The 128027-nt window shown below is 40.4% G+C and overlaps 8 protein-coding genes across 10 annotated transcripts; 7 read left to right on the forward strand and 1 right to left on the reverse strand.

The window, feature by feature from the left end:
- Positions 1-2379: 2379 nt before the first annotated feature.
- On the forward strand, positions 2380-10336 carry si:rp71-17i16.4 (troponin C, skeletal muscle). The gene is made up of 6 exons (XM_040013774.1): positions 2380-2514; positions 4687-4741; positions 4937-5080; positions 5309-5423; positions 5949-6085; positions 9883-10336. Exons 1-6 carry the CDS (start codon positions 2512-2514, stop codon positions 9912-9914), a joined length of 486 nt encoding a protein of 161 aa, XP_039869708.1. The 5' UTR covers positions 2380-2511; the 3' UTR covers positions 9915-10336.
- Positions 10337-11707: 1371 nt separating this feature from the next.
- On the forward strand, positions 11708-14892 carry tnnc2 (troponin C type 2 (fast)). The gene is made up of 6 exons (XM_040013775.1): positions 11708-11839; positions 12696-12747; positions 13197-13340; positions 13620-13734; positions 13878-14014; positions 14393-14892. The coding sequence occupies exons 1-6, from the start codon at positions 11837-11839 to the stop codon at positions 14422-14424; spliced, it is 483 nt and encodes a 160-aa protein (XP_039869709.1). The 5' UTR covers positions 11708-11836; the 3' UTR covers positions 14425-14892.
- Positions 14893-15823: 931 nt separating this feature from the next.
- On the reverse strand, positions 15824-16562 carry taf13 (TATA-box binding protein associated factor 13). The gene is made up of 2 exons (XM_040013776.1): positions 16498-16562; positions 15824-16419 (listed from the first exon to the last, which is right to left on the reverse strand). Exon 2 carries the CDS (start codon positions 16414-16416, stop codon positions 16042-16044), a length of 375 nt encoding a protein of 124 aa, XP_039869710.1. The 5' UTR covers positions 16417-16419; positions 16498-16562; the 3' UTR covers positions 15824-16041.
- Positions 16563-17717: 1155 nt separating this feature from the next.
- Positions 17718-28447, forward strand: slc35c2 (solute carrier family 35 member C2). The gene is made up of 9 exons (XM_040013773.1): positions 17718-17859; positions 18051-18201; positions 18779-18842; positions 18959-19031; positions 19664-19832; positions 20365-20448; positions 25627-25802; positions 26316-26445; positions 26814-28447. Exons 1-9 carry the CDS (start codon positions 17749-17751, stop codon positions 26951-26953), a joined length of 1098 nt encoding a protein of 365 aa, XP_039869707.1. The 5' UTR covers positions 17718-17748; the 3' UTR covers positions 26954-28447.
- A 113-nt stretch (positions 28448-28560) lies between these two features.
- LOC120722685 (collagen alpha-1(XX) chain) lies at positions 28561-66252 on the forward strand. Of its 3 annotated transcripts, none has more exons than XM_040013770.1 (42): positions 28561-29142; positions 33681-33789; positions 35320-35424; positions 37437-37580; positions 42176-42355; positions 43629-43814; positions 44241-44408; positions 47036-47155; positions 47229-47393; positions 47559-47717; positions 47830-48002; positions 48948-49077; positions 49637-49782; positions 50060-50189; positions 50436-50575; positions 51222-51348; positions 51906-52042; positions 52137-52269; positions 52984-53129; positions 53275-53404; positions 53811-53927; positions 54619-54765; positions 54895-54951; positions 55828-55866; positions 55973-56111; positions 56379-56521; positions 57758-57867; positions 58121-58279; positions 58412-58489; positions 58661-58747; positions 58830-58883; positions 59535-59630; positions 60133-60186; positions 60274-60327; positions 60412-60465; positions 61653-61724; positions 61807-61842; positions 61994-62060; positions 62182-62370; positions 62468-62545; positions 63724-63885; positions 64407-66252. In XM_040013770.1, the coding sequence occupies exons 1-42, from the start codon at positions 29083-29085 to the stop codon at positions 64430-64432; spliced, it is 4806 nt and encodes a 1601-aa protein (XP_039869704.1). In that variant the 5' UTR covers positions 28561-29082; the 3' UTR covers positions 64433-66252. The 3 variants fall into 3 exon arrangements, with proteins under 3 accessions (XP_039869704.1, XP_039869703.1, XP_039869705.1); XM_040013769.1 differs by having other exon boundaries at positions 28562-29142; positions 64404-66252; XM_040013771.1 differs by lacking the exons at positions 28561-29142; positions 33681-33789; positions 35320-35424 and having other exon boundaries at positions 42181-42355; positions 64404-66252.
- A 4366-nt stretch (positions 66253-70618) lies between these two features.
- Positions 70619-78333, forward strand: dpm1 (dolichyl-phosphate mannosyltransferase subunit 1, catalytic). The gene is made up of 9 exons (XM_040013822.1): positions 70619-70796; positions 71009-71108; positions 71297-71330; positions 71418-71494; positions 73727-73752; positions 74818-74913; positions 75031-75099; positions 75249-75363; positions 77617-78333. The coding sequence occupies exons 1-9, from the start codon at positions 70666-70668 to the stop codon at positions 77719-77721; spliced, it is 753 nt and encodes a 250-aa protein (XP_039869756.1). The 5' UTR covers positions 70619-70665; the 3' UTR covers positions 77722-78333.
- Positions 78334-80034: 1701 nt separating this feature from the next.
- adnpb (activity-dependent neuroprotector homeobox b) lies at positions 80035-89310 on the forward strand. Its single transcript, XM_040013821.1, has 4 exons — positions 80035-80585; positions 83695-83811; positions 85062-85154; positions 85332-89310. Exons 2-4 carry the CDS (start codon positions 83704-83706, stop codon positions 88302-88304), a joined length of 3174 nt encoding a protein of 1057 aa, XP_039869755.1. The 5' UTR covers positions 80035-80585; positions 83695-83703; the 3' UTR covers positions 88305-89310.
- An 11904-nt stretch (positions 89311-101214) lies between these two features.
- On the forward strand, positions 101215-125543 carry pard6b (par-6 partitioning defective 6 homolog beta (C. elegans)). The gene is made up of 3 exons (XM_040013834.1): positions 101215-101603; positions 102889-103111; positions 124227-125543. Exons 1-3 carry the CDS (start codon positions 101541-101543, stop codon positions 125144-125146), a joined length of 1206 nt encoding a protein of 401 aa, XP_039869768.1. The 5' UTR covers positions 101215-101540; the 3' UTR covers positions 125147-125543.
- The last annotated feature ends 2484 nt before the right edge of the window (positions 125544-128027 follow it).

Genomic DNA, 128027 nt, shown 5'->3' on the forward strand with positions numbered 1-128027 from the left:
TGGAACTCCATGGAAGATCTTGCCTCACAGAGTTAGGATGATTAGGGGAAATGTGATAGATTAGCTCAAAAGTATACTGCAGAAGCTTGTTTATGATCTGAAGACAGTACGAACCACAGTCACCAAAAACGCCATTTGTAACACACTATGCTGTAATGGACTGAAATCTTGCAGCATCTGTTCAAGAAAGCAAAGCTAGAGGCCCGTTTGAAGTTTCCCATTGAATATCTAAAGGATTCAGAGCAAGCTGGGAGAAAGTGCTGTGGTCAAATTAAACCAAAACTGAGCTCTTTGGAATCCACTTCAGTCCACTGAGGAGTCCTGAAAGTGACCCAAAGAACACCGTCCCCAGAGTCAAGCACAGAGGTGGAAACATGCTTTGGGGCTGTTTGGCACAGGATGGCTTTGACCACATTGAGGCAGACAAAATACTGCAGAGGCAACAAATGAGTGGCTAAAGAAGAAACACAGAGTTATTGAGTGGCCGAGCTAGTCTCCAGAGGTAATCCTGTGAATAGAGCTGAAACTTCAAGTTACCAAGTAGCAGCCAAGAAACCAAAAGGTGAGTTTAGAGAGTTTCTGTAAAAACAGAGTGAGTCATAAACCCTCCTGAGATGTGTGCAGACCTAGTGACCAAGTACAAGAAACATCTGACAGCTGTTCTTGCCAACAAGACATTCTCCACTCATACTAAAATACAGGGTGGGCCATTTATATGGATACACCGTAATAACATGGGAATGGTTGGTGATATTAAAATCCTGTTTGTGGCACATTAGTATATGTGAGGGGGCAAACTCCTCAAGATGGGTGGTGACCATGGTGGCCATTTAGAAGTCGGCCATCTTGGATACAACTTTAGTTTTTTCAATAGGAAGAGGGCCATGTGACACATCAAACTTATTGGTAATGTCACAAGAAAAACAATGGTGTGCTTGGTTTCAATGTAACTTTATTCTTTCATGAGTTATTTACAAGTTTCTAACCACTTATAAAATGTGTTCAATGTGCTGCCCATTGTGTTGGATTGTCAATGCAACCCTCTTCCCCCACTCTTCACACACTGATAGCAACACCACAGGAGAAACGTCAGCACAGGCATCCAGTATCCGTAGTTTCAGGTGCTGCACATCTCATATCTTCACACCATAGACAATTGCCTTCAGATGACCCCAAAGATAAAAGTCTAAGGGGGTCAGATCGGGCAACACAATGGGCAGCACATTTAACACATTTTATAAGTGGTCAGAAACTTGTAAATAACTCATGAAAGAATAAAGTTATGTTGAAACCAAGCACACCATTGTTTTTCTTGTGACATTACCAATAAGTTTGATGTGTCACATGGCCCTCTTCCTATTGAAAAAACAAAAGTTGTATCCAAGATGGCCGACTTCTAAATGGCCACCATGGTCACCACCCATCTTGAGGAGTTTGCCCCCTCACATATACTAATGTGCCACAAACAGGACTTTAATATCACCAACCATTCCCATATTATCATGGTGTATCCATATAAATGGCCCACCCTGTACTTATTTCATTCAGTGACAAGCAAATCAATTTATGACTTATGTCAACGCTTCAGTGTGTTTTTTTTGGCAGATATTCTGCCTCTCAACTACCATAAATACTTGAAACTATTCATTTCTTACAAGCGAGCAAACTTAAAAGAATTGTTTCCTTCACTGTGTGTAGATGTACTGTCAACTAGCCTCTGTTGCTAATTTATGGTTATTAGTGTCAGTGGGATTCTGAATGAGTTTCTGTGGAAATTTCACTTTGACCTTGGCTCGATCAAGCCTTTTACTGACATGGTAATTAGAGGTTTGCTTTTCTGTTGAGGTAATGAGAAACCACTAGCTAAAATGGTTAAGACGGGGAACAGTTGTGTGAGGTGACAGGTCTTTCTGCACAGCTCTTATGTTTCAGATGTCATAGGTGCAAGGGCAAGTCAGCAGCCCTGAGGACAGGGAGGAGGGCAGATAGATGGGTTAACGGACACTGCGGAAGGGGCAGAGAATCTATGCATGCAGGGAGGTGTTAATCCGTGAGTGCATGTATGTGTGTGTGATGTGCGCGAGCGTGCACGCGCTCTGGTCCATGTGAAATCAAGTGTCGTTCTGCACTGAGATGCCCAGTTGATCCTCTGCCAAAATAACCTTCAGCTGCCTGATGCCTGCACAGTGTTTTCTTTTTTTTCAATAAATGTCAGTGAGCTTGTCTGTTATCTAAATATGGGGGATTGGACACTGTGCCACACAAGGGGATGTCCATCAGGAGATTGTAAGGGCGCACAAACTAAAACCAAATTTGATTGGCCGGCTCTTGTCCGAGGAGGGGGTCTCTGGCCCAATCCTGATCATTTTTAGTAAAATGTTGGTGGGATGAGAGGGTACTTATGGAGTAGGGTAAAGTCACAGAGTTACCTGAACTGCATAGAAAGGAGACCTTCTTTCCCAGCTGTCTGTTGTTTGTACTGGTGTGTGTTGTTCACCACAGCCCGCCACCATGGTAAGAAACCAAAAACGGAGGAGGGGGTAAAGGACGAGAAGGAGGATTTAGGTTTATGATGCATCCTGAGGATTTGATTTGGTTTTCAAGGGATGAGAAGAAAAGGCAGATGACGCAGGATGGAGATAAATACCTGAAGCAAACTGGCTGTGCTCATCCAGCAAGTCCTCATCCGCATCATAACTGGATTTTATAAATCATCCTGGAATTCCTTAACTATTTGGAAATGTCATGCGGGGCACACACCTGATAGACAACACACACACAAATCTAGTTTGTCTGACTAGTAACCTGTTGCTGTGAACTGCTGTAACTCCTCGTTGCTGTTTGCTTACAGGCTCACACTGCTTTTGTGTTCCATCACTTTGTAACTAAACCCGCTACGATTGATATTTAGTTTGGAGGGAGTGGTACTAAAGATAGATGTACACAGCTGAGTAAAGTGAGAAGACAAGCTGCCTTTTCTTAGTGTCCTAATTTAGGAAATTCACCTTGAGAAAATCCCTGTCAAATCCTCTCCCAAGTCTCACCTTAAAAATAGCTTTAAAGGAAAGGGGGTGGGTTTCCTTCCATATGTCGCAACATTATCAACATTTTGTCAAGGAAAACAGGAAAAATGAGTTTTATTTTTATTTTCTTATCTTTGCTATGCTAAGCTCTACAAGATTCTGTTTACTAAACTGCTTGGGATCACAATTATGTTAAAATATTAATTGAAATCTAAAAAAATCCACATTTACAAAACTTTAAAAAAGCCAAATCTGTCTCAAATTATTCCTCTTAGAAATGCTGTATAATCCACACCAGTGTTATGATCTCTTTAGAGTAAAATTCTGAATACAAATTGAGAAATTTAAAGGTGGATGGTTTAACAAAGTCTGAGTGTGCATAAAAACTAAACTATTTTCTTCCTCTTGGGAAATGTTGGTCAGATGCTTTTAAATTTGTTCAGCTTTGTTTTTATTCACTGTTTTGTTTCCACTTGGCATTTGGTTAGTTTTGATGATAGCTTGGTTCATGATTTTAAAATACATCCATTCACAGTATTAACACTGTAGAATAGTTAGACTGTAGTGAGCATCACTGTGAGCTATAACTGTCTTGTTTTCACACGTCACATGGATTTGAAAGATGTTAAAATGTTTTTTTGCCCAACAAATGTGCAAATAAACAAGCAAACAACAAAAAAGAAAAAATGAAAAAAAAATTATTAATTGGAAAGGAGACGATAATGGTAGTGCAGTGGTAAGACCAGAATTATTCAGTTGCCCACATATCTCCTAAAACAGCAGGCAACAGCTTGTTGTGTTTATAAATGCCTACAATCATTGCCCGTCGCTAACTGATGCCTAAAGTTTTCAATTTTAACTTTGCATATAGCTAGGAAGTCATTTTTCTTGCTTTTAATAAGCCATTTGCAGTTACAACTACTGACTGCCCCGAAAACTGAAAAAAAGTTATTAATCTGCTCTGTGAATGCAGTTGAAGGCCAATTATCCAATTACCGCAAATTGTACTCCAGCTACGTAATTGTTTAACTATATGCAGTTCTCTTTGATTTCCCAACTCTGGACATCATTCTGCTCTTTATTTTGTTATTATGTATTACTAAATGCCATTGAATTTCTTGGAAGGACTGATTTCCATTCATTTCAATGAGCAGCGCGATGAGCAGAGATACAGTCTAACTGTGATTCAGTGTTCAGTCAAATAAAAATGAAAACTTAAAGTAGCAAAATGCTTAAAGACCAAAACTTGATGATGCCTTTAAAAGTCATCATACAGCTCTAGTCTTATGTTCTAAATAATATTTCAGAACATTAATCTATAGAGCATGAACTGTAGCAAATGACATGGGAGAAAGGGGGAGGGTTAAATACACTTCAGAAGGGAGAAGTAGTTTATTTCTTAAGAAACCTTTTGTGATGCTAATGTGTTGGTCCTAGACATGTGAACAAAAGAGAACACTATATAGCTTTTCACCACTGTGATGTTATTACAGGACATAATGGCTGTCTCCCACTGTGACAAGTGAAGGGAAAAAGCTCATTTATCCCCTTCCCAATAGCCACTCCTTACAGCTTGTTCTAGTTATGATCTGATATCACTTGTAGCATCCACTTGCCTGACTACAGATGCATTTCCACCTTTTTTTCTTTTTTCTTTTTAAAGCCCACTGATGCCCAAAGTGACGCCCGGTCCTTCCTGACTGAGGAGATGATTGCAGGTCTGTATTTTTTTTTCTACATGAAGAAATGAGTGATAACCTTAAGTTGAGTTCCAGCAGTGATTTTCAAGTAGACTTTTTACAGTCTGTATTGTGGATGAAAATTAATGGGAAATTAATGATTTCAGCTTTGCTTAGGCAGTAAAGCAACCAAAAAAAAAAGCCTAAATTTGAACTTTTCCTTCTCTAACCCAGAGTTCAAGGCCGCCTTCGACATGTTTGACACAGATGGAGGCGGTGACATCAGCACCAAAGAGTTGGGCACTGTAATGAGGATGTTGGGCCAGAACCCATCAAGGGAGGAGCTGGATGCCATCATAGAGGAGGTCGATGAGGATGGTGAGATCATGGTTGGATGAAAATGTCTAAAAGTCTATGTCCAGCTGTTGTCACGAGATTCCTTGTGATGAGTGAACTGAGCATTATGTGCATCCCTTCATCAAAAATTTAAGACCAGTTGGTGAACTGGAGATAATCACTTGATAAGTAAACAAGACATTTCAAACTGATTCCTACCCGGTAAATGTAAAACAGTAATCTTCCCATATTCATCTTTTCTGTCTTCAGGCAGCGGTACCATCGACTTCGAGGAGTTCTTGGTCATGATGGTCCAACAGTTAAAGGAGGACCAGGCAGGAAAGAGCGAAGAAGAGCTTTCAGAATGCTTCCGTATTTTTGACAAGTACGACACTAAACGTCATCACAAAACTTAATACAGTTAATAAAGTTTTCAAACATTTATGTGAAAAGCAATTTAGAATTGATAAAATAACTACTGTGTCAAATAACTAGAGAGACAGATGAGAATTATGAGCACCTGTTGCTCACTTTTGTGTTCAAAGATTTAGTCTTTCTCATGGGATTTGTATCAACTTACACATCTTTATATTTGAAAATAACAAGTTATTGCAGTAATGAAATACCTTATGTCATACTTTAGATCTCAGAGCCTTTAATGTTGTGACTGACTATTGTCCCATAGCCTGTTTACCTGACTTTTTAGCCCTTAAACAACATTTACATTAAAATAAAAACTCAAAAGTATTGTCAGACGTAAAAAAGCTCAAAGACATAATTGTTTGAACACAGATACAAGAATAAGAGAAAAGGACAGACTTCAGCTTTTGCGTCGATGTAAATTGGCAGGAAGAAAGGAGATTGAGTTTGAACTTGATATAAATATATATATATACTTTTAAATCTACAGGAATGGAGATGGTTTTGTTGATCGTGAGGAATTTGGGGAAATTCTTCATATGACTGGAGAACCAGTGACAGAGGAAGATATCGATGAGATGTTTGGGGAATCTGACACAAACAAAGATGGAAAGATTGATTTTGATGGTAAGATTAAGCCTCTATTTACAGGTACAGTCAGTCAGTATTACAGTTATATAAAAGAAAAAAGAATATTGTTCTCATAAAAATACATTGATTAATGTGTAATTATATTTTCCAACAAACTGATCTCATAAAAGAGTTTATTCGCTAAGAGTCCGAGTCCAACAATGTTAGATCCACTTCAAACAAAGTTTGACTAACGCCAACTAACAGCATCAAAAACAGCAGCGCAGCAACAGTTCAGGATATCGCCAACAAAAGTGAGCCAGGACAAAAGTGAGCTTCACTGACTCCCCGACTTGTATCAGACTCCCGTCAGATCAAATAGATGTGGACACATTTTGGCAGCTGAGGTAAACAGCAGGCTGATAGACTACTCACACTACAAATAACGGCAGCCAGAGTTGTTTGTCCTACAGTGGATACTGTAACTGAGTCAGTTGACTGCAATCTGCAATCTACTGACATCCAGTGGTGAGATTTTACACACTGTACCATTAAAGCGAGATATCACTGCTATTTACTATGCTGCATGCTTCCTATTGTTTGTTATAATAACACATAAGGAGGAAAAACAAACCAGGCTTCCTTAACAATATTTTCATTGGTTTAATTATGACAACAGCAGTGTCAGCTGTAGACTGAATGTTACTTTCTGGGATGGACTCTCAGGTTTAAAGCATGCATTTGCGCTGTTTAATGGAGAAGCCCAGTACACCTACCAAACCTGGTGTTTAACAGGAAACTGGAAACAATTTGCTTAAGAGATAAACAAAAACATTAATAAAATCAGGCAAATGTGGCAACCTGACAGCAATGCCAGGAAGGACAAAAAATAGACTGGAAAATGAGTCTCTGTATAACATAAAACTGTAAATCATTACATTTTGGTGTTGCTATGGAAAAAACAAACTAAGCTAAGGAACCAGTAGGCAGATTTTGAAAACTCTGATTTTTGTAAAATCATAGACTGTATATAGAATAGAATAGAATAGAATAGAATTCAACTTTATTGTCATTGCACATGCACAGGTACAGGGCAACGAAATGCAGTTTGCATCCATCCAGAAGTGCTTTAGTGATATAGATATATTACAATATATATTAGCAATAATATAGATATGTGAGTATATTACAGAAATGGGTCTATTATGGTATGTTATAATGTACACGGTATGAAGTATGTTGTGAATATTCTATAACTATAAGTATGTACAGGCTGTACATGACGTCACCATGATGATGTCACCAAATGCTTGTAGACCAAGGTTGGATCTCTGGGTACCATCATTGTAGTTTTTGTGGGGTTACCATGTTCACAACAAAGAGCAACACTGGCATTGCATTTATTAACTGAACATGTGCAATACACAGGCACTGAAACCTGCTGATTATTGTAACAACGTAACAAAATAATAGAATACTAATACTAATACACAGCCTCATACCTCACACCAGGACATTTAATTGTCAGGTAATTTGACTAAAAAGGCTCTAAAAGACACTAACACTTTTTTTTTATTAGTTTTTTCTGTTTTCACAAATAGTACATAATTACATAACATAATAAAGTGTACAATTCAGAACCAAAAATAAATAAATAAAACAAACAAACAAAAACAAATAAACAAAACAAAAACAAACAGACTGATAACTAAGCACAAAACACCAGCTCAGTTCCATCTAAAAAATAATAAATAAAGAGAGGATACAATACAGTACAATACCTGTGGTCCCAGTATTACGTTGCAGTTTGAACACTCAAGAGAATCCTTGTAACATAATATTAGAAACATCAGGTTCCACATAGTTCAAGTATGGTTCCCACACCTTAAAGAATTGATCTGTTTTTGAGTGCAGTACACATGTAAGATATTCCAGTTGCACTAGATCCAACACTACTCTTTGCCAACCTTTAATAGTTGGTACTTTTTCATAAATCCACTGGAGTAGTATATTCTTCCGTGCCGCATAGGTGAGAACACAGTACAATCTCCTATTATTCTTGGATATTAAGCGCCGGCTGGGGAGGCCCAGTATGAGAGACAGAGGGTCCATCTCCAATTCACAACCAAAAATCTTCTCCATTTCAGATAACACATTGACACTAACACTTTTAATAAAGCATGAGGACGTGTTCGGCACCTAGACTCAACGAGGGTGAGGGTGACACAGCTATCACTGTGTCAGCACTGCCATCAAAACAGCTATGCCTCTGAGTTCAAGCCTTAACAAAACCACTAAGTTTTAGCTAAGTTCATCACCCACACAGTAGTCATGAACAAGGGCTTGCAACCTCTACAATCAAAATTGCTTAGAAAACAAAAAAAAATCTAAATCTGCACCAGTCTGCATTAAATTATGATTGCTGTTTGGCAATTTAACGGCATTTCCTTGTGCGTTTTTAATAATGCTGTCTTTTTAAAAAAAATATAAGAAGAAGAAATGTATTTATTTCAATTTGGGAGATTTTTTTTGTTACAGCAATTGATACAATTATAACAATAACAACAAGAAGAATTTAATATGCAATACATTTATAAATATAAAATAATACATTATCTGGGAGACGGCCTTCTTATATCTGTGATGCAGACCTGAATCAGGTTAGCAAGTCAGAGAAGGTGCTCTGCTAGCTGTCCAATAACTGGTGCAGAGGGTGGACCTCATGATGGATGACAATTTGCTCCGTGATCTCTCCACCACAGCTTCAAATGTGTCCAGCTTGCAGCAAATGTTATCATGTTTATTATTAATATTGTTAAGAATATTAAAAATATGAATGAACCAGTTTCAGTTGTAATTCTGGCTCAATTGCAGTTTGACATGAAGCACACGAGTAAACCAGCAGCACTGGAGGTGGAGCAAAAAAAAAAATGTACATATTGTTACATTTAGATTTAGATCTATAACTGAGGGGGTCTCAAGACATGCTTGTTATGTGTATACATCCATGCTAACCATGGCTAGTTAATAAAATAAGATGATAAACCAACAGAATCAGAATACTTCATTAATCCCAGAGGAAATGATGTAATGTAACAGGTGACAGATGAAGGCTACGACGCACATGTTAATGAATAAAATATGAAACTTTTTCTTAATTCAGTGTATTAGCTACATGCTTATATGATATATATATATATATATATATATATATATATATATATAAATAAATGAAATTGCATAGATAAATTAGCATACCTAGCATAGAAACATGTCTTGGATAGTAATCGGGGGTCAGAGTGCAGGGTCAACCAAACATTTAAAATTCTAATTCATTCTTGTCTTATACCTTGCTGTGTCGTCAAAATCCTTATTTGTATCGTTTTTATTTTAAACATTTCGTACACAATATATATTTTAAATATTGGGGTGGCTGTAGCTCAGGAGGTAGACCATCTACTAATCAGAAGATTGGTGGTTTGATCCCTGGCTGCTCCAGTCTGCATGCCAAATGCCCTTGGACAAGATACTAACCCCAGCTTGCTCTCCAACACATCTATTAGAGTGAGAATGTGTGTGAACGTTAGGTAGAACATACATAAGCATAGAAAGAAATGTTCTTATACAAATGGGTGAATGAGGCATGCTGTATGTTCTGTAAAGGGCTTTGAGTGCTCTCAGAGAGTAGAAAAGCACCTTATAAGGATCAGTCCATTTACGTATGGATAGGGTTTCTAGCTCCCCAGACAATAAATATAAAAATCTCATTTCTCATGTAAAGGCTTTATCTACACTGTGTGGTGGGTTTGACAGGCAGGCCGATTGACTCATTTGGCCTCTGATTCTGTCTCTAGAATTTCTGAAGATGATGGAGAACGTCCAGTAAAGACACCAGCTCTACATTCCTTGGTGATCCATCCTCAGCGAGAAACTGAAGCACGTGTGTGATGGAAATCTGCTCAGAGCAAGCTCTAAATTCTAGGAGCCCGTCCACAAATATGTATAGGATAACTTTCTGAGATTTCAAAATGGATTCAAGACAAACACTGCAACCCACCACGTTTTCCCTTCTCACATGAAACCTGGGAACTTGTTGAGGATGTCTATAAATATCCATCCAAACCTTTTAAGACGAAGGCTCTCTTCCCCGGGTGCCTCCTTATGCCCACTACCCAGCTGTCCCCTTTGGCAGCTGCTGTTGCTCCAGAAATGCTACACCGCCACGCTGGCCCCGCCCTCCACTATCGCACATCGCATATCTTCTCAACCCTAATCTTTACTTTCTAAATAAACCAACTTCTTCTCCCACTTTTTGGTCATCCTTGTAAATAATTCTGCTGTGCATGTCCAACATGTTTTATATTGTTAGATTTTTGTCTCTTGTGGCCTTTCTGGGACTTTCACATTACCTTTATCTGAATGGCCACATGATTCTCAGACACGTGAACCTAGTTAGAGAGATCATTCAGATGACACACCATGCACTCTATAGCCACTCTACAGATTTGACTAAATCTTACTTCTCCAGTCCCAGATTCAAACTAGCCCCCATGCAAACTATAGTTGTATAGATGGTAACTAATATGCTCCTTGTCTTTTTAAACAAAAAAGAAGTCTCATATTTGACAAAATATCTGTTTCAAATAAACCTCTTCCGATTTAGTCTTCTCCTAAGCATGTAGCCTGTTCATGAAGTAGTCTTCCAGCACAGAAGTCAATAACCCTCAGATTATAGCCCCAAGCATGAGATGCAAACCCAAGAATCAAAGGCTTGAGCTGGACATTCACAGAGCGGATGAGTTAAATCTCCCCTTGCAACGTGCAGCTCTCCCTCTGGAGTATATAGTCTGCAAGCCCCCACCACCACCACCTCTCAAAAGCACCTCCCACCTCCTTCTCTTCAGGTCTGCTCCTCTTCTCAGTATCCTGTCCTCCCTTCTGGTCTCTTACCTTGGGTCCCTCCCTTGGGAACTGCACACCATATAAGGAGCAGCTGGTTGTGTTTAATAAGTTAAGTAGCAGCAGGGTCTGAAATCTGCCGGCTATTCAGGGCACCTCTAAGGAGAGGTTAGAGGTCTGGTCTCACAGCATTTTCCTCTTGGTTTAGAGTTTCCCATCCAGATTGAATCTCCATCACCACAAAACCCAAAGCTTACTCACTAATCTTTGGCTCCCCCTTGTTGTTTTCTGTTTTGTATTTACAAGGTGAAATAGAAATCAACAGTACACTGACATGCATGCACTGATGTGAGCCAGATTTGTGTTTGTATTTTATTATTTCGAAGGGAGGGTGGGCCTCTTGTTTTAGGATCTCACTACTGAGAGTTGCAACGGGGCCTTTTCTAAGAAGTATGGTGCTTTTTGATTTATTTTATAGAAAAATTCTGTATTTTCAGTTTTCTTTCTCTCTGGTTTTCCAGAGTGAATTCTTTTAAAGTAAGCTAGGTTCCTTCTCATATCCAACATCTGAGGACAATCTCAGTGTGACGCTTTCATGCATTTCCCCCACAAACTTTGAAAATGTATCCTTTACTTCTTTAGCATACTTAAAACCACAACTTCAATAAAGTGGAGCGTTCACCTCGAAAGTGTGATTGGCTTGCCCTGGCCCCAGAACCCTAAAAGTTCAGGATACTAAATCTGGAGGCCTGTGAGAGGCAGGGGGCGGGACCTCCTTGTCCCGTTTAAAGTGTCTCTGAACCATCACTTGATGTCTAGTCTCTCTGTTGGGGTGCACACGGATTGACCACTCCTTTGGGCTTTTCTTTTATCCTTGGATATTTGGGGGGGAAAAGCTAATCCACAAACATGGTAAGACCAATCAGTTGTGCAAATGACCAGTTCAGCTATCGGCTGATTTCATTAGAGAGTGAGCAATAAAGGAATAAAGGCATGTGAATGTGTAAAAATCATTAGCTGAGTTTCTGAGAAGCATATTTCTTTCTGTTGGTGTTGTCCAGATATGTATATGTTGCTTTCCCCTAAAATAGTTGTTTTTTCTTTTTAGTAATTCAGAATTTTTTTCCACGTAGTTTTTTTTTGTTCTCTGCTGGTTTTGAGTTAAATTGATATGAAATATGCTCAAACTCATATTTTAGCCAGTTATCTGTTGTAAATAGACTACTTTTAATCCTTGTGGGAAGTTAACACTGGGTGTTGATGGGCAGGATGGGTGTCAGCTGGGAAGGTGCTGATTCTGCTTAGGCAACAAATTCCTCGGGATTGGATGTCTGCAGGCCTTATACAGCGATGCTAATGTGTTGAGCCTGAAATAGCCGGACTAATTTTCATCAAGCTCAAGAATCCTTTCGAGATGCACCCATGTTATAGTGTGACTTGTGATAGCATGTTTCAGTATCATTATTACAACCATTAATCACTCTGTAAATATTACAGTCACAAGTTTAAAATATCAAACCTGAATCTCTGAACTGTTTCATCTCCACTGTGCGTAAAAATACTTTTACGCACAGTGGAGATGATCCGTGTAGTTTAGGGGTGGGGGGTGGGGGGGAGGTAGGTTGTTTAAAACAAATAGAAAATATGATAAAGAATTATTTTGCCACCGTGCTTGGCTAAGACAAGCAAGTTTAACTGGAACAATCAACTAAGCCTAAATGAAACATGTAATGAGTGAAGTGATGCACTGGACCCTGCTTTCTTCCAGACTGACGCGCAACAAGAGGCCCGCTCCTACCTGAGCGAGGACATGTTGGCTGGTGAGTACAGTACTAGTTGCTTAGCCTAAATAACGCCATTACAGTAAGCTATGAAATGAAACACGCGTGATACATGTTTTGAATTATACCACCCTTAAATGCAATCACACAATAAGCCAATCAGTTCTACTTCAGATCTTTTTTTTTTCTACCAGCAAGAGCTCGTACAGCCTAAAGAGAATGCAGATCCACGGCGTGAAGCCAGATGAAGCAAACTGGTATGAAAGAAAAACCAAGAATAGCACAATGAGAATTATTCACAAAGAAGCGGACCTCGCAGTTTTTCAGTCGATAAAAGCAAACTGGGGTGCTATTTTAAAGGATAATGGTGTCCTATCGCAACGATTAATGCTCGGTGAAAAAGAACAATAAAGCAGAAAAGTACCAAACTGAGAAATGAGACCAGCTTGGAACAAACACACGCCTTCATTCAATTCTCGTTTCTCCAGAGTTCAAGGCCGCCTTTGACTTGTTCGACACCGATGGTGGCGGTGATATCAGCACCAAGGAGTTGGGTACCGTGATGAGGATGCTGGGCCAGAACCCGACAAGAGAGGAGCTGGATGAGATCATCGAGGAGGTCGATGAGGACGGTGAGAAACGGGAAATGTAGTTTATGCCTGATGGCGACACAACAGAACAGCTGTGTGCCTTAAGTGTTTTTACACACAGGGACACTTTATGGTAATTCAGTAATTAGAGGTGGTGGTACTTCTAAACACCCCGTCAACATGACATTTTTACTGCACTAACAAATTCTGGGTTGTTCCATTGAACTCCCGGTGTTTCCATGCGTAAAACGGTCAACAAAGTTATCACGACAATGGGTTGATCTGATGCGTATCAATCACGTGGTTCCACTAAACCCTCAGGTAGCGGCACCATCGACTTCGAGGAGTTCTTGGTCATGATGGTGAGACTGATGAAGGAGGACCAGGCCGGAAAGAGCGAGGAAGAGTTGGCAGACTGCTTCCGTGTGTTTGACAAGTAAGCTCGCGCTCACACTGTTTACACTAATCGTTTGTGTGTGCGCGCGCGCGCGCGTGTTTTGTTTTGGGGTGTTTTTGTTGCTACATCACCTTTACTCGATCTTTACATTCACGCACATTTTGTTGTTGTCGTGTGCGCAGGAACGGCGACGGTTACATCGACAGAGAAGAGTTCGCCCTTATCATCCGCAGCACCGGCGAGGCCATCTCAGAGGAGGAGATCGATGAGCTGCTGAAGGAAGGAGACAAGAACAGCGACGGCATGCTGGACTTTGACGGTATGTGTCAAATGAAAATGATGAAGCTGTCAGCTTACTTATTATTGAACCTTGAGGAGTCTCTATGAAGGAGGTAGAGAGTGCATGAGGGGGGGAAATCCTGTTTATTAAGAGGCTGCAGCTTTGCTAGAGTACCAATAAGCTGTATCAGTCTTGTTCTATGGCATATCAGGTTTTACAGTCAGACTTTAGGGACCATATTGTTGCCTGCTAGGCTGTGTTGTACAGTTCCTACACTCCTGTCATCATCTTAAAATCAAATTACACCCCGGCTTCCTGCTTGAGCTGAACTACTACCTGTTCCTTTACAGTTTATTCAAGTAAATAAAGAAATGGATGTAAAATGTAATGCTGTCCAATTTCTCTTTTCTTTATCAGAATTCCTCAAGATGATGGAGAATGTGCAGTAGAACAAGAAAGACTCATGGACATTCCTCCACCCTTCTGTGAACCCCCATTCTGACCCACTCCCTCCTTCTCCCTCTTGTCCACCTGGTTCACTGCCTTTCTTCTCCATCCTTATAGAAGTCCTCAACAGACAGCTAGAGCACCCAGTGGGGGGTCGCTGGCTGGGCAACATCTTTTCCCTGGCTCGCTTGTAAATGCAGACATCCCCTAGATGCCATGCTGACACCCAGCCCTGTAACAGGACAGCAAGGCTGCAACAGGGTTTTTTTTTCACTGCACACAGCTTTTGCAGTATGCATGGCATGTCGTGTCATCAGTGACCCCCTCCCCTTCTCTGCTGGTAAAGCTCTGATCTAGATGTATTCTAGATAGACGGGCAGCTTGTTACCTGCTGCTTAGACCAATTAATTCAACCACTTCACTGTACAAAGAAGTAATTTGCTTGAAATAAATGAACTAACACATGCTCACTTGTAGTTGGTCTGTCATATTTATGGTCTGTGTAATAATTTTGTTTTGAGGAATATTAATAAAATCTGTTTCTTTTCCTCTTTTTGTCCGTTTTGTTCCAACCACAGCCAGTTTTGCTTTTAAAATAACCAAAAGCCTCGACTGAGGTCAGAATGATTTGGACATTACGGACAGTCGGAAAACCTCAGTTCATCACGCATGTGGGCACAGATGAGGTCGGCATCATGTCTAGTATTCCTGGCTGTGCTGATAAAGTTTAATTGCGGGTTGCAAACTGTCTGCTTTGACAAATATTTATGACACTTTTCTATAAAAAAAAATCTGGAACACTCCTATTTTTGAATACCAGCAACTTGCTCCTGAAAACTTGGGACTGGAACAAGTTTCCCTCTGTGTTTGGGAGATGATGATACCAGCTGGTGTAGTTTCCATCCATCTTCATCCGCTTTATCAGAGGCCGGGTCGCAGGGGCAGCAGCCTAAGTGTAGTTTTACAAGGCAAATTGGCTTCTTTTTTTGGGTTTGTTTTTCACTCGTGCTTGACATAGGATTTCAGCTGCTCAGCAGTTTGTGGCTTAATTTACTGTATTGTGTTTTTTGTTTCATTACCACAGCGTGTCCAGAAGGGGGACATGAAGAGCAACCCTTCTCGTGTAATGTCATTTACACAACCTGAATCTATCTAAAGCCTTTTCTTTAGATACTTCACATACATTTGAGGATTCAATCTGTGGGTTTAAGTTACATACTTATTTTTTCTTTACTTATTCAAAATAAAATCATGCTTAAATTCTTGTGCAGATCCACTCTTCACGTATCAGATTGGTAACACAGCACAATGCTGTGCTTTAAAACAAAGTGTTATGTTTTCTAGTTCTGGTGCTTAAAAAAAAAAAAAAAAGTTGTTTGTGCACAAGAGATGAGGACCTGGTCATTTTAAAACTATTGGCAAGTTGCTTTATTTTACATAACCAAAAAGTCTGAAATCAAGCATATACACTGAAATTCGTTGTTATTGTTATACTGTCTATAAACACACACATGACGCAAACATGCAGTCTGAAGACTGAATGAACTCACGAGCAAACGAACAGTAAATTAAAAGAAACAAAGGTCATGGGAGGAATAACAACCAGTCCCGTTGTGAGTTTAAGAGCCATAATTTGCTTCATCAAAAGCTTTCCGAGCTCTCTTCAGCTCCTCGTTCATGGTCAGCAGATCTTTGACTCTAGCAAACTTCCTGGGATCTTTGCGAATGAGGAAAACTATGTCCTCCACCTGGACGCGACCCTGGCGCCCGATAGACATGGCCTTGTGGGTCATTTCCGTGATAAACTCGATCACCAGATCCTCCAGAATATCCACAGACTCCGTGTAAGGGTTCTGGTCATCTCCAAATCCGTACATCATGCACCGGAGCTCCTTGGAGAAGAGTCTCTTTCTCTTGCCGTAGCCGACATCCACCCCGCCGGAGCCGTCCTCCAACTCTTCGTCGAAGCCTGGCTCGTCCTCCTCCTCCGCCATTTGCTGAAAAACACCCGCAAGCGTTATTCAAACCTCAATATTAGCTGCTCATTGTTAAATACGCGTTAGCATTAACCTTACCTTGTGCTTGTTCACGACTGTCTCACAACAACAGCTTGTTACGTGCGCCGACTTCCGCTTTTGTTTCTTTGACTGAGGAAGTGGTGGTTTGGAGAGGAAACAGACAGGGCTAGAAATCACAGATACTCCCCCTTGTGGCCATCTCTCGCCAGTGTTTAAATTTACTCGTGTTATTCGTCAGTATAGCCAATACAGCTGACGGTGAGTTTCCTTTAAAGCACGATCTGTTTGATTGCATCGGAAGCCCAAACTTAATTTCATATCGCCGGGTGTATGCGGGAATCACCGACACGTAGCTTGCTTAGAATGTAAAAAGCTATATTCACGTGTGTTTAAGCTAAGCCAATTTCATTTGGTATTATTTTAGCTAAACCTTAGACCTAGACAAACTATGCACAATGGGCGATGGCAAGTTGGTGGTGTGAGTGGAAACAGGAGCATTGTTCAAGTGGCTGATCGAAGAACAACACCTCACAGCATTCGTGGAAAGAAATGGATCTCGGTGCTTGAACAGAGGGCTCAGATTCTAAGTAAACACTGAGAGCCTGCCCGCGGGGGCTCAGCACGTGCTCATTGCCGTGAGTAAGTGACACGTCCCCGTGGATCTTGCTGTGGACTCCTGCCCTGCCAAGTGATGTTCAAAGCTTATCTCAGTCAACCGGATTGAGTATTATAGCTAATTACTGGCCTGATAATGTTAACAAGTCAATATAGATGCTAAATGACAGGCTAATGTTAGCTAATGAACTATAAGGCAAGTTAACGAAGAAGCCAGTTTGACCTATAAAACGTAGCAGCTATCCAGTGAGCCTTCCTCTCTCAGTCACTGTTGGAGCACTGTTGCTGGTGAGTTCGTCTGCTGGGGCTGTCTGATGTTCCTGTTGGTTAACGGACAGTTTTAAAGATTAGCATAACATTGTTACCAGCTGCTTATCCGCTAGCACAACCAGTTAAGAGAATGCTAGTAGCTGATAACATTTAATTTGAGCTAAAATGAATGTTGCCGTTATGCTAACATTGTATCAAATAGGTTTCGCTTAAATTCTGTCTGAGCGCCTGTTCCACTAACTAGCATTAATATGCACAAACGCAGCCCTGCTCTTACCTTGCTTTTCTTCTCTGCGGTGTTTCTGCTCCTTTTCTGCTGTAAAAAGGTCTGGTATGGCTGTTCGGGGAGGATGTGGGTTCAGGTCGGAGATGGCCCCTCTGCAGTAGCTGTGTGTTGTGGACAGCTGGTCCTGGCAATCCCGTATGGCGTGCCCAGTCCAGTTCCTGTGCAGGGGGCTGCGCACTGTTGGATTAGTTCTTCTCTACTATGTCTTCTCTATAGGCATCACATTCTATAACAAATGGCTAATGAAGGTGAGTAAAGAAGCTCATACAGCCTTGTCAGTTTCCTATAACATGCTTGGTTGTATTAAAGGTAATTAATGAAAATGAGCAACTGAGGACGCTCTGCTTTGCTTGTCTGGGGATCTCCTGGATCCCGAGAAAGAGACTTACACTGACTAGTCCATCCTAGATGACCCCAACTGTTTCTCTCCCTTTCTTAGGGCTTCCACTACCCCCTCTTCATGACTTTAGTTCACCTCACCATCATCTTCTGTCTGTCAGCTCTGACACGACAGGCTGTGCAGTGGTGGACAGGGAAACCTCGCGTTACTCTGAGGTGGAAAGAGTACCTCAGAAAAGTAGCACCCACGGGTGAGTTTTATCTTGAGTCTGGAGACTGGTGATTTAGACGGGGGACAGTCGCCTCTTATCGGGTTCACCGATTGACTAAGCTCTGTGGAATGCTTCGTCTAAAGTCCACGTGGAGAGAATAAATACGACAACCCCGACGAGAATGATGAAGATATCTAAAAGCAAGTGCATTAAATGAACCATTCCAAACCAGTTTTGCCTCGTTTAAACTAAAATTCTGCACAAACTTAAGTTGTAATAAGATTAGTTTAAAAGAGTCAGAAGGAAAAAGTGAATCAAAGACCTAAGAGAAGCAAAAATCCAGAGAAATTAAATCAAAAGTAATTAATATTTTGTTCTGTTTTACTGTATACACTAAAACGACATCAAGGTGATTTTAATATGTGAATAAAGGGCAGTGGGATTGATTATATACATACATACATGTTGTTGTTGTTGTTGTTTTTTTAGTGAGCATTTGTGCTCTAAATGCGTTTAGTCACTCTAAATGAACTGAAACGAGTGGTTTTAACTGTGTTTAAGTTTTAAAATGAACCTGTCATCCTGTACTCCTAAGTTCTGTCCTTCTTACCTGCAGCCATCGCAACAGCGCTGGATATTGGACTTTCCAATTGGAGCTTCCTCTTCATCACCATTAGCCTGTAAGTTTGTGTTTTGGACGTTTTTATTAGAAGTTCATATGTGTCAGTATTTTATCTTAACCAGTCATTGTATTGTTCTTTACATATTCTACGACTTTTATTTTGTGTCATTAAAGGTATACCATGACCAAGTCCTCAGCAGTGCTTTTTATCCTGTTTTTCTCTCTGGTCTTTAAACTGGAGGAGCCGGTGAGTGTACCGATCACATGACACTGACAGCAGTGCTAACAGTGCAGTTTTGTCTTCACTTTAATGTCACCCAGACACAACTGGAGAATTAAGCATGCTTCTTATACAGGCAAAATGATGCAAGAGGCAATTCTTTTAGTCTGTTTTCCTCGATTGTGGCGCAATGCACAAAGCAGACATCCAGCAACGTTCACAAAGTGCACTGTGGCTGTAGCAGAACATAAGAACTTTCTAATCTGAAAAAAAGTCCTGCACCTGCACAAATTTATAACCGGTTCGGTTATAAATTTGCCAATTTTTCTTAATGGTGTCATAGCTTAAAGATTTAATTCTGTCCACCTTTAGCACCAAATCACAACAGTCAGTCGCAGCGCTTTGAGGCGTTTGAGCTCTCACTGTGGTATTGTATCACTTCCTGTTACAGAGCACAGTGGTGTTTTTGTGCAGCTTGATGGGGGTTTCATCACATGAGCAGTAATGAGCAATCATTACCTCTCGTCTACTCTCTCCTCTAGCTTGTGCTTTGTTCTGTTCTTCTTTTACCTGTCATCCTCTACTTTCTTCTTCTGTTTCCTGTGCAATTTTAACTTGAAACTGCTGCGTGTCGTTGTCTTTTCTCCCTTTTAATCCAGAACCCGTTTCTGATCCTGGTGGTCCTGTTGATCTCCTGCGGTCTCTTTATGTTTACCTTTGAGTCGACCCAGTTTAATCTGGAAGGCTTTATTCTGGTGCTCCTAGCATCCTTCATAGGGGGGATTCGATGGACCCTTACTCAGGTCCTCACGCAGAAAGCAGAGCTGGGTAAGTGTTCAGCCACTGTGGAGTGACAGCTTCCAAAGAGGTTAAAAAGCCTATAACCTGGATCTACACCAATGAATTTTGGGCTGTGGCTTTCATCAGATATACAGTAAAACATGATACACACGCCATTTCAAAGAGGATTGGTGTGAAATACAAAAAAAAGAAAAAAAGAAAACAACTATCATAGAGACCTAAAATATCTTGTTATGTGGTTTCAACCTAGCTGTTGTCCTTGAATGGTCTACAACAAGTTAACAAGATCCACCAGTGATGACTCTAATGCAGGTTTTGACACAACATTAACAGCAGGTGAAGTGGGGTTGTTGCTTCCCACTGTCTTTCCTCTGAGTTTATACAGCAACATCTATCCATAAGTATTTACAAAGTAAACACATTGAAGCCCAACAGCAGTAACTTTAACTATATGCCAGGCTTGTAAAGCACTGATTTAAAACTCTGCTATGATTTGAGGTTTCCCAGCTGGGACACAGTTCCCTGCATTTTTCATCTTTTTCATGTCGCACTGTTTTAGGCCTTCAAAACCCAATAGATGCCATGTACCACCTCCAACCTCTCATGTTCCTTGGGCTCTTTCCTCTCTTCCTGTTTAATGAAGGTGAGTATAGACATAAGTTCATTGTCTTTCATGTTTTGTCGCTGCATTAAATTAAGCTCTGTAGCCCCTAATTTTTTTTTTTAAACTTTTTATTTTGTACTTTTTCCAAATTTATAGTACATGCAAACAAAAATATGAAAAAAGAAACAAACTAAAAGGAATAAAGGACACCTAATCTGTGGAAGAGGGGAAAAAAAAACAAAAAAAACAAGGAAGAGAGGTCCCTGCCTTATGGGGCTGAGTGAGTCTTATAGGCTATCCATTTTGTCCACTGTTTTCGGTGTTTGTCAGATTTCAGTCTCAAGGTGTAGGTCATTTTCTCCATTATATATATATGTCCTCGATTACATCAGTCCATTCTTCCTATTTTAAAGGGTCACTTTTCAGCCAGTTTTTTGTTATTACCTTTTTGCTTGACGACAACAACATAATTTTAAACAAGTAATGGTCCTCCTTACACGCCTTACACGGCACGTCATACCCCAGCACTTTCTTCATTGTTACTGCAATGCTTTCCCAATAAGGTTTGATATTTTTACACTTCCAAAACACATGAGAATGATTGGCGTCCCAGTCTCCACATAATCTCCAGCATCGTTGGGGTGTTTTCAGCTGCTTGCTTTTGATATAAGGAGTAATAAAGAACCTAATCACATTTTTCCAGCCATATTCTCACCATCGTCTAGAGCTGGTGGAATTATGCTGTGTGAGACATACGGATCGCCAGTCATCCTCTGACAACTCAAGATGTAATTCAGATTCCTACTTTTGTTTGATATATATAATGTTTCATTCCTATTCAAATTTTGCAGATCATTATATAAAATATTATATAATATATTTCGATAAAATTCTTGGAGGATTTTTATATGCACCTGTTATTATTTCTATTATATGGCTTCTTTCTCTCAAGAGCTTCTTCCTAATTTGTAAAAATGTCTTAATTGAAAATACCTAAATAAATCTGATTTATCCAGTCCAAACTGTCTCTGTAGATTCTCAAAGGATTTTAATGTTTTCCCGTCTATTAATGTGCACATTGCTGTAATTCCTTTATTGACCCATCTTAAAAATGTACTATCCCATTGTCCACTTGGGAATTTTCGAGAATATGCAGGCCAAATCAGCAATTTACAGTCTTCTATAATTCTATATTTCTTCACTATAATCCACCAGAGTTTAATAGTGAATTCAGTAATGAGATTTGTGTTCGAAGACTGGATAGTGTCTCCTCCCAATCTTGCTTGTGGATGACATGATGAGAAATAATTTATCTCCATATGCTTCCATTTTGAGGTGTAATCCGGTGAACACCAGTAAACAATTTTCCTTGAAATTCGGGAGGGCAAGTCCTCCTTTTTCTTTTCTTAATTGGAGTATTTTAAATCTTATTCTTGGCTTTGTCCCTTTCCAAATAAATCTACTAACTAATTTATCCCATCTACCAAATTGTGCATCAGGTATATGGACTGGCAATGAAGTGAATAGATACAGTAGTTGAGGAAGCTCATTCATTTTTATTACCTCTATTCTTGAGCTAAGGTCCATGACAAGTGGAGCCCATTTAATCAAATCTTTTTGGATTGTATTACTAATCTTTACATAATTTGCCTCGTATAGTGTACTTATTTCGCTAGTTAGATAGACACCTAAATATTTGATCTTATTTGAGTCCCATTTTAATTTATGTTCGTTTTGAATTGAATCTTTGGGGAAATAATTCAGACAAAGTACTTGAGTCTTTACCAGTGTCCGGCAGCCTCGCCTCTGTCAGTGCGCCCCAGGGCAGCTGTGGCTACAATGTAGCTTGCTATCGCCTGTGTGTGTGTGTGTGTGTTAGTGTGTGAATGGGTGAATGACTGAATGTAGTGTAAAGCGCTTTGGGGTCCTTAATGACTAGAAAAGCGCTAAACAAATGCAGGCCATTTACCATTTACAATATTTAGTTTATACCCTGAATCTTTGCCAAAATATTTTAATGCTTTAATCAATCGAGGAAAGGTCGTGTCAGGATCCTGTAGGTATATAATTATATCATCAGCAAAGAGACCTATTCATTGTTCAATTTTAGAAACTAAAACCCCTTTTTAAGTCTGCACTTTGCCGTATATACTGAGCCTGTCAGGGACCAAGCAGTAAAGCATAAAGGACACAGGTGGTTTTAATTCAAAAAAGGGGTTTTATTGACCCAAAAATATGAAAATATATTTAACAAAGCCAAAACTTAAACAGGCAGACCGATAAAAGAGGTCAACTCAATAGACTAAACTCAAGATAATAATTACCAAAACCTCAAACAAACGTATGATAAACTGACCTGCTGAAATGACACACAGGGGAACTTAAATACTCGTTTTGCTAAACCAAATGACACACACGGGGAAAACAAAATGGCTGCCATATAAGCAACTAATACAAAACAATTAAACAAACATGAAACACCCCCCAGGCAATCAAGCATGTGGTGCAATCCAATTAGGCTGTCAGTGGTAATTCAGGTCTCCCAGCCCTTTGTCACACCTTTTGCCAGACAGGAGGAGAAGCCAACCCCCAGGTAACTCAAACAAAGAAAGATGTATTAATATAACATAAAACAGAACTTTGACCTTGCAAGGTTAATATGTGTGCACGCCATATAAACATTGGAAGGTGTGATGGAAAAATACATACATTTAATAAAGAAACAATATTGAACAATAAGTAGAATATTTTAAAGTAGCGACTGTAAATTAAACTAAGGTGAATCAACTAGTGGTGAGGTGTGGAGCTTACCATGTGTGGCATGCCATCACAGAGCCAAAGGCTCAATATACAGAGCAAAATGGGCTGGATTCAGCAACCCTGCCTGGTTCCTCTGAAGAGCTCAAAACTGTCTGTCAGGTCCCCTCTAGCCAATGGCCTGTGGTACAAGGATTGTATACACTCGATGAAGATACTGTTAAAGCCCATTCTTTTCAAAACGGCAAAAAGAAATATCCAAGAGACTCTATCAAAGGCCTTTTCAGCATCTAAGCTCACTAAGGCTGTTGGGATTTTCTCTTTATTAACTTCGTTAATTATATGCAAAGTGCGTTGTATATTATCTAGTGTCTGTCGCTCCTTGATCCTGTCTGGTCTTCATCCACCAGATCTGGGAGAAACGGCTCTAAGCGTCTTGTGATTATGGATGTAAATAATTTATAATCCACATTTAAGATAGAGATTGGGTGATAAGAGTCACAGTTTTCCTTGTTTTTACCTTCTTTTGGTAAGACTGATATAATGGCCTCTTTCCAAGAGGGTGGAATTTTAGCGTGTTTTAATGTCCAGTTAAAAGAATCTGTCAAAATAGGAGCCAAGTCCTCTTTAAAAGTCTTATACCACTCATTGGGATACCCATCACTCCCTGGACTTTTATTAGATTTCAATCTCCTTATTGCCTTATCCAGTTCTTCCTTAGTGATTGGTTTAGTTAAAAATTCATTTTGAGTTGTCCCAATAGAAGGAAGGTCTAACTGAGCTAAGTACTCTTCAATTTCTTGTCCGTTTTTCTGGTCGGGTTGATTATACAATGTTTTATAGTATTTTTGAAAGGCATTTTTTTTTTTCTATCTGTGTTGGTTCATATAGTAGTTCCTTGGTGTTTGGATCTCTAATCTTATTAACTGCATTACTTATTTGTATTGATTTTAACCGTTTAGCCAGTATTTTGGTTGCTTTGGAACCAGACTCATAAAATGTTTGTTTTGTGAATCTCAGTTTCTTTTCTATTTCCTCCATAGACAGATCGCTTAGTTGTTTTCTTACATCTTTAATGCTTTCAGCCAAGTCGGCACTCAAATCTGTGTGCTGTGTTTTTTTGTTTTTTTTCTAAATCCCTTAATCGTTGTTCTAATTTGAATTGTGTGAGCTTTTGTAGCCCCTAATTATGGCATTTCAAGTCTTTTGAAAACCTTTACAGACCCCACTGTGCAGCGTGATGGTCATAAGAAACTGATTATGTGTCAACACGGTGCCTATTCTGACACCCACACCTCATTTACATGTAAATAGGCAATAGCTCACATGTGTAATAGATTAGCAGTAGTTTCTCAGGGGTTCAGCTCAGCTGCAGAAAGTGGAGGATTATCAAAGCCCTGTAGCAGGTGCTTGATTAATGGGCACCCACAGTGTTTCTTTTCTCTCTACTACTGGACTCTGTGGCAGGCCCAAGAACCAAAGTGTGAAAAGTTGTGAAATTTAGAACACAGCCCCGATTGGTTTCAGCACAATACAACGGCCAGTGTGTTGAAATTGCAAATATGCTCTAGCACCCTACGAGCTCTTCTCATTTCTCTGCTTTGGGCTCCCTTGTAACGTCTCTCCTCTGTACTCCCACCTGTACATCAGTTGCAGTGCAGAGTCTTGAAGTCCGTCTCAATTCCTAAAACGTATGACATAATAAACAAAGGCAGAGATCCATGCGTCACATTGTGCCACACTGTGAATGTAATTAAAAGCAAAAAACTGGTCCAGTAATGCAGCCACAGTTCTTTTCACCGACACTGCTTTAAAGGCTGCAAGAATCTCGCATTTTGTTAAACTCCTGTTGCCTCGTCTTCTCTCTCCTCGCGGTTCATCCTGGCCTGGCAGATCAGAGATGACATGGGAGTGAGACGATGGGGCACAGGAACAAGAACAAACAAGTGTGTGGGACAAGTATGCATTTGTGGACGTTGGAGTGGAAGGGGATTGTTTGAGGTGTGGTCCAGCTGCCTTCACTTCAGATAAATGATATCCCAAATTCTTTATAATTTATGAAATGGAATTTATGAGAAGTGGTCTCACTGTTCTTAAGGGCAGCCTTACTGAGGGGACTCACATGAGCACATCAGTCCAGATGTAGCTCAGTGACAGAGGGCCTCTGCTTTTGTGCCACAGTCAAGCACGTAACATTGCACACCAGAGCTGTAATCTACAAATAAAACACTGCTGATTCAAGCAGAAGTGGCAGTGTGGTTCACCACACGCCTCTCATTAGAAGAACAAAAAGGAACTCCTTTATAAAATCTCTACAAGATATTGGACTTTCAAAAGACATGAGTGGGCAAGCCCTATAAGCAGTCCGTGGAAAACTATTGTAACTGCGTAATTGCCGATCTACCTGGAGTGCTGCCACTCCTAAAAAATCTGTCCTGATTCTTTCCTCTGTGCCTGCAGGGCTGAGCCTCAGCACCTCAGAGAAGTTATTCCGGGTGACGGAGCTCTCGCCTCTCCTGTATTCCCTCTTCACATTAAGCATTGGCGGCTTGCTGGCCTTTGGTTTGGGCTTCTCTGAGTTCCTGCTGGTCTCCCGAACCTCCAGCCTCACCTTATCCATATCAGGGATCTTTAAGGTAATTACTTACTTTCTGTGTTGTCAACATCTTTTTTTTTCACCTCCAGCTGGTGGATGGCTGCCACTAGAAGTGCCTTGAGGTGACTGCTGTTGTGAATTGGTGCTATATCAATAGAATTGAATTAGATTGGTGAAGCCAAAGAAAATCTGTCCGCAATACCAGAGCCATAGCTGAGTTTAATATGGGAGGTTGCGGTTCTTTTGGTGCTTACTCTGAGCTACTAAAGCAGTTATGTGTAATCTTTGTGGATGTTCTGACAGATCAGAGGGTTCACTAGGGCTTTGGATGTAAGCATATAACATCTTTATTATGAAAATCAGCTTTATTGACTAAGTATGTCTACACATACATTGTTTTGTTTTTTTGCTCTCAGTGTACTTACTTGTAAATATGTTCTAAAAATGTTATGTAATAAATAAGGGATTGTTACTGTGTTACATGTGGACTTGGGTTTTTTCAGAGCTGTCTAATGAAGTCTTCTCTGTTGTTCCTTGTGTTGATTTCCTGCAGGAAGTATGCACTCTGCTTTTAGCCGCTTTTCTGATGGGAGACAAAATGAGTATGCTCAACTGGCTGGGATTCGCTGTGTGTCTGTGTGGTATTTCATTACACGTGGGACTCAAGACATATTATTCTAAAAGTAAGTTTTATTTATGTTTTCACAATATTTACTGCTCTACATCCTAAAAACATGAAAATACTCAAAGCATTTTTTTAATGGCATATAATATATTTTTATTTTCTACACAAAAACCATTGGTAAGCTCCCTTTTAGTAAAATCCAGGAATTTTGAATATGTCAATTTTTTTTGTTTTAAGTTACGTTTGAGAATGTGCCCTTATTCACCGAACAGTCTGTTCTCCGATTTCTAGTTTACATATCACATTTTCTACATGTAATGTCACAGTTTTCTTCAGAATCTTTAAAAAGGAAAGAAAGGAAAGGAGGAAGGAGACTTTGCAGGGTGGTGACCATGCTGATGGTGTAAATTTTCTATCTTCCATCAGATAAGGGTCCTTCTTTAAGGCAGCTCAAGAGTAAGAGCCCAGAACTTGAGCTGCCGTTACTGCAGCGAAATGGGGATGAAAGTAAGGACTCGGCTACTGATGAATGTGATGATGAAGAAGAAGAGATCACTCTACACTGACAGGACTTGGACACAGTCTCCATGCTGCACATTCCTTCCCTACTCTTTTGTTAGATGGTTTGAACAGTGATGTCAGAGAAGTGTTTCCAGGTGTGGGACTCTTGTTTTTTTTTTGTTTTGTTTTTTTTGTCTGTCCCCACCACGAGTCACAGTCTGGCTCAGGGCCTCCTTATGGACTCTATATTTACATAGTACTTTAAACGTGGCACAGCTGATAACATTTTACCTTCAAAATGTAGCAGATGCATGCATGCATTAACAAAGAATATGTGGAGAGCAAAGGAGTAAACTCCAGCTTTAACAGGATACTTTGGCACCTCGACTCTGGTGGATCAGTTCTCTGTCAGCTCTGCAGTATTAACATATCGTTTCATATATTTGACAAATTATTATGAATAACTTATTTCATGGACAAATGCTGACGAGGCAGAGTGCAAACTTTAATATAAGTTATTGATGGTAAAAATGGATTACTGCGCTTCCTTTGATTCCTATTTCTTTGGTTGGCTTTGTAATTAGATTTAGATAATATAATAGATGACAGATGGATCATGAAAGACTGCAGGGCTTGGGATTTTTTCCCCCAATCCCAAACTCAGAGATAATCAGATTCATTTTGCATTGACTGAATCAGCTGTTTAATGGATGACGGCCTCTGTATGTCAGAAATTTCAATAATCATAAAGTACTAAACATTACAAAGACACAAGTCAGCTTTTACAGAGCTCAGATTGATGTCAGGACTTTTGCCTAAAATTCTAACTTTGCTAATGGAGTTAAAATATTCATTGATTGCATATTTTAATTTGTAGAGTTGAAGAGTGTTTATTGAATTGGACAATAATTGTCTACAGCCTTTTTGAGTCATAATTTGAGATGTCATGAATAGTGAAACTGATCTTTAATGTGCCTTATAAGCAGATGGAAGGAACAATTTTAATAACTGATGATGACTTTGTTAGAGTTTAAAGCCATTTCTAAATGTTTATTGTTTTTTTTGTCATGATTTTCTTTAATTGCAGTGTTGTTTGAGTGTTATTTCAGAAAATAAACTAAAAATTTGTTTTCGTTACTTTTGATATTCCAGAGGTTTCTGTTAACGATCATGGAGATGTTTGCTCATCCCAGATTTACGCTGTTGTAGGATTAATCCAAACCAGAGGCATAAAGGCGTGCTGTGTGTGGTCACAGAAAAACTGAGTCATTCATTAGATGATGTGACCTGTGCACCACCTTAATCTCAACTTCATGGAGCCCGACCCCAGACTATGCAAGGTTACAGAGGCGAGACATTGAAATACCCTAAATCCAAGGAGATGGGACAAAATTAGTGAATTGGTGCTATTTCAGAGGCAGTTAGTGCACAATCACAAACTCTATGTCAGTACTTACTATGGACCTAATTGTACACTCACAAGTTACGAGTCCATGCTCATTGCAGTGCATCTGAATCTACACTTCACTGGTTCTGGAGTGTTGGTCGAATCTAAAAGTTAAAAAAAACACTGAAATCTAATATTTTTTCCTCTGTACTGCAAGTGTGTGTGTGTGTGTGTGTGTGTGTGTGTGTGTGTGTGTGTGTGTGTGTGTGTGTGTGTGTGTGTGTGTGTGTGTGTGTGTGTGTGTGTGTGTGTGTTGATCTAAATTGTGTCCGTTGCACTGCGCTGTACTGAAACGACACAAGTAAACTCTTTGACTTCCAACCTGGGAGCTGGATACCGGACTAGACTCAAGAATAAAGTCGTGTTCCAACACATCTGTTGGAAATTATTAATGCACTAATTATTCATGCACTAAGGGATGGGGATATAAGAGTGTACTCGCCGTTGATTAAGCGCACTGTGTGTTTAACTTTGCAATATGGCAGTCACAGTAGAGCACATGGTATTATATAGCAGAACTGTATGCGGCTCAAGCGGGGTAATATTTCACTGTACGTTACATAGGATAGCTCAAACGTATGGTTGTAGAAGTGTCTCCCACTGTGTGGAGGATTTTATAGCATTCTTCTGAGTGTCACGCCCATGCCGGAGCAGCAGGAGGGCCTTGCTTCTCAGATTTCACCCTGAAACGTTCAGATACGACCTGTTGAGAGGAAGCAGGCTTCAGAGTGGAGCAGAAACCTGCGCATGTTGACATCCCGCCTCTGGAATGCAGTGCGGAATAAACTGGACTCACCGAACCGCCAGGTAAGAGCTCATCTGGCCGCTCTGAGAGCGACCGTGTTAGAAAACGGCCAAGTGCGTTTGTGACGGTGTTCTTTTTATTCATTCCGAGGTGTTAGATAAATGACCTACTGTAGCCTGTACCTACGATGCAGTGCATTGTTTCAAGCTGCTGTGGGGAAAAAACAAACACCTGGACCTGCGAGACACCTACCACACAAAAAGCAAACTTGTGCTACTTTTGTGGTGCTTGACACCAGTTAACGTGTTGCACTGTGCGAGTTATGTGTACTTTAAAAACAAGTATCGGTATTTAATTATCAGTCATTTAAACATGAAATACACCTTTATTTTAGATATATCTACGCAGTTATTGGCGTGCTATATTGCGTCAAAACAGCTTCCTCCAGCAGCTAATTTCTTAACAACTTTAAAGAGTTCACTTATTTAACATTTTTGTAAAACGTGTGTACATTAAAATAGTTATCAGTATTTAATTCGATGTAAGTTAAATATATATTAAGCGTTTATTTTAATTATATTCAACAAGCTACAGTTTTATATCCGGTGGTTATTAGCGTGTTCTACTAAGTGCGTCAAAAGCATGTTTCATCATTTAAATTGCTGACTTGTTGTTTCCAGGTGTATTTACCTCATAGCTCTTACCAGCTGTCTTAAAACCTTCTACCTAAGGTGAACCATGACACTGAAATTTGATATCCAGGGTCAAGTGTTGCCACCTGGGTACCTAACAGTTAGCCGGAGTTCAAGCTATTTCGTGATGGTGTCATTTTTTCCTGGTGAGGTCACTCCAAGGGCAATAAAGGCATCCAGAAATGAGTGACTGTATACCCTGTATAAATCCAGTCTTTTAGATTGGATATTTCATTTTATGTCTTTAACACCAGTGCAATGATTTCTTGTCTTATTATTAAGTAAAAATAATTTGTAGAATAAGCCTGTGGCTTTGGATTCATTCAAGAAAAATGAGTTCAAAGCAAAACTAAAGGACTTCCACAGGAACTGCATAACATTACTACTCCTTTGCTCTCTGTCTGACAGGCACATCAATAAGTGCACAATGTGCCACTCAAGCACTGACTTTGCAACATTCAGGCAAGCAGGCACATGTGAAACATGAGAAAACTATACAAAAAACCCCCAATGTAGTTCCATCACATACTTCACACAATGACATCGGATAGGCATGTTGGAAATGTCTTTTAACCCTCATCGTACTGTCAGGGGCCCGTGCAGACCCCAGAGGTAAATTTTTTTTGTCATATATCAAATGTATTTTCTTTCTTTGTCAGTCAATTAGTTCTTAGTAAAGTGGCATGGACATAGTCATGCCACACATTAAAAGCAGAGCTCATACCGCTGCATGACAATCCCCAGTCTGAGTGGCAACTAAATTAACTTTAGTTATCTCTAGTCATTTCTGCTTCCTGCACAATCATAGTAATTTGGTTCTTTGCACCGCCTGCAGAAAGTCAGGCCGAGCAGACAGGACTGCCCTTTATCACTGATTCATTGCATAATATTTATGCACAGATTTTCTAGGCACAGCCAAGGTAAGGGGGGCGTGGAGGGTTCAGTGGTCTCAGGATATCATCTCGGTTTTCTACGGCTTGGTGCACTTCTACTGGTACACTGGTCTTTATAGTTCAATCTACGTCCCAACCATCACCTGTGGTTGTGAGCTCTGGATAGTGACGGAAAAATGAAATAAAAGCAGAAATGGGTTCCCTCTGAATCATGTCTAGGCTCTCCCTCAGAGGCAGGATGGGAGCTGAGTCATTAGGGAAGCACTTAGAGTGCAGCCGCCATGCCTCCACATCCAAAGAAGGCCGTTGACTTGAGTTCAGGGATCCTCACCACCTCGGACTTTTCTAGAAGGCAGACCCAGGACATGGTAGAGATTGTTTCTCTGGGTTGGCTGGTTGTGTGTTTATCTGAAGCCTGATTGGTTTCATCATATAAATACAACAGAAATAATGTTTATTTAAAATGATTGAAAACTAAGTGATTCCACACTCAAAAGATCATAAATAAGCTTTTAAGTAACATGAATTACATTTTGGATAAAAGATGCAAGTTGTTTTAAAGAAAAGTACAGATTCTTGTTTTATATAAAATATGCATATTCATTTTTAATTAATTTGAATTAATAATTCTTTTAGATGACAATAACTATATAACTAATCCATGCATGTTAAATATGTCGGTAGGATGAGGGTTAAACTCTCTTCTAATGGTTGCCTGTTGTGCTTGAGACAAGCAAGAAAGTTCAGGCAGGAATCCATTAAAATAAGTCTAAAATGCTAACAATGAGCGTTCAGCGCTGTGAAGAAGTATTTGCCACCAGCTTTCCATCCCATACATCAGATGTAAAACTAACATAACATTTCATAAAAGGTACATCACACCAGCAGTCAAACATGGTGGTGGTAGTTTGATGATCTGGGTTTTAAAGTATGAAAAATGCAACAACAACAAAAAGGAATCAGGGGGTGGGCAAATACTTTTTCACAGTACTGTATGTCAAATTATTGTTAATATAAATTATTACAGTGAAATCAGTATCTTTGGGTCTCTGTATGTGTGTTGATATTTCTCCATATCTCTACTTGTGTTTCCATGTCACACTTCACCAGTTAGCCGTGGATAAGCCGAGCTGGAAGGTCTGTGAACTCCAGCTGTGTTAACTGTGTCTTTGTTCAGCCTGTGTTTGTTGAACAGTGTTCTTATTCACAAAGAACAAATGACATTCCTTTCGTCCTTGTTTTCTAAAGATCATCTTCCTACAGTTTTACAGGGTTTTTCAAAATTACAAATTCTAGTAAGATTTTTGGGGAACAAAAAAAGCAGACGCTGAAATTTCTAAACTCTTTGCAGTTTGATCCTGAGCAATATTCTTAAAGCTTCCCTTTACATATAAAAAACTCCTTGAGAGGGCTTTTTAGAGCAAATCATGCATGTGACATGCTCCTGGTTGCCTAGCTGGTTGTAAATGTTCTCTCAGTTTTAGTTTAGTTGTTTTGTTTTCTGTTACCACCCCACCACATTTTTTAAATGTGCTGCTGAGACCAAATTGAAATGAGGACAGATTTCTTAAAAAATCAAAAAAACTGAAAAGTACCAATTTAACATTTTTAATCAAAACTAATTTGGCTATTTTTGATTAAAGGCTTTAAACTTTTTAAATTCTTCGTGATTTACATGGTGTCTGAACTTTTCTTTTTTTTATGGAAGTGGGATTTAAAAAAATGAGTTTGGTCTTTTAGCTTTGAGCAATAAATTATTGTTCTTAGAAGATTCCAAGACTCCAAATAATGTTCCTTCTTTGGAGTGTAAAAAACACAACATTTGATATATATAAAATAAGTTCAGTCCTGGGATCTAGAATTAGTTGAAGGTGTTTAATGGATGTTGTGTAAAGTGTTAATGGGTCTCAGACAGAAGCATGGTAGGTTTACGGCCTCTTCAAGGGCTGCACGTTTGTTAATATTATAGCCTGGTGTATCATTAGCTGTGTTGAGGTCTGTAATTGGACAAAATCAGGCACATCTGTAGTCTGAGTCAGACATAAAAATTTCCATGGGAAAACTACCTGTTTTTTAATAGCTTTTTTTCCCCATTATGTTGATATGAAAGGTATTCCAAAGTAGAAATATATATTTTAAATGAGCAATACAAATGTAGAATAAGATTTATGACTGGTTCATTTGTTTGATTTATAAATTCTAATCTGATCCACAAATCTTATATTGTGAAATAGAAAATTAAAAAACAAAAGCTGAAAAGCTGAAATAATTGAACTCAAAAACACACCATCATGAAAAATTCATTGTTTGTTTGCTTTTTTTACATGTTCAGAAGGTCGAGCAGGTCATCTAATAATCAGGAGTTTGGTGGTTTGGTCCCTGGCTGTTCCAGACTGCATACAGACTGTCCCTTGGGCAAGATACTGAACAAGCTGCTGTCTGATGTGTTTATCGGTGTATGAATGTGTGTGACTGTGGGAATGAAGGAAGTTGCATAAAGTGCTTTGAGTGCTCAAAGAGCATAGAAGAGCTCTATATAAGAACAGTCCATTTATCATAGATTATCTAGTGCTGTGTGAATTCCTCTTACCTGTTCTTAGCTGAAGCAGAAACTGTGTGTGGTCTTCTGCTGCTGTAGAACATCTGCTTCAAGGTTCGATATGTACATTTAGGGATGCTCTTCTGCATGCCCTGGTTGTAAAAATCGACTTTATGAGTTACTGTTGCCTTTTTTACCCAAAGAACTGCTGCTCACTGGTTATTTTCTCTTTTCAAACCATTCTCTGTAAACCCAACAACTGTGCCATGGTTAAAGTCACTTAAATCACCTTTCTTTATCATTCTGATGCCTGGTTTGCTGCCAGCTTATTGGGCAGGTTAGATATTTCCGTCAAAAGTCAGTCGAACATGTGTACCTAATGACGTGTGTGTTTGTGTGTGTTTGTGTGTGTGTATGTAAAAATAAGAGCATACATAAATGAAATAATACTGAAGCATTATTTTTTATATTTCTAGACTCCACTCATGTCTCCTCACCTCCTTGCTACATCATTGTCATCTTCCTGGCTAATGCCATTTTTCCTGCTCAGTGTCCTGCTGCTGTCTGCTGCTGTCCATGGCCAAGGTATACACATATATCTAATAATCATTTGACTCTTACCAAGCAAGCTAATAGTGAAGTCGCATTAATGTCTTGATGATCTGCTGTGTAGCTTTTGCACATAAATGTGTTGTACCCACAAACTTTGGCATAATGTATCTACTTTGTGTTCTGTAGCATTTACCCACATTTATACAAACAGTTATTCCGACGTTCTATGCATTTGATGTCAGTGCTTTTGAGGCTTTCTGTGTGTCCCTGTCATTGTGTATCCACACAGTGACAAGAAAAATCAGGTAGGCACGGATGGCAGAACCTTTTTTAATTGGTACTGTCAGCATACAAATTATCGGGTCAATGATTTTATTTGAATTCAAGCATCAAAACATATTTGCTATGAAGAGAATGATAGCGAGGTCTTTTTCTCTGGAAAAGCAGTCACTCCCAAAACCAAATGAACTGAACTAATGTAACCATATTAGTCATAATCATCCAAAGACTGTGTTTCTCTGTAGCACAGTTTTTATTATGCTGAATGTATGTATTTAGTTTGATAATGAACAACTCACCATGTCAAAATGAACATATAAGGACAAACCAATTACTTTGAGGTATTTTTGAGACTTTGCTAGTTTCCATATTTACTTCATCGTTACTTAATACTACATCCCATAAAAGAAACAATCTGCAAGTCTCAAGGAACTTATTATATTTTGAGTGTTGAACTGGAAATGGTGGGCAAATCCAGCTGTTCTTAGCCCACAAATCGTAGAGCACAATACAGATACTGTATTTGGCTGCATAACTGCCTGTCTGTCTGGAAAAGTTGTTGTTCTTAGTGGATCTGTTAGACCGTGACCCTGACAAGACAGGGTCACGGTCAGTCCCGTCAGTCCCTATGTGATTCCCTGCCAGACACACATGTAGATGAAGACCCCCCAGTGGCCTCTGGGCCCAGTACACAGTCGCAGACAGAGGCCTTTACATGGATGCTTGCTAGTCAGGAAAGGATCTGTTGAGTGCTGAGGGACATGTGTTCACACAAGTTATAAAGTTCTGTAATTCATGCTGTTCATGTCTTCTTTACTTCCGTTTTGCATCCCCTCCCCTCCTTCCCCATCTTCCTCTCCATCTATAACCCCACTGCGTAGTAAATACAAAACCCTGTCACAGTGTAACTTTGTGACGTTCCTCTGACACGACCTTTGAACCTGCAGTCTCCAACTGGCGTCCTGTTCCTGTTTCTATGCTAGATGGGAGGACAGGGCATGCTTTGATGGATGCATGATGGAAACATGAAAGACACTGCTTGTTGGGGAAAACTCTGCTGGAAATTATGTAGATGAAGTCAGAACAAGAGATGAATTTGATGTGTTGAGAAGGAAGTGAGAGAATGGGAAGAATGAAGAAAGTTTCACTGCTTGTGTCTTTGATCTTTGAAAAGTCTGCAAATGTCATGTCAACTTTTTCCCTTGACCCAAGTCTTTAACCAGAAAAATGCGCTAAACATTTTAAAGCCAGATATTTTTTATTCTTCTCTTTGTCTCTGTCAAGGTCGTCTTAAGCTGACGGTCCTGTCTGAAGACAGACTGCAGATGAAGTGGAAGGAGGCTGATGGGCCTGTTCAGGGTTACAAGGTCAGAGTGAGACCGATTTCAGGTGAGAGTTCTCCAGCTGTGAAGAAAGTCCTCTGACAGCAGAGTTAAGAGCTCCTCCAATTTGATATACCTACAAAGTCTATCTAAAAGCCTTGGAATGAAATTGAAAGTATGAATCAGGTCTTAGGCTGAAATCACATGTTGTCCTCAGAGTAGGAAAAATAAGAAAAACGACAACCTTGGTAGCGTTCACAGGTGGTACCCACTGGTCATCAAGGTTTGGGAGGATTAAGAATATCACTTGATAGGATTTTCTAAAAGAAGAGAACAAACACCAAAATAGCATTTTTAAGACCAATACCAATATTTGGTGATTTAACAATATATTATGAGAATTTTTTTTTTCATCCACACAAAGCGTAAACAGATTTCCCTAACTCATGTAAGTACTCACTAAGATAACAGTACAGTTACAAATACGGTTCTTTTACTCTTACAACTCGTGGACTGTTCATTTACGTTTTGGTTGTGTGGGCAACGCGTGTTGCCAACAGGAAGTTGCAGAGTATCCTCTGGTAGACAAACGGTACAACATCAAAACTCGTACATGGCTGAATGGTGTTTCTTCTGTCCTTTCTTTGATTTTTATTTATCAGCCACTGTAAATGCTGATTCATCATATTGGCCGATATGTTGGTTGGGCTCTACGGTCAACGAACAGGCACTGCCACTTGATTGATTTAATAAGAGATTTGTCCTGTATTATTGTGCAGAGGTATTTTAGTATAATGATGCACATCTGGTGTGTGAAGTTTTTGCTTCTCTGATAAATGTTCCAACACCGTTTTGCACATCAAGTAAGGTTGTGTTTGGGAAGCAACAGGAACACACTCAATCCTGAAAATGCTATGTAACATTTTCCTATGGTTTCCAGCAGTACACTCGCTCCCAAGTGTCTCAAATGTATAATAATTATAAGTTTTTAATGACATAATAAACATCATGAAGTTTATTCATAAGCTTTTATTATACCACACATCCCGTCTAGTTTGAAACTGCTTAAAAATGGGTTGGTAAAGTATTCTTTTGCCATCCAGACTGCCAGCTCTCTTGCTTTGCAGGTCATAATTTGGATAAAAATACAGCCCATTCTCCTCCCCTCTATCTCCACATCTGTGATTTTTCCTAAGCATTGTTTTCTCTTTGTCGGCATTTTAGCTCCCATTCCACACAGCGCAGCTAAGTCTAGGCAGGTCTAAGTGAGAGACAGAGATGAACTTAAAAGAAGAAGTTAATGCAGCACTTTTGTAGTGTGTTTAAAGTTGTAGGATGCCAGTAAGAGAATGAAAAGGTGGTGCTGAAAGGATTAAAGAGGTAAGGCTGTCCAATTCTGGCAAAGTCATTACAAAGAAGTGCCCAGACGTTCAACAGGTATCTGGAATTTGAAGGATCAGATGAAAATGCACCGTAGAAAGTGTGTAAAAGTTATTTTTTAGATCAGATGAAGAAAAAGTAGGAACTGTTGGTTGTTCAAAAGACCCTTGTTAAGATTTAGTCCTGGTCTTTTTTGGTTTTTGTTCCAGAAAAATATGGCAGTGGTATGAAGTTTTGTTCACTGATTTATTGCTTACTTAATAACTTCAGCAATAAAAATATACTGCCTAGTTTTGCATGATCCAGTAAAATATATTATATAAAATATAATATAGAAGTAAAAATGTTGACCTCGTATGTCAGAATTATACATAAGAAGTCAAAGTTTTGACTTACGAAGGCAAACAAAGGAGTGATGTCAAAATTGCAGAGCTGGTAAGTTTTTGAGCTCACATGTTTCTAAAATTTTGTATGTGAACTTTCTAAGTTAATACATCACAATTTTAATTCATTAATGACTATTTATCTCCAGAAACATGCTTCACAAATAGTTGCCGTTTCTATTATGTTTCCTGTTGAATTCAAGCATAATTCAAGTTATGCAAACTCTGTCTTCAATGTCACACAGTGATGTGTTTTTATATAATTCGCTTTACATATATAGAAAGATTAGTCACCCCAAATGCTTCTTTTTTCCAGAGGTGCCACAGCCAGAGCTCATGTTGACTACCACCCGGGGCCGGGCAACAGTGGCAGGTCTGGACTCCAGTCAGGAATATTACCTCCAGGTCCTTGTGCTCAATGGGACGACAGAGAAACTTCTTGCAAAGAGACGATTCACAAGTAAGCAAGACAGCAGGGTTGATCGGAGAAATGGAGACAATTTAAAATCGTCTGTCTGTTGTGAGACTATATATTTAGTAAGTTTATATACTAGTTTTATATATAAACTAAGTTTCCTACTTACAGTGTAAGTAAAAAGCTTTTTGTATGTTGAGCAGAGATAGTAGTAGGAGATAATAAATATATTTGAGTTGTTGACAGTAATCAAGAGGTTCATGTAGATTGTAATGTTTAAATGAGTGACAACTGTCATCTTATATAATATTCTGAAGATCAATTTTTTTACACATGCAAGCCCATAACCTCACGCTCACAGTGGCTGAGTACTAATATTACCAGTTGGATTACGTGCTTGGATTGAGTGTTTCTCTAGGATTGTAAATCCGCCTTCTGACACAAACTTACTGGTAACGTTACAGTCGATGATGGCTTTCTGGGCCAGAGAGCCTCACACAGTCACCCACACTTCATGACTGTGTTTAAGCAGGAGCAGCTTGCAGGGAGGAGAGCAGATTTAATTTAATTTAATTCCTAATGACAGAAATAGCAGGATTCATTTTAATGAAGGGTCACTTGTGTTTGGAGGCTTAGACTCAGGCATTGTAGCCCGTTGGGTTGTTTTCCTCCCCAGTTTGTGAGTCCCTTTCACAGTCGACATATTGTAAAGTTGTAAATGATTCTCTCATGTTATTGTGTTATATTTTCATGTAGCCTCTGGCTGCTTGCAAAGGATGAAAGAAGTATTAGATTACTGTGTCGAGGTAAGCGTGTCCAGGCAGGCCAGAAAATGCCTCAACTTGGAAATTCGGAACGCCGGCTGCCATGTTGGAATGATGGCAGTCTGGGAATTCTTTCCTGATGTGTCTTCATCTTATTTTAACTCCCTCAGGGTCCCTTACTTATTTAATACTGTTACTGCGCCAAGGCAATTCTTACTTTTCATCCTCATTTGCAGCTCTTAATAACCCATTTTGTATTCACAATATAACATAGAAAACATAATAAATGTTTAACTGAGAATTTTTGTCCCTTAATTCCAGACAAAGATATGCTAAAAAGACTTTTGGAGATCTTACAGTTTTTTCTCCTTTTGTGTTTGCATATGAATTAAAGCAACTTTTAGCACAGTGAATAACCTGAGACACAAGTGACTACAGTGGGCTCATAAAGGTTCTTTGACCTTTAACCATGAGTCTAGTCTAGAGTAGTTTGAGTTGTAGTCACATGTGTAATCCATTGTACCACTAACTGCATGTGCTGCAAAATCCACACAAGATCTATTGGTGATTCCTGAATGGTGTGTGCTAAAGTTTACTCAACTTTCAAGGATGTGTTATTGACCAGTACTGTGTATGCTCTTCAGTGATAGACGTCATAAAGGTTAAGAACTGTGTCGGGGTGGTTACTCAAAAAACTTGTCTATTACACATTACTTGTTACTTTTCTTAAAAATAATGTAGTACCTTACTTGATTACTTGCCTGGAAAAAGTAATTTGTTCCACTACTTATTAATTAGTTTAAAAATCACCTAAAACACTGTTGCATAGTTACCATTAACAATAGAAACCTTAAAGTCCCAAACACCAACACAAATCCCTATCCTAATGAAGACACACATACAATCTGACTTTCATGTGTGAACACAAAGCTGACAGCACAAAACAAAGCTGAAAACCAGCTGACACTTCAAAGTGATTGTCATGGTGATTCTACTTTAGAAGCATGAACAGGCAGAAGTGCAGGCTGCAAGTTGACTGCTCATCAGTCTGTTGAAGTTCGGGGTCTGGCTGCTGGGCTGGGATCAGCATACACTAACCTTTATCTTCACTCTGGGTTCTTGGCTATCTTTGTGTTAGCATGTTTTCTGTGCAGATGCTGCCAAAAAGCTGATGTTGTGTTTGCAGCATGACGCGGTTGTTTCTGTCCTGGACGTTGTTACTGCTTTACTATCATGTTCCTCTGAATTTATGCAATAATATTCAAATTAATTTTCATATTGACAATAAAAACATGTAAACTCCTTTGTGACTTTGTGCTGGAAACTAATAGCAAATAATGAGATTGGGCATGTTTTGGCAAAGTGACTGTTGTTCTTTTAGAGATATTTGTAAAGGTTTTTAGAGCTAACTAGGAGTTCAACCTAGAATCTCCTCATCTGTAGTCAGGCACATTATCCAGTGCACTTCTAGGTCCATGCGTTATAAAAGCCACTTAAGATCTTTTGGGATTTTCTGATGTATGTCAAAATGTTATGACTAACACACTAGTTATGTTATTTGCACAAGGGTTGTTAGGGCCACCATGCCGAATACTAACATTTATATAATCATAGAAACTTGTTTTCCTCAGCAGGCTGTTGTTTTGATGTTTGAGCTTTAAATATTAAACTTGTCACATTATCTGTAAGACTATTGTGGATTTACTCTTTTTTTGTGTTCTTTTTGTGTTTTTTGTGTTCTGTGTACGTCAATTTTTAAAAGCTGTTTCTGCCAGTAGAAATATAACTGACCTTCATATAAACTGACAAATTAGTTCAATTGAATTTTATATATGTATATGTATATATATATATATATATATATATATATATATATATATATATATATATATATAAAATTCAAAAATATTCAAAAATATATATATATATATATATATATAAAATTCAATATATATATATATATATATATATATAAAATTCAAGCCTGGGAGCTTGAGGGTCCTGCGCAGTATCTTAGCTGTTCCCAGGACTGCGCTCTTCTGGACAGAGATCTCCGATGTTATTCCCGGGATCTGCTGGAGCCACTCGCCTAGCTTGGGAGTCACCGCACCTAGTGCTCCGATTACCACGGAGACCACCGTTACTTTCACCCTCCACATCCTCTCGAGCTCTTCTCTGAGCCCTTGGTATTTCTCCAGCTTCTCGTGTTCCTTCTTCCTGATATTGCTGTCATTCGGAACCGCTACATCGATCACTACGGCCGTCTTCTTCTGTTTGTCTACCACCACTATGTCCGGTTGGTTAGCCACCACCATTTTGTCCGTCTGTATCTGGAAGTCCCACAGGATCTTAGCTCGGTCATTCTCCACCACCCTTGGGGGCATCTCCCATTTTGACCTCGGGACTTCCAGGTTATACTCGGCACAGATGTTCCTGTACACTATGCCGGCCACTTGGTTGTGGCGTTCCATGTATGCCTTGCCTGCTAGCATCTTGCACCCTGCTGTTATGTGCTGGATTGTCTCTGGGGCATCTTTACACAGCCTGCACCTGGGGTATTGCCTGGTGTGATAGACCCCAGCCTCTATGGATCTTGTACTCAGAGCTTGTTCTTGTGCTGCCATGATTAGTGCCTCTGTGCTGTCTGTCAGTCCAGCTTTGTCCAGCCACTGGTAGGATTTCTGGATATCAGCCACCTCCTCTATCTGCCGGTGGTACATACCGTGCAGGGGCCTGTCCTTCCATGATGGTTCCTCGTCTCCCTCCTCTTTCTTGGGTTTCTGCTGCCTGAGGTATTCACTGAGCACTCGGTCAGTTGGGGCCATCTTCCCAATGTATTCTTGGATGTTCGTTGTCTCATCCTGGACTGTGGTGCTGACACTCACCAGTCCCCGGCCCCCTTCCTTCCGCTTAGCGTACAGCCTCAGGGTGCTGGACTTGGGGTGAAACCCTCCATGCATGGTAAGGAGCTTTCTTGTCTTTATGTCAGTGGCTTCTATCTCCTCCTTTGGCCAGCCTATTACCCCAGCAGGGTACCTGATCACGGGCAGGGCGTACGTGTTGATGGCCCGGATCTTGTTCTTACCATTCAGCTGACTCCTCAGGACTTGCCTGACCCTCTGCAGGTACTTGGTGGTTGCAGCTTTTCTAGCGGCCTCTTCATGGTTCCCATTCGCCTGCGGGATCCCCAGGTACTTGTAACTGTCCTCTATGTCTGCAATGTTGCCTTCTGGTAGTTCAATCCCCTCAGTTCTGACTACCTTCCCTCTCTTTGTTACCATCCGACTACACTTCTCCAGTCCGAACGACATTCCATATATATATATATATATATATATATATATATATATATATATATATATATATATATACTGTTTACAACTTGCATAGTTCCCATTTCTGTATAACTGTATATCTCAGATTTCTGTAAAGTTATTTATTTCATATTCTGTATAGTTTTTCATATTTATATCCTGTTCATAGCCTGTACATAGCTTGTACTCACTACAGCCTGTACATACTTATAGTTATAGAATATTCACAACATACTTCATACCGTGTACATTATAACATACCATAATAGACCCATTTCTGTAATATACTCACATATCTATATTATTGCTAATATATATTGTTAATATATCTATATCACTAAAGCACTTCTGGATGGATGCAAACTGCATTTCGTTGCCCTGTACCTGTGCATGTGCAATGACAATAAAGTTGAATTCTATTCTATTCTATTCTATTCTACATATATATATATATATATATATATATATATATATGTGTGTGTGTGTGTGTGTGTGTGTGTGTGTGTGTGTGTGTATGTATGTATGTGTGTATATACAGATGATCAACATTTCTCTCTTCTAGTGCAGACTCTGCGGGAGGAGGAGATGATCCGCAGTGGCACCAGAGAGCACAGGAAGAAGTTGTTGCCAGGTGGGTCAGGATCAGGAGAACTGGAAGATGCAACAGAGGCTCTGCTGGATGTACCAACAGTTCTGTATCCAGAACCTACGACCACCACTCCTGCCTCTGCCAGTACTACAGGTAGTTTATGGTGGTAGATAGCATTAAATATGAAAGAAAATATTATTGTTGACAATTTTAGACTCTCATGTTTTCCCTTGATGCTAACCTTTTAAGCAGCAACATATTATAAAATGGGTTGCTATGGTCACAAGGGATAGTAGTGACCACTATATCACAGCCACTAGTTTATTGAATATTGTGCTTGCTCCAGTGTAATCCTTTATTAGTTTCCTAAATAATGGTGTGTGAAGCAACTTAGGTTCCATGGATATTTATCTAGCTCTGTGCACCATGTACAGAGAGGGCGCCAACTATGAAAAGAGGCCCCTGCTCCAAAACTGACACCTTGAGCATTGACTGAGATTTGTAGCTTCCCATATGGACAACTCAAATGCCCTCTAGAAAAAGGTTTTACTGTCAAAAACTTTGAAAAAATCTCAAAAATCCCAAATAAATTCTAGCTTGTGCACTCAGTAATTAAAGTAATGAATTCATTCATTAGTTAATTCATTTAACTGATTAATTATTATTTTAGTAATTGAGGATGGGAAGAAAAATTAACCCCAAACTGACATTCATGCCCATGATGAGTGTATATAAGCTTGTGACCATAACTCTATATTAAAAAAATAGTGAGTCCTGTACGTTTTTTGGGGGGTTAAGGTGTTTTCTGACAGCTCTTAGTGACAAAGCCACACAAAACAAAAACATAGAGCACACAACATGTTCTTGCCACGATTGGTTAGTTTGAGACATGTTATTGTTCATCAGAATAACAGATCTCTGAATACTACGTGCTTTGCTGATGATATTAGTGTTTTGAGTAAAAGTTACCACAAAACAACACAAAGCAGAATAAGGACACAGCCAGTGGCGTGATCAGATAGGACACATACATTTTGTCTCTTTCATGGATAATGCTTACAAAGCTGACTTGAGCTAGCAACAAGCTCACATAATCTGAGCCATAGTCATACATGTTTTCTTTTGCACTACATTGGCTGCTGGCAACTATTCACTCCCACACAGTTTTATAAACAAGTCAAAATACTTACTGGGGAAAACTGGACTTTTTTCTGACTTTATCAAATGTTTATCATGAAATGAAAATGTTTATTTGTTAACAGCTAAAGAAGGTTTTCTCTCACTTTCCCTTTGATGCTTATGAGCTCAGACTAATCTAAAGTCATCAGATTTCTTGTCATGCACAGCCTCATCTGGTCCCCTAAACAATTTTGGCTTATCTTAATGTAACCCCACCCAAGTGGTTACTATTGCCTCTCTTCTCCAGAGCCTCCAGCTACAGATACCCCCTCTGAACTCCCAGATAAGACCCCTGAGAAAAGTGGCAAAGAGAAGAGGAAGAAGAAGAAAGAGCGGGATCGTTCCAAGATGGAGAACAAGGAGGAGCAGGGAACAACACAGGGTAAACCAGCTCAGGAGAAACCCCGAAAGAGCCCATTTCCCACCCAGCCAGGTACCGATAAACAGTGCCCTCCAGTGTTACATAAACCTGACAGAATCACCAATCACAATAGCAGTGATCACTCATTTTAAACTAAAGTAATGTCTGGCCTCCACCAGCTTCCTTCTCTTGTAACTTAACAGTAAGTGTTTGAAATGTGATGACAGTGTTTACAGGGGGGAGGGACAGCTAAAAGCGATAATGACAGACCATTCTGTTTGGCTACAGGGCATTTGTTTCGCCTCTCTCCTTTATAATCGAAGGAAAGAAACAGACGTTCACATGCATGAAAGCTCACTCCTGCATCTGTGCACCATGTCGACACATGTACACAATAGTTAGACGCCTTCACGTTAAAAACAGTTTTGGTGCCATCTGTTTCCTCATTTAAAGTACGTGTGTTCTTTACATCCTTTACTTCTTGTGTTATTTATTAAGGTATGTCTTCAAGGAAACCATTTGAATGTGCGAGCGATGCAGCTGCAGACATCGTGTTGTTGGTGGACGGCTCCTGGAGCATCGGACGCATTAACTTCAGACGTGTCCGAGACTTCTTGGAGGGCCTAGTGACACCTTTCCACATTGGACCGAATCACATTCAGATCGGTGAGAAACAGAGCGTGGAGAATGGTGGTGAAAACATTTCTCATCACTAACATTGTGAAAGTCATAGTAGATTTCAAATAGAAGTATTGCCACACTGTAGATGTCCTGACATCATCATTCACACTGTTGCAGGAGTATTGACATCACTCTGTTTCTCTTTTTGCTTTGCTCATTCCTTTTCTGGCCTTCTGGTTGTTATTGTAGGTTATTGTTATTGTTATACTCACAGATTTACTACTGTCACTATTGCTCACATATAATTTACTATTACATAATTTTATAATTCATGTTTATACTTTGTAAAAAATTATACACAGTCAAATGTAATCTATTGCAGTTAAGCGAGATAAAAATTGTAATCTGTTGTCATCAGCACACATAACATTTTATATAATTTATGATGTATTTTCCAGCCACTTTTGTTATTTGATTGGTTTTATTACTGATCCCTGATCCTGAACCTGTTCACAGTCTCAGGGCAACAAATACACACAAATGTTTGTATTCTTTAGCGTGGGCCTACAGCTTTCTCATTTAATCCAAAGCGCCTGTTTTCCTAAATGAATTAGATTTGGTACGTATACTTAACCAAACAGCTCGCAAAAGTTAACAAGTCAAAGAACGATTCATAGACTAGGTTCATAGTGTTTCCTTTAACATAGTTATTTTAAGCATATATTACAATGTGAGCCATGAATAATGAATAGCTGTTACAGTGACTGCTATTGAGCCATCATGCAACGTTTATTGCTGCACTGCGCAGTCTTTATTAAAGTTTTATAGTTATATGTTGAAATGTTACTGTAACCATCCAGGTATTGTTTACATTGTTTACAAATCAGCTATTAACCATTTTATAAAGGTTATTAGTCAGTATTTCATAGATTATTAATAGTAATAAACTATTAACTAACGGTGACTTGACTACGAATTAACTGTTTATTATTAATGTTCTATATAAAGTTTCCATCCTACATTTCTCAAAGTCCGTTTGCGATATTTTATATCTGACCGTCATGTGGGAAGAGCCTGACCAGGAGAACGGGGTTATATAATTTGCCCACATGGCAGCCAAGGCTCGCTGCTCCTCCCTGTTAGTGGTTAGTGTATGAGCTGCTATGTCTCATATTACTAGTTTATTTTCATCCTTTGTGAACATTTATGAATTCAATTTTTTGGTCCAGAAATCACCCAACTAATGTTACATGTGTTTATTTGTTTAGATAAAATAAGTTCTACCATGTTTCATACAAACGAAATATCCATCTTGTCATGCGCCGCGGCGCGCGTGCACAAAAGATCCAAACGCAGACTCAAGCGCTAGCAGAAAAGGACACTTTATTATAATAACAAAAGGCGACCCGGGAAAACCAAAGGAGCAAAACGAGGAACTAAAAAACCTGGGGAAACAATGATGCGAGGAAGCCGGAATCGGGACCGTGGGAGGCTGCAACAGAAAGGGGAGAAGATTACTAGGGAGCTGGGAAGCGGAGGAAACACATCAAAACTGAGTTAGACCAGTTGGCTTACGATTAGAGCGGGACCGTGGGAGCTGGGGAGGGAAGTCCGTGAGAGGGAAATCCGTAGAGGTAGTGGATGGGCCAGATGATGCACCGGGTGATCCAATTGAGCAGGAGGACAGGCAGGTGGCAGACGCTGAATGCCGGATCGAAACCTAGACACAAGTAGGCAGATTTAACGCAGCTCCAACAAGATATTAATGCAATGCTTTCGCGGGAGTCTAGTTACCACAGAGAGGTGATTAACGGACTGGCGTGGAGCATCCGTCAGCTCCTGGTTAAGTAGCTCTTCAGGTAATCACCCCGATGGAGAGCAGGTGTGCCGGTGATGGCCCAGCCTGGGGGTGTGGCTACCCGCGCATCACACATTCCACACACAGGACCACGGACCATGACACATCTATCCATTCATCTTCTTCTTCACCTGTTAATAAAGTCAAGGTCACAGATATAATACAGATACTTTGTTTTAGTCGTGTGAAGGGAACCTGCAAAGTAAGAATTCCATTGCTCTGCGTAACTATTTGTGTTTTGCGGTGTACATGACAATAAACATCTTGAATAAGTCCTGCTGTGATAGGGTGAGAGACTGGGGACACTGTGAACAGGCTGCTAGGCTATCACAGGGCTCAAACAGAGACAAGTCAAATCAATATTTGGCTTGTTCCCATTTGTGCATTAAGTTATTAAAATATCGACTTTTACTTACCATGCCAAGGTTTCATGTCATCATCCCCTGATGTGTGCAACACTTTATCATATTGTGCTGCCTTCATATAAGGTGCAACAACACTGTTTACACCCATTATTTCCATAAAAAATGCTGTAAAACCAGCATCATAAACAACCTTTTGTTGTTTATGAGGTGACAACAAAAGGTAAGGACAATTAACTCATTCACTGCCAGCCATTGGCAGTGAATGAGTTAAACCCATTGACTCATTCACTGCCATTGACGGCTATAGACGTCAATGGCAGTGAATGAGTTAAAGCACAGACATATTGAAATGGATCACTCAGAGAAGAACTTGACGGTCTTTTTGATTCTGTCTGTTATGAACTAACATAGATGATAAAATCATGTATAATTTAGAATCTTTGTTTTAGGACTGACACAGTACAGTGGAGACCCACGCACAGAATGGCACCTTAACAACTTCACCTCTAAAGAGCAGCTGTTGGAGGCAGTGAGGAACTTCAGATATAAGGGAGGAAACACATTTACAGGTACACACTCAGCTGATGCTGTTTGATACTGCATGTGTACCGTGCATTTGTCAGTGTCTAACCATGTCTCCAGGTCAGGCACTACTCCATGTCATGGAGGAGAACATGAGGTCCAGTGCGGGTGCAAGATCTGACACTCCGTTTTTTCTGGTGTTGTTGACTGATGGGAAATCTCAGGATGATGCCATTGCTGCAGCCAACCGGCTGAAAAATGCAGGCATTGAAATCATCGCTGTCGGTAAGATGGGCAAGTAGAGCAGGTCAAGTGATTTCCTTTTTTCAATTTAGCCTTTAGACTAAAACTACTTAGCCATTAGACTAGATTCAGAAGGGGTTCCACTACTTATTTTAACATGTTATGTCCTTAGCTGGTTAAACTATCGCACAACTTGGTGTTATTCAGGTGTAAAGAACGCTGATGAAGCGGAGTTGAGACAAGTGGCCTCGGAGCCAGTGGATCTGAATGTCTACAATGTTAATGACTTCCCTCTGCTCAGCAAGCTGGTGGCACGCCTGGTCCACATATTGTGCGGGAGGATAGAGGAGCGTGGCATCACAAAGCGTATGCCACCCATCTTTGTAGCTATCTATGTTTTTCTGCCTGAAACTGAGTTGTTTTTAATGGCATCAGATGTTTCCTGGAGATTTAATGCTCTGTGTTTCTGTGTGTCCAGGAATGGAGCCTGGTTCCACAGCAGATCCGGCCCTCTCCTACCCCAGTCCTACTGATCTCCGGTTTTCAGAACTTGGTTCCAGAGAGGTGAAGCTTCACTGGACCAATCCTGTGAAGCCGGTCCAACAGTACAGAGTTGTGTACCACAGTGCTGAGAGTCAGAGTCCACAGGAGGTTAGCATCTTGCCTCTTTTCACATGCTGTAAATAAAAATGGGGTTAGGCACCACTCTACATCAAGTTTAGCATTTTCGCTATTGGTATCTTTGTGATTGTTTTAATATGGTTGTGATCATATCTGGATGAGAAGGTTGAGCTGAGGCATAAATGTTAATGCTGGTAGGGGCTAGCTAAATGTTGAACATAACAAAAGAGCAACCACCTGTCTTTAAAAGTATCCTATTAACTCCTTATTAAAAAGCATTGTTTACTGTCTGATACATAAAACATTTCAGCCTCTGACTTATTTCCTGTTATGAATGTGAATTTTTACCGCACTAATTTAAATTGTAATGTGGTTTAAAGTTCTACATTACTTGACTGAGAGATGAATGCGAAAAAAGGCGGTTTTAACCTGTAACTGTTTGCTAGGCCTCTCCTGAGCTGTGGATGATATCGTGGTCTGTTCATTTTTGATATACAAGGTTTTTTCCCCTGTTTTGAAGCCTGTCTCATGTTGCTATTTGGACTTCAGTTCTGGGGTTGGAGCATTCACTTTCACTTTCTAGCCACAGAGGCTGCTGCTTGGTTCACAGGCACTGTTGCCATATGGGTTTAAAGCACAAGGATGGTTATGTAAACAAATCTCAACTGTCAATGTGAAGATTTTACAATTTCCAGGTCCAGAAATGAACTTCACTGCTATTACAAAAATTCCTAGATGTATATATGTATATTCCTAGATGATTCATAAGGTATAAAAACCCCCAGAATGTGTAGAACATGTAACATGTGCTATGTCTGTCCAGCAACAATAAGATCCTTGTTTAGAGGAACAGCAAATACTATCCAGTGCTGCTACATATTCTTTGGGTTTAGTTGTCGGATCGATCATATGTATGTCACGTCTTATGTATGATATGTTTTCAGAATATTAGTCTAAGCAGTGCTTTGTTTCCAGGTGGTGTTACCCGGCTCAGAATCTGTTGTGCTGCTGGAAGGCCTCTCCTCTCAAACTCTGTACCACGTCTCTATATTTCCCGTGTATGAGGACAACGTAGGCTTAGCGCTCAGAGGGACTGTCACAACATGTAAGACTAGCATCACTGTTAAAGGTGCTAAAGATTGATAGGTATAGAAAGTTAGCACAAATGTAGAGTAATTCCAGCTCCATCCTTTATGAAATGTGGTAATTTTGTCATAGGTGCTACAGTATCAGTAAGTATGAAGTTGCTGTAGTCAGCAGAATTCCCTTAAATTATATTCTGCTGATAACAAGGAACAGTCAAATGTTATTTTCATTATATCACTTATATAGTGAGTTGGCAAAAACAGCTTTTAGTGTTATATAAAGAATTCCCTAAAGCTATATAGATATTAATAATACTGGTACCCTGGGCAGTTTATATAGTAAGTTTCATCCAGGTTGAATAACACATCTAGGGAAAAAACATACATATACTACAAGCATCATAGTGAGGTTATAATAGTGCAGTTACACATGTGATTGGTTATTTAAAGAAGTTAAAGTTAAAGCTACACCCATGGAAGTTTGGTTGCTGTCACTGTTACTTTACACACCATGTGTACTCAGCAAACAAAGTACTCAAAAGTGTGTATACTACAAAGACATGTCTGTTTTCCTCTTAGTGCCACTGGCCATGCCTGCCAACTTGAAAGTGACTCCTTCATCTTACAGCACGTTGCAAGTGAGTTGGGGTGCTGCACCCGGCGCAACACAGTACTTGATCCTGTACTCAGCACTCAGCCACGGAGAGCCTGATGATGCCAAGGAGGTGATGACAGAATGTGTTGACTATATTTTGCTGCTGGTTAATGATACATAAAAAAGTAATACCTTGTAATTGCAGCTTATTGTTCCTAAACATTCATCTTCAATTACTCACCGTCATTTTAGACTACTGACTGCTAGTGGCCTATTACCACATCACAACATCAGTGTTCAGCCTTACACTAATGTTGGCAGATACAATCCCAACACAGCACAGTCCCAGTACAAAGCACTGCGCTCAGTAATGAGATGGATGAATGATGTTGTTTCTGTATTTGCAGGAGAAATTTGGTGCAGAACAAACTGTGGTGGAGCTGGCAGGATTACTGCCAGCCACAGACTACTCTGTCACTCTTTATGCGCTTTATGAGGAGGAACCCAGCGACCCTGTCACTGCTGTTACCACCACATGTGAGACATTATCTAAACAGTCTAAGACCGGATTTTTCACTTTCACTTACACTGTGTCTTTATGATTTCCTATTTTAACATTTATCCTTCTCCACCTTTCTGCACTCTACCATTGTTTCCTCTGCTAAAATGGTCAAAGATCAGTCTTCTGTAATATAGACATTAGTAACTGTACCTTTCCAAAGTTACTTCAGTACACTTGAGTGCACTTTCAAAGTTCTTCTGCTCTCGTTTTTTACTTTGCAGTCCCCCTCCCAACACCACTGAGTGTTCAGTTCCCGATGGTCACCCACAGTATGATGAAGGTGAGCTGGGTGCCCGGGGCTGGGGATGTCCCCGGCCATAGAATCACCTACAGCACCAACCACGGCAGTGATGTCAAGCAGGTACCTTCCCAAACAAGCCAGTCTTAAAGGATAGGTAACTTAACCTTGTAACTCTTCAGGAGACTACACAATTTCAATTTCATTAGCACCTAATAAAATGGCATGTTGTATCTGGGCTCAAGTTTTTTAACCAGTTTCTAAAAGCTCACTTTTACTACCATCGGTAACTCATCAGTAAAAGTGTGCTCTTCCTGCCATATGGAGTCTAACTAGTGATGCTCAGTGGAGTCATTTGTTTAACCTGGTTGTACTCTATGGTGTGGTTGTGCCTCAAGTGATGAAAGATGTTTCCATCTTTAGTGAGGACAGTTTTCTTGAATATTGTGCAAAGAATTGTGCTTTATTGGAGGTCTGACATCTTGTTGCCAAGTACTAAATTACCACTTGTAATTTACCACCGCCACAGTGTTGTGCTCCAAATAGGCTGATATGACAAGTGAGTCATGTTTGCAGTCATGCAGTTTCTCTCTGATAGTTAATGGTTTAGTAAAGTTAATAAAGTAAAGTGTAGCTTCTGTACTTTAGACTAATGTACAGAAGCTTCTGTACTCTGTCCCATTTACTGCATTAACAGTTCAAAATGTTTGATAAATGAAATGCTGCCTCAGCCATGTCAGTCATTGATATATATTAAATATCCTTCCAGGTGGAAGTGACAGGAGTGAACTCAGTGCTGGTGCAGAACCTTTCCTCTCTTTCCAGATACCTCATTTCTGTTCAGTCTCACTACGCACAAGGCCTGTCTGCAGCGCTCACCAGTAACGTCACCACACGTGAGACAAAATATTTGTTTTTGGCATGAAGGCATCACCTTAGGCTACATTTGTTATATCAAACTGACTTCATGTTGTCTTTTTTATTAATAGTTTTTTGGGTATAAATTTGTTGATGCAATCTTTGCTATCTTTGCTCTTTTTCCATAGATTGAACTGAGGAAATGGGAATAAATGGTGTGTTTTTGTTGCAGGCTGCTAGTAAAAAAGTGCTTAAAGATTAAAAATTGGTTCTTTCCCAAGTGTTCTGTTATGTGCAGACACAGTATTGGTTCATCAATTGCGTTAGATGCTTTTAAATTCTTGAATGATTGGTAGGTCAGTGCTGAGTGGTTCCACAAACAAAACAAAACAAAGCATTCCTCAGAAAATGGTCAGGTACAAAAACTGGACTAAAAACGAGTGAAAAAACAGATGATGTCCAAAGAAATACTTCAGCATGTGGCTCAAGGCTTTTGCACTGTACTGTAAATGTTATTGATTAATAATGAGAAATGTCATAATGTAGCTGTCTCTCTCTTTTTTTTATTCCCATACACATTATTCTTTTCTTCTAGTGAAGGTGCCTCCTCCTTCAGACCTTAGGATAACCAATTTCTCAGACAGTGACATCACGGTGCGCTGGGAAGCTGCAGATGATGATGTTTCTTACCTCATTAAGTGGATCTCCCTAAGTGGAGGCGACCTGAGGCAGGTGGGGAAGAACTATTGGGTTGTTGGAGTACATATTATGAAATGAAAAATACGATATAAACTGTTGTCCTGTGTGTCCCTGCTGTGTATTTCAGCTGCGTATGAGTGGTGACAGTGAAGGAGCAGTTCTTGGAGGGGTGGAGGATGATAAGGAGTATCAGATATCACTGTCTGCACTCTATGGAGATGGAGCTCAGAGTGAAGCTGTGGCCGTACGCTATAGCACCTGTGAGTCACACATTTTCTGATCCTGAGCATTTCTCAAACACAGGAGGGGAGAGCCTGATGAAACCATTTACCAAAGTCACATTAGCACTAGTGTTCAGCCTAAAAAATAGACAAGTTAAAAGTCATGCATTTGAGTCAATCATCCATATTATTTGTTTATTTATTAAATTATTTTCGAGACACTGTTAGTTGTTAGAAGCCAATGTTTTAATGATAGGATATGTATGACAGTAATTAAACAACTTAAGATATCCAAGATTACCACAAAAACACAGAAATAAAAATCATAGAATCACAGAAAGCTTTGTTTCTCTCCCGTTAGTCTATAGGCCCAGTTACCTTTTACTTTTCTGTGGTCAGTAGCCCTTCGTGTCATATTCTGTACAATATAGCATTACTAATACAATAGTAAATTAAGTAAGTAAATGAACTTCATTGTGTAATTGATGGCCGTTCCCAAAGTACTAGTCACTTAAAGTTTAAATTTCACATCTAAATTCTCATCTTTGAGTAACTAGAACTCTGAGCTATGAAATAAATGTAGTGAGGGTAAAAGTATCAAATCAAAGTATCACATTCTCTGTTATACTTTACATTTATTGTCTAAAAAACACTTTGCTTTGCTGCCAAAATAATTTCCTCCTATAAAGGAACAAAGTGAATGTTAAGTGTCGTTAGCTGTGGTACTTTATCTCTTCTATGATGTTGCTGCAGTGTCTGGTGGAGGCCCGACCAGCCTCACGGTTTCTGATGAGACTGCCGTTAGCATGGTGATCAGCTGGGTATCTCCCAATGCTCATGTCCTCCAGTATCGTGTGTCCTACACAGCATTGACTGGAGCTGACAGCCAGGGTCACACTGTGAGTGGGTTCTAGTCATTACATCTTCAACTATTCTGGCTTTCAGCCGGCTGCCATGTGTGAGAATTCCAGGAATTCCATAAGCCCCAAAACTTTAAATGAGTTCTGACTGTGTTGGGATGATAGTGTGGTTTGTTGTCTGCAGGTGCTGGTCCCTAGTGGGAAGAAGCAGGTGATGCTGGAGTCATTGCAGCCAGATACACGTTACAGCATCTTGGTCACCGCTGAGTACCACAACAGAGAAGGAGGCAGCGGTTCAGCTCAGGGCAAAACTGGTGAGTCAAACAAGGGAAAGATGCCAAGACAGCTCAAGTTCAACTTCCAGTTAAGACCGACAGGCTTACATGCAAAAAGTGCAAATGTCCCATTACTTTACCCTTACAGGAGGGATATGCATATGTTTTTGGGCAGTATTGTTTCTACAGCACTACACATACAGTCATTTTGGTCCAGAGACACAGATTCCTTTCTCTGCATAATGATAGGCTCTCTGAACAATGAGACAGCAGCCAGCATCGGTACAATACCAGTACTGCTCTTGAAACTTGGTTATAAGTTCAAAAATTGCTGGGTGCACTGTGTCTACGTTTATTGTCCATGCTAGTGTGCAAATGACATTCTTTGGCTTTGTTTTTTGTTTTTTTTTTTGTTTCTTTTCTGTCTTTTTTTTTGTCTCTCTAGCCACTTTGTGGGTAAGCAGTGCAAGTGTGGTCAGGTCAGACCACTCCAGTATCTGTGTGCCATGGAGACCAGTATCTGCCGTTGATGGATATCGTATTGTAATCCAGGATGTAAAAGGTATTCTGTAATCATGTCTACAGTGATGTGAAAAGGTGTTTGCCCCCTTCCTGATTTCCTAGTGTTTTGCATCATCAAACAAATTTTAATATTAGAAGAAAGATAAGACAAGTAAATACAAAATGCAGTTTTTAAATGATGATTTCATAGATTAGGGAAACCTCCCTGGTCCTGTGAAAAAAAAAAAAAGATTGCCCCTCTTGTTAAATCATGAATTAACTGTAACTAACTACATTTTTTGGAAAGCTGAGTTGAGTTTCACTAAACACACTCAGGCCTGATTAATTGCAGACTTGGGATGCAGACAGAATGATTTCCTGTGTCGTTCAGTGGTGCTTTTTGATATGGCATGGTGGTGGTAATGTATTATCTGGAGCTGTTTTTCTGCTTCAGGACCTAGAAGACTTGCTGTGGTAAATAGAACCATGAATTGCTGCTGTCTACCTGCTTTGGAGGGGTTTTTTCCCTTAATTATTAACCCCTTCATTTAGCAACTGCATTTTGTGTTTACTTGTGTTATCTTTGTCTAATTTAAATGTTTTTCATCATCTGAAATATTTAAGTGTGACAAACATCCAAAAAATATGAAATTATTTTCACACCACTATATATACATTATATGTGAGTTATTAGTTGTAACAGAACATACAGTGATTGCTGGCAATTTACTCTGTCGTGCATGTGTGCATAGACAAGCAATCAAAGCAAGAAGTTGTGAGTAAGTCCAGCAGAAGCCACTGTTTCACTGATCTGGAACCTGAGACTCTGTATCGCATCAGTGTGCACTCTCTTCTCGGCTCAGCAGAGGGCCCGGCAGTCTCCATCCTCCATCCCACAGGTCTGACATGTTCTCAGAAACACAGATGATCATTGGCCAGCAAACACAAAAACTAATTTAATTCACAGTTTATGTATGAACAGTAATATATTATTCTATATAAATAATTTCAATGCAATTTTGTTACAGCTGCAGCTCCAGCCCGAATTGCCATCCATCCCCGGATGTACCCTATCCACAATGAAGGTAAATCTTTAGATCCACGTATAGTTTATCTTCAACTTCTTCTGAGTAGCCTATGAAATATTTCGGGCTGAATTTAACACACGAGTTCAGCAGATTCCCCAGTCAGAGTGTGTGTGTGTGTGTGTGTGTGTGTGTGTGTGTGTGTGTGTGTGTGTGTGTGTGTGTGTGTGTGTGTGTGTTTCTGTCTTTGCATGAATCAAAATCCAGCTGAAAGGCAATAGCCCACCAATAATATGTTCCAGTCCTGTGCAGCAATCAGTTTTCACCAACACTATCATTTACCTGTATGCGCACAAAAATCAGAGGGGTGCCGTCAAAGTTACCACTGGATTCACGGACCATGTGCACACCAGCTATTCACAGCTAGCGTGTTTCCATATTTTTAGATATAAATGCGGTATTAAGGTAGATTGTGGTGAAATTACAAAAACACAAAGAAAAAAATTGAATAATAATAATATTAGACAATAATAATAATAATAATAATAATAATAATAATAATAATAAACATTTAACCTAGAATATGTTTAAAGGTGAGATTAAAGGTGAAGAATGACAAACCAGAATAAAAGAAGGAAGGAGGTGCCCATTTGATAATCGGGCAGTTGTGGAATAAACAATAACTTCAAGATTAATATAAAAAGAAATTAAGTGAAAGTGTTGACCTCTGGTAAGAATGGGCATCGTTTTTTAATGACTGTGGTGCTGATATGCAAAGCTTTTTAATACGATGGAGATCACTTTTGTTTTTAAATTGTAAACAATAAGTTTTCTAAGAAATATTTCTAAGAAAGTTGGTGTGTGTACACACTGTTTTTGAATAAAACCCGAGCATACAGCAGTACTTTTGCCTACTTTTACACTCTTGTGTTGCAGTGTGCCCTGAAGTCACCATCAGAAACAGCATTGTTAAAGGTGAGACACGCTGTCCTCCCTTTAAACTGAAACTTAAAAAAAACCAACAACAACAACTACGAAGGAAGCACCACACTGTGTTTCTGTTACGTTTGTGCTGGTTTAGGGTTCAACATGATGGAAGCCTTTGGTCTGACTCAGAGAGCTCACTCATCGGTGGAGGGAGTGGCAGCCGAGCCTTTTGTCTTCAACACGCTCCCCACCTACACTCTGTACAGAGACGTCCAACTGACACAGAGCACCAAGTGAGAATTTCTTTCAGTCCTCCACCTTTTCTTTGTCATTGTATTTTAATTTGAGTAAACACCAGTTCAATGACATAGACACTAATGCAATGCTTTTCAAACTTTTTGTAGCATGTCTAAGCCAACCCTAACATCACATGGTCCTTTTTTGTGCTGTGCTTGTGAGACTCAGGCATGGAAAGGAAAATTATGTAAACTTTCACAGAAATGTGTTTAGTCAGTGATAGAAAAAAGTGAATCTTGCGGTCTGTCTTGCCATCCTTCCAGGTTTATCCACCCCGCAGGTTTCTCCCCAGAGCACACCATCAGCATTGCCTTCCGAATGCTGCAGGATACACCCAGGGAGCCTTTTGCTCTCTGGCAGCTCACAGACAATGACTTCCAGCCAAAGATGGGAGTGGTGATTGACCGTGAGTAACACTGCCTGCACCTTCCCGCCTCCTGCACTGGAAGTAGGGATGGGTATCGTTTAGGTTTTATCCGATACCGATGCCAAATCGGTACTTTTGAAACGGTACCGGTGCTCAAACGGTGCTCAAACCGGTGCTTAAAGAATGGAGAACACAAAATTGGTCCAAAAACCTCTCGTGTTCAGCTGTTTTTTGTAAAAAGATAACAATGTTAGCCTTTTCTGCAGCTATGGGGCATATATGGTATCACTCTTGGCTGGAAGCAGTGCTTAAACAATGTAAAAAACACAAACTTTGTCCAAAAACCTCTCATGTTTAACTGTTTTCCACTTTTTCTTTGGTCATTTTAGCCTTTTTGGCCAGGGTGAAGGGAGTATCTGCCATCAAACAAGAGGACAGCCGCATGTAGCTATGATGATGTTTGCTAGTTCACCTTACATGCATTAATGTAATAACGTGGTTAGCCTACTCAACGTAAATTACACACGAACAACATGAAGCTACTCACGCAGAGAAGAACGGCTGCTGCTGCTGCATCATCATCCTCATCATTTCTGCTACACTGGCAGGGCTAGGGGCCAGGACTCTCCTCTTCGTGTTTTTGGGGGATGTTGCATAACAGGCAACCCACCCGCAGTAGGTGTGCTCGGTGTGAGGTCTCGCAGCAAGCTATCAAATACGGCGCATTTCTGGGCTTTTAAAAAAAACGCTATGCGTCGCCAGGTGTTTCAAGGAGGTGTTACCTCCTTTGACAGTATCACAGTATCAGCTTAAAGCACTTGTTGCAGGCTGCTGAGTTTGCATATTTTGCTGTGAAGTACAGCCAGACTTTTGACCGCTTCGCTTTGGGCATTTTAAACCTGTAGCTCTGCTCTAAAAGAACGTACGTACCTGGGCCCGCCTACTATCCTCGGAAACGTAAAATGATTGGCTAGAAGTTTATCACAGCTCAGGAAAAAAAAGCACCGAAATAAAGCACCGAAATGTGCGCTGCTTTTCGGTCTGGTTACTACCGTTTATGTCAGAACCGGTGCCATCATGGCACCGGACACCGGTACCCATCCCTAACTGGAAGCATGTCTTTGGACTTGTTGCAGTCCCTTAATCGTCTACATTGTTCTTTAACAAAAACAGAGAACAGAAGTGAACACATTTCTGTAAACTCACCTCCCTAAGCTCATTATTGTGGCTTTTACAATGATGACCTTATTATCCTGTGCGTTTGTGTTTTTGCAGCAACCACCAAGCACCTGTTATACTTCAGTCTGGACTACAGAGGTGAAGTGCAGGAGCTGACCTTTGACCAGCCACAGGTCCACAGGCTGTTCTATGGCAGTTTCCACAAGGTGAATGTAAAACTAGGAAAATAGGCTACCCTACGCTGAGAAGCGCCCTATGGTCGCTGGGAGAGAGATAACCGTCCACTCTCACATTTTTTTAATGATGGGCAGTTTAGGATCATCATTTAACTTAACCCCACTGCATTTCATTGAACTGTGAGAGGAAGACTCTCCCAAAGTGTGAGGTAGGGTTAGTGTTAGTAGATATGATGACTTAGACCTCAGACGCCTAAACGGCACATTTTCTTCCATTTGGCAGGTTCACCTTTCTGTTAGCCAGGTGAGTGTATCCTTGTCTGTGGACTGTCAGCATGTGGGTGAGAGGCCAGCCCGTCCTCTAGGCAACCTGCCCACCGATGGATTTGAGATGCTGGGAAAACTGGTGAAGACCCGAGGACCTAACAGTGGCTCAGCCCCGGTATTTAACATTCTTTGATATTAATTCTAGCTCAGCCTATTAATGCACTCTAAACATACCTTTAAAAACTGTGGATGATCACTTCCTCTGTCCTGTATTCAATGTCTGTTCTGTGCTCTTCATCACTTCCAGTTTCAGCTGCAGTCTTTTGAAATCGTCTGTAACACCACGTGGGCTTCAGAGGATACCTGCTGTGACCTGCCTGGAGTGGTCAGTGTGCTAATATTTACATTCACCTTTCTTCAACCCTTATTATTTCACAAAAAAATCATATAGCTGTCATGATTTGTTTTACCAAGTGGTGGTGCAACATTGAGAGAACCTTTCTAAGAGCAGTGTAAATTTACTCACTTAATATCTTTATTATTGTGTCTGTGTAAGAGAGATGAGGAGAGCTGCCCTTCCCCTGCGTACACCTGTACCTGTTCCTCTGACGTCCCTGGAGCTCCTGGTCCCCCTGGACCACCTGTATGTCACCTCAAACACACCCAGAGTACTTGTTGCATGATTCCTCACTGTTAAACACTCAGTTCTTTGTCTTCTTTCCCAGGGGAAGCCAGGCCCTCGTGGCGAAAAAGGTGAAAAAGGAGAACATGGCCAAAAGGTGAGCTGAAAGCTTTATTCAGACCTTTCAGATGCAGTCATGGCTTTATTTAGAAGTTTGTGTATAACAGTCAGGTTTTTCTCATTTTGCCTGAGAAGTTGAACAGCTTAAACCCTGCTGCTCCTGCCACAAGAGGAGACTTAACAAACAGGCATTACTTTTTTTTTAACGATTAAATATTCCCTGAAGAAAATATGCAAAGAATCAGCTAAAAAAATACAAATGCAGCTGTTGAACAGCTGTTTCCATGTAGTTTCAGTCACAGTGTAGGTAGGGATCGCTCAGTAGGTAGAGTGTTTGCCCCATGATCTGAAGGTTGGAACGGCTACCCTGAGGTACCCCTGAGCAAGGTACCGTCCCCACACAATGCTCCCCGGGCGCTACATTGGTGGCTGCCCACTGCTTCACTGGGTGAAAGAGTTAAATGCAGAGGAGTAATTTCCCTACAGGGACTAACGCATACACAATACACAATAAATGAGTGTTACATCAATGCGCAACTGACAGTGGAAGGGAACTTAATCAGACTCATGAACATGAGAACATAACATAGAATAATATCTCAGATTGTTTGTTGAAACCAGAACCATCTACCTGTAAGTCTCACTTTTCTTTGAATTAGCCTCTTATTTATTTTTTATTTTTTTTCAGGGAGAAGTAGGTCCTCCAGGAAATCCTGGACTTGAGGGAGGCCTTGGACCTGTGGGCAGCATCGGGCCACGAGGCATTACAATGCAGGGCAAAAAGGTAGATTTAACCCTCTGAGGTCCAGGGTATAATTGGCTGTGTTTGACTACTTTGGATTTTACCTTTATATTTCACCTTAGAAACGGTTTACTTTGCCTTGTTTTGTAACATTTCTTTTCAGCACAACCTAATGTGTCCGGCTACACAGTTTTTTGTTGTCGTTTTTTTTTTTTGCCTGCAAGGGAAGCACTGTCCTTACAAAGTCCAGTGTTTACTGTTTCTTCCTGCACTAAACATAACAACAGTACTCAGGAAAAAGTATGCTTAAAATTATTTATCATAACCCGAATTTTAGATGGGATATAAACACTATTTAAAAGCTGGTATATAGTTTGAAGTCTGCACTTCAAACCATGTCGTTTGGACTCGCCCATCTGTCGAACCCAGAGGGTTAAATGTGTACCAATACAGTAACTATGGTGAAAGCTTTGCTAAACGAATGTATGTGCATCCATGTGGATAGTTTATTGTGCAAAAAACGTACTCATATTAATTTCTTTAGGGTCCACCAGGAGCAAGGGGAGAGAAGGGAGATCCTGGGCGACCGGGAGTGCAGGTAAGTTTAAAGTGAAGTAATGGAGTCACCAGAACCTAACCATCTGCTTCTAACAGCTCTCTGTCTCAACCTACTCTGTCTCTCTAGGGGGTACCAGGACCTCCAGGTCAAAAAGGGGAGGAGGGAATCACAGGTGCCAAGGTGAGCTGCTTGATCTCAGTCAGCACAGAATGCATCAAGCTGAGCTCTGTTTCTGTCCTCATCTCTCTGCTACATCTCTCACAGGGCATCAGAGGTGTGGAAGGGAACATGGGCGCACCCGGCGTCACTGGACCAAGGGTAAAGCGTAAATACATCTTCATCTGTTTGTATGCATTTTTGCCTTTGCTGCCAATTTTAAGTTTGGGCAGTGACACTGAGTTTGAGAAAGTGCATCTTATCAGCAGGGAACAGTTTAGACTGTGAATGAACCTTTTCCATTTTAGACACTACACAAGCTGTCCTCTAGCACCACTCTCAGGACAAAGTATCTTTGTTCAAGGTTCAAGGTTCTTTATTTGTCACATGCATAGTTATACAGGTATAACACACAGTGAAATGTAAACTGACACGCTCCTCGACTTGTGCAAAAAAGGGGGGGAGGAAGAACATTATATATAATATATACATTAGGTGAATGTGCAGTAGTAGCATGTAAGCAGCAAGCAGGTGAATTCTGTATATTAAGTGAATTAAATAAGAATAGACAATCTGACTATTTTACAGAATAGACAATATGAACATATTTAAAATTAAAGGAATTTGAAATGTACATTGTGCCGGTGGGTTTGTTTAATCAAACTTTGAAATGAAATACAGTCACTGTAGTTCAACACAGAAAACAACATTCAGCTCAACTGCTGTTCATTTGGTTCTTTTATTTTTTATACAGTGAGGTTGAAGTTGTTACCAATTTAGCAATTCCTATTCAATTATCGGTATCACTTTAATTAAATTCCTTATCAATTCTCTTATTGATACTGATTGGATTCTCATTGGCTCCACTTTGAGAGTCACCACCATTGCTATGCAACATATCAAAGACATTACATGCACGTTACGTTATATGTTGCAAATGATTTGCATGCTGTGTGGTCAAATGTTTGTGCATGTCGGAGGTATTTCCCCTCTCTGTTGTGATCAGTGTTTGGTCATTACTCAGAAAAAGTAGTTATTACACATATTACACAGTACACTTTTTTAAAAACTAATGTAGTATGTTATTTAATTACGCAAGTGAAAGTGGACTTGAGAAGTGGGATTGATAGACAAACAGACTAACAATTCCAAGGGGAACCACTGGGAACCGGTTCTTCACCTCCTTAGTGAGGTGTAATGAGCTGCTCTTTTATGTGTCCTGACCTTATCAAGTAAAGTCATACAAACATGTGGTGTGTGTATAATAAAACTGTTTGCTATCAGGACTTTGTGTCTGACTCACTGTAGGTTTATGCATCTAGCATATTCTATCTATCATGTATAAACAGGGTTTCCAAGGAATGCCAGGATACCCAGGGCCTATAGGAGAAAGGGGCCCCCCAGGTCCTGTGGGACCTACGGTAAGACCTAGGAAATAAATATCACATAAAAGTCTGACCTGTCCTTACAGCTGGTTATTTATCTTTACACTCTACACTACAGGGCTTGCCAGGTAATAAAGGGGAAAGAGGAGAAAAGGTGTGTTATATCATCATTATCTTCTTTTTTTATATAGATCAGATGTAATGGCATCTGATCTTCTTTTTAAATACCTTCTAAAATGTTTCAGTTTCTTTTCAATTGACTTTATCTGGACAAACAGTTTGTAACTCTGATTGTTTTTTTACAGGGAGAACCTCAGTCCATGGCTATGATCTACCAACTGGTCACACAGGCCTGTGAACAACTAGTACATAGTAAGCACTCTAAAAGCAAGCATGTCAGAAATGCATACTGTCTGCAGTGCTGTTTGCCCTCCTCACTGTGAGGAAGAGTCCAATAAGAGTGCCAAAACATTTTTATTCTTTGCTTTTTCAGAGGAGGTGTTAAAACTCGACATGTTCATTAACGAGATCGGTCGTAAGCCAGTTCCAATTGAAGAGCCAGTGGGGCCTCCAGGGGAACCAGGAATACCAGGGCCCAAGGGCCCACCGGGTGAGAGGGGCTCACAGGGTCGTGTAGGCCCAAGGGGAACACCTGGCAGGCCTGGATATCCAGGAGAGCAAGGTAAGCTTAGTAGATAGTTTGTTGGAAGCAAAACATCACTTACAGTTTGATGTTTAACAAAAGTTATCACGTTAATTTGTCTCTTCCCTCTCTGCAGGAAGGAAAGGTGTGCCTGGGGACAAAGGTGATGCAGGGTCCAATGTCCAGGGTCACCCAGGGGTCAAGGGATTAGCAGGTACCACTGTATAAGTAACATAATAAAAGCACACACACATTCAAAGTTACCAAACTTGAAATGATGTCAATGGTCAATGGTAACTTTATTGTCCCCAGTGGGAAGTTGATTTGCAGTCTGTCCATACACAGAAAGACAAAAACAAACAAAGACAACACACACACAAAAAAATAAATAAATAAATATTTTTTAAAAAGCCCAGAGAGAACAGCCCAAATTTTGTCATCAACAAAGTGCAATGTGTAATGGCAACAACCCTTATGTTTAGTCTTATTATCCATGACAATAGCAACAGGTACAAAAGACACTCTGTCTCTTGGTCTTCACTCCAAGAACTTTATATTGACGACCTGAGGGAAGCAGCTGAAAATTATTAAAGAAAGGATGGTCTGAACACAACATGACAGAGGTTGTCTTCCACAGCACTTGCCTGTTATAAAAGTCCACAAGCTGGACCTGAGACTTCCCTGAAATCTGACCAGCCACTTTACCCAGATTACTAAGTCTGGTCTTATTGTTCAAACACACATTACCATACCAAGCAATGATACAGACCATTAAAACAGATTCAATAAAACCTTTATAAAAAAGGGTCATCATTCAGTTAAAACCTCTCAGTCTCCTTAAAAAGTACACTCGTTGTTGATCCTTTTTCACTGTAGCAGCAAGACGTGACTCAAAGGACAGAGCCTTATAACGAACAACCCCCAAATACTTGTAACTGTCCACCAGTTCAATGGCTGCACCATTTACTACTGTCAGTGCAGAATGGGGGTAATGGTTCCTGAAGTCAATTACCATGTCCTTAGTTTTCAAAGTGTTGATCTTTAAGAATGACTGATCACACCAAGAAGCAAACTCATCCACAACAGGCCAATGGGAATCCTCTTCACCATGAAGAAGGCTTACAATGACTGTAAGCTGCATATTTAATGAAATGCCTGTTAGCCTGTGTACTGCGACAGTCATTAGTGTACAAAAATATAGTAGAGGAGAGAGACAACAACCCTGTGGTGAACCAGCAGAAGAATTCAGCTGTTTGGAAAAGCAGCCGTTGCTATATGTGCTAATAATGAATAATGATAAACTCCTTGTTTTTGACTGTCTCGTAGCATGAGTGTTTTGATAAGCACCTAAAATAAAATGTAGTATTACTGTTTTAAAATGTGTATCCACAGGACCTCCTGGTGAGTCTAAGCTGGGAATCCCAGGTCCCAAAGGAGAAAATGGTATGCTGGGGCCATCTGGGATCCCTGGAACACTAGGTCAGCCGGGCGAGATTGGACCACCGGGTGTTTGTGACAACAGCGGAGGCTGCCACATGCTTCCTCAGCAAACAGGTTAGCAGCTAGAGAAAGGCTACTAATCATGCAACCCTGGGAATGTAATGAGTATGAAGATCCAGGCCTGTTTTTTGTTTTGTTTTAACTAATGAAGTACATGTGTAAGTACATGCATGTGTCTATGTTTGTCTGGTGTAAGAGGAGCGCTACAGTAGGCAGGATTTCTATTCTCACATTCTGGTGTGTGTTTTTTGTTGTTGTTGTTGTGGTGGTGTTTCTTATATAGTAATATGATAATTTTGGCTGAGAGTGCTGAAGTCCCAATCTGCTGTCCACACCTTACGTTTATGAGGTGCAGCCAATCAGAAGACAGATGGTTTAAAGAATGGGTTGACTTAAAAGGAGATGAACTAAACCAGCTTGTTTTAGTAGCTGCACGTGACTAAATCACTGTGGACAGTGTTCAGCTGTGAGCCATGCAAAGCTGCAAAGCACTTCTCATTTGACAGAATTGGGTAACTTTGACATCATTTTCACTTATTCGGCATCCTTTTCAAGTTTCTTTCTTCACACAGAAGACTCTTATGATGACTACCAGCCTTGAATGGAGAAAACATGCAGGAGGCAGTGGTAAGGTGACTGACATCTGTAGGAAATGACTGGTTAATTTGGAAGTGAGCAAAAGACTGACACTGGAGCACAAAAGAACTTTGAAGAGGTTTGAAGAGGTTTGCTGCATTGAAAAGGAAAATAGTAAGGGAAGATTGTGTCTCTCTCTTCTCTTATTAAAATCTTCACTCATGTTTCAAATCAGCTAAGAAATTATTCACTTAAGAACAATTAGGGAGCTTTTTCGTACAAAACCTACCAGTTGATGGATAGCTTCATAAGAGATCTTTTCCCAGTGGGATCAGTAAAGTCTTGCCTTAAACAATGTATTCGCACTGAAATCTTTGTTGCCATGTTTCTGTATTCATGCACTGTATCAATGCCAAATAGTTTAGCTGCATATGTTATTTTCTGTGTATTTCATTTGCCATTCTAACCTTAACTGCCTCAAGAAGAATGAAATTGCATAATCCATGGTGGAAAAGCTTCTTTTTCTTCCATGGTATAAATGATGCTGTGAGAACATTTCTTTCCATGTGTATGATAATTGTTATATTGTTAATTATATTAACTGTATCTGGATATCCATGTTTATTTTAAACTGTATGAATTCTAATTGCTTATTCGTGTTTACATTTAATGATTTCTAAAGCTTTGGTGACAAGAATTTGTGTATAAAAGAAAGAGAAATACAGTGTCAGATAATATTTCTTTTGGTGTATCTTTTTGGTTGCTTTTTCTATGTTTTTTTAATCTTGTTAATAAAATGTATAAAAATGTGTGTAATTAATCACAATGTGTTAGTGTGTAATCACCCTGAGACATGCATGCCTGTCTGTAAGAGTCAGATCTAAAGCCACTTCTGATTTGGAGATGCAGCCTGCAGATTCTGTCCAGATTATCCCAGCTCTCTTCACTATATATCCAGGCTTCACTTATCAAATCTGTAAAATTCAAGGCTGGTCCTTAAAAGTTCCCAACAATGCAAAACTGCAGTTTTGTGTTGTGTCACTGGAACAAAAAGTCATAATGTAATGAAATTCTGTTAGGAGGGTGGAAAAAATAACATGATAGTGTCATAATTCTTCATTGGAACCATCTTGAGGAGATCATTGTTTCCAGTGGCCTCTATTTTGCAGAGCACAGCCAACCTGTAAGTGACAAGCAAAATGTTGTCAAATTGCCTGCAGTAGTAGTCTCGGGCTGGGGGGCTGCAGTAATCCTAGCGTATTTGTCAAAATAAAGGGAGATCATTTGGACCGAAGTGGGGAAATTCTTGTTCCCTTCAAATACTTTGCACAACACTGCAGAAAATAAACTCTCTGTTACTGGTCTTACTTTTAAATAGTGAAAGTGCTGAAATATATATATTTAGAAATGTTCCTTTTGACTTTGTCATGTTATTTGATCATTATTGTTATTGCATTCATGTACAAGCAGGATATTGAAGCTGTAGTTCGGTTTTATTGTGGAATATTTAAATATTCAGCAGACTCGGCAACAATGCAGAAGAGCTGAAGGCCACTATCAGAGCAATCTGGGCTCTCATCACACCTGAGCAGTGCCACAGACTGATTCCATGCCACGCCTTATTGCTGTAGTAATTCAGGCAACAGGAGCCCCAACTAAGTATTGAGTGCTGTACATGCTCATACTTTTCGTGTTCATACTTTTCAGTTGGCCAAGAGTTCAAAAAATCCTTTCTTTGTATTGGTCTTATGTAATATTCTAATTTTCTGAGATACTGGATTTGGCGTTTTCGTTAGTTGTCAGTTATAATCATCAAAATTTAAAAAAATAAACACTTGAAATATATCAGTCTGTGTGGAATGAATGTATTCATTTTACAACTTTCACTTTTTGAATGGAATTAGTGAAAAAAAGGAACTTTTTGATGATATTCTAATTATATGACCAGCACCTGTATTTTGTTAATGGCATGCGCTGTGTTCTTTTGTCAGGAGAGGTAGCCAAGCAGACGCACAACACACACAGCTCACAGTTGTGTATTTCTATATGTTGCAGGTGTGGAGATATTTCTAGATGTTCTGGAAGTGTAGTTTTTTCATTATTTGCTTTTGTGGTATAGTCCTATATTAGCTGTTAAATGGCATTTATTAATATGATTGGATTTGACTTTAAGGTTTGAATTATGGTATTTCAAAGCAGCAAAACATTGGATCCTGGTTAAGTTGTATTTGTTTGTCTGATTGTTGAATTGTTTCTGTATTATTTTGTGTATTTTTCTTATAAGATTCACAAGGGAAATGGCAGGACCACTAAGTTGCTTCCCAGAAGAAGATAGTCATAATAATACTTGTTTTTGTTGTGGTATAAAACTGTATTGCCTGCTTACAGGGTCATCCTTTTTGTGAAGCAGACCGCTGATTTACATCAAGGTCCAGCGTGCTGCAACTTGTCATTTCAACTGCTACAGCAAATGAAGTCTTTTAAAAGTTAGTCGTTCTCCTGTACTTCCTTTAAGAGAAGAAAACGAACACAGCAAGTACAAAAACCTTAACTCACCACTAGGTAAAGATCACCCTGAGTGGCTTTAACTTGCATTATTCAATATTACAATATTGACCAAATAAATATTATGTTTTATTGCAGCTTGAAAAACTAATGGCCTTGGCTACAAACCAGTGCTGCTTTCTGGGAAGAAGAGCAAAAAAGGAGAAATCAGATGTGAAATATTAACCCCTGGCTGCAGACTTACAGCCTTTGTCAAGGAATCCCTTCAGAAGATGTGCTGATGTTATCAGTACTGTTGTGAAGGTAAGATTCAGATCCTGCATTTTTAAAGTTATGATTTATGTTTTTGGTGTAAAAAAAAAAAAAGTTTCTTATGTTTACCTGTTAGAAGACGATTTTAATGTAAAACCAGAAATTAAATCATCAATTCTCCCATTTTCACATAAGCCATCTTTAATGTCCTCTTCTCTGCCACTGTCACCAGAGTATCCAGCTTTATGCCAACCACAGAGCCAGCCTTGTTGATTAGTTTTTCCAGCCTGGATGAGTCCATCTTTGCTGTGCTGCTCCCCCAGCACACCACAGCATAGAATAGTACTCCAGCAACCGCCAACTGGTAAAACATCCTCGGGAGCTTCCTGCAGATGTTGAAAGACCTCAGTCTCCAGAGGAAGTACAGTCTGCTTTGGCCTTTTTTATGCAGGTGCTGCGTTTTGCATGACCAGTCCAGTTTGTTGTCCACCCACAGCCCGAGGTATTGTACTAGTTGACCACCTCCATCTCCTCTCCCTCTATCTGAACTGGCAGTGGACCTGGTCTGGACCTCCTAAAGTCCACAACCAGTTCCTTGGTCTTTGAGGTGTTGAGTTGCAGGTGGTTCGTGGGACTCCATGTAACAAAATTCCTCACAAGCCTCCTGTACTCCTCTACCTGAGCACCCTGTGGTGCTCCTGTGCTGCTGACCACAATGTCAGCCCTGATGTCCTTCAGCCTAATGTACTGTGGTCTGTTGGTGAGATTGTTGGCGATCCAAGCAACCTGGCAGGGGTCCACCTGCATCCTGTTCAGCTTTTCCTGGAGCAGACGGGGCCCTCAAAGGCACTCAAAGTCAAGAAACAGGATCCTGACTGCGCCTTTTCCCTTGTCCAGGCGTGAGCGGGCTGTGCTGCTTTCATCTCCTCTGTCACTTTGCTCCAGAAGGCCTCCTTCTTCATGTTGAGGACAGCTTTGACTTCCTGTGTTACCCACGGTTTGTTATTAGGATAACACCGTACCACCTTAGCAAGGGCGACCGCATCCACACAAAAGTTGACATAATAAGTATGACAGTGTGTCGCCTCCTCTATGTCCTCACCATGTGGGATCAGAAGCACATCCCAGTCTGTGGTGTCATAGCAGTCTCTCAGAGCATCCTCCTTTTCTGGGGTCCATCTCCTAATGGAGCAGGTTGTGACAGGCTGCCTTTGGATGAGGAGTCCAAAGGCAATCTATCTATTGTATTGTCATCATACCCTGCAGAATTAGAGACGGAGCAGCCGGGCTATGTAAAAAGCGTAAGGGGGCGTGTTCGCGGTCATGTCCAGAGACGCTCCACCACGAGTTACTACTGAGCAGACTCTGGCTCCAAAAGTGGAACATGGCAGCGCCCACAAGCGGGATATTTTGGCTTCATTTTCGCACAATGGGAGGAAGTGCTGTCGCATCGTTCATCTTTTTATACAGTAATTGGTTAGGACCAATCAGCCAAACAGCAATCTTCTCCTTAAGAAATTTCAAAAATATACAAAACAATATATATAACTTCATAAGTCGAGAAAAATAAAATCCAGAAAAATCATGTCGCTTTTCAGATTCATGATTCTTTCGGTTGCATCATAAAGATGTTTCAAGTTCAAGTTTATACACTTAACCTTAAGTTGAGGTCTTTCATGTTTCTTTAACAAAAAAAATCCCTATTCAGAAATCTCTCTTCTATATGATGGTATGTGTGTGGAAATGTGTATGCGTGTCTGTGTGTGTACAACGGACCACACAGCAAGCATTTGTTTGGCCTGCTAATATGGCGCCTCGAGCAAAAATCCTGGCCACGCCCCATCCCTTAAGATCCCGCTCCAAAGTCCTGTTAACCTACAGATCTACAAAGAAGACGCTGCACTTTTAACTCTGAGGGAGATGAAGAATGAGCCTATTTCCAAAAAAAGTGGAGTGTGTTCCTTTAAGTACTATATTGTATATATTGTCAAAAACTAAAGTGTACACACACACACACACACACACACACACACACACACATACCATCGAATGGAAGACAGATTTCTGAATGAGGATTTTGTTTTTGTTAAAGAGACATGAAAGTGTACATAAACAGTTGTTGTATCTTGTTTACTGTATCACTGACAGATAATTAATTTCAAAGTCAAGTTAATGCTATATTATAGTGAGATATTTTGTAATGTGAAATACTGTAAGCAAATGAATAAACAACCTCATTCTTGCTAGACCTTTGACTCAGATGTACATAAAACATTGTTACTTTTATTATTATTATTATTATTTCACTAAATATATTTTAAATAAATGATACTTTGATATACATTCTACTGTAAGGTTGTAAATGTATTTTCTTCACCCTAAAATATCTTTTGAAATGTATTTTGGTTTGAAACTAATAAAGATCACACTAAAGTGATGGTTCATCATAGAAAGGAAGGCCTTCTCTGAATGAGACAAACTCAGAATCTGTGTCTTTCTTTTCTGGTTTAGAGACTTCAGGAACTTATTTTTTTCCATATATGATGATGATCATGATGAATGAATTATGATCACATGGAAAAGATACAGTTTGTATGTTTAATAACATGAAATATTATTTCACATACCGGTAACTTCTTAGTTGTATACGGTAAGTGTTTAAAGTCAGTGACAGGTACTCAGAGATATTGTGCTCTCTGCTGCCCTCTAGGCCCAACAGACTGTCAAAACAATTTATTTGTATCTAATTATCATGCAGTTATAAGCATAATCTATGTACTATGTAGAGTACAGATCAGAGTAACATGCAGTACTGTAAGTGAAAGGCACTCTTGAGTTAAGAACACAGTATGGTATTTATTCCTCCCTCAGCTCCTTCCTCTCAGCTTGGCACCTATTCAGACACTCTTTGCACAGGAAGCTTTCTTTGACTAGGTAAAAGCTCTCTGAAATACTGACTGGTTTCTCAGTGGGTATCTTCTCAGCAATAATTGGATTCCTGTCCATCTTGATACTCTCCAGCTACAAGTGGCAGCCGGGGAGGCGGCTGAATCTGTTATCAGAAAGGCCAATGTGGCAGAGCTCCTTAATATATCTTAAGTCTATATACTGCAGAAATATACTAACCCTAAAGCTATAAAAACTATTGTTGTATGTGAAAAAAAAATGAAGATCCTTCAATCACTTTACTCTCTGGCTTAATTAGATACCCCCCTCTAGCGTATGTGTATTGTATGTTCTGGCTAATGCTTGTTTGTTTGTTTCTGGTACACAATTTCTGTAAGTACAAAACCTTTAATGCAATACTGTTTAATTTTACTTTTTATTTTATTTAAAGATTAAATAAAGATATTAAAAAAAAAAACTTGCACGAGATTAACGGCGTTTTTTGACATTTAGGTTCACACTCCACACCAGTTGGTGGCGGTAATGCACCATTTTGCTGTTTGCTAACCACCTATAAATAATATAAGGAAGAAGGAGCAGAAGCTCAACGTCGCCATGGCAAGCAGGAAAACTTCCCGGCCAAACCGAGACAGCGGGGACAAATACTCAGTACTATTACCCACCTACAACGAAAGAGAAAACCTGCCTTTAATAGTGTGGCTGCTTGTCAAGTATTTCGGGGAAAGGTGAGTTACTGGGAACTAGCAAAGGCTTTCCGCTTGTGCTAGCTAACGGTGGAAGTCAATGATGAGCTGTCACTAAACTAGTGTCAGCTGCTCGGCTTCAATGGGTCAGTGTAGGATTTCAAGAATATAAGAGCTGTAAGGGTAATGTTAAGCTTACTTATTGCTGCCGTATTCTTATATTTCATTTGCCTTTTGTTTTTGTTTTTTTGCAGTGGTTTTAACTACGAGATAATTGTTATTGACGACGGAAGCCCAGATGGGACACTGGCGGTGGCAGAACAGCTTCAGAAAGTCTATGGGGAGGACAAGATCGTAAGTATTAAAGCCGTAAAGATAGATATGTTACTTTAAGAAGTACCAACAGTACATCACGAAAGTTAGATACATTTATGAAATAAGAGCGCATTTTATATGTCATAACGTTGTTTTGCTTGGGAACTATTTGCCATAGTATTTACTGTCCATGCCAAAGGATTTACTTAAACTATTTTGTGTTTCAGCTGCTACGACCAAGAGCAAAAAAATTAGGCCTAGGTAAGTATTAAACTATGTCAAAATGAGTGTGTAAGCTTTAGTACATTTTGTTATCTGCTCATAAGAATGTTTGTCTTGCTTTCAAAGGCACTGCCTACATCCACGGCATGAAGCATGCTTCTGGGAACTTCATCATCATAATGGATGCAGATCTTTCCCATCATGTGAGTGCAGCATGTTTCAGTCATACTGTCTGTGTTCGTCTTTTAACTGCTTGACGACAGTAAGTGGTAAAATTCTACATGTCTAGCTTACAGTCTCAATATCAACTCTTAAGGTTATCTTTCTGATTAAGAGGTTAATCGTATATCAGCAGTTACTTCTTTTAGATCGGCTGACAATTCGTTACTATTCCCTAAAGCAGGGGTCTCAAACTCGCAGCCCGGGAGCCACTTGCGTCCAGAGATGGGCAGTAACGCATTACCTGTAACGCGTTACAGTAATCCGATTACTTTTTTCAAGTAACGAGTAAAGTAAGGGATTACTTTTGCAAAAACGGTCATTAGATTACCGTTACTTTCCCGTAGGAATGCTGCATTACTGCGTTATTAAAACCGTGATTTTTTTTGCGAGAATGTCTCATGACAGTGACATAAGCGAGTGCGACGTTCGTGACAACAGCTGTGTGCAGATCAACAATGGATAACATATCGAGTGCGGGAGAGAGTATGAGCATGCAGCGTTTAAAGCGTGGAAGTACTGACCTTACTTTAAGTTTGATTCCATAAAAAGTGACAAAAACATTAGCGTCCATTGTGCATGGGAAGAAAACTTCTTTTTACAGCGAAAAAAAACCCCTAAACTTCCAAGCAAGTACCGAATGCGCTACCATGTAATGGGAAACTCACGGAGAAACTCGCAGATTCTTCCACTGACCGCTGCGGCACACCTGCACCAGGGCAAACCTCCGCCTAACCTACTCCTGCTTTACAGGTGAAAATAGAGCAAAAGGACCGCTAGTCTTTGACTTTATTTATTTTCCGCTGTGTTTTACTTGCATCTATTTGAAAGAATTAAAAAAATAATAATAAAAAAAAATAATAAAAAAATATTTTATGTGCTGGAATGTGCAGAAAATAGGTTTAAATATTAAACAAATTTCTTCCAGTCAGTAAATGTTGCATATAATTAAATTTTTGCTTGATGCATAAAGTTAAAAGACTAAAACTAATAAAACAAGTTTTTAAAAAGAGACTTTTTCATTTGATTACATTTTGTATGATGGATTATGTAGAAAAAGTTGAATTGGGCTGAAAGATCTATCGCTTTATCACCTATTCAGGTTCGTGTTTTTAAAAAGTAACTAAGTAATTAATTACTTTTGAAAATAAGTAATCAGTAAAGTAACGGGATTACCTTTTTGGGGGAAGTAATCAGTAGTTAGTTACTGATTACTTTTTTCAAGTAACTTGACCAACACTGCTTGCGTCCCACGTCACCCCTACTTGCGGCCCCGTATATTGACGTGAAGAAATATAATGCAGTTTGGCTCTTGAAGTTACTGTTTGTTGTTGAGTGTTAATATAATAAGTTTTTTAAAAACCAAAAAACTATTGGGGCAATCGTGACTCAAGAGTTGGGAGTTCGCCTTGTAAGGTTGCCGGTTCGAGTCCCGGCTTGGACAGTCTTGGTTGTTGTGTCCTTGGGCAAGACACTTCACCCGTTGCCTACTGGTGGTGGTCAGAGGGCCCGGTGGCGCCAGTGTCTGGCAGCCTCGCCTCTGTCAGTGCGCCCCAGGGTGGCTGTGGCTACAATGTAGCTTGCCATCACCAGTGTGTGAATGGGTGGATGACTGGTTGTGTAAAGCGCTTTGGGGTCCTTAGGGACTAGTAAAGCGCTATATAAATACAGGCCATTTACCATTTAATATGCAGACAACAAGAGCGAGTATAAACATGTTCAGGGATTGATTGACTGTGTTAGTTCAGTGAGAGAGTTATTTGTAAAGAAAACAATTTTCACTAGCACTGAAGAACTAATGTGTGAACTTATGTCTGCTTATTTGGTAGGTCAATGAAGGGCTAAAAAAATGTGTATTCACATTTGCAGTTTTGTCTTGTTACACAATATTTGAAATTTAAAAAACAAACAAACGAAACACTACATTCTCAGAAATATTTGTGGGTGTTTTCAGGTTTGTTTGTTAGTGTACTACTTGAAGACTAAAGTGGCCCTCCAATGAAATGACCGTACCAGCAGTGGTCCACAGCTCATTTAAGTTTGAGACCTGCCCTGAAGCCTAAAACGTCAATTGTTCTTACCTACAACCAGCAAGATACCAGGTTACTGGTATACATTCTGCCATTTCTAATGTGCCTAAAATGTTATGTACAACATGTTCTCTGTCTGCTATTTCTTGTCAGCAATAATCTTAATGTTTTTCTTTTCCATTTCAGCCCAAGTTTATCCCAGAGTTTATTCAGTAAGTGTCTCTGAATTCCCATTTCCTATATTTTTATTTCTGTAGAGCCAGACTTACCTGGCTGGATTTTAGGGACCAATGCCAGTGGTGATTTACAGGGAATAAAGAAAGAATCTACAGTTGTGAAACAGGGGGGGAAAGGCTGGGATATGGTGGACTGAAAATCAGTGGTGACAGAACTGCAAACACTGATGAAATATGAGGAAACTTGGATTTTTTTTTTTTTTTTTTTAAATTCTAATCATCATCAACATATGAGAAGTCAAGGTAGCACTTGAATGTCTACAGACACCAGTGAATCTGTGTGCATGGCTGCATGTTTTGTTTTTTTTTGTTTTGTTTTTTTGTTTTTTGAATGCCAATGATTTTTAGGCTACATTTAAGGTGGTTACACCCAAATATTCACTTCTAAACTTCTCAGAATTTTACAAATTATGTTTTGGCACAACTCCAATAGGCACCAACAACACAAGCATGATGGAGAGGTTCAGCTGAATAACTGAAATCCATGTAGGTGTGATGTAGCAGTGAGCTGTGTGCTGCAGCAGCTACAGCATTTTGAATTTAATCACAAATTCTGCTTTAGAGTAATGTGCGCTCTGCCTTTATGTGAAGCCAATGCTCATCTACATTCTTTCTAATGGCCAGCAGGGGGCAGTTCTTTTGGATGCAAAAAGACTTGCTTTTGTACTGGGTCATAGGAAACCAAGCCTCACTGTCTGCATGTTGTGTATGAAAAGAGTAAAGTGTTGGTTCAGGTAACATATGTTGATACATACAGTCATAGAATAGCAAACAAGTGTTAATGTTAGACATAACCTGAGTAAATATAAAATAAATAAATAAATTGTTTGTTGATCGGACGGATGTAGAGGAAAAAAAACAAAAAGAAAAACCTTGCACAGCACTGTTTGTCTGTCATAGCTCAGTATCAGCCAAATATTTCAGCTAACAAATACTAAATCAGCTCCAAGAGATTAATATTTGTTCAGTACCTCTGCCTCGGATGACAGTTTTTAGTGTCTTTCCTTTATTTCAAATACCTTTTTGTTTTTGTTATGTCAGGAAGCAGAAGGAAGGCAATTACGACCTGGTTTCTGGTACTCGATACCGAGGGAACGGAGGGGTTTACGGCTGGGACCTTCGCAGGAAACTCATCAGGTCACTACGGGTTAACACTTTGTAATCAGTTTCCACTCACCTAATAGGCAAGAGGCTGACGTTTTATATTTCTTCATTATTTTTTTTTTCTCCTCCCCTTCCTCCTCTTGTTCACAGTCGGGGGGCCAACTTTTTGGCTCAGGTGTTGTTGAGACCTGGTGCTTCAGATCTCACAGGCAGCTTCAGGTAATTGGTGTTACTGTTGTGATGCTGTGAATTAAGTGCTACTGACTCTTACATTAGAGCTGTATTTTCTTTCACTACTGCTGTGTTTATTTATTTTTTTTGTTATTGTTTATTTATTTTATTTATTTTCCTCCTCTGACTGACTTCAGACTATACAAGAAAAAGGTGCTGGAGAGTCTTGTTGAGCAGTGTGTGTCCAAAGGCTACGTCTTTCAGATGGAAATGATCGTCCGAGCCAGACAACTCAACTACACAATCGGAGAGGTGAGTGTTTATTATTGTGTTTAATTTTCAGGTAGTTCAGTGTGAGAGAAATCATTTGTGTGTGTGGATTAAAAATTGGGGATTAAAGAAAATGTGGGTTTTTTTGTCATTCATGTCTTTTGAGTGCTTTTTTCCTCTTTATTTTATGCTAATAGAAAAATGAAAAAGCAGGCCAAGAAAACGATTTGATTCTCATATTTAATCAGTCTGATTTGTGTGAGCAGGAAGCTGCTGACTTGTTTAAAAAAAGGAGTAATAAGTATCTCTCTCTTTTTTTTTTTTTTTTTTTTTTTTTTTTTTTTTTTTTTTTTTTTTATAAATGATTTACAGTTTTTGGCTTGCTATTAGGAGCTTTAAAACTGCATTCTGCTTCATTATTCACTTTTAGAAGTGCTGTAATAAATTTTAAAACCAGTCTTTAGGGCAATTTCACAGCTTTGTCTGTGTCCAGACCACATAGCTTCAAAACCAATATGCGTATATGGGTCATATACACACAGAAATAGACTTCATAGCATGTTTGAGACTTTTTTTTTTTTTTTTTTTAAATATAGGATAGAGGAGCAATTTAAAAAAATAAAATAAAATAAAATCTGCATTAAATATCCTATTAGAGCAGGTGTAGCTTAAAAGCCACTACTCTTGCTAGAAGGTATACAGTGACATTTACGGGTTAGTCAGATGACAGTCGCTCTTTTTCTCTGGCTCGATGACTGTGGTACTCATGCTGAAAACACTGTGTCCTCACTGATTTGTTTTACTTATAATATGCTTTAATTGTGATAGAAAGTCTCTCTTTATTTTATTTATTTATTTATTTATTTTTAGTCTGTGCTTTTGTTGTTACGTACTTTTGGCTATTTATTATTTCCCTAGGGATTTTCACAGTGGATAGAAGTGCATGAGTTCTACAGCAGAGGGGTATACTATGAAACAAGTTCAATACAGCCAGCTTTCATTGTGTTAACTAGTGTGAAAAAAATCTAAAACTGCTTTCAGCGTGCTCACATAAAACGAGGTGTTTGACACGTCATGTGACTCTTCTGCTTACAAAGATCCCTTTGAATAACATTATTAGATGATGATGATAAATTGATCATTTAAAATCTATAAAAACATAAGAGTGAAATGCAGCACTGTTGCAGATAATTAATGCTGTAGAAGTTATTAATCTTGGGATTTAGTGCACAGAGCAGTAAAATAAACCTTTTAATTTAAGGGAATTATTTTAATGATGAGTGCGCCTTCGGTGCTGCTGTTTACTTCTGTTTTCTAGTAGCTGCAATTCCAGGAGTGTAAAATAGTTAGCAGTAGATGAGAATCAAATATAAAAATATTTAACTCCAAATTAATACATGCATTAATTCATTCCCATAACATGCACATAGGAAATGTGTTCTATATCCATAATAACTACTCTCAGCTCCTCCAATGTCATACAGAGTCACTGCAGCTTGTAGCTCCGCAATATGTGATTCGGCAGTTTTCTTTCCTAACACAACGAGAGCGGGATTTGAGTCTTTTGTTCAGCCTTTTTCCTGTTGAACAAGTGTGTTAACTGCTACACTGTGAAGTCACCCAAGCAGAGGATCTATATTGCACTTAAAACATGACGTGAATAATAGAATCTGTGAAAATTTCCAGCAGTTTTAAACCGAAACCCTGAACACAACCCGCTCCCAAGCAGGTTGTGTGTTCAGCATAAGTTACCATGGTGATTTAGCCAGGTAAAAAGAGATCCACTTTCACCCACAGAAACCTCAGACTTTAAGCTCCAGATAGCTTGCTAAGAACTTGATTTTCCCTCTTATTACACCCCTCAAGAGTGCAGTAACTTGTACACTCCTTGAGGCTGACTTTGTGCCTCCTTCTGGTATCAAACCCATGATGTCCACACTATGGAGTCACTTCCTGTAGTTTAGGTAAAGTTAAATATTATCTCAGTGTTCATACAAGAGTGAAAACACATATAAGATCCCTTGAAAAATTATATAATGAAACTAAAAAAATATATGAAAGTAATGAGAAAGTGGCCACGTTCATGAGTAAATAATATGTTTTTACTATTTCTCTTCTATATGGGCACCTACAGACAGTTTTCTAGATATGAATAAAGTCTGCTTTTAAGCTAAAGGAAGTGTTCAGAGTAAATTAAACTAATGTTAACTCTTCTCTTAACTAGTGAATCCTCTGATTTTTTTTTTTTGATTTTTTTTTTTTTCTTGTAAAACAAATCTGTTGTTCTTCCAACAGGTACCCATTTCCTTTGTGGACCGAGTTTATGGAGAGTCCAAACTAGGAGGGAATGAGATCGTATCGTACGCAAAGGGACTGCTCATGCTTTTTGCCACAACATGATCAGTTTGTAAAATCCACAGGCCTGTAGTCTTACTGTGTTTAATACAGTTCTATCAGAATTGTAATGAGGAGGGGGAAAAAAACTCCACTTGCCTGTGGTCAGACAGCAACATGACAGCAAATACCAAGGGAGACGTCTCTCCCTGTTAGGTGTAAATATAAAAGAAGTCCCTGTCAGTAGACCTTTAAGAATACAAAAGAAACATAGTGCTTTACATTCCCATCATCCTCTTTAATTAGTTTCTGGCAAAGCGTCTCATTATTCCCGGCCCAGACAGCTGACGGAACTCTGCATTAACAAGCTGTCACATGACTTAAAGTGCACACTGAAGTGCTCCACCTATGATTGATTGTATAGAATTAAACTGTTTTTTATCACTGGCCTTGAGATTTTTTTTCCTTTTGGGATGCAGGCAGCTTCTCTTACTGATGTTCTTTAAGGAGTTTAAAGCCTGAAATAAACCTGATTGTTTATTAATATTTTGGACACAGAACCTCCAAGATTTTTCAGTAAATTGGCTTTTTCCTGATAATTGTTGTAGTAGTGACTCTATACGGCCCTTATGGAAGTTTAACTCTGTCATTCTCAACAAATAAATATTTTTCTTCCCATTTCTTCATTGCATATTAGGGGGGAAAAAGTTCCATTTGTAGATTGTTTACTGGTTTTCAGATTGCTGTAAATGCATTTAATCACAACACCATTAACCTTTTGGATTCCACTGTTATCACGCGAGTCTACTGACAAGTCTGCGTGTATTAGCAGAATGCTACCATTTAAAGGACAAAATGAGTTTCAGTGTAAGAAAAAGTCAAGGACATAAGTTGTTTCATTATGGAGAATGTCGCCAGTGCCCCCTGCAGGGCCCCCGCTGAATTGCGACCAATTCCTGAACAACGGAGTTAACGGGAGGTGGAGTAACTACATCCAAACTTTTGGACCACCCTACAGTAACTCCGACCGTGTTCTCTTCAGAGGGTTAGGCTGATGAGGAGTTGATCAGTGATGGTGTTTGGCCACTGAGTAACCTTTTCCCTTGTGTTATTTAAATTTCAAGTAAAGAAATTATTTTGTGTTTTATTATTTTGTGTTGGTTTCTTTGTTTTTACAAACATAACACTCATCATCCATATTTCCGTATACAGTTGGTCCTGTTAAAGAGGGACTATAAAAAAACCTTTACCAAGTCTCTTCGAAAGTGTAGGCTTTTTTTTTTATTAGTTAAAAACTCGAGTTGGGTTTCACATGCATAAAATCAAGAACTGTGTACACTGATCACAGCTCTGAGTGGTTCAATACTGTTGATCGCACATGTGGCTTTATTTTGAATCCGATATATAAAGAGAAGTAATTCTGGACCTCACTGATGTTTGAACCCCAGCTCTAAAACTACTTATTTAAACTGAAAACAGAAGCCAGATGTTGTGTCTCACCAGAGGCTTACCCAGACATATGGTAAGTAATAAGGTTCATTGCTGGCCTTGAAACAGGAGTTTGGGGCATTCAATTATATCTCATAGCTCTCCCCACTACGCTTTTACATACTGCTCCTGAGACTTTAATGGTCAAGCCTCTACAGCTCTGATATGCTAAATGGTATAAATGTGCTTTAACTGGAAGAACACATTATTATTATTGCGTCTGCCCCTTGAAAACTAGCTCATAATGAACAACCCATTCCACAGCCTCAGCCAGTCAGGAGACTGAACATCAACACTTGACATTAAATATCACATGCAAGGCTGGCAAGCAGCTGCTGTATTGCATTGCCCTCCACAGCAAACCTGAATACAATAGAGTGGCATGAGTGTGAGTGACAGCGATGATGGGGTGAAAAGGTAGGATGGGCAAAAATCCACCCGACCTGATGGAGAACTTTTGCCTCACTTTATCCATGTGAATGCAGTGACACTCTGGACTGAGTGCTGATAACAGAACTATTCTTTGGAGCAGCCTTTCTCCTGGCACTGTACAGGAAAGTAGTCCCGGCCACTTCGGTAGGCTCGGGCAGCTATAGTACAGCGCCACCTAACGTTGCCTCAGTCGTTCATGGCACTCCAGCTGAGTGCTGAGGCACTGTGTTCATCCGTCCCTCCACAAGGGAGGGGATGGGGTGGGGGACGCCAGATGTAGCCAGAATGCGCGTGCGCACTACTCCGGTGGAAACCTACTCCGGTAGGACGCCCGCTATCGGTGAGTTCCCGCAAATACTGTGTTGGGTTGTTTACCCCACAGAGTCAGACACCGACACCAAATGCCTGCCGCAGGGTCTGATAGACGACACGGGTTTTCCTTTGAACATACATTTGGTTAATTGGTTAAATTGATTGACAGACCAATCAAGAGTTTCTAATGAGCCGGCCTCGCGAGGCTCTCACAATTTATGCTAATCAAGTCGATGTCACTTCCGCCCCTTTTATTTGCGCCATTTTGGATAGGGCAGTTTCTAGGCTGAATGTGTATTGTCTGTCAGAGAAGAGAATGGGCAAAGCGTTATCGGCTAACAGGCACTCGTAGGTAGAGTTAAATGCGATTTATTTGAACGAGTAGTTGTTCCTCAAAAACAAGGCATGTGCCCACCCTCACCACTCCAGGGAATGGAGCTTTTAATTGTCTAATGAAGCTGCAAGGCTTTTCGCTCCCGTTGGCCGACCGGAGGGAAGAGGATAGCCCTTGTCGGCGAGGGACAGTCGGGTTTGGAGGATAGACTCGCGGTCGGTCGACTCGTTCTTCTGGCGAAGCAAGCTGTCACCTTAAAGGATATTGGCGGAGATATCCTTGCAAGTGAAAGTGTCTCTACATCGCCTCAGCCATCCTGAGGTGACACATTTCACTGAGACGGGAGCACTGGATGTGAACGCAGGTAAACTTGTCTGTCTTAGTGTTCGGCGTTACCCTGAGGGAGTGAGAGTTTGCTGTTAGCCGTAGCTACCTGCGCTGATGCGGTGGGTGGCGATGAACTACAGCTAAGGTAACTTGGCTGTCGATATTCTGTTACTCCCTGTAAGGGGCGCAAGCTCAAGTTGAATTACTTGTCCAGTAGGTTTGTTTATAGCAGCCAACAAAAACTAAATGCAGACAGGTGTTGTTTGTGGTTAAATAAGGGTACAGAAGGCGGAACTATTATTATTATTGTTATTATTTCAGCCAGTGTTGTTGGTGCGAGTTTGGCTAGCCTAGCATGCTAACTTAGCGCGGTGTGTCCCCATTCTTTGTCAGTGACAGCATCTCCCTGCCAAATCGATTTGGATTTTGCCAGATGTTTATCACTGACACCAGCGTGGACCCAGCGCACGATTTATTTGTCTCCGTCGCTCATGACGCCGGGCTTGCTGGTCTTTGATGCGAAGAAGGCTCCTGATGTAGAAAGAGTAGCTGTATTACTGGACACAGAGTTGTCTTCAACCCGGTATAGGCTGTGCATTTTACTTGTCTACAGCCGTACCGGAGATCATGCGGGTTTGCATTTGAAGCCTCAGAGATGATTAGAGCGTGATCAGAGGTCAGCCAGGTGAGAAGAGGGTTGTGATGCACTAGTAACGCTGAGAGGATGGCTGTCACTTGACTGGGACAAGAGTCAGGTTATGATCAGGAAATATCAGCCTCATATACATCTGTAAGAGCAAGTGCTGCAGGCAAGCATCAAGTTCAATGATACAACTGTGCATTGAAAGCTTGAAAGCATCTCAAACTTTTTCTGGTGTCAGAGTGGACATGGATGTCACCAGAAGCTTCTGCCCTCATCCCTACATTGAATGTAGAAGTGTAAACAGCAGTTGGGAGACAGGTTTTTGTGTCCTGGTGAAGGACTGAGTGAGGAATTCTGTGGTTGAAGGCTTGAAGGCCTCCTGTTTTCTTCTTTTTTTTACACCACCATGATTGGGTAGGGGGGGCCTTTTTCTTCTCCCTGATCTGAGAAAAGCAGAGAGCTGCCTCCTATTGCCTTTCCTTCCTTTCCTCTTCCTTCTCTCCCTCCCTTCCCTCCTACTCAGCCTCTCTTGTTTCTTTTTTTTCTTTTTTCTTTTTTTGCTCCTTTTCTTACCCCCCCCCCCTTCACTTCTATCCATCGCCCACTCTCTCACCCTCTTCCATTTTCTCTCTCCCCCTTCAGCCTCTTCCCCGCCTTTCCTCACCCTCCCCTCTGAGCCTGTCTGTCCAACCTCCCTGCCTCCCCATCCCTTCCCCCTCTCCACTTCCGTCGCTCACTCTGTCCTCTCTGCTTTCCTATCATCTCTCTCCTCACACTCCTTCTACCCTCACTCACTCCCCCACCCTGCCTCTCACTCTCCCTCCTCCTTCTCCCTGCTCCCTCACCCACCACCACCTCATCCTCTCACACTCGCCCTCCCCCTTCCCTGATTTCTCTCGCTCCTTCTGTCCCTCCCCTTCCTCCCTTCCTACCCCCCCCCCCCCCCACTCCCCTTCTCCCACTGCAGACATATTGTAGAGGCTGCTGCTGACTCAATAGGAGGCGCCATTCTGTGATGGTATTGCGAGGCAGGGAGGAGAAAAAAGGGGGCAGGCAGAATATAGGGAGGCTTACATAATGGAATTCCTCTCTAGCGCCATCTACAAGTAATGGGCGGAAGCAGGATAGAGACACATAGAGGGGAAGTGGGCAGGGGTGTGTGAGGTTTGCACTCCCTTTTGCTCAGTTCCCACTGTAAGACCAATGTGAGGCAAGTAGAACTGTGGGGCTGCTGGGCGGATTGACAGAAAGGTCTCCTCACTGGACCAACAGATGGTAGAATCCACAGCCCCACTCAACTTGCGTTTTCTAGAAGGGGAAATAAGCTGAGGTGTTCACAGGAATTGTTTGGGAATGTACTGTTTATTGTCGCTGAGCTGCCTTCATGCTGTTGTACATCAGTGACCTTTGACCTCAGTAGTTTGGAGCTTTGATTTGAGTAAATGCATCAGACTGTTTGGTAAATACATTAACAACACTTGTGTCCTTTGGCTGACTCACTTTATTGATAAGTGATATTGATAATAACAGCTGGGAGGATCTGTGTGCTTCTGTCTTTGCATTAGCAATGACACTTCTAACTCGTTGAGCTCTGGCTCGCCTGGTGGAAGTTGTATCCTGGCATCCATATGCATTCTTGTGCAAATGAATGAGATAAAGCAGGAACCCTGTTATGAAAAATCCCACAACTCGATGTCATAAGCTCTGCAGGGTAACATTTACATTTTGTTATTCTGGGGTCTGAAAAGGTTTTCTGGAAACATGTTTGCATCACCCTATTAACCTCTGTGAGAGAATAAAAGCTTTGCTGCTAGCTATTTCTGACAGAACTTGGTGGCATGTGTCAACGTAGAGAAAGCCCAAGTGTGAGTTATGAAAAAAAAAAAATCATTACAGCCGAATTCCATTTACCTGCTCCAGTTGTGTGGTTCTTCTATTGTTTGCCCTGGCCTACTGGGGTATTTTAATAAAGCAGAGCTATTGCTCAGAGTATTGCTAACACCTCATGTGTTTTTTGCCCTGTCAAGATGAGTGTCCTCTGTGGAAACTGCCATTGTAATTAAGACAGGGGTTAGTCTTAACTGAGTGACGAACATGCAGAAATTCCACAGGAAAAGTGAATCTTTTTAAGGACACAGGTTTAGTTGGGTCATTGAATTGTAGTGTCTTGCAGATGAGTCCATATAGTCACAATAAATCATATGAACATCTGCACAAAACTTTGCAGTCACAACTCGTTTCCATGTCTCAGTAAAGTGATAATAAAGTCAAAATAGAAAAAAAGACATTACTTTAACAGTTGAAAGCTGTGTTCTTCGTGTCTGAAAAGGAGTTTTGAACCCACAATCTTTTTTAGGATTTATGAAAGGCAGGTTACATCATGTAAACTGTGCATTTCAGCTAACTGTTTATTCCCTGACCTTTGGCTTCAGTTACCAGACACCTGTCCAAAATCTGCCCTGCACCTGTTGATAGCATGGATGTGTTTGTGTTTTCTGTTCAGGCAGGCAGAATGTTCCAGCTCCCCGTCAATAACCTGGGCAGTCTGCGGAAAGCAAGGAAAAATGTCAAAAAGGTCCTCGGAGACATTGGCCTGGAGTTCTGTAGAGATCACCTAGAGGTGAGTGTGCAGGCTTTGGTGTTTTTTACAGTTACACATGCAGCATCTATGTAGATAATTTCTTAAAGTATTAACTGGATTCTTAAAATAGTATTTTAAATATTATGATGGTAAGATTAGTTTACTCATTTTTTTGACATGTCATTTCATTTAGGAGAAAGATGATCCTCGTCATTAAAAAAACAGTGCAGTGGTCAGAAAAACATCTCAAACTCCACATGCCTCAGTCAGTATGTTAAAGTTCATAACACTACAACTAGGAAAAGATTGAGAAAGCTATGAGAAAGTCTCTTTTCTCTAAAGCAAATGCCTCACAACAGCTGTCTAGCACGGTGGTGGAGGGTTGATGATTTTGGCTTTTTTGCAACAATAGGACGTGGGCATCTTTCAGTCCCTTAGTCAGCCTTCAACTCCTCAATATACACCAACGTATTCTAGAGTCAAATCTGAGGCCTTCTGTCCAACTGTTAAAGCTAGGCAAAAACTGTGTCTTGATTCCTAGCAGAGCAGGAAATCTACAGCAGAATGACTTAAAAATAATAGAATCAAGGTTCTGCAATGGCCCACTCAAAGTCTCGAGCTTAACCCAGTTTGAAATGCAGCAGTGTGACTTTTAAGAGAGCTGTGCATAAATGAATACCCACTAACTTCAGTGAATTGAAGCAACAGTGTACAGAAGGGTGGGCGAAATTCATCTACAAATATGTAAAGGACTGAAAAAGTCACAATGAAAACAATAAATAAAAGTGTGTGCAAACGATATCAAAAGCATCACCAACTGAGTTCTTTAGACACAGTTTGCAGTTACGTCACTAACTGCTGCATGCAGCTTGTAAGTTTAGGTGTAGGAAGCATAAAAAAAACCTGCAAACTGTTGACCCTTGATTTTTTGTTTACTTTGTTAGTTCCCCCTCTAGCTACTGATGCAATACTGAGCAAGCTTTTTTCAGTCTGTACTGGACTAATATTGGGTCCAAATATCTGATTGGTAGATGATGATGAGAGACCTTAAAGTAAGTGTTTTTCAGATAACTGTAAAAGGGTGCAGTCACAGGTGTGAGTTACTTAAAATAAAATGGAAAACTCAAATCCTTCATCTAGTTAGTGTCTGATTGACATGCAAGAAGGCAAAAATAACTTCTCCATATATACGTATCTGTTTCATTCTTTGTCTTGTGACAGTTTCAAGTATTGTTCTGCTGAGTGATTGAATCTTTTCACTTATTTATGTTAAATTCTTTGTTTGCTAGGACTATAAAGACTTCACTCCTCCTGAGGTGTATATAAAGCACACGAGCTGGGAGGATGTCTGCATGTGGGAACCATCGCATACCAAAGCCCAGGTGTGTGACATGTAATCACAACTTCTTTTGCACATATTGTAATATATTACTGTGATTTTTCTTTTCCATTTTAAACACGTGTATAATATATAATTATAATGATTTGTTTAAATCACAAAAACAACCTTTTTTTTTTTTTTTTTTTTTTTTTTTGTCTCCTACCATCTCTCTCTCCAGGACTACCGCTCAAAACCTTTCTGCTGTTCTGGCTGCCTCTTCTCATCCAAGTACTTCTCTGCGTACAAAAGCCATTTCCGCAATGTACACAGCGAGGACTTTGAAAACAACATTCTGCTCAACTGCCCCTACTGTACTTACAATGGCAACAAAAAGACTCTGGAAACACACATTAAACTTTTCCACATGCCCAATAACACTGTGCGGCAGGGCCCCGGTGGTATGGCGGGAGCTGGTGGGATCATGATGAAGGACGGGCTGCTGAAGAGAAGCGGGGACAGTGTGGAACAGGCGGTGTACTACTGCAAAAAGTGCACCTACAGGGACCCTTTGTACAATGTAGTGCGAAAGCACATCTATCGGGAACACTTTCAGCAGGTGGCCCAGCCCTACATTGTGAAACCAGGAGACAAGGCTAATGCTCACAACGGTGGCACAGACGGTACTAACACGAACAACGTGAGCAGCAACCAGATTCACTGCAAGAAGTGTCTGTTTGTTCCACGGACCTATGAGGCACTAGTCCAACATGTCATTGAGGACCACGAGAGGATTGGTTACCAGGTCACTGCAATGATTGGACACACCAGCGTGATCGTCCCCCGTCCCAAACCCATCATCATGATGCCCCCAAAAACCCAAGGAGACAAAACCATCATTGGGATGGGCCCTAAAGGTGCAGTAATGGCTTCTACCAGGTCTCCTAGCTCACAGCAGCTGGGTCGACTTGTCATGGCATCAAAGACTGGTTTCAACTCTCAGAGTCTTCTGTCGGGATTGAAACACGATGCTATAGGATTAAAGGCTGGTACCACGCAGCCGTTCTCTATTGGCAGCCAGCAAGTTCGAGTTACTTTGCCCGGTAACGCCCAGGTTTCTGTGCCACAGCAGTCACACGCAGCAAAGCAGCTTATTTCTGGTGGCAGCCTACGGAGCCCAGTTATGCTCGGTGCTTCTTCCTCACTCAAATCAAACCCTCTTGGTTCACGTGTTCAAGCAGCAGCTACTACTGTAGCCTCTGTTACGGCTAAGAAAGGTGGCTCATCTGTCCTTGGCACATCCTATACCCAGAAGTGGAAAATCTGCACCATCTGCAATGAGCTCTTCCCGGAGAATGTATACAGTTCTCATTTTGAGAAGGAGCACAAAGCAGAGAAGGTGCCTGCTGTGGCCAACTACATCATGAAAATTCACAATTTCACCAGCAAGTGTCTCTACTGTAACCGCTATCTTCCCAGTGACACATTGTTAAACCACATGTTGATCCACGGTCTGTCTTGTCCACACTGCCGTGCAACCTTCAATGACGTTGAGAAGATGGTGGCCCACATGCGGCTGTCGCACCCAGATGAGAGAGTTGGCCCACGCACAGATTCTCCTCTGACTTTTGACCTCACTTTGCAGCAGGGTAATCCCAAAAACGTTCAGTTGATTGTTACTACATACAACATGAGAGATGCCCCTGAGGAGTCAGTGGCATTTCATGCTCAAAATAGCTCCTCTGTATCATCAGCCTTGTCTGCCTCGCTAATATCAGGTAAGAGGTTAATGCCTCAGCACCCACCCAAAACACCTTCAGGGGCTGCTGACAGTGTACCAGCAAAGATTGCCCCACAGGCATCTGTACCATACAAGAGGGATGTGGGCAAGACTTTATGTCCTCTTTGCTTCTCTATCCTTAAGGGCCCAATCTCAGACTCACTGGCCCACCATCTGAGAGAGAGGCATCAGGTTATACAAACAGTTCACCCAGTAGAAAAGAAACTGACTTACAAGTGTATTCACTGCTTGGGAGTTTATACAAGTAACATGACTGCCTCCACCATCACACTACATTTGGTGCACTGTCGAGGTGTAGGGAAGTCCCAGAATGGGCAAGATTGCCGGGCAGCCCATTCTTCTCGGGTCAGTCCGGCTCAGAGCAGTGCCCTCAAACGGGCCAGCTTTGATAGCTCTGAGGCTAGTGCACCAAAACGAAGGAGGCCAGGACCGCCTGGGGAAAGGGCCCACCCCAGGGATATCAATGGTCCGTCCGGATTTGTAGAAAACCCGGATGAACCTGTAGTCCTGGCACTTGACCCCAAAGGACACGAAAACCTGTCATACGAATCCAAGAAGGCATTTCTAACACAGTATTTCAGTCGAGCACCATATCCTACACAAAGGGAGGTGGAGAAGCTGGCAGCCAGCCTGTGGCTGTGGAAGTCTGACATCGCCAGCCACTTTGTCAACACAAGGAGGAAGTGCGTACAGGAATGTGAAACCCAGGGCGCCAGCGTGTTGCTTGGGTTCAGTATGCATGAGCTCAGCAAAGTTAGCCACGAGCTGGCGTTCGGTCAGGATGGCGTGTGCGAGGGCAAACGTGGCAAACGGCGGACATCTAGGATGCATATGGGACTATCGGAGCAGGCTCTGCAGAGACACAGGGAGCTTATAGCTGCTAATGGTGGCATAGCTCCACTACCAAAAAGAAAGCCAGCTGCGAATGTGGAAGATACTAAAGCAAAGCCATCTGCCCCAAATCCCAACAGTGCCAGCAAAGACCAACCCAAGACAATCAACAGCACCTTACCACAGAAAATGCCTCTAGACCTCTCCGAACCTATAGCTATCGACTCTGACAGTGAGGAGGAAGAGCAGCAGGAGGATAACAAGGAAGCAGAGGGAGAGGTACATCTCCATGGTAACCAGCAGCTTACTGGAGCTAAGGAAAGAATGGAACCAAGGACAAGGGCCAAGATTGTTTCAGATCTAGATGATCTCTCAGACGACGACGATGATGATGATGACGATGAGGATGACGACGATGAAGATGAAGGGGCGCACGTCGAGAATGGTTTTGGACCCACAGAGGGCTCAGGAAGACAGAGTGCTAAAGCAAGAGACACTCTACCCATCATCATTCCCAAGTTTGTCCCATCATCAGCAAGAAGCAGAAGAGACGCAGCCCAGCTGGGCAAGCAGCAGGTGTGACTGATAAAAAATCAAAAGACTCGCACACTCAAGTGAGGCACTTAAGATTTGATCGCCTCACCTGAACTGAAGGACACTGCACAGCAACACTAGGCATCTGTGAAGGAGGGAGCGACAAGGGAACTCAAACACAAGCCATCCAATGACTTCTAAGGGCAGCAGCTAGGACTCATGTAAAGATTTGTGAACAAAGTTTAAATGTTGTTTTTTTGTTTTGTTTTGTTTTCCCCCCAGAGCGGGGGAGCGAAGGTGTAAAGATACTGACGTTACACCAAACAAAGTTTTTTGCCTTCTATATACTTTAGTACTTTGGGGTGGAGTCCTAACGGTGATGTAGCCATTGAGCTTGGCTTAAAATACTGAGATGTTTTGAGGTCAGGCTTTGAAGCTGACCAACTAATCCATCATTTTTCATGTAGTTCTCCTCAGATAGGTAGTGTAAATTTGTACAGTCTTTTAGACATGTTTGGACACATGATGCTGTACATGTACTCTTAAATATTTGCTATTACCTGTGTGTAAGGTAGCCTCATATGTTCTACATTGGTATGCTTAACATACAATAGGTGTTGCTTTGGTGGCTGGTATTTTCTGGTATGTTTATTTTTTAACCAAAACTAGTTTCTTTGCAAAATAATATATCTATAAATAAACGAACAGTTTTTTGTTTTTTTTTTTTGTTTTGTTTTGTTTGGATTTTAGATATTTTAATTTTTAATGAATTCTTTTGTGGAATGATAGTGGAAAGCAGCATTTCAGCCACTTTTTGAAGCCTCTTGCTCCTTATCCCTGACTGTACTGTACTTGCCTTCTATTTTCACAATTTTCACTCGATGTTTTGCTCCCCCTTCAAGACTGGACAGTAATCAACAAATTGACATCCACAATAGTGAAAGCATTTTTTTTCCAAAAAAGATATTGTGTTTTATATGTGTTCTTTGAATTGTGTGTATTTGTTTTCATTTTCCACTTTAGCATTTATGAACAATAAAGTGCTGTAATTGTGCTTCTCAGACAGTCAAAGCGACACTGGTTTCTTTTTTCACATACTCGAGACTTTGAAGCTTTGAATGCATTTCTTCTTAAAAGGGATTTATTAAGCTTTATTTTCTGCCATATAATCTGACTGATGTAGAATTTTTAAGACCGATACCAGTATTTGTTACCAGTGGAAATATGATTTTTCTTTAAGACAAATGATGTATCAAGTCTTACTGCATTGCGTTTGTGTTATTTAGGAGTCCTTACCAAGGTACAAAATAATCTTGTGGCAAGAAGGATTGATTGTTGTGTTCCAAATATGTGTTAACAGTGGAGAATTTGCTGAATGCCCTCTGCTGGACAAATTATGCAGTCACTAATAACATGGGTGAAGGGTGTTTCTCCCATCTTTATTTTTTAATTTTTTAATTCTTATTTATTGGTCAATTTAAAATTTCCAATAATGACACACTGGCACATGGCTAATACCAGCACGGCTGATGTATCAGTCAGGCTCTAAAATATACTGTTACAGTGGTGGAGCCTCATATTTAACGTCGTTAAATTTTGAAATAATGGAGTCAGTGAGGCACAAGTGATCCCTGTGTTTCAGTATTTTTTTCTGCTGTTGGCTTAGTATAATGTCAGAGGGGATCTACCTGCTGTTCAAAGCTTTTGTTTTACAGGGGGCTTAAAGGGAGGAGATCCTAAGAGCTTGCATCAGTGCCTGCTATAACATAAGTAAGGCTTGTTTGAAACGGAAACTACTCCATGAATGAAAGTATGACGCTTCACTTCCTGTCTGATTTCTTAAAACTGACACAGGTGCTTCTTCCTGTGTGCTGTACTCTGCAATGTTTGGTGAGTTAGGGGGAAGAACTGGAGACATCTTATTTTACACAAGTTTCTGAACTTCCTTTGACAAATAGTTGGTATTTAACTCATGTAGTGGTCAAATCTTTGATTTAAAAAGGTGCTGTAGATGGACCATTCTCAATACTAGCTAAAGGTCTGATGGTTAATGATGGATAAAATACTGTTAATGGTGCATTGATGGCTGTTTAGAAAAGTTGTTATGGTTTTCCAGGTGGGAGCAGAACCCAGCAGGTTCAGCTGACGTCAATCTGAATGGCCATCGGATCATTAGAGATATAGGAAATTGTTCATTTTGGGGTTTTTTTTTTTACCACTTCAGCCTGTCCATAAATGCAGTCTGGAAAAAAAAATCGCTGCCAGTTCCCACAGTAAAACTGTAAGCTGGCATAAGTATCACTCTATTCACTTGTACAGGCCACAAGCCACATATTACCCACTACTGAAATATATTGACCACACTGGACCAGGATTTAGGTCTCATTAAGAAATGTGAACTTGTGGTACATTTATAACGCACCAACATTTATGTACATTGCTCTATTGCTCTTTGGGTTGCTGTAACTTAATCAGATTTTCAATTGATTTGATTATGTTGTTATAATTCAGTGTTCTTCAAGGAAACTCTGGGTCATGACCACCTACTTAAACATGGTTGCAGACAAAGCATACCTACTCAGCAGGGCACTGTGCCCCAAAATGGTTCGGAGCCAGAGGCTCTGTGTCTATGCCTCAGTGGGCCAGAGCAGCTTTGGTGTGAACATGCTCAATAAATATACCAGTTTCCGGATGATTTTGGATATGAAGCACACGTACATATCACCTATGGTTGTGAGTTTCCTGATAAAGTAAGGTAACAGCAGACAATATATTCAGGCTAGCAGCTAAAGAAAAAAAATCCTTATTACACTAGCACAAAATATGACTGCCATGTTTTTATCCATTTCTAAATTTGTGGGTTACTGTCATGTGCTGACATCCTCTACATTAAGTTATCTAAAAATAAATAAATAAAGTGTGCAAGCTCCAGTGATGACAGTGAGACATCTGTCCACATAAACTGGATCTTATTTCAAAACATTTATCCAGTAAATATTTCTTCAGTCAGATCTTAAATATCTTAGTATATCCATTATCTTAATGAGGTTTGCATTCTGCTGTAATTTGAGAAAACAGTGGGGTAATGTCATCCTAAAATAAAATCTTGTGGAAGAAACAGATTTATCCTCTGCATAGCATAAAGGGTGAGCACCTTGAAGTTAAGACAGGCTTTTTTTCTGGTATGTTGCCAGAAATAGTTCCAGGAATATCCAGCATTGCTTGGTAACCATAAAATAATAATACAAAAAAAAAAAAATCACCAACAGAACCAGAGCTTTTTCTCTGGTGTCATAGGTGCAGTCAAACAATGATGTCATCAGTATGTTGTTGATTATAAAAACAAAACTGGAGCAGTTAATGGTGTCATATCAAAGGATTTAACTGTGTTTTGATGGTAGGGTGACCTGGGGTGACGCCTCGTCACACAACTTAAGGGTTTTGAATGTTCACCACTGGAAGAAAAAGATGAAACACAGTTCTCCATGTGAGGTGTTTGACAGCTACAATATACCTGTGTGCTCAGGCTGTACCAAGTAGATCCAGTCTGCATGTTACCATTAACTTGTTGTGGAAAAGCACTGGGAGCATTGCATTATTAACCCTCTGCACATTGGATGAGAGTTCTGCCAAAGTAGGGATCAATCAGATGGGACTTAGTTAAATGTAGTGGGTCACAGTGCTCTACCAGTGCAGGCGAACTGAGGGAGATCAGATACATATATTCCCCCTCCCAAGTATTTCATTAAAATCCTATCCTTGGTGCCCTGGGATGAGGAATCTAAAATGGAGGGAAATTACCCCAGTGCAAGAGGGAGAGAGAGACAAGACTCTCCTTGGCTGGCTAGTCAGTGTTGCTATGCTGTTGTAAGGAGTGAGGGAGAGGGAGGGAAGGAGAGGTGGTGGTGGGTTGGGGGGGTCTGAAGGAGAGAGTAGAGAGAGAGGCCTGGCAGACTGTGGGGGAGGCGGAGGCCTCATCTGCAGTGCTGTGTGCAGAAGGAGCGTTTAACAGCCTTTCAGAGGGGGGAAGGGGAGGGGAAGGGAGGCGAGAGGGAGAAGAAGGGAATGGAAGGGGTGGGTGAAGGAGCTGGGGGGAGGGGATGTGAAGAAGAAAAAGAGAGTCACAGAGGGAGGAGAGGAAGGGCGAGGGTGATGGAGAAGTGGGAAGTAGAAACAGGGTAGGAAGTACTACGGGGGACGGGGGGGTAGCAAGGCAAGGTTATGCTGGTGGTGGTGGCGGTGTAGTGACTGGCGCCCCCTACAGCTGGAAGAGAAAGAGAGGGAGACCCTGTCTCTCTCCTCCAGCTGTCAGACACAAAGAGGTACTGGCTTCTGAGACAAAAAGAGCCCATCTACTTAACAGGAGGGAGGCTAATTGGCTGAACTGGCCACAGGTCAGTGGAATATTTTGCTCCTACCTGACCTGCTGCCCACATCCACCTGAGCGGTGAGAGCATGAGAGACAGGAGAGAGAAGGAGGGAAAGGTGGGACAGGTTAGAGGTGGTGAGGTGAGGAGCAGAGGAGAAGGAACACGTGGGCAGGTTGGACTATAACAATAACTGCAATGAAGTTGTTAATGGCGCACCCTGTGGGAAACCTGCAGGAGCCAGTATGAGATTCCCGACAATGAAAACAACATAGAAAAAGAAAAAGAGGTGGGCTGCTAAATAAGAGCAAAATATGTGAATATGCCAGTGGAAGTGATGCTCTTGATGTCGTGGGTGCAAGGTTTCATCTCGTTCATCCTCTGAATATTGCATGTCGCTAGAGGTCATCTGGAGCAAGGTGCCACACAAACTGGGACAATAACACCAGCAGATACAGAAAGAGAAAGAGAGAGAGGAGGCGGTGGAGTTGTGTGGTTGGGAGGGGGGGCAGGCTCAAGAAAGGCCTTGCAGACTGCGGGGGAGACAAGAGGCCTCTTCTGCAGTGCTGGGTGATGGAGGCAGGGATGCGGGTGGGGGCTGGGGGGAGGACTGTGGGGTGTGAGAGACACAGAGAGATGCTTGCAGACTTGGCCCACGACTAGCGCCTCCTGCAGTCAGAACAGTTGTGCTACACACACACACACACACACACACACACACACACACACACACACACACACACACACACACACACACGTGTACTGTAAGAGATTCAGGGAAAGAATACAGTGAAGTTATTGAGTAAGCAATGAGAAAACAAATCAGACGAAAGCTCCCTGTTAATGAGGGAGAGAGGTCATCTACGCTGAGGCTGAGATCCGGAGTGACACGGATACAGGTTGCAAAAGAACAGCGAGTCAGCTTATATCTCATCTTGTTTTCCACTCTCTCTGTTGGATTTTCTCTCTTCTACGGTGGCCCTGAAAGGTCAAAGGTACTCTAACTTAAAAAAAACCCCAGCAAACAGAAAAACATTGAAAAAAGGGACACAAAACACAGTGGAAGTGAATTTGGGGAGACAGCTGTGGTAAACAGCTAATAGCGTGCATCTACAGTAAAATATCAATGGTGCAATTAAAACAGATTATTTTGCGTCGTCTTCTCCCTCCCAACACTTCTTCTTCTGTAATCCTTCACGTGTTTCACCTCCATAGCTTTTCCATCATGTTAAAATCACTTCCATTGTGTTTTGCATACTTTTGTGGTGTTTTTCTGTTTGCCAGTGTTTCATCCCTGTCACAGCTACAGTACTTTCCCCTGTTGTGTCCCCTTGTGTCTTGTCCCTTTAAATCAGATATGTCAAAAGCACTTCACACACTTTGATCTTAAATGGACTGAACCAGAGACACTTCCCTTTCTGTTAGTGGAAATGCTTTTAACTACGCATTTAACACCAATTAATAAAGTAAAAATCCAACAGTACTTCTCAGTTTTTTCTACACAATAAAGAAATGTTGCTGTAGTAAATGAAAGAAAGATTTTAGCAAAAATAAATGTTTAAAATTACGTTTCTCATTGCTCAAACTCCTGGAATATCAAAAGACAACATTTTTGTTAATTCACAGTCTCTTTGTTTTTCTACTGTGGACACATTGTAAAAAACTGAAATTTATATAGTCCATCACGGTGTCGTGTGAATGGCTGTGGGGAGGTCCTTACTGAAATCTATTCAGTCTTTCACATATTCCAAATCCATCAAGTGGGACATAATGGTGTCCTTCCCAGGCCGATTCTGGCCCATGGGCCTCATGTTTGACACCCCTGCTTCAAATGAACCTTTTGATAATAAAAGTTCACCATGGTTTTTTTCCCCCATGGAGTTACTCTGTCTCCTTTTGGCTTCTCTTTTAATCTTATGAATAGTACTTTACAAAGCCTGCACCAACCGAAGGCCCAAGGATATTTAATCATTAGTTATGTATAACTTTAAGGATTTATAGAACGCTGAAGAGGTGAAAAATCTATATCACATAAAAATGAGAAAACAGAAATCTTTTTTTCCTCATACCTTTAATCACCTGTAACAAACTGAAGTTGATGCTCTATGACATCACAGTTGTTTGTATAAAGAGAGTGAAGAAAAATGTGCAAAACAGTGATTGTTTTTTTCTTCATAATTTCACCTCTACCCAATAATAATGGTTATCAACAGTCCACAGTGGGCATATCAGGATTTTACATGACTCGTAGACACAAAGCAATCATAAATTCCATTCCCACTCAGAGTAAATGAATCCAAACTGTTCCTATATTAAGGAAGAAGGAATGTTCCTGGAGTGTTGGGCAGATTATTGCAGTGTATTGCAAACAGCCTCCAATTTGCCTGCCAAAACATGAATGAAACTTTGCAGGATGTTGCATGAATGCGGCTGCAGAAACTCAGCGGATGACATCATCATCTCCCCTGAGAGAGGGAGAGAGAATCAGAGAAACCCAGCAGGCTGAGGGTCTACTGCTCTGCGGTGGCGTGTGCACTGAAGAGACTGAGAATGCCCTTGCTCGTCTGTGGGCCTCCTGCACAGTAAGACTTAAGTGGAGGAGCGGTGAGGAGCTTTTCTGCTCAGGGACAATGAGGCAGCTGCTAGCGCTGCTCGGTGGTGTAAAAAGGATGTCGGCTGCATCGCATGGCACATGTAGGTGCACGGGAGGGAGATGGTCTTTTGGGAGGTCTGACACAAAGATCTGTACACAGCTGGCAGGGGAGAGGGAGGTCCAAAAGGAGAGGGGTGATAAATAGGGCAACAGTCTACTGCTGAGTGTCTAGGGATTGAATTTTCTTAGCAAATGGGCAAGAAAATGCCTCCTTTTTTTAATTGTAAAGATGACATTGATTTCTTTGTTTGGTAACCAACAGTAAAAAGGTCATAGGTCACAGCTTCAGGTCCTTATAGCAAGCAGCAGCAGAGTACAAAAAAGGGACAGGGTTAGAAATCTGTAGGTCAGCTCAGGTTTGGAGAAAAAATTAAGATAGGAACGTGAGCAGAGGATAGAAAGTGGTTATATGAAACAATAAAAGCTGAACATGGAGCTGCCAGGCATGAGGAGAAGAGGAAGAGCTCAGAGTAAAAGAGGATATGGAGAGAGTTGGTGTGACAGAGGATGACGCTAGGGGTCAGGGTGAGATGGAGACAAATAATCTGCTGTGGCAAACCCTAAAGGGATCGTCTGATCGAAGAAGAAAAAGAAGAAGCCTGTCAACGTTACTATCAGCTGTATGAATGTTTTTTAACATCTTTTTTCTACTACTACTCAGTAGTAGGCCAATCGCTTGGTAATTTGCCTTTGTATTTATGAACCTGTGGAACTAAAAAAAAAAAGATTAATCATTAAATTACATTAAGAAAGGCCATTTAAAAATGAGGTTTAAATGAAAATTAAATGAAATGGAAAAGTTTGTCAAGAGTTTGGGCTAAACCGCAGAGATATACCACAGTTAACATACTGCCACAGCAGGCGAAGAGCTTGTTCCTAGCAGCAGGTTGTAATCCGTTGTTTGCATCCTTAAGAGCGATCCTGTGGTGCCTTTGAAGAGTCAGATCTTTTTTTGTTGATGGCATTATGTGCTGTAGATGATAACATATTAAAAGTCTTCACAATTTTACATTGAGGAGCATTATTCTGAAACTGTTTCACAGTTTGTACAATTTTTGTTTGTTTGTTTGATGAACCTGTGCCCAGCTTCAATTTGAGTTGTTTTTTCATTGATGTTAATGATAAGCTAATAATGGCACATCTTGTTAGCTCAAGATGATATGTTTTCTGTTCTATTGTGAATTAAATCGGAAATTATTACTGTAAATCAATGTGTTCTGCTTTATTTACATTTTTAACTATTAATTTTAACTAAACGTTAACCAAATAAATAACTCAATAAGGTAAAACTAATCCAAACCAAAACAAATACAATAAAATAAAATAAGCCCAGTACTGTGCAAAAGATCTGAGCCACCCCTCATTTCCCCACTTGTTTGGAAAGCCAGAAATATCAGTATTGACTCTACTGAAGCGTCAAAACCTCACAAACAACTGTATGTGTCAAATATGATACTCTAGGCGTCAAAGGCATTACGAGATGAAATAACAGATTCTATGTTATGGGTTGCAATGTAGAGAGTTATTGCACAAGGTATAGAAATTTTCCTTTATCTGTCCTTGTTGCAGTCAGTCAGTTAGAGAAAGTGCAGCACTAACTGTCCAGTATAGGTGCAGAGGGTGGCCAGGATTGTCCATTATGGACAGTTTGTTTGCTGGCTGCCTCTGCACCATACCTGTCCAGTTTGCAGAAATAAACAGTGGCTGAAATACACGTTGATTTTTTAATTTTTATTCTTTACAGTTAACAGTAAGTTCTGAATTGCTTTTCTCTTTGTTTAGCAGTAATTTAACTGATCTCTTTTTGGTTTGACCTTTTTAGCAGGTCAGAGCTAAAACCCTAACAGGGAGTGATTCCCTGGTTGCTCATTCCTCCTGATCTCCAACAATAAAGTCAATGTTGAACTGGTATCAGCAGGTGTACGATGGGTCAGGCAGTGAAACTGCTGCTGTCCTCCTCTCTGTCCCAACACGCACACGGGTTGACCTGTCCCCTCATAGCCTGCAGATGTCGCTGTTGAGACTACTTTCCAAAAAACAGAGAAATATTATTTAATAAATTAAATATTTAGTATTCCTCTTGTCTCTTCAAAGATAGCAGAATAGTAACTTCCTGCACCTTGTTGGACCCATCAGAGTGTTACATCATTTACTGTTTATTGGCTAAAAACAAGATATTTTGACCTAATAGCTATGCTAATATCAGCTAATATGATATGACAATATAACAGGTAAGAATGCTTTCTACTTCTTGTCAGTAATCTTGTTCTTACCAATAGCAACAGCAACAAAAAAGAAGGAAAGAAAAAAAGTACCTGACATCATATTTGTCTGTATTAGCTGTATTTATGCAGGATCTTGATTGTCTTCAAAAATATATTTTCACCTATAAGAGAAAATGTTTTGTGTGACTTGCAAAACAGTCATGATAATTAGGAGTGTAGCACAACCCTGGACTCTGGTCTTCATATGCCCTCTATTTTTATTCATAATCAGTCATGCATCTCTCTCAAACAAATAATTGAGCATGTACAACAATCTGTAATGGTCCTTAACGTAGCCAGAAGTGAACTTTTTACTGTCATGAACTGCAGGACTGACAACCCACATACAGACATATAGAGGCAGAATGTAATAATTAAAGTAAGCCTTTGTTATGGCTGGTAAAATTCCACTGGGAAAATAAACTAACACAAAACACAGATGGGAGGTGAACAGACACACAAGGGCTGAGGAGAAGACAGCGGTGTTTATGTGCAAAACTTATGAAAAGGTAATCAGGGAATTGGAGCTGGAGGGTAGCAGGACACAGGTGAAAATAATCATAGACAATAAGATAGGGGGCAGGAAGTCAAATTAAACACAAAACACTAAAGTTAAGCAACTATAAAAAAAAAAAACCCAAAACAGGGTTATACAGATACATGACAAAACTTAGAGAGAACTGACAGGAGGGTGAGACAGGGAACAATGAGGGGAAAATGCAAACTGGAACTAACACTTAAAAGCTCTGCATAAATAACAATCAAGGAATAACCTTTTTAAATTTAAAAAATGAATCAGTTATTTTTAGATGTTCATTCTTTGATTCTCAAAGTCCAAGAAAGTCAGGGACCGTGACATCTACAATATGCTCAGAAGTGAGAAGACTTCTCTCCACATTTGTCATCAGATTGAAGCCTACAATTACTTTACTCTCCTCATTCTCCTCATCACCCTCAGGGTAACTTCCATTATGTTCTCTCTCTCTTTTCACTTCCATCATCCTCTATCACATCTTCTTGTTACACAGACAGACCCTCTACAAGAAGGAAGCACACAGGACTGTTATTAGTCTTGTAACCTGCTCATGGCTTCATCCCATTTTCAATCTTTTTGGTGCTAAAACATCAGAGGTCAAACCAGGTCATCAGAACACATGTAGCCACACAGTATTTCAGTAATACAGTGTGACTCAGTGGCTAGGAATACATTTAAATAACCTAAATGGTCTCTTTGAGACCCAAGACACAGCACAGCACTATTTCAAGGTGGTAGGAAGGAGATAGGAACTTAAATATAACCACTTGTTACAACCAAAGTTTGCAGAAGAGCATCTATGAATGCACAACACATTGGACCTTTCTGGACTATTGCAGCAGAAGACCACAAACTCATGTAAGCTAAGAACAGGTAATGGAGGCTACAGTTTGCATGTTTTCATTGTTAAAAAACAAACATTATCTGGTCTAATGAACCATGATTTCTGGTGAAAGGTTCAGATGATAGGATCACAAATGTGGAGTAAATGACACGAAAGCATGGATCCATCGTGCTGTGGATCAGTGGTTCAGTCTGCTAACTGTAGTGGTGTAATAGTGTGTGGGGGTTTTTCTTGGTGCACTTTAGGCCCCTTAGCTCCAGCTGAGCATTGTTTAAATACCACAGCCTCCCTGAGGGTTGTTGATGACCATCCCTTCACGACCACAGTGTACCCATCTTCTGATGACTGGTTCCAGAAGGATAGTGGTCCACATCACAAAGTTTAAGTCATATCAAACTGGCTTGTTGAACCTGGCAGTGAGTTCACTGTACTCAAATGGCCTTGGCAGTCACCAGTTCCCAGTCCAATAGACCACATTAAACTGGGATGTGCTGAGTTTAATGTGGACCAATATCTCTGAGGAATTTTTCTGGACCTTTTTGAACCAAAGATACAAAGAATTAAGGCAAAATGAGGCTGCAGCACTACTAACAAGATATACAGACAGTGTGGGAGTAAAACTTAGGTAGCTGCTCTCTGTTGTGTGGGAATATGTATATGGTTAAACCTATGATGGGTCCAATGAGGTTACAAGTGTGCAAAAGAAGAAAACCCATGTTTCAATAATTTTGATTTACAATTTTTTGTTGTTTTTAGTGGAACACCACCTGTACTGAAAAGCACATGACTGTATCAACATAAGCTACCCTGTATTTGCCTTCTGTTTTCCAGTCATGTGAAGAATCCTTTACCTGCATGAAGCAGGTATTATACAGAAGGAGGAACTCCAACTGTTTCTTACACACATATAAGCCTTGAAAAAAATGTTGTGTTTTGTGTCTTTCGGAGGACGATAAATCATTGCTGCTTTTTCCACTTAGTCAAATATGTGTATATTTCAGCTTCAAATCGAGACATTTGTAGTTTTTAAAACAAGGACATGCATCTCCCTTCGCAGTCTCTGTCTCCCTCTAGTGTCTACATGTAATATAGGAGCAAACGTCGAGATGCAAGTTTGTTATATGCTTAGTACAACTGTGCAAGTTATCATTTTTTCTTGTTATTTGATCAAGTACATGTGACTTGTAAAGTTGTTGTTACTTTTTTTGTTTGTTTGTTTTTTTGAAAGAGAGAAGGATTTTAGGATTTTATTCATAGTCAAAATGTTACTCTGTAAAGTAACTTTAAAGGAATACTTTAGACGTTTTCACTCACTGATAATAATCCTGCTAAGATTCCTTTTGCTGTATTCAACTAAAATAGTTCTTTATCTGTTTATACAATAAATTCCAAAAGTTCCAGAATGCCAGTTTCACTTTCAATTAAATAATTATTTCTAATACGTTTTTATGTCTTATGTAAAAAAAAAAAAAGGGTGATGGCATTGCGTGATAATAGATGTCCTTCTCCAAAGATGAATGTTGTATAATGTAAAAGCTATGCTTTGTCTTGGAAACAATAATAAAGCATCACTAAGCCATGTAATAACGTCAGATGGGCTGTTTATACATTGTAAATTAATATGTCTACAACAACAAAACCTTGTAGACATTTATTATGATGGAATTTTTGGTCTGGGTCAAAACGGACCCGAAACATACCAGGCATCGAGTTTGAAAGGGTTAAGTATCTGCATTTACCGGGCAGGTAGCCAGCAGCTGCAGCAGGTACATATTGCTTTTGGCCATAAGATGTCACTATAAAATTAAAACAATCACAAGCCAGTGGCAGGAACTACAGTTTATTTTTTGTACCCATACTAATTTTACATACGCAGGTAACACTTCATTCAACTATCATAAAATCTCTGTTACACACTATCTATTAGTTTTTACCGAGTATAGTATAACTGTTTAAATGATTAATGCAAACGATTTTAATTTAGGGTTTTTAGAGATATGGTCATCATTACGTTAATAGAGTGAGAAAGTGCAACATCAGTGCTTCAGTTAACATGATGGCAAAAAACCACGTAAAATGGGTATTTTGTGTATGAATGACATTAAAAACTAAAAATGAGGCATTACTGTTCATTATTGTTCGAGCTATTTGGAGCATGGTTGGCACATCGTGCCAGGACAGAGTGGGCTATTCCTGGTGAGGTGGAAGGTGCTCTTATTTTGAAACCACAGAGTATTATAGAAACCATGCCTTTTAATTTGAAGTTCCGTATCTCCGGCTCTCCGGGCACGGGCAGGGAGAGAGAGTCGCAGGCAGAGGTAAGCCAGAGACGGTACGGTGTGGGGCTGTAGCTACGGTGTCAGCGGCAAATATGAGAGGAGACAAGTTTACGAGCTGAAGCTGGCTGATTGACAGCCTCTGTCGCATTCTGTGGAGGGACCACTCGTACCGGCGGACGTCGAGAAGTCGCGGTGTAGCCTGTGCGACTAAAAAAACCTAAACTAAACCTTTAAAAACAACTGGTGGACACACGGGGTTTGTGGATAGACGTTGGCAGCGGCGGCGGCAGGAGCAGGGAGAGAGTTTGAGTGCTTTGGCGGCGTTCCCGCTGCTAGAGAAACATGAACAAAAACCACCGAGTGCCGAGCAGCCGTTCTCTGAATGCAGTGGAGGTGAAGAGCAAGGTGGGTACGGACACTTATTTGTCAGGTATCCTTCCAGTGTTTGTACTCCAGACAACCTTCGTCCTCATTAAATCCACTCTTGCTAATTTAGCCTGCTAAAGAGGCTTGATAGCGGGTTATTATGAAGCAAGGCTTATAAACTTTAAGAGGAGCTAACAGTTTTGGTTTTTTTCCACTGTGACCACCCGAGAATTTGGTTACAATTTTTAAAACTTTATTGGTAACCGTGGCGTAGTTTTTTGGTCGTTTTACGTCTAAAGGCTAGCTAGTTTGTGGCAAGGTGGAGGGTTTTTGTCAGCTGACTGCGCAGTGAGCCAGTGTCACCTGTCACAGCCTTCTCCGCCGTACTCTCCTGCTCGTTTACCGAGTACTGACTTCAAGTTTGACCCAACTCTTTAACTTAATCAAATCTGCGTGAAAAGTTTACTCAAATTACCAAAAGTTTATGTCAAATTACCTCGGTTAAAGGTGATAGTCGTTGCCTGTCGCGTTATTTGCCTGCGGTTACAGGTGTCACACGGCCTGCGTCAGGCTCGTGGCTCCATCCGCGCCCTGCTGAGGCTTGACCACACATAAGTGTAATGAATAATGACTATATTGTTCTAGAAGTTTTTGCACGCGTTGACACAAGCTGTCAAATATTTTCAGCTACAGCACTAATTTTGCCTCCCTACAGTAGTGCAATAGCTATTGTTATTATTTACTCAGCTATCCCGGGTTATTTAAATTCTTTTGACTCTTCTGAGTTAAGATTGTCTTCCTTATGTCCCCAACCACTTATTAAATTAACTCTGCTTTGCACTGATGCATAAAATAACTGATTAAGCTGGGAGATCATCTTTTGTCAGCGCTGAGCAACAGTAACCACAACAGCTGGTACCTCTCACTAACGCTACCAATGAGGCATTGTGCTCTGTCTCAGCTACAGAGCTGCCTAAAGATTAGGCGTCCAGAGCCATTGATCCAGTCAGTCCACAGGCTTAAACGGGTAAACCAGCAACATGTTTGTGGGGATTGTACATATGCTGAAAGCACACTGTCTTTGTAATAGCTGCAGGATAAATATTCTGTGAGGTAGCTTGATAAAAGCTTTATCTGCAAACCTAGAGATACACAAAACACGTGAATAATTTACCACACGTGGTGTGCTTTGGCTTACGCATCAGTACAAAGTAGGCTTATCAGGCACTGTTTCATACCCTGGTTTCGGCCATACGTCACACCTGTGTGTGTATTTGTGTGTTAATTTGCGATCACATGTGAACGCCTTTCTGCCCCATCCCAGTTTGGTGCAGAGTTTCGTCGGTTCTCTCTGGAACGGTCCAAGCCAGGCCGCTTCGATGAGTTCTACGGTCTCCTGCAGCACGTGCACCGCATCCCCAATGTGGAGCTGTTGGTGGGCTACGCTGACGTGCACGGTGACCTGCTGCCCATCAACAATGACGACAATTACCACAAGGCCATCTCCACAGCTAACCCTCTACTCAGGCTGTTCCTCCAGAGGAAAGGTATGCACAGAGGAAGTGTTTGGACAAAGTGTCCCAAGTTTTCATTTGTTTGCTTGGTTACACCTGCTTTGCATTGGAAATGCAAATACAGTCATTAGCATTGAAAAGCACAGCTTAGAAATATGTGATAGGCTATTGACTATAGCTGTGACAGAGTCATAAAAACTTAAGTGTCACTTTACATTGTCAGTTTTTAGGCTACTTGTTGTATGTTGCCATGTTCAGCTAAACAAACTACTAAACCGCTGGCCTCTATTTTTTTCCTTATTGATTTCTAGTTAACTAAGGTTAGGGGCCTTTTCAATTCAATTCAATTTTATTTATATAGCGCCAAATCACAACAAAAGTCGAGAGGAAGAATGCACTTGAAATGAGGAGCTGAGCAAAACAACAAGAGTAGACGAATGGAGTTCACTTTGAGTTTGTCCAGTAGACTGTTCTGTATTGCAGCTTGGTAGCTGCATGGCAATTGTTTTTTTACGTGTCTGACTGTTTTGGAAATACGGGTTTCAAGTATTTCGAGCAGTGTTTCTGTAAACACTGCTGCTGCAGTTTCTAACTTCCTTTGCTGGCTCTGGTGTAATCATTGCCAATATTTCTGCCATAATTGCTCTGCTTTTGCAGTTCCCCTTGTAGATAAGTTTTTTATCTTTTAGCTAATAAGGGAAGAAGTTGTGGCTGCTCTAAATTCATACTCTTCAGTATGGCTTACCTTTATTTCATGTGTATGATTACTGCAGGTCTTACTATATCAACCTTGGTGTCTGATATTGGCATATTGCCAATTAACATGGCATTTACTGATATCAGTGGTCGACATTAATATGTTCTGTCTCCAAGATTTCACACGAGCTAAGTGATTGTGTTACAAAAAGCTGAAAGGGTCAGGTTTTTTTTTTTTTTTTTTTGTTATCATGGAGTAAATGAGGTATAAGCAAGAGCAAAAGTAAAGTAAATAGATTTGAAAACAAAATGCTGCTGTTGGCCCATAATTTCACAATCTTTTTTATCCATAGTGATTACATAAACATGTTTCTGTCAGAGTATGCGTACAAGGGTTTAACCTGTCCTTTGATTTTGGAGTGTATTCCTAATCACTAAGTTGCTAAATGTGACCTGTTGAATGTGGGGAGGACCACAGGGTCTGCCTGTGCCTGTTGTGTTTAAGCCTGTGCCATATGACCCTATAGAAGCTAAGCCACTTTGTCAGAAGAAGATTAGTGGGGTCAGTGTGTATCGCTGCATGGGACTGTGTTTCAATTACATGCTCCAGACACTAGCCCCACACTGGGCTCACTGCTGCTCACATGAAAAATGCATGAAAACACCGCCTCGGCAGGAATCCCAGCCAGAACAAAAACAGAAGACAGACGCATTAATGCAGTCATAACCCCCTGCAGACCCCCTGACCTGAAACCCTGGTTTCCCTCCTGATTTGTCAGCAGGGAAACCCCCTTACTTTACCGTTAAGCACCAGTTGGTCTGAACATATAAAGCCGTGCATTGTGTGGAAGCAGCCAATTCGCAGCTTATAGATAATTTATTAAATCATATATCTGCAGGCACTGGATCTCATCTCTGATGATGGCTCTATAACAGGTTAATGGCTTGTCCATGTTGGGGCCAATGCGGAAGCTTTTTAACACTCAGTGCTTGTTTATCTGGAAAGCTTCTTACATCTTTTAGAACCCCGATCTTTTTGAAATGAGATGTCTTGTGTTCCATTTTGGATAAATAGTATTACTGAACTTAATGATCTTGTTACCATATCTGCATGTGACCCAACAGCCAAATGAAAAATCTTCATATGAACAGGTAGTTATAAATAGCATAAGGATCATGAGGTCATGATCCCTACCACAGTGTTTAGTTGTGTTTGTGTTTAGTGTACCTCACTGCATCAGTTCAGAAGTTTAGCAGTCCAGTCATCAGTTCAGTTTGAATGCTATTAGACTTCTGTGTCCTTTAAGACTGCAACTGAGTAATTATGTAAATGTCTCAGTCAGATGTGATGTGATTGGTCATTATTGCATAAGAGCAAGGCTTCAGACAAAGTAGCAGTGGGGGCCAAATTATGTTCCAACTAGGCTGGTGTGGAATAGTGCAGTGAAATCCTGCTGAACTTGGACTGGGAAAGAAAACTTGGAGCTAAAAGAACAAAAAACTGCCCACAATCTCCACATTCAGTGATTTGGATGATTTGTGTGTTTATTTTAAAAGTGTGTCTAGTCTGTGCACTGTAGAGCTCATGCGTATAATGAGGGTTATTTTTGGCACTGAATTTTATTTGTCTCAGAGACTAAATCTAGGCTGTGTATACCCTAGGCTGGGCGCTTTAGGTTTCATCCACTCGTCGGCGTGCAGATGGTTCGATGGATACTAGGCTGCAACTGTATGTTGTTGTCTGGTTGTTAAATAATGCCTACATTGTTGTTTTTCTGCCTCTGTGCTATTCAGCCATTAATGTCTTATTGTTCACTGCTGAGAAATGGCTGAAATGTTTGTGCCTCTGTTTTTGACTACTGGTCATTTTTGAAATCGCTTCAACACACAACAAATACAACCCAGCAGCACTGGGTATTCCCTGACACCCTCCACCCCCACCCCTCCATCTGTGAACAATGTGTTGATGACTGTTGAGCTGGCAGTCAGTTGTCCACTGTTTACTGGTTGTCATGGCACCCCTAAAGAGGCCTACTCATAGGTGGATTAATGCTGCAAAGCATGCTGGGAGCATGATTGCTAGCATTTGCAAAGACTGTCTTTGTTGAGGTTTTTTGACAACTGCACTTGTTATTAATATATCTCATGCAGTTGTAACTACTTAGAGGTGTGTCTCTCTCTCAGAGACTATGTATAAATGATAATGGGTAAAGTTGGGTTAAAGTGAGTGAGTTACTGATTAATGCTATTAGTTGTTCTCATGTAAGCACTTTCTGTCTTGGTTGCTGACAAAGTGCAGCTTTTGGTTTCATTTAGGCTTTTTGTAGCATGTGCAGCCATGTAGGATGGTGCACTGTTCTGCTGGAGGAGACAGCTGCCATCAAGGAGTGTCGCTGCCATAAACAGGTGTGCCTGGTATGCACAATAATTAGATGGGTTGTATGTGCCAAATTAACAGTTTTATGAATGCCAGATTTCCCAGCAGAAACATTACACTCCAACCAGATAATCAACAAGATAATCAGCTTGTTTCACGTCACCTCTTAGTGGTTTTAATTCAGTGTGTAGCCTAGCCTGTACTACATTATTAACCTAATACCACCACTCTTATAAAGTAGTAAAACAAATTGTGCACTGATGTAGGTGTATTCGCAGTAAGACCGTTTCAGCCAGTACATCTGCCTGGATGCCTCATTATTGTAGCTCTGTTTTACATTTTCAGAAGCCCCAGGATGTTTCAGTCTTGAACTGCTCCAGTTTATAGTTGGGTTGCAACTTGCTCAACAAAATGATGTGCTATTTCAGTGGTTTTGTTGGCCTGTGTATATTGAGTTAGCATTATTATTAAATACTTCTTTTCAGGGAAACAGGAAAATGAGACACACGTTCAGCCTTGTGTTTAATTGTCTTTAAACATGGCTGACAGAAGAAGTTCTCCCTCAGTTTGACAACATGTTTGTCTGTATCAGTCATCCAGAACGCCCTTTGTGCTTGTATGCACACAACTTTCAGAGTGTCCAGGTCGTCATCTATGTAGCAGTAGCAGCTTTCAGGCAATCCCAGGGTGTGTGTTTGTTCAGTGATGTTGCTCACTGCTCTCACAGTTTCAGCTCTTAACTCTTATCCATTAACGTAAAGGGGAAAGGTATAGGGAGGGACAGAAACGACTGTATTTGTGTTTCCCAGCAGGGATTGCCTTTTAATTAGTAACCAGTGAATGAGTCACCCAGCCAGAGATGGAATATGTTCAGTGTGAAAGTACACCTAGCCTGCAAAACATGCAAAGTCTCTGAATATGATAAGAACTTGAACCTGAATCTGCTCGGCACTGACAGGGAGTGATAATGAAAGTGCACTGAGACAGACATGGAGTGGGAATGTGACATTCACAGAAGAAGAAGGGAGAGATAGACTAAGCATAGGATTTCAGATTAAGTAAGGACACCACAACTAAAGAGATGCACTTTTACTGTGGGTTTGAATAGAAAGGATATGCTGAAGAGAGATATGGTGGCAGGTGTGAAGGATGCCATTTCCCTGAGGAGCTCTTTCTGTAAAAATAACAGAAATTAGCCACCCTTGATCTGGATGTGAGGTTTTCTACAGTGCATGATGTATTCCCCAGGATGCTGTCTGTGATGAGTGAGGGGATGATGAATTTGTAGATCTTAAGGAAGAATGTGTGGAGGAGGAGCAGAACTTGAGCTTAATAAGAGATTGGAGGATGAAAGAGAGAGGGACAGTAAACAGTACTAAAGAGGGAGTAATGTATAAGGCTTTGTTTGGGCAATGCATGTAATTAGAGATGTGGGGAGATGAGAGGGAGTAGTGTTAGTGCGATCGGAATGCAACAAGAGGTAGCAAGAGAGGGAATAAGTGAGTGAGGGAAGAGGATAGCGGGAATAGTATTAGTGAGGGAGGAATGTAGAGTGAGGCCCACGCTGGGGAGGGTGGGCGAGAGAGAAAGAAATGGAAAGGAAGAAGGGAGGAAGATTGAACGGAGGGGGGTTTGGTGGAATGTGGCCAGCTTCTGATCATGTCTGCTGGCTAGATTAGACAGGACAGCAGGCCAGGCTGGACCCTCAGCTCCACAGCTCAGCTCAGTCAACAAGGTAGACAGAGGAAGAGCAGAGAAAGGATAAGGAGATCAAATAAAAGTAAGCAGGGACATGGAGGACAGAAATGAGAGAGGTGAGCCAGATCCCTGCTCGGTCTCTCCTTTGAAACCTGACTGAATGAGACTCTATGCAGGCTGCAAGCAGATGGAGGAAGAGCAGTGGTGACAGCAGGAGGCCAGGCTCTGTTATATAGAGGCTGTCAGAATTCTCAGCTTAGGGTTGGTTAAGGAAGATGAATGAATAAATGAATGGGTAGAAGGAGGGAAGGAAATGTGTTGACTGCATGAGAAATATGAAGAAGGGAGAAACCGCACATTCAATTAGGAGAAGGAGTTGGATGACGGTGAGGGTTGGGCAGTTGGGAAAAGTGGACTGTTTACTGTTACAAACCACAAAGAGTAAACTGATATGGAGAGGTTATAACTGAACTGTACTAGTCGGAGAAAAGATCAGGGAGATACGCACACTGTGTTATGAGATGTGATTGAACTTTGTCGGCTTGGCACATTTTAGAAGTACGTGATGATATGTTGTAGTTAGGGCTGGGCCATATTATACCGTTCACGGTAATACCGGTATAATGTTAGGCAACGATAGGAAAATGAAATATCGCGATAGAATATGAGTAAAACGCGCATGCGCAGTGTCTTTGTTTTCATACGCACATGGCCGATTGTTGAGTGAAACAGATGAACCAGAATTGGTTTGTAAAAATGGTGCAACTTCAGTGATGTGGAACTGGTTTGGTGTTTGTCCGTCAGATACACAACAAAGCACATTTTTTTGCACAACATGCAAGCGGCCGTCGTTATTGTCGTATTTGTCGGACTAAGATGCTCTTAAATCTGGGAGTAATCTGGGTCCTAAACCCCCCTCTTCAGGTCAAACGAACACTGCAGCATCACTGAGAGTTAAAAACTGTCTAAATTCTTTCATCTTTAATAAAACGATCAGCATTGCTGCTTTACCAGGTGTAACTATGAAGTTTAACTTCCAGGCATCCATGAAAACAAAATGTATTACATTTAACGGAGTTAGAAGTTAGCAGGAAGCTAGCGGAAGTTAGCTCGCTAGTTTCGCTAGTTACCTAAGCATGATATAGCATGTTCTGACTGAGAGATTTCTGAAAAAATTCAAACGTACAGCTCTGCTATCACTTCCAACATAAATGAAGACAGGAAACTAAACAGCAGTGACGTTTGTAGGGTTACTGATGTTGGGCTAGCTGGTATATAAGGATGTGCTACGTGATCGCTAGCGACACAGCTATGTTAGCATAACATAAACAGTGAAGCTGGAGGATGAACACTAACACTTTTCCAACTTATAAAAGTTAACGTGAAGGTTCCTCATGGTTAGAGACAAATGCAATCGCATGGCAGGATGCTGTAAACGGACCAAACTTCAGTCAGGAGAACAACTGAGATAATCCATCCACGGCTAGTCATTAATATACTGCAACGACATGGGAATAGAGCAGCTGCCAGAGAATTCAACATTAATGAATCAATGGTACAGAAGTGGAGGAAGCAAGAAGAATGAGTTTAATAAAGTTTGATTTATCTGACTGCTTTGTTTCGCTTAATGTGCCTTATAATCCTGTGCACCTTATGGTCCGAAAAATACGTATTGCACACTGCAGTTTAATGTTGCAAAGCACCTCTTTTTAACTTCAGTGGATATTATACATGGATATGATCAGGATATGTCAGCCCATTTCTACTGGAAATGCCTTTTGGTTAAACTTTCAGCAAGGAATTTGCATTTGCACTGTTACATTTTTATAAAGCTTTAATGTACATAAAAACCAGCTTCTTGTTTAAGTGAAAATAAATGGAAGGTTGTCTTTTTGCGCTAGTAATGTTGTGGAGTTGTATTTTGTCTCGCATCAATTATATCGTCAGTTATATCGTTATCGCAAATTTTCAAATATATATCGTGATAAATATTTTTGGCCATATCGCCCTGCTCTAGTTGTAGTTGTTCTGATGAGTTGAAACAGAGAAACTTCAGACACGCGTGTTTGTTTATGGTTTTCAAATAATTTACACAAAGAGAGAGCAGTTATTTTTGTTATAATGTGAATACCATGGATGTACTATGAAATATGTTGTTTTCCACTCAGTGTCAAGATAATTTCCCGGATAATTTATGATCTTTAGACTTTTAGTTTCACTTGCAAGCAGAAAGATGTGCTTTCCCGATTTTTAATTAAGCCATGTGTCCCCCTGGGCTTTAAACTACAGAGATATTGATCTGAAGCGTGATAACCAATATCGTTAGCTTCATAGCATAAGTGCCTAAGTCATTTTTTGGTCAAATTGAGATTTTCGCCTAACTTTACTCCCCTACCACTGCTGCATCATCCTTTTTCTTGTTTTCCGAAAACACAAACAAATGACTTAGGCACTTATGCTATGAAGCTAACGATATGCTTATCTGTGATTATTATTATTATTATTTAAAATCTCACCATTGTAGCATATTTACCTTGGCTATGTTCTGACATGCAGCTCCCAAAAGCTGTTGCCTAACCACCTTCACTGTTTGTATTTTTTCTTTCTTTCTTTCTTTTTAACAGAGTTATATGGAAGTGTTGATATTATAGGATAGGTATGAGTTAGGGGTGGGCGATATAAACGATATACGATAGAAATGATATAAATTTGGCCAACAATAGAGATTTTGACTATATCGCTCTATCGCGATAGCGCATGTTGATGATGTCATCAAGCTGCGTCTGTTTTGGGCGAAAGCATCGCAGCGGCTACAACCATTATCATCTGCAAATTATGGCGGGCGACAGTCATAGCAAAGAGATGAAGCACTTTTGAAATATGGGGAAAGCCAAAAACTGAGCTTCCTCCACTTCCGTAACATTGATTCATTAATGTTGAATTCTCTCGCAGCTGTTCTATTCCCATGTTTTTGCAGTATATTAATAACTAACCTCGTATTGTGGATGAATAATCTCAGTTGTTCTCCTGACTGAAGTTTGGCCCGTGTATAGCATCCCGCTATGCCATTGCATTTGTCCCTAACCACCAGAATCCCTCACGTTAACTTTTATGGAGTGGAAAAAAAGTTGGCGTTCATCCTCCAGCTTTACTGTGCTAATGTTATGCTAACATTAGCACACCCTGGGGCGCACTGACAGAGGCGCCCCAGGGTGGCTGTAGCTACAATGTAGCTTGCCATCACCAGTGTGTGGATGTGTGCGTGAATGGGTGGATGACTGGATATATAAAGCGCTTTGGGGTCCTTAGGGACTAGTAAAGCGCTATATAAATACAGGCCATTTACCATAACATAGCTGTGTTGCTAGCAATCACGTAGCACAACATTATATACCAGGTAGTCCAACTTCAGTAACCCTGCAAACGCCACTGCTGTTTAGTTTTCTGTCTTCATTTATGCTGGAAGTGGTAGCAGAGCTGTACGTTTTAATTAGTTTCAAAAATATCTCAGTCAGAACATGGTATGTCATGTTTAGGTGTAAACTAGCGAGCTAACTTCCTGTTAACTTCTAACTCCGTTAAATGTAATAAATTCTGTTTTCATGGATGCCTGGATGTAAAACTTAATTGTTGCACCCGATAAAGCAGCAACACTGATCATTTTATTAAAGATGAAAGAATTTAGACAGTTTTTAACTCTCAGTGTTCATTTGACTTTGGGACCTGAAGATGACGGAGTTTTGGACCCAGATTACTCTGCGAAGCTCCTCACTACGGCAGCCGTAATGCTCTGACAATCCATCAAGCAGTGTGGCTTACCAAAGTTGTACTAAAACATTTTTTAACAGATTTCTGCATGCCAAAATCGGTTCGAGGTCAGTAAGCACAACCAGAATTCATACATAAGGCACACTCTCGATTTTTGAGGTTTTAAGTGTGCCTTATAGTGTGGAAAATACGTTATACAGAAGAAAAGAATATATCGTGATATATATCGTTACTGCACATGCTTCAAATTATATCGCGATATGAATTTTAGGTAATATCGCCCAGCCCTAGTATGAGTCTATCCTAAAATAACACTTGAATGACCATAACATATATATAATGGAAGATTACATGTCATTTTTTTCCCTGCACATGCTGACTGTAATGAGATCCCTTTGTAACATGATTCCAGCACAAACAATATTTCTCACAGATTGGCTTTGAAAGGAGGTAGACTCACTTTTTTTAAATGAGTTATGAAATCATTCCATTTTTAAGTTTCTCTTTTAAGTAAATAGTCGCTAGATAACACTTTGTGAAACAACGAGCAGTGCAATCATCTGCTTCTCCAGTGAGTCTCTGACAAGCAAATTCCAAATCTCCACGTTTTGTCCTTGAAATGGTTTGTACTTTGTCACAGCATAGATTTTTGGCTTGTCATAGTAGAGAAAGTCAAATCATGACTAAAATTATTTGTGATTGGTCCCTTATTTTCATTTGAGCCAGCATAAACAGTCCCCAGACTCTGAAAGTGAATCAGCTGAATTCTTCACTTGTATTTTTCCTACAGTGAGATCTAAAACAGTCATCTGTAGAAAAAAGTCCCGTTTGAGGCCCTTATCTAATTTGATTCTAAGAATATATCCTGTTTATATGTTTATATATCCGGAACAGTCCGGACCTCCTCCACCCCCACACCGTTGAGGAACGCCGGTGGGGGAGGCGGCGGTGTTGGCCAGGACCGTATCCCAGCTGTCAGCTTCTCAATATGACGCTCAGTCTGGTCCTGCTTTTCTTCCCGCCGGCGACGTGACACCACCGCTTGCTCCTGTTGTGTGGCCGCGAGTTCAGCCACCATTCGGGCCAGCGCCTTCCCTGGCTGACCCAGTCCTGGGTCTGCCGTGCCCCCTTTCTATGTTTCGGCACCACTGTAACAATCACACGGCAGACATATCCATAGTTTCATGCTTTTCAGTGTCTTGCTTTTATTATCACTCACGGTTGCTTGTTTACACACTGGCTGTAGCTTTTTAGCTCACAGCCACACACTCCAACAACAACAATAACCAGACCTTTTATGCTGGCGAGGCACGTTTGCAGATGCCGTGCAGGTGTCTCCATCGCCCCCGCAGCAGCACCATGGCCCGCCACAGAGACAAAGAAGGACTCAAGCTGAGAGATGGGCCGCAGTGACTAAGAGACATGTTGAGTGAGGGTAACAGGAATAACATCTGGAGGACAAGGTCAGGAGGTATTACAGGAAAGAGAGAGGCATCTGTGTCAGCACAAAATAAATTGATGGAATTGCTGAATGCTGCAGGGACAAGACCAAAGCACGCATACATGCATACTGAGAGTGTGTGAGCTGGCAAATAAAGTGTGTTAATTCTGCATTAAACCTATTAGTTGTACAGGGTGTGGGCCATTTATATGGATACACCGTAATAAAATGGGAATGGTTGGTGATATTAAAGTCCTGTTTGTGGCACATTAGTATATGTGAGGGGGCAAACTCCTCAAGATGGGTGGTGACCATGGTGGCCATTTAGAAGTCGGCCATCTTGGATACAACTTTTGTTTTTTCAAAAGGAAGAGGGCCATGTGACACATCAAACTTATTGGTAATGTCACAAGAAAAACAATGGTGTGCTTGGTTTCAATGTAACTTTATTCTTTCATGAGTTATTTACAAGTTTATAAAATGTGTTCAATGTGCTGCCCATTGTGTTGGATTGTCAATGCAACCCTCTTCTCCCACTCTTCACACACTGACAGCAACACCACAGGAGAAATGCCAGCACAGGCATCCAGTATCCGTAGTTTCAGGTGCTGCACATCTCGTATCTTCACATCATAGACAATTGCCTTCAGATGACCCCAAAGATAAAAGTCTAAGGGGGTCAGATCGGGAGACCTTGGGGGCCATTCAACTGGCCCATGACAACCAATCCACTTTCCAGGAAACTGTTCATCTAGAAATGCTCGGACCTGGCACCCATAATGTGGTGGTGCACCATCTTGCTGGAAAAACTCAGGGTGCCAGCTTCAGTGCATAAAGAGGGAAACACATCATCATGTAGCAATTTCAAATATCCAGTGGCCTTGAGGTTTCCATTGATGAAGAATGGACCCACTATCGTTGTACCCCATATACCACACAGGATCACCTCATCCCCCATCACACTGAACACTGGTGCTCCACAGGGTTGTGTACTGAGCCCTCTCCTGTACTCACTCTACACCTACGACTGCACGGCCACTAACAACTCCCACATCATTGTGAAGTTTGCGGACGACACTACAGTGGTGGGTCTTATCACCAACGGTGATGAGACGGCTTACAGGGAGGAGGTCAGCGCCCTGACCCACTGGTGTCAAGACAACCATCTCACCCTCAACGTTGCAAAGACAAAGGAGTCGATAGTGGACTCCCGGAGGTGCAGAGAAGTACACACCCCCATCACCATCAACGGCGCTGCTGTGGAGAGAGTGAGCAGCTTCCGCTTCCTTGGTGTACATCTGGCTGAGGATCTTACATGGTCAGTACACATAAACAAAACAGTGAAGAAGGCGCAGCAGCGCCTCTTCTTTCTCAGGAGACTGAAAAGATTTGGCATGAGCCCCCGCAACCTCAGGAGCTTCTATCGCTGTGCCATTGAGAGCATCCTCACTGGCATCATGCACACACGTAGAAAAATATATTTAGTATACACATCCAGTAATGCATACTCTTATATTGTACATATATTTATTACTCTCAGATTTACCCATCCTTATATTTTGCTTGTTTTATCTTATTGTATTTTTGCACACCTCTGTTGCTTGTGAAGCTTGCATACAAGAATTTCACTCACATGTACTGTACCAGAAGTACCTGCACATGTGATGTGACAATAAAAGTGATTTGATTTGATTTGAATGAAGCTAGGACAGCCACTGATGTTTCTTCATTAGTGACAGCTTTCTTGCATCCACATTTTGGCAAATCCAACACTGAACCAGTTTCACGAAACTTAGCAAGCAGTTTGCTAACTGTAGCATGGGAGATGGGTGGTCTCGTAGGGTGTCTTGCATTGAAATCTGCTGTAATGACCCGGTTACTGCGTTCACCAGATATCAACACAATTTCGATCCGCTCCTCACGTGTTAACCTCTTCAACATGTCTATGGCTGTGAACAAAGAGAAACTTGTAAATAACTCATGAAAGAATAAAGTTACATTGAAACCAAGAACACCATTGGTTTTTTTTTGTGTGACATTACCAATAAGTTTGATGTGTCTCATGGCCCTCTTCCTTTTGAAAAAAACAAAAGTTGTATCCAAGATGGCCGATTTCTAAATGGCCACCATGGTCACCACCCATCTTGAGGAGTTTGCCCCCTCACATATACTAATGTGCCACAAACAGGACTTTAATATCACCAACCATTCCCATTTTATTACGGTGTATCCATATAAATGGCCCACCCTGTACATTGCTTTATTACAGCTGATTCCCCCTCCAGTTTTGGTCTTTTTGATAAATGGCTGCTGTCAAGACAGGGTAATAAAGCAGGGCTGATGTGTGTAATGGAGAATTCATGACAGATCGTATGAAAAGGCTTAGGAGCAGGCTAATGTTCATGACCGGAGTCTTTTAAATAATGGATCTAATAAGCAATTACTCAAATTGACAGCTCAATTCTACATGAAGACTTCCTTGGCTCAAGCTCGCCTCATACCTCTACAAGTCTGCACAGCCTCCCTCCTTCTATTTCTTTCTCCTTCCCTATCAGCAGAATTAAGGCACTTTTTATCTGAGCTGTGCCAGGAAGGTATGCTCACCACACCAGGAATAGCAACCCTCTGGGAATTTACTCCTTTGAAAGTATTTTTTTTATCACCTCCTGTCCTCTTTGTGTTTTTTCTTCTCTTTTTCTGCATTTTGTGTCTCTCCTTCCTGCTTCTTTTTTCTGTTTTTGGCACCATCCCTGTTTTTTCTCATCTGTCCAAGTTCACACTGACACACACATCACGTACTCCCCCTCTCCTCCCCCTCTCTTGTATCGTTCTGTGTCGGGAACAACGCAGCACCAGCTGTGTGGTGAACATCCAGGCTTGTCATCAACAAACCTGACTGTTTCCAGAACACCACAACCTTCATCTGCTCGTCTTTTTCTTTGCGCTATTCTTACTCCTATCCTTGAGACATGCCATACGTTTTATATGGAGGGTTGGCTTGATGGACAGCACTTGTTAAACAGTTTTACTCTCATCTGAACCACTGATGAGTGCACAACTATCCTTTTAAAAGAATATAAACATAGAGCCAAAAGTGTTGGCTACAGTAACTGGACTGATGATGGCAGCTCTTGTAGCTCCTTCCTGATCTTGTTCTTCCACCCGAACATGGTGTCAGGTTTCCCTGACGCTGCACCTGGGACAACTAATACAAGGAAGTAATGGATTTAATGTCACTGTTGTAGCAGGGAACGCCTCTTGTCCTCCAATAATGCTGGATAATCATAAGCATAGTCACTACTGAACAAGTCAGCATCATTAGAATAAATGCAGTAATGCTTTACTAAAGACAGAAGTACATTAATGTCCATAGAAAAAGGTGCAGCTCAACAGATGTACCGATGCATAATTGTGTAATATAGCCTATTGTTTTTCACCTGTTAGAGTCTATAATAACAATAATACCGTATTTCCCGGACTACAAAGCGCACCTGAATATTAGCTGCACAAGCTAAAATCAGGGGAAAATCCTGTTTTGTACATACATTAGCCGCACCTGACTAAAAGCCGCAGGTGTTTCAATATTGACTTATCATATGTAAGAGAATATGCACAAATCGAATTGTCAGGAAAGAGATGGCTGTTTGGAGACACACCACTTTTATTAATATTTTGAAAAACAAGTTATGGGTACATATTTGCACAACTTTTTAGGGTATATGTACAAGTACCGGTAATTACAAGTATGAAACATGTACTGTGCTTCATAAATGAGTAACAAATGTAGTACATAACAATAACCTACAGCACACCAGAAAAATAGATTCGGACTACCTTTTAGGCTCAGGTGCAGTGACACGGCTTTAACAAGAAGAAAAGTCAGTCATTCACCACCATCTTTCTCTTCTTCCTGCGCACTAAAACCACCAAAGTCCTCTTCTCCAGTGTCGGAAATGAACAGGCTCAGGGTGGCTTCGTCATCCACTCTCAGCTTCTTTCCTTCGTTGTCACTTTCAAAACCAAACAAATCCTCGTTGTCAGTGTCAGAGTCGAACACCCTCAGAAGGGCCGTGGTGGTGTCCTCCTCGCCATCATGCAGCAGTCCAGCCCTTCGAAATCCGTTGGTGATCATGGATGTTTTCACACTTTTCCATGCTGTCAGATTCCACCGGTGGAGTTGAGCATAACTTGCTTTTCGCAAGTTTATTGCCGCTCGTCATCCACGCCTCTCGCTGAACGCGTAGCGCTACTTTGAAGTTTGTTTTTCGTGCTACTTGTACGGCACTATGTTGCCTGGCGGATGGACATGTGACCAACATACCACTCTTGAACCCCGATACTGTGTGTCTGATCACATGCCCTTCCGCCAGGCAAAGTAGTGCCGTACAACAGCGGAACAAACAAAACAAATCGTCTTACGATATGACAAAAATCATGGACAATCCATAGAAAAGCCGCACCTGACTAAAAGCTGCAGGGTTCAAAGCTTGTGCAAAAAGTAGCGGCTTATAGCCCGACAATTACGGTAATAAAGCTGGAAATTCTGGTGTGAGCGGATATGGCATGTTGTGATTGCCCACAGATATCACTTCTGTGCGAGTAATACGGTCAATTTGAGAGTACAAAGGTGGAGCATGATAGATCCAGGGCATTTAAAAGTAGAGTGTTAAGGCAATGATGCATTTGACCTGTGCGTGCCATTTGAAATGAGTGACCTCCTCTCCGTAGGCAGAGATGTCATAGTTCTTTCAGTGTCAGGATGAAGATGGATTCGTTGTTCACCCTGTGCGTGCTTGTGTGCGTTAGTTACATGCTATGGAGAGGGGTGACTGAGCATCACTGCATGTGTCCTCACTTGTGGCTATGTGCTGCTGGGTTGTCATTTTCTCCTCCACTGCTTCGCTTCCTTTGCTTCTCACTAACTCCATTCAGAGTGTGGGAAATCAAAGCAGTCACTGCATATTTGAAATACCTAACCTGTTCAGAGCCATGCCAAGTGTGGGGATAGTGATTATGCTTTCTATTCAGAGTTTGTGAATCATATCTCAAATATGAGCGCTGATACCAGTTAAACTGCATGATTACTGAGCAAGGAATAAAGCTAGGATGGCACCGGTTTGAAATTCTGGACCGAAACTTGTCATACGTTTCTAGTTTTGAGCCAGGGGAAGCAAAGAAGCTAGTAAAGAGCTGTTTTAAAATCTTGAACTTGTCTATTTATTGTTTTTTGTTTTTGTTTTTTTTAATCATGTGTGACGAACCCAACTGTTACCTTATGTTATGGAGAGAAGCAAAAAAGACTTGGGAGGATATTAAAAGAAACATTTTGATAGCTTAGCGTTAGGGACTCAGTGATGACTTAACTGGAAGTCGACAAGCCTTCACAAAGCTTTGAGCTGATATTTTTCATAATGGAACCATAAGCAGCTATAACTGACATCTTCCAAACATTTTCCCAGTATGGTTAGTGTTGGAGTCTGTCTGTGTAGTTCTTTGGCTGAGAATAGGAGATTGTGGGAAACCAACCAGTGCAGTGGCTACAGAAGCCCATTTACACACAAAATTTTCCAAAATCTAATGGTGCAGCTCAGTGGCCATAATGTTAAGTGGAATGCTGATTGGTTTAAATGGCTGGCTTGAACAGAAGGTGGAGTTTACCACAAAAATGAAGAGTGTCCTCTCTGCCTACAGGACCACCAAATCACAAACATCAGAGTAGCTCACATTACTGGTTGTTCCATGTATTTGTCACACGGCCACAGATGACAGCACACAGCTGCATATGTTGATGTGGGTCTGTATGGCTTTGTGTTGCACTATGATGCAAGGACCTCAACTTGATGCAAAAAAAAGAGTGTAGTGCCTAGAATATCCTCGTAGTTGAAAGATCATTCAGTAAAAAGCTAATATTCCTAGAGCATGACTGATATCAAAGATTTTTATGCTCCATAATGATATCTGACGATTTAATAATCACCAAAATCCAATATGTCAGCCAATGTTTTTTCCCCCTTCTTCTTTCAAACATACCACAAAATCCCAAAACAAATTTCACTAACATTTTTTGTGTTTACTTTTTTAAGCCATATTAAGCTAATATGAGGAGTTGCAATAGAGGGTGGCTCAAGAGGTGGGCAGGTCTACTTATCCGTGGCTCCTCCAACATCCATGCTGAAATGTCTTTGGGCAAAGTACTGAACCCTGAGTTGTCCCTGATGCATCCGTCAGAGCGTTTGAACGTTAAGTTAAAGGTGCTTAGTGTTGTATGAATGCATGTGAATAGATGAAATTTGAAATCTAAGGCTCAAACCAAGAACCCAAATATTCAAAGTTTTGACTGCCAAATCATCTTTTCTCATCATTTTAAAAATGCATACCCGTGGTATGTGAATACTGAAAACTTGATCAACTTGGCAATGAATATACTAGCATGTGTTTCTCATTCCTGGCTGCACTGATTTATTGCCAATGTGTCCATAAATTTTATGAGTTTAAACAGCAGCCTTGTGATAAATATCTTCAGAAATCTGAACATTATAAAATATTTCTGTTTCCTGCCCTTATAGTCCACCTCCAATGGTTTAATCATTAGCCAAATCAGTCACATACCTCTACGCGCTGGACCACTGTCAAGCTCAAAGTGTTTACCGAGGACTGAGGGAATAAAAGTGATGTATGCTCAACATATGCAAACACACTCAACAGCAAACACAGAACTACCCTTCTGGATTTCTTAAACAAAGGAAGGAATGGAGAACTTTGGGATATGGGCGACAGCCCCAAAATAGACCCAAACCCTTTGAAGCAGCTGTTCTAGATGTTGTCCTTCTTTAGGTATGCTCGGGTCCAGGTTGTCTGGCAATAAAGTCATTACTGGACTAAATATTTAACCATACACTATTCCCCAAGCTCTGTGGTGAGTTGTTCTGGGCTAGCCAGTTGTAATTGTCGCTCAAGGTAATTATTATTATTTAAATTATTTCAACAGACATAAATATGATAACGCATTAGATTTTGAGTTTTAATATACACCATATAACCCACATAATATATGTATATACATAACATAATTAATTTTTTAAAAAAGTGTGGACATTTTGTAAAAAATTATTATTATGTTGACGTTATATCGGTATCTATGAGCTTATTTCCAAAGAATGCTCATTACCAGCTTTTTTTTCTTGAGCTCACAGTTCAAAACTATTCTTATATTTCTTATATGAGGGGAGTTATTATTTCATGTCAGTGCGAGCCTTAAAACATCAAACCCATCTGAGCCTAAACAGTAACACAGGAAATCACACAAAGTATTTTTTTTAATACTATTTAATAGTATTTTTTAATACTAATATCTGTACTTCTACTTAAGTACAGAATCTCTGTACTTTTGCCACCTCCGGTGACCTGATAATTTTAAAACTTGGTCATGTTTATTATAAACATCCACCTAATTGCTCGATTGAACAGTCTAAAACATGTTTTACCAAATCCTGATTTCTTGTTTTTTTGCATATTTGTCACAAGGTTCTGATCATGAAACTTTCATGAAACTTAAATTTTTTTTTATATTAGATAGAGAACCTAAATAATACAAAATATGTTTTTTAAATGATGATTTCATTTTCATTTAAGTCAACAGGTTCTGTTTAAGTGATTTCTTGATATAGCAGGTCTGGCAGTAATCAGGCCTGGATCTGGCTAGTGAAATTGGTGGATAAGCTTTCCAAAAATATAGTTAATGACAGGTAATTCATCATTTAATAAAAGGGGGGAAATTACTTCTTTCACACAGAGCCATGTAGGTTTGGATAAAAACAAAATAGGACCTCCTTTTACCCCCATTACCTTATATATTATTGGTTTAGCAATACTCTATTAAAATTTGTTTTGATGCCATCCATGTGGCATCAGGAAGTTTGTTCTTTTGAGTATTAAATTAGACTAATCTGGGAGTTTTACTCTAAAAATAAAAAGAACAATAGAAGATCATTTCCGTAAACATGAAATGCTGTGTAGTATATTGTCTTGCCTTTTGTGCCTGCTTGTGTTTTTGCAGATTCTTGCATATGTTGCATACTGGTGATCTCAGAAAGCGGTATGAGTGTTCACCATTTGACACCAAAATAGCGTTTCTTAGTTGTTCTGAGGGCCTGTGAGTGGCCCCGAGGGACCGCCATATTCTTTTTACTCAAATATAACTCTATTGTCAGGTCTGGTCCTTTCATATGGTGCAGATGGAGAGATGGTTTAGATGAAAAGAAGTCTAGAAAGAGTGAAATGAGATGTGGAGCTGCGCATGACTGCACTGCAAGAACAACCTCTGTGTCGGCTGTGCAGGGACGTGCATATATGCGCATGTGCAAGTGTTTCAAAACATCCATCTGTGCACTATTTGCATATTGCTCTTTGGAACAAGAACCTAACACGCATGATGAAATGTGTTTTAGCATTTACCTAGTTCTTCAAAGAAAGCTGTATTTCTTCTTCATGTGGAAATGAGCCATAAGATCAAGCCTGGCAAAGATATAGTAAAAGTGTATACACTAACTCTTGCCTCATGGGAACTGAAACATAAGACAGCCACTCTTTCTCGGGACAGTCGATTCTTTGTTTTGGCTTTCAGGATGGAGAGGGGAGTGGTGAGGTGTGTACCTGTCAGAACCTGAGAAGCTGAATCCTTATCAGACACCCGAGTGGATTTTTTCCCAGATTACTCAAATACATGCTCAGAGGGAGAAACAAACTGTGAGGGGAGAGGTATTCAGTGTAAGACTGACAGTTTTTTTCCTTTTTTTTTCTTTTCTTTTATTAATAGCACTCTTTTATCTAAAAGCAGAGTTTACAAAGTGCTGTCAAAACAGGAAAAAATTATGAATTTGGAAAAGGTGGGCAAGTTAAAGACTCATTCAAAATAGAGATGATAAAAATATCACCAGAAACAGACAAAAATAGGGACTGGAGAAGAGGCGAAAGAAGAGTATGAAAGATGTTAATGTTTAGCTTCTTGTATACTGGTTAACTATTAGAGAGCCAAGGGTCATATTTTTCCCTCCGTTACCTTGGCCAGCCTTGGGCCTTGTTGTAATGCCACCCATGTCGGGACTTTTACGAAAAGGCAAGCATAAATAGTGCCATTAATGTTATTGTTTGTATTGTTTTTATTTTAAAAAATAAAGCCTAAAATATTTTTTTGCCATCTTTTGCTCCCCACGGCATTCAAAATGGTACTGAGTATTTTACTGGTTATCAAGTTTGAAATTATAGTATTGTTAAAAAAAACCCTACTCCACAGATGCCAAACTTATTTTACATAGAGGGTCACATACAACCCACTTTGATCTTAAGTGGGCCAGACCTTTTAGTCTGTCACAAAGTTTAAACATGCATTTAACTACCTATTGTAAAAAAACAAAAATAAAACAACAAACAACAACAAAAAAACAAACCTGAAATTTCTATTTCTTAATTGTTTTCTGTTATATAATATATTATTTACTTTTTAATTACTTTGGTGATTCTGGCCCTTGGGTCTTGTATTTAGCATCCCTGCCCTACTCATTCCTGGTTGTGAAATTTAAAAGTGATAACTTACAAAATTGTATCAAAAGAAAAAAAATATTTAATCTAGAGCTTGTCTAACATGCTAGTCTCCCATCAGTGTCCTTTCAAAGATCACAAGCATTTGCAGACAACCAGAAAAAGCTGCTGGCCTCAAAGCAAAGTTAAGCCTTCTTCCAAAGATAATAGCTGACTGCAGTTACAGAATGGCAGTAGTTTAATGGATGGCACAAACAGGCAGAAAGGGAAGCTTATGGGTTGTAATGCTGTTTGCAATGCAAGGACAGTGATTGCTTTCACTTTGGTTTTAATTGAGCTCTGTTTTTAGATTTCATGAGGCAAGCAGTGCCTGTCTTGCTTGCCGTGGTGGAATTGTACTGCATTGTATGATGGTGACAGCCAAAACACAACAGTGTTTTTGTTTCAAATGTGACCTTTGTGTGATGTAAAAAGTTAGACGGTCAGCATTTGCTTTTTTGTAAGTGACATAAGATAAGAGATAAGATAAGATAAGACTTTATTGATCCCACAACGGGGAAATTTTTGCGGGACATGATAACATTGATATCATTTAAGCCAGGAGATGCTTAGCTCGTCTTAGCTCAGCCTTGCTTAGCTTAATAGTTAAATATGCAACCTAACAAAAATTTGCCTACTAGCACTTTTAAAGTTTGCTAATTAAGATGTAATATTTTTTAAATTTATTTTTTGAACTTTGGTATGGATTGGATGGAGTCCAGGAAGTCACCACAGCAAGTAATCCATAGTGTAGCACCCCATACAAATGTGTACTACAACTTTAAGTCCCCAGCCTTTGTTCTAAACTCGCTGTGGATCAGGGCCTAGCCTACTGCAGTGCACTGACAGGGTCATGGCTGCTATGACTCCTAAAGCATCTTTATCATAGCAGTGGTGTGTGCATAATGAAATTAATGCATCCATTAATATTATAATTATAATTTAGAATTGCATGTTCTCTTTGCAGATTAATACAATAATTATTACATTACTATGAAAATAAAATTTCTTCCCTCCAGTGGTGATAACAGCATAACTGAATGTAATGCTTTGTTGTATGCCTGTACTCTTCTTTGCTCATTTTAATAAGGGCACTCTATTTATTTATTTATTTATTTTCAATGAAGATGCATATCCAAGGCTGAGAAAACAGATGTATGTTGACGATCTGATACCAAGAATATGCAGATTAAAATCTTGTGTGTAATATATTTTATCTACTCAGTTTATGAGATTGTATGCAGCATAAGTAAGCTCATTTGTGGGTGGCTGTGTGTCAGAGAGAGCTGATGGGAGTTGACTTGAAGTAGCTGGTGTGCCATTTTGCATCAGTACAACCTGAGGGGAGCTATAGGGATCAGTGTCTTGTGTATGTTTAGCACAGACGCCCTGCAGGTATGCCTCAGGCTGAGAGCAAATCATTATTCATTCTTCTAAACTGCATGATGCAACACTGTGTCAGCTTGAATAACAATTTGATGTGTAATGAGCCTAGTGTGGTATTACTGAAAAAATTAACCAGCTTTTATTAACATCCTCTTTGTTTCTCTGTTCCTCTTCTATTTCTCTACTTCCTGTCTTCTACTTAACAGAGGAAGCTGATCATGGAACATTTGGTACCGATTCCCTGACCAGGAAGAAGAACACTGTGCTTTCTGCGGTTCTTCTGCGGCCTGATCACAACAAGAAAAAACCTCCAGTGATCATCAGCCTCCCTAAAGACTTCCGGCCTGTATCGTCCATCATCGACGTCGACATCCTCCCGGAGACGCACCGACGTGTTCGTCTGTACAAGCACGGCCAGGAAAAACCACTGGGTTTCTACATCCGCGATGGTTCCAGTGTACGGGTCACCCCACAGGGCTTGGAGAAAGTCCCAGGAATATTCATCTCTCGCTTGGTGCCAGGCGGGCTTGCGGAGAGCACCGGCCTACTGGCGGTTAATGACGAAGTGCTGGAAGTGAATGGTATCGAGGTTGCTGGGAAGTCGCTGGATCAGGTGACAGACATGATGATCGCCAACAGCCACAACCTCATCATCACCGTAAAGCCTGCCAACCAGCGGAACAATATCGTTCGTAGTGGAGTAGGCGGAGGAGGAGGTGCAGCATCTGGTAGTTCAGGACGCTCATCAGACAGCGGCGCCAGCTACTACGGCTACTCGTCACACAGTGCTGCAGCCTCCATACCACCACACATCATCCAGAACTTCCCCGTTGGGGAGTTGGAGAGCGATGAAGATGAAGAGGACTTGGTAATCGAGGCTGGAGGCGAGGCTGAGCCAATCAGACATGTGGCCTCCAACCACAGCATGAGCTCACTGCCTCGTTACGAACCACACCTCAACCTCCGCACCGTCACCACTTCCACCTTCTCCATTAACACCAATGGAACCCTGCCCACCAGCGGCAGCACTAGTTCCCTAAGCAACATCAAGGCTACAACGCCGTCCCCAGACAGAGCCATGGAGAGGGGGAGTTTGGAGGAGGACGGTACTGTTATAACCCTGTAGACTGGACATTCTGGACATTTTACACACTACACACTGGAGACCAGAGAAATAAACACTCTTGTACTTTAACACACACGGAGGGTTGATGGAGAAATCAAATAAAACCCAGGAACGTACAGTTCCATCTCACAGTGACTAAACCTGAGAAGCACAAACATACGTCTGCGTATTACATCTCGACCTACTAAATTTGTCCTTTCACATCAAACACTACACCCCCATACTTTGCTCTTCTGAATGCCAATGACCACATATTTGTGCCATAGTAGTGACAGCCCCCATTCCTGGTTCTGCAGCCTCAAAAACAACAACAGAATAACCCCCTGAAAGTGTCCACTGTTTTTTCTTTTTGTCTTGTCACTCTGAAGCATGTTATTTATATTTATATATATATATATATATATGTATATATATATATATATATATAGATATATATAGATATATATATATATATATAGATATATAGATATATTTATATATATATATATATATATGTATATATATATAGATATATAGATAGATATAGATAGATAGATAGAAGTATTGTTTTCTTTGTGCTGGCTCAGATGGCATTAAACACTGCTGTCTATACTTGATGTGACAATGACTGATAATGAAAGATTGGCGATTTTGATAAATATTTGCACATCTTGTCCTTGGGCTTTTCCTATCCTGTCTTTATTATTATTATTATTATTATTATTATTATTATTATTATTATTAATAATAATAATAATACTGGGATCCCACAAGTGACAGTGCTGTTTTTTATTTGACCAGTTAGAAGTTGTTGGACTAGGAAATCTTCTAGTTAATTTCCCTGTTGTATTTCATTCATATTGAACTTTTCCTTATCATGACAAGGGCTATTTCCCCTGCTGCATGTATACAGAAGAAACAATGTGAATGGGATTTTTAATTTAGTTTGCAATAGTGTTCCCCTCTTCCTTCTTTTTGGACCATAACTCAGTACATCTAATCTCAGTGCCGTCTCATTGCAACATGTCTTGCTTTTCATTGTATTATTATTGAATTCAGTTAATCACTTCAGATAATGTAACTTAACAACTGTATTTACAGTGGCTACTAAATATCGACTTTTGGCCTAAATGGGACCAGAATATGTCGACTGTAACATGGTAAATGGTAAATGGCAGGTAATTTGTATAGCGCTTTACTAGTCCCTAAGGACCCCAAAGCGCTTTACACAACCAGTCATCCACCCATTCACACACACATTCACACACTGGTGATGGCAAGCTACATTGTAGCCACAGCTGCCCTGGGGCGCACTGACAGAGGCTGACATGAAGGAGTGGGTTAAAATGAATGGCTCACATAGTCAGAAGTGAAAAACTTCCTGGTTCCAAAGTACGCCCTTGTAGGACTGAGTCACGGTGAAACAAACACACACGCAAGGCAAAAGCTGATTCACTCTCTGTATTTGATAAAGGTGAGGCAGGGCTGGCTTGTGTACAGAATATCTTGGCCCTGACCTGCATTTTTGTGGTTTCAGTAGGATGATTTCTTGTCTGTAATGAACGTCCGTTTACTTTGATTTTTTTTCTACCATTCAGTTTGAATTCACTCAGACATTTCACAATGTCTGAGTGAAGAAGTAACTCTCACAGTTCCTGTTCATAAAGCAGATCCACAACATTTATTGAAAGCACACTATAGATCCACCATTACCATTACAAGCTGCTGCCTCCCTGAAGTGAGAGCAGATGGTCTATTATTTCTTTCATTGATTTTTTTTTTCCTGTTAAAAGTTTTAACCCTGACATTAGCATGGATTTTATCTCACCCACAATATCATGGCTGGCACACACTGCACTTACAGTGAAACACCACTGCAATAATGTTTATCATTTCTAGCTCTGTTTATTGTTTATTACACAGTGAATCATTGACTAGAAACCTTCACACAGGTTGTGTATAACCACCCACTTGTTTATTGTAACTTATATGTGTAAGGTACTGTGTTTTGGGCCTTTTTATGGTACAGCACATGCTGGTGGGACTTGTCTTCTTTCATTCCCGATCTTAAAGCACAGCGATGAGTCGTACTTTGGATGGAAGGCTTTTAGAAGTCACTGTTAATTTATTTCCTCTACCTTTACCACAGGACACTGGGATTGTAACCACAGCAACATTTTTATTTATTCTCTAATCAGATGTCGGCATATTTTTCTTTCTTTGTACACATTTTATGACTTTATTTTTATAACTGATATATTGTTTATCTGTGATTGTTGTTTTTGGTCATAAATCTCACGGTACAGTAGATTTCTATTGTCCATTAGAGATGATTTCAGTAGGTGATTTTACGGTTCTGGCTGAAGCAACATGAGAGTCTGTGCAAGACATGACACCATTATTGTTTTTTTGTTTTTTTTTCATACTGTGAATTATGATTTCTGTGGAATAAAAACATGTATTAAAGCAACCTTGAAACAGGCTAAATGTTTTACTCTGTCAGAAATTTTTTAAGTGATCGAGCAATGATTGTTGCTTGCCAGATAAATTCTATGTTTTAGACTTGTAATGAAGATTGTCTGTCAGTATTTTCATATTGATGCTTTTATTTATCTATATATATACCTGTAACTGCTGATTGGAGGAACTGGATAAAATATAAAATAAACTAATATGTAGCAATAGTCAGTGGTTGGATTTTGTTGCGGCCTAAATCATGGTTATGGAAGCTGGGGGTCTGTCTACAAATAAAAACTGTTACAAGTGGCTGAATTTTTAACCAATTTGCAAGCAGGACTTATTAAAAATTCAGTTGCTGTTACATCCTGCTTGGTTCTTGTTCCCTCCTGTGTGCCGCTCCAATTTAAAAAAAAAAAAAAAAAAAAAAAAAAATCCTGGAGAT

The sequence above is a fragment of the Simochromis diagramma genome, unplaced genomic scaffold (genome assembly GCF_900408965.1).
Source record: "Simochromis diagramma unplaced genomic scaffold, fSimDia1.1 OVJJ01000705.1, whole genome shotgun sequence".
Taxonomy (NCBI): domain Eukaryota; kingdom Metazoa; phylum Chordata; class Actinopteri; order Cichliformes; family Cichlidae; genus Simochromis; species Simochromis diagramma.

What these genes read in the sequence shown, in the direction of transcription:
- si:rp71-17i16.4 (XM_040013774.1), top strand. An exon ending in GACTGAGGAGATGATTGCAG is followed by an intron (nt 4,742 to 4,936) that starts GTCTGTATTTTT and finishes TCTCTAACCCAG; the next exon opens with AGTTCAAGGCCGCCTTCGAC. An exon ending in TGCTTCCGTATTTTTGACAA is followed by an intron (nt 5,424 to 5,948) that starts GTACGACACTAA and finishes TTAAATCTACAG; the next exon opens with GAATGGAGATGGTTTTGTTG.
- tnnc2 (XM_040013775.1), top strand. An exon ending in GAGCGAGGACATGTTGGCTG is followed by an intron (nt 12,748 to 13,196) that starts GTGAGTACAGTA and finishes TCGTTTCTCCAG; the next exon opens with AGTTCAAGGCCGCCTTTGAC. An exon ending in CGGCATGCTGGACTTTGACG is followed by an intron (nt 14,015 to 14,392) that starts GTATGTGTCAAA and finishes TTTCTTTATCAG; the next exon opens with AATTCCTCAAGATGATGGAG.
- taf13 (XM_040013776.1), bottom strand. Translation starts at nt 16,416, where the DNA reads ATGGCGGAGGAGGAGGACGAGCCAGGCTTCGACGAAGAGTTGGAGGAC.
- slc35c2 (XM_040013773.1), top strand. Translation starts at nt 17,749, where the DNA reads ATGGCGTGCCCAGTCCAGTTCCTGTGCAGGGGGCTGCGCACTGTTGGA. An exon ending in TCTTTAAACTGGAGGAGCCG is followed by an intron (nt 19,032 to 19,663) that starts GTGAGTGTACCG and finishes CTTTTAATCCAG; the next exon opens with AACCCGTTTCTGATCCTGGT. An exon ending in CACGCAGAAAGCAGAGCTGG is followed by an intron (nt 19,833 to 20,364) that starts GTAAGTGTTCAG and finishes GCACTGTTTTAG; the next exon opens with GCCTTCAAAACCCAATAGAT.
- LOC120722685 (XM_040013769.1), top strand. Translation starts at nt 29,083, where the DNA reads ATGTTGACATCCCGCCTCTGGAATGCAGTGCGGAATAAACTGGACTCA. An exon ending in CATTGAAATCATCGCTGTCG is followed by an intron (nt 47,394 to 47,558) that starts GTAAGATGGGCA and finishes GGTGTTATTCAG; the next exon opens with GTGTAAAGAACGCTGATGAA. An exon ending in AGAGTCAGAGTCCACAGGAG is followed by an intron (nt 48,003 to 48,947) that starts GTTAGCATCTTG and finishes CTTTGTTTCCAG; the next exon opens with GTGGTGTTACCCGGCTCAGA.
- dpm1 (XM_040013822.1), top strand. Translation starts at nt 70,666, where the DNA reads ATGGCAAGCAGGAAAACTTCCCGGCCAAACCGAGACAGCGGGGACAAA. An exon ending in TTTATCCCAGAGTTTATTCA is followed by an intron (nt 73,753 to 74,817) that starts GTAAGTGTCTCT and finishes TTGTTATGTCAG; the next exon opens with GAAGCAGAAGGAAGGCAATT. An exon ending in CTTCGCAGGAAACTCATCAG is followed by an intron (nt 74,914 to 75,030) that starts GTCACTACGGGT and finishes TCTTGTTCACAG; the next exon opens with TCGGGGGGCCAACTTTTTGG.
- adnpb (XM_040013821.1), top strand. Translation starts at nt 83,704, where the DNA reads ATGTTCCAGCTCCCCGTCAATAACCTGGGCAGTCTGCGGAAAGCAAGG. An exon ending in TCTGTAGAGATCACCTAGAG is followed by an intron (nt 83,812 to 85,061) that starts GTGAGTGTGCAG and finishes TTTGTTTGCTAG; the next exon opens with GACTATAAAGACTTCACTCC. An exon ending in CATCGCATACCAAAGCCCAG is followed by an intron (nt 85,155 to 85,331) that starts GTGTGTGACATG and finishes CTCTCTCTCCAG; the next exon opens with GACTACCGCTCAAAACCTTT.
- pard6b (XM_040013834.1), top strand. Translation starts at nt 101,541, where the DNA reads ATGAACAAAAACCACCGAGTGCCGAGCAGCCGTTCTCTGAATGCAGTG. An exon ending in CAGTGGAGGTGAAGAGCAAG is followed by an intron (nt 101,604 to 102,888) that starts GTGGGTACGGAC and finishes GCCCCATCCCAG; the next exon opens with TTTGGTGCAGAGTTTCGTCG. An exon ending in GCTGTTCCTCCAGAGGAAAG is followed by an intron (nt 103,112 to 124,226) that starts GTATGCACAGAG and finishes TCTACTTAACAG; the next exon opens with AGGAAGCTGATCATGGAACA.